This window comes from Clupea harengus, chromosome 18 (genome assembly GCF_900700415.2).
Source record: "Clupea harengus chromosome 18, Ch_v2.0.2, whole genome shotgun sequence".
NCBI lineage: Eukaryota > Metazoa > Chordata > Actinopteri > Clupeiformes > Clupeidae > Clupea > Clupea harengus.
In genome coordinates, this window is record NC_045169.1 from 583,608 (window position 1) to 703,380 (window position 119,773).

General features: G+C 41.0%; 5 protein-coding genes and 1 pseudogene across 14 annotated transcripts; 3 read left to right on the forward strand and 3 right to left on the reverse strand.

The window, feature by feature from the left end:
* Window positions 1-9,228: 9,228 nt before the first annotated feature.
* LOC116224725 lies at window positions 9,229-10,611 on the reverse strand (annotated as a pseudogene).
* A 10,693-nt stretch (window positions 10,612-21,304) lies between these two features.
* Window positions 21,305-53,565, forward strand: kiaa0232 (KIAA0232 ortholog). 7 transcript variants are annotated; one of them, XM_031585408.2, is made up of 8 exons: window positions 21,305-21,629; window positions 24,718-25,282; window positions 38,087-38,227; window positions 40,731-40,800; window positions 40,914-41,001; window positions 41,117-44,624; window positions 49,224-49,332; window positions 51,018-53,565. In XM_031585408.2, exons 2-8 carry the CDS (start codon window positions 25,031-25,033, stop codon window positions 51,035-51,037), a joined length of 4,188 nt encoding a protein of 1,395 aa, XP_031441268.1. In that variant the 5' UTR covers window positions 21,305-21,629; window positions 24,718-25,030; the 3' UTR covers window positions 51,038-53,565. The 7 variants fall into 7 exon arrangements, with proteins under 7 accessions (XP_031441268.1, XP_031441266.1, XP_012671032.2 ...); XM_031585406.2 differs by having other exon boundaries at window positions 21,305-21,619; XM_012815578.3 differs by having other exon boundaries at window positions 21,305-21,619; window positions 51,021-53,565.
* A 2,617-nt stretch (window positions 53,566-56,182) lies between these two features.
* cfap157 (cilia and flagella associated protein 157) lies at window positions 56,183-68,070 on the reverse strand. The gene is made up of 9 exons (XM_012815569.3): window positions 67,187-68,070; window positions 65,446-65,717; window positions 64,254-64,407; window positions 63,729-63,996; window positions 61,718-61,848; window positions 60,803-60,953; window positions 59,857-60,029; window positions 59,056-59,196; window positions 56,183-56,822 (listed from the first exon to the last, which is right to left on the reverse strand). Exons 1-9 carry the CDS (start codon window positions 67,342-67,344, stop codon window positions 56,687-56,689), a joined length of 1,584 nt encoding a protein of 527 aa, XP_012671023.2. The 5' UTR covers window positions 67,345-68,070; the 3' UTR covers window positions 56,183-56,686.
* A 2,746-nt stretch (window positions 68,071-70,816) lies between these two features.
* tor2a (torsin family 2, member A) lies at window positions 70,817-84,108 on the forward strand. Its single transcript, XM_012815575.3, has 5 exons — window positions 70,817-71,240; window positions 77,618-77,883; window positions 78,561-78,736; window positions 79,884-80,011; window positions 83,410-84,108. Exons 1-5 carry the CDS (start codon window positions 71,078-71,080, stop codon window positions 83,655-83,657), a joined length of 981 nt encoding a protein of 326 aa, XP_012671029.2. The 5' UTR covers window positions 70,817-71,077; the 3' UTR covers window positions 83,658-84,108.
* A 2,314-nt stretch (window positions 84,109-86,422) lies between these two features.
* pmpca (peptidase, mitochondrial processing subunit alpha) lies at window positions 86,423-99,107 on the forward strand. The gene is made up of 13 exons (XM_031585082.2): window positions 86,423-86,536; window positions 86,851-87,059; window positions 87,158-87,237; window positions 87,431-87,513; window positions 87,606-87,700; window positions 88,936-89,036; window positions 89,325-89,588; window positions 91,024-91,116; window positions 94,134-94,252; window positions 95,848-95,938; window positions 96,197-96,259; window positions 96,411-96,555; window positions 97,246-99,107. Exons 1-13 carry the CDS (start codon window positions 86,490-86,492, stop codon window positions 97,413-97,415), a joined length of 1,560 nt encoding a protein of 519 aa, XP_031440942.1. The 5' UTR covers window positions 86,423-86,489; the 3' UTR covers window positions 97,416-99,107.
* Window positions 99,108-103,369: 4,262 nt separating this feature from the next.
* Window positions 103,370-112,876, reverse strand: inpp5e (inositol polyphosphate-5-phosphatase E). Of its 4 annotated transcripts, XM_042710447.1 has the most exons (12): window positions 112,644-112,876; window positions 112,409-112,523; window positions 110,321-111,127; window positions 109,809-109,932; window positions 108,751-108,848; window positions 108,528-108,652; window positions 108,175-108,294; window positions 106,966-107,073; window positions 105,754-105,915; window positions 105,332-105,447; window positions 105,103-105,239; window positions 103,370-104,212 (listed from the first exon to the last, which is right to left on the reverse strand). In XM_042710447.1, the coding sequence occupies exons 3-12, from the start codon at window positions 111,049-111,051 to the stop codon at window positions 104,080-104,082; spliced, it is 1,854 nt and encodes a 617-aa protein (XP_042566381.1). In that variant the 5' UTR covers window positions 111,052-111,127; window positions 112,409-112,523; window positions 112,644-112,876; the 3' UTR covers window positions 103,370-104,079. The 4 variants fall into 4 exon arrangements, with proteins under 4 accessions (XP_042566381.1, XP_031441036.2, XP_031441040.1 ...); XM_031585176.2 differs by lacking the exon at window positions 112,409-112,523; XM_031585180.2 differs by having other exon boundaries at window positions 112,409-112,876.
* Between the last annotated feature and the right edge of the window lie 6,897 nt (window positions 112,877-119,773).

The window sequence follows — 119,773 nt, forward strand, 5'->3', positions numbered from 1 at the left end:
TAACGAGCCATGCCAAAGGAAGCAAATATCAGAGCGCTGCTGCTAGCAAAGCTACAGCAACCCCCATCAACGGCTTTCTCACCACAGCGAGGGCAACTGCTACGCCGAGCAGCACGTCTCTCTCTTCGGCTACCAAGCAGGCGTTTATAACCGATGCTGTAACGAAAAATGAAGTCCTAACTGCTGAGGTAATGTTGGCACTGAAGGTGGCCAATTCGCATTATTCTTTTAAATTATCCGAAGATGCCAGCCTGCTCTTTCTGCGAATGTTCCGATAGCCAGATTGCAACACAATTTGCTTGTAGCGAGAGCACAAATCTCTGCTTGTTCGGGCTCGCTCGCTCCCCACTTCAAGAGTATCACGTTGTCCAACGTGTTGAAGCAAAGGGCCTATGTAATGCTATTTGACGAAAGCCTGAACCATTATTTACAGTCCAAACAGATGGATTTGCACGTGAGGCTATGGGATGGCACAGATGTGAAGACCAAATACATCGGCTCTGAGTTCATGGGCCATTCATCTGCCCTTGATGTCGTTGGGAAAATGACCAACCTGCTGTCAGAGATTGGACGTAAAAGTCAACAAATGTATCCAAATCTCTATGGACGGCCCGAATGTGAACTGGAAAGTGTTCGAAATACTCCAGAAGAGTGTGCAAAAGGATGTGGGAAAGTCGCTTGTCAACATTGGATTCGTGTGGGTTGCATATACGCCACAACGCATTCAGAGATGGATGCAAATCTATAGGTTGGGAAGTTGAACACACACTCTCCAGCATTTACTGGCTGTAACACGACTGCCCTGCTCGTCACGAAGATTTCGTGACGGCAACTGGCTGCAGCACCGACATGCTTCGATTTTGTAATCACCGATGGATCGAAAAAGTCAACGTGTCGGAACGAGGAATGCTGCTCTGGCCGCACGTAAAAGCCTATGTTGAGATGGTAGGAAAAGGCGAACTACCCAATCCAAAGGTGAAGTCCTTTGAGGCTCTGAAGGACTGCTGTGCGGATCGTCTCTTCACCGTGAAAGTGTCAATCGTCAATAGCGTTGCAAGAGAAGTCACTCCATTCCTCACCGCCTATCAAACAGACAAACCCATGCTTCCCTTTCTCTGTGAGGACATGTTCAAACTGATGAAAGGTAAGCATAAACATATTTTGAAGGCACACAGGTTCATATTTGTTTTAAGCATTTCAATAAAACAGTATTCTATTTTGGCTTTTAAATGTCTTGTAACATTTTGACATTTGCAATTAGTCTTGGAGTAATATGTTGGATAAATGTAATAGGTTAATAGAACACCGTCACATAACTCCATAAAAAAAAATTATTAAAAAAAGAACTTTAAAACTTTCTCTGTACTGTACCTATTAAAGGCGGGTTAGGAGGGACCATCCCTCTTCTAGTGTAATGAGGGTTAATTTGAATTAATCTGCATCTAGAAAATTAATGTATGAATTGGGTACTATTCACTTGTTTGGCGTGTCTGATCCGATAGTGTATCATACTCACAAATGACCTATTCTTTTGTGAATTTGCTAATTAAGAGTGAAATATTTGAAATTAATTCATATTTTCATGTCAATATTTGCAGGATTCATGGAACACATTTCTTAAGGGAAAAACCCTGAGGGAAGCCACCTCCACACTGAAGCTCCTCCATGTTGCTTTTCAGGACAGCAGAAACCACCCATAAACCAACTCAAGTCTTCCAACAAGATTTCAGAGAGGCAGGTGCTGGAGATCAAGGTGGACTGTAAGAAACTCTTGATCACCCTGACTGAGAATCTGCTGAAAAAGGGTCCAGTGCATCACCAACTGGTGAGAAGCATGCAGTGCTTTGACCCAAGACGCATGGCGTGTCCAAGGAGCTGTGCGTGCCTCAAATGAGAAGAATGTTGCACACACTTGTTGAGGCCAAACATGTAGACGAGTCAGTGTGCGATGACATCCTCCGAGAGTTCAGTGAGTTTTGTGACTCAGCTGCTCTCCAGTACTCACAGTAACACCGAAGGGACAAAGTTGTGGCTTTCGTAGTTCATTGAGGCTTCTCCTAAGAGTAAATTACACACGGATTCAACCCAAGACCATTGTATGCAACGAATAGATGAATGTACTATGAACTGGCTAGCGATGAACTAGCTAACGTTATCGGTAAGTTAACCTCACAACTCACAACTCTACATGTATTGACATTGCACATAAATAACAAAGGTATTTACATATTTACAATTTGATACACACATTTACATCAGGCGGCACACCCTGAATCCAACGTATTGACCCATTGGGTCAGGAAATGTATCTCCAATTTCCCAAACACAGCAGCTTGGAATGACAACTCTGTTGACTTCACCCAGGCGGCCATGTTGCCACGGTACAAACTGTGACTGTGTCTACTACTGCGCACTTGTGCACTTTGAGCACTGACTTTCAGTGCTTAGGGCGTTCACACTGACAGAACCAGAAGAATTCAGGGCACTGAAAGTACCCGGATGGCACACTGCAAACGGTCAAAAAATGCAGTGGAAAACGATGGACGCTACTCGCCCTAAACGGGCGCCATCTTGGCTACGTAGCGGAAGAGGAGGAGCCCTTTCGGCAGCTTTTCATTTGATTTCTAAAACAATGGCGGACGAGATGGCTACGGTGGCAGAAGCAGAAGCTCACGAGGCTACAGCGCGTAAATGTACCTATCAGCGGTAATTAAACACTTTACTGATATTAAATGTACTACTAACATGCCATTCTCAGATTAAAGCTAGCGACATGAGTATTTGGTGGAGTTAACGATGTATACCGACAGTTAGCATACCTAGCTAGGTAGCATTAGATGCCATTGGATCTGCATGGCAGTTGCTAAGCTAGCTGGCTCTTGCCAGTCCGACGAAGGTGCACTTTTATCGGACACTTTTCGCCTGACGAGCGGGGGCAGGTGGCGGGCTCGAGGCGCTCGCTCCAACGGCCAGTCCAATGACAGAGAGCTATGTCCGTTATCGGACAGTGTCAAACAACGGCTGTTCTGTTAAACAATCATAAATGCAAAGTTTAATAATGGATTAACTATCGATATGCTCAGTTTAATAACAGGTTAACATGATAACGCCAACGTTTGCCGTAACACACGCCGTCCGATAAATAATACCGTTACGATAGCTATCTAAGCTAGGATCCGCAATTTGTCCTTCTAGAAATAATTGTAGCTTTCAATCGTCTTTGTGTTTTTTTTTTATGTTGTGGTATTTCACATGTCTAGGGACAGACGAGGACACGAGGGCCTTAATCCAATGGCGAGAAGCTAACAAGTCTCTCTTCACGGGGAAGAGGAACGCCTCCATGACGGGATATGAGTAAGTAAAATGAGTCATATGGCAGCTAATGGTCAAATGGCTTTACTGTAAATGGTTGCCTTGGTTGCTAACCTTACAATGATCAATGTGGTACGATGTGGTCATTACTGTGTCAGGGATGTGGTTGAGGCAAGATGTTAAAGCAGCATATGTTTTCATCAGGGTCGTCTTAAAGGAGAAAGGGTTTGGGAGCTTGGATCCCAAGCTTGTGAAGAAGAGGTGGGAAAACCTCGTACACAAGTACAAGGTCAGATTAAGCCTAGTGTCCAATAATTATCTTTCTTGATCATAACTTTGCCCCTGTAGAGTGACACACTTGCACAATGTAGAGATGGCATGGCTAGTGAGTATTTACATGCATGCAATATATTATGATTAAGGTGATGTTACTCTTGTTCTTATCTATGTAATGTGCTCAAGTTGTGTAAAGTAATGTTATGGTCAGCATTCAGTTCAATAACCAATTACCAGACCAGTTGAAGGCGCAATGATGTGCAACTCCAGTATGGTAAATGGAATCCATTTCTTAGCATAAATGTATACCTGCTATAACTCTCAATCTGAGCATGTATTGCTAGCATTTCTTTCTTTTGGCTGTCTTTTCATCCGCAGGAGCTCAAGAAACCCCGGACGGGTGTCAGCACAGAGGGGGGCGGGGGGGGGTCACTGCCGCTTCTTGGAAGTGGTATTCCCTTAGGCTGCGTTCACACTTGACTTCTTTTTTTTCGACTGCCAGCGCCTTTTTTACATGCAACTCTATGGGAAAAGGCAAAAGGCGCACGCCTTTTTAAAAAGCGGCCGCTTTTTAAAAACTTCTAAAAAAGCGCAACCCCTGACGCCTTTTTGAGTTCAATTTTCTCAACTTTTCAGAAAAGCACTGGGTGACTTCAAGCGCCTTTTTGACAGCTGACCAATCAGGACGAGGAGAGTAGGTACCAACGTACCTTCCCTAGTAACCTACTACCTTAGTTTAAAAAACATGGCGGACCAAACTCCGTAGTTCATCGTATTTGTACCTAGAAGTTTTTAGTTTTACTTTTTTTTGCTTAGATTTTTAGACAGTTACCGAGAAATAGACACCGTACAATATAAAAACCACATTATTGTAACTGAAAACTACGTGTAAGAGGATTTGCGAGGTGTCTGAGCTACCTAGCTAATGTTAGCATGCTACTAGACGTTAGTGATTAGCAATTCCTCTGTGTTTTTGCAAAGCATCTGCCCCAACTTTCTTTTCCCGACATTTACATTTATCTTGTACATAATCCATCCCCAAAAACCGGAGATTTCAAGAGTACAGAAACTCTCCTGAGCAGGCAAGAGTGCCAATATGGGCTAACGAGTTGTAGCTAAAGCCCTTGCTAAAGGGCTAAACAGCTCGCTAGCTATTAGCACTCTAGCTTGCTCAGTAGAGTGCTAAGACACAGCAATTATTCACGATTGTATCAACGTGCTGCATTTCACTTAACAGGTCAGTCATTCCCTAAATCTTTAGGAATAGAATACAATTGTATATCTGGGTTGTCGCATTCAACAGCACAACATATCCCCTAGCGTTTTAAACTTTCTGTGGGTTGTGACCATAGCTTGTGACCATAATGTGTCTGTGTCGGACACAAATATGTCGGCGCTTAAACACAGTGACGTCACATGGTATCCATGAATTCTGAAGCGCCCAAAAGGCGCTGAAGGCAGCGCTTTTTTCTAAAAAAGAAGTCAAATGTGAACGCGGCCTTATGGATGAGGCACTGGGGGCCAGGCTGTCTGTGACTCCGCCTGTCCTCTTTGCCTCATCCAGCCGGGAAGTGGCAGGTGACACCCCTCCCCTTAGTCAGAAATGTGAGTGGAGCTTCCTCCACAGTGTCGAAAAGAAGGAGGGTAGACACTGTGGAGGTTGCCGAGCTCCTTAAAGATACTGACAGGCAGTTTACCGAGGCGTGGAAGGAGATTGAGGAGCAGCAGAGGAGGCCAGGGTGAGAGAGGCAAGAGAGGCTGCAGAAAGAGACGAGCGGCGGTATAGGGAGGCCCTGGAGAGGGAAGAGAGGAGAGAGAGGGAGGCAGCCGCCAGAGAGGAGCGCCTCCTCACCCTTTTAGAGAAGTTTGGCGCTCAAAAATGATTAAAGCCTGGTCACTTCAGAAATGATGTGCATGTCTGTTTACTAACACTTAACCCTCAGAGGGCCGAGGCCTGTTTGACTTTTCTAGGAAGTCAGTAGTGATCACTGAATTACCGGGGACGGCCCATTGTTCCGAAAGCCCGATATTCCGAAAAATAGTCCCCCTGGCAAAATTTTGAAATATTTTAAGTGGCACAAAACACACACAGCATTTAGTTTGCGCAGCGCAGCAGAGACGCTCACCGGGCTATCACGCATATAACTTTTCCTAGGCAATATTTGTTAACTTAGCCTACTCTGGTTTTGAATATGGGGTACCACTCATGCGAAGGAAATCACCGGCAGATTGTCGCAGGACATCAGGCATATCTTGTCAAGCACTGACAAAGCATGCATGCGTTGGCAATCATAAAAGTATTTTTGTATCATCGCCATGCAAATGCCATGTGTGTATAATAATATTCTGAATTAAAGTTCATGCTTGTGAAATAAATGCTTATGATTGTGTGATTCATTAGGATGTGCATGTGGGCTATAGTGGTTCCCGTTGCTGTGCTCACAATTTCGGAACAGCGGGCTGTCGGAATAATGAGCTTTCGGAACATTGCCATGGAACCTGAATTACCATACCCTTATCATATGAGTAGCTGTCATTTGTAATGGGCGGGCTGTTAGGAGCTCAAACCTCACTCAAAGACTGAAATGTGCAAGGGGTTAGTTCTATTCTTCTTATAAAATGCTTTTTTATATTTTAGTTTTAAACCGCATACATTTGGAAAGTAAAGGTTTCTGTGGGTGGTCTCTTGTGGAGTTTTAAAGGCATATTGACAAAAAAAAATGGGTTAAGAAGCACTATGAAATAATTACAAACTCATAAATTGTTTTCCAATTATAGAGGAATTCTGGTGTTCAGTACCCCCTATAAACATTTAATGTATTCATTTAAATGTAATCGTGGTCTAAAATTACTGGTTTTGCGGGGGCTTTTCCAAAAAGTTGCGGTGAAAGTTGTTTTTTAGGTGTTTGTTGCAATGAAATTGCGGGAGCAAGTGAAATTGGCGATAAAAAGTTGCGAATTTTCATCTTTGTAATTATAATTAAGTTATTTGTTGAAAAATAAATAATTAATAAACAAACATTCTTTAAAGAACAAAACCATTGACAAATGGTCCTCTAAATAACCTTACCAACATGCCAAACAAAAGATTACCAGGGGCCGTTCGTCGTAAGGGTTGAAGCTAAGTTAATCAATTGTCCTTTTAGCCCGTTAACATTAGCGAGCTGATTGAGAACAGCAAATATCGGTTCGTCAACGGCTGGTCGATCACCAAAACCATGATTTTCTAACGTTATTATGGCGGAAAAGACGAAAGAGAGAGCGGTGATATTCTCGCCATCCGTGCAAGCTATGAGTCTCTACGAAGACAATAAGCATATTATCATGGCTAAGTCAAACACCGCCACCGCTGCCAGAGCAAGACAGGCAGCTTGGCAAAAAAATTGCCGATAAGCTAAATGCGTAAGTTTTGGGGAAATGTATAGGCTCATCTTAAGTGCCTCATTACCCCAATCAATCAGATCACATTTCTTTAAATGTGCCTGCTGGCAGTAGGCTTAATATAAATGAATCATCGAATGAGATCTTGCTAGCGAAAATAATGATCTCGACTCTTTCAGAATAAGTAGATAAAAACAAGGCCAAAGAGTATCTAATTGATACGAATTCATAGACACTTATGAAAATATATGTACTGAAAGCGCTTATATATCATGTACTATTACATGTGTATATGCATGTATGGGTAGATGACCATATAGAAGTAGGAGTTTGAATATTTGTGTGCAAATCTGTGTATGGGCGGATCACAGTATATATGTATGTATTATTCATAATCAGAAATTCAATCAATTGAAGCAGTGAAAAGAAATTGTGTTAGATTCTCTCTTCGTATCATGAGTCCACTTTAATCATTTTCAACAATAATGATATGGTATGGTGTACTAATAACACTGTCATATAATTATGAGTGCTTTTAACCCCCATGTAGTTGCAACCCGGCCACTAAAAGGACTTGGGAGCAAGTAAAAGTGAAGCATAAGAACATCATTCAGGCTGGTGAGTCAATACAATATGTGCCATGGTAATGTTTCAGCTAACAAGAAAAGGGCAGATATGGCGAAGACCCAGAGGTCCCGAGCTAACGCCTGCTGAGGAGCTGGCCCTGGCCAATAACAGGGGTAGGCCCATTATGCAGGGCATAGCTGGGGGCAGCTCCTCTGGAGAGGTGGTGGCAGGAGAGAATCCCTATGTCCAAGGTAGGTGCACTTCATTCTATGAGTTTCCTTCATAATTAGTCATTTGGTTAACCATCGTCACATTTTGCAGTGGTAGAAGGTTCACTCACACTCCTGCAGCCACCTACCAATGTGTTGGTCGGGGGAGAGGAGCCCACTGCTGTAAGTTGATATTACTGCATCATTGTGTAATGATTCTAAACAGGTTCATTGTGTGTGTCTTTTAAAACCGAAGGCGATTTTCCACAGTTCCTAATAATTCCTAATTCACTAACAGGAGGTCGGTCTAGACGATGAGGTCAGTCTAGGCAATGAGGACACTCTGTCCGCCTTCTCCAGCAATTTGGTAAATGCAAGTTGTGTTAACTAATACTCCTATCCCACTCACTCCTGGCACTCACTACATCAATGCATTCCTTTAGGCAAATCCTGCTGGACCACGGCCTGATCCGCCGGAGCCTGGCCCCTCTCGCTCTTCGGGAACTAGGGATGGGGAGGTGAGTTCTCATTAAATACCCTCACATTGTGAGGTGAGGTCTGAGTATAGTTGGCACACTGAACAAAGTTATGAATGGTTTTCTTGTCTTTTTTTCCAGACTGACAATGAAGATGTGCGCACGCTATATAAGCGCTATTTGCGTGCCAAAATTCATAACCTCCACTTGAGCTCAATGAAGCTTGATGTGGAGGTTAAATTGCTTAAACAGCAGCTGAATGTAAGTCTAACCCTGTAAAGCAAAGCTTTGGCTAAAGTATTTGTGAGCTTTGCCATGAATTGTAACTACCGTATTTTCCGGACTATAAGGCACACTTAAAAGCCTTTCATTTTCTCCAAAAACGACAGTGCGCCTTATATATGGATTAAATCTGGTTGTGCCTACTGACCTCGAAGCGATTTTGTCTGGTACACGGCGCTCTGTCATTATTACGGCTACCGTAGTCAGGAGCGTCGCGGAGTAATACATACTGTGCTTCACCATATTACAGTGTATGTGTATAAGGACCCCAAAATGGCACCTGTCAAGAGACACGCTTACGACGCGGACTTCAAACTCAAGGCTATCAAGTCACACAGTAGAACATGGGAATAGAGCAGCTGTGAGAGAATTCAACATTAATGAATCAATGGTAGGGAAGTGGAGGAAGCAAGAAGATCGTCGTCGTCGTTCGTTTCATTTTTTGTCTTTCACAATTCAGACTGGGATGTCTGCGTCCTCCAGCCACTTAATAGTAGCGTGGTCGAGAGCGTGGAGACCGTCTAGCCCACAGCGGAGGCAGCCAACCAGACGGTGTTTGATGAGTTGGGATGGACTCGATGATGGCTGAGGATGGACTATTAATGGGTAACTTAAAAGCAAAGAGGGTGGCAAACCATATACCCATTAACCATATAAATGAAACATGCAAACATAAAGAGAAAAACATGAAATGAGTCCAACATTACCCAAAGTCATCTGGACAGCTATCTGAAATGATGCTGGGCAATTCTGTCCCTTGCAGCCGGTCCGGACCGATCATCACAATGGATAGGTTCCACATCGTCCTCAGGATGGGCCACGATCACTGGGACCCTCTCCCTCCTGAGTGTGGCCACATTGTGGAGCACTGCACATACAACCGTAATCGCACAGGCCCTGTCCGGTTCCACCCTCAGCCCCAGCAGACAATGAAATCTGCCCTTAAGTAGGCCGAAGGTCATCTCGATCCGTGCCCCCGTTCTAGCGAGAGCACCGTTGAACCGCACTTCTGGGGCCGGCTCGGGATAGGGGGTCATGAACCAGGGCCTGCAGGCGTAACCCCTGTCTCCAATTAGGAGCCCATCATAGTTACCTAGTATATGATATGAACAATGTTGGATCACCTCTACATAAAATAATCCATTTCTGAATGACATGAGATTTGCTATACCTTGCTCGAAGCTGTGGCATAGTGTCTCGGAATATCCGGGAGTCGTGGACAGAGCCCGGCCACTTGGCCTCAACATTGGTAATGAGGCAGGTGGAGTCACAGATCATCTAAGATGAACTGCAGTCAAGTGAAGGGTATTGTACAGTACGGTAGCCTACAGCAGGCAATTGCAAGGTCCATTTCTATTGTCAAAGACAAATTATTGTTTTTATAGCAATGTAATTTGAGGAAAATTATGTCATAAGTACTTGTACATTAAGGCTGTGAAAGCCCTTTCTATTCACAAAATCTGCCTCGTTTGGCCCAGAGGGCCTTTTCAGGCGGATATGGGTGCAGTCCACTGCGCCAATGACATTAGGAAACTCTGCATAATGATAAGCTCCGTAATGAATAGTGAGAGGAATGCATTTTCATGAAATGGTAAAATATCGAATCACTCAATTACCTGCAATTGCATAAAATTGACTGGGACATGGCCAGGGAATATGATGAATTGATTCATCAGCTGGTTAAGCGCCATTTACACTTTTCTTACAGCAACGCATGCTGCAGCTTTGCCAATGTTTTCTGCATCGCCTATACGGTTTAAAAATGTACCTGACGCAAAAAACCTCAACGCTATGCAGAGAGTCTGAAGCACAGTTAAAGCTCTGCTGCGGCGTGTTTGTGTGTGTGTGTGTTTGTGTGTGTGTGTGTGTGAGAGTCTGAAGCACAGTTAAAGCTCTGCTGCGGCGTGTGACATTTGCAATGTACGGCCCGAGAAGGTCTTGCAAATAAATTAGTCCTTGTCGGCTGAATCGATATCGCTCAAACAAGAACTCATTCGTGTGAAAAAAAGGATCTTGGCGATCGCGAAGAACTCTATTGGTATGGAAAGCTAATCGAACTAGAATAGCTCCTTGGTCAACTGGGTCTCTCAAAAAGGGAGCTGCCATGTTTTTTTCCGGGGGTGTGGCAAGCTTATCCAGCTACACTTAAGTTAGCCTGAGCTGGAGCAGGTTAGTGCTAATTGATATGTTACTATGGTGATTTATCGAAAGTTGCTTCCACGAACCAAAAAGAGGGGCGTTTTTTATCTTAGCCTGAAAATTAGCTCGCTAAATCGCTTAGCGAGCTACGACGAACAGGGCCCAGGACTACAAAAATGTAGCAAAATAGGCTGTCTGCCCTCTGCTTATTTAGGTCCGAAAATGTATATTGCTTGTATTGTTGTTATGGAAACATAGTATAGGACTTTTACTTCGACATCATTCAAATGTTCGTCTCGTGGGAATGGCAACAGGTGTTAGCTAGTTATGCTATGTTATGCTAAACACGTAGCGGGAACAGTACATAGGATTTACTTATCCACAACGAAGTGCACCTGTTGGTATTACAAAAGGACCACAAGTAACACTGAATAAAATTTTATGAATATCTCAGCCTTCACATAAAACGGAAAAAAACCAGCCTGTCACTGTGATCTGTTTCGTCGTCTGACGTCCTGCCTGCGTTTCTGCCGTTCTCATTCTATGCTTATCTATCTGTTTTGCTATCCTTGTTGATTTATTTTATCCGTATAGGTTTTTATGTTGTTCAATTTCATATATTAATTTAAAGTCTTACCATTTCAAGTAATCTATTCTTCTACACTAGCTGCTACCTTATCTTCAATCTGAAAGTAATGTTAAATCTCCATGGCAACAGCCCTTGAGGGTTTGCTTCCTTCATTATTCACAGCAAAATAAATAATTATTACATTTCATAGATTTATTACCAGACTCTATGTAAAAAGGGCCACGCACACTTTGTGGAAAATTATTAAAAAAAATTTGAAGCCAGATCTATTTCTGAATCTTCAGTGCGGACATGGGCTGCGTTCAATTTCCATGTCTGGCTACACCATTCTCATTGTTTACAACGGATTAAAACTGCTAGTGTCTGCACCGTGTCCGCAGGGCAGAATTTCCGCCTTTGGTGTAGCGGAAGGGAGAAGTTGTGGGAGACTACAATGATTTGTCAAATTTGCGGAAAAGTTGCGGTGATGTGTTAAAATTGCAATGTCGCGCTGAATTTGCGGGGAATCGTTGAATTTGCGTGAATTGGTGCGATCGCAACATCGCAAAATCCTGGAGGGTCTGCAGCAAGAAGCAAACAGGGTGTTGGATCTCCTCAGCACCTAACTTTAAAAGGACAGCGCCCGCACCTTGATTACTCGTGTCAACTGCGAGAAAGAAAAGCTTTGAAAAGTCAGGCATAGCCATCACAGGAGTACAAACCAACAGTGCCAGAGTAACTACCAGAGTAGTAACACACATTATTTGCACAAGTGGACCAACAATAGCACCAATGACGAGATCAAATGACTGGCCCACCACCGCAGGTCTTTCCTTCAGCATCCGCTTCTCACGGACACCCTGTCTCTCAACGTGCCCGTCAGGCCTAATAAGACGAACACCGGTTGACGGCTTCAGAGTCATAGACTTCTTTAAGAGTGACAAAGGAGGAATTGGATAACTCACAAAAAGAACGAGTCAGGCTCACGAGAGACTGAGCGCTCCTTACCCTCCGAGGAGTTTTCCCCCTGCTGCGCACAACCTGGGGAAACACTTCAGAACTAGCTCTAGTCCAAACATTACCACCACCGATATCGTTACCCAGAATAAACGTGACTCCCGGAATTGACAAAGATTTCCGAACACCAACAGCTACGATTGCGTTGATCCAACGGTTGACGGATGAGGAGTCTGGCGCATGGGGTTGTGTTAATAACGGAGACGTTTATAGTGAGATTGGTTTGTTGACCTGTCAATCACGCCGCTAGCAAGCTGTTTACCTTGTGGGTAGTAGCATGCTAACATTAGATAGCTGGCTCAGACACCTCGCAAATCCTCTGACGTATTTTTCAGTTACAATAATGGGATTTTTACATTGTACAGTGTCTATTTCTCTGTAACTTTAAAAAAAAATCTAAGCAAAAAAAAACTTGTAGGTACAAATACGACCATCTACAGAGTTTGGTCCGCCATCTTTTATTTTTGGGCTTCGCGCTCTTTAGACGTGAGCATAAACGCAATCTGATTGGCTAGCGCCTGTGCTGTCGTATTTGCATGAAAGGCAATTTGATTGGCTGACGCATGCGTTGCCTCGAAAAGTTGAAAAATGTTCTCTCAAATGCAACTCTTGCCGCAAGCTCCTTCAAGCGAATCGTCTCTCTCATATCCACCGGTGGCAAGACTCCCTTCTCCACCAGATAGGGCAGTAGGATGGATTTTACGGTGTGTTTTAGACATTTTTCACTGCTACTCAACTCAATTTCAAAGATAGCCGCTACCTCTATCAGCTGGTCTTTTGTTGTTTTTTATGTTGTAACGATGTTGCGTCATCCATGTGGTAATGGGGTAACCCCTTTCGCCGTCATATTTTAATTGGCATTTGTTGCACCATATTAAATAAATACATTTTTTTGTATTGGGACCAATGCCCCGTTGTGTCGGAAACCATGTGTGGTGTTGTGAATCACAAACCCATTTGGTTTGCCTTCTGAGTCATCCTCATTGGAGCACGGACCAGATAATTGCCTACGTTTTTATTTCTCCTTTGGGCTGAAATAACCTGGTGGTGTTGTAGCCAACCATTGTTTTGCAGGAGGGAATTTTAGTTGTTCCATCCAATAGGTATTTAAGTTCAATGGATTCATGATGATGATTGAGAATCTCCGCAAACTCCAAAAAATCCTGTTTATTGTGTGTCCAAATGCCCCAGATATCATGCAGATATCTAAAATAGTGTAATAGTCGTTTAGGGCAGCTTGCCAAAGCCTCTTCCTCCCAGACTGCCATGAAAATGTTGGCGTACGCTGGGGCAATGTTACAGGGATGCTGTTACTTTCACATATGTTGAGTATTTCACCCCAGACAGTCTCAAAAGAGGACTCACTACGATATTCTCTGAGAGTCTGTTGGAGTGTTTCTGCCAACTCAACGGCTTTTGTTAGGTCAACTTTTGTTGACTGGAGCATGTCTGACAAAAATGTAGATTCATCTCAAATCTTTCTGAAGACTACAAGACATCCAATAAAATTAAGATCTGATAGATCCACAGCTCTATTTGGGTTGTCTTCATGTGAAATGTCTTCAAGGACACACACAATAGCAGGCAACCTATCCATCACATTCCGACAAGCTACATACCTGCACGCCCATCTTGTATCACTAAGACGCTGAAGCTCCCTTGGTCCAGCACCTTTAAACATCTCTTGTTGCACCTTCAGCCATTTATCATGAACATACAAGCCTGACATAAATACACACAGACGTTCCAACAAAGAAAAAAAAACGTTCCTGCCTCAGATACAGATTTCACACTGTCCACTATCACTAGGTTTAAACAGTGTGCACTGCAGTGTACATAAAACGCATGACTGGCTACATCCCTTATTCTAGCCTGTACACCTGAGTGTTTCCCGCTCATAACGGCTGCTCCATCATAGCCTTGCCCGACTAAGTTTTCTTTGTAATTCAAGCCATGCCTCTCTAGACCGTCTATGATTTTTTTCTGTTAAACCTGCAGCATCCAGCCTTTCTGCTTCCTGAAACTCTAAAAAGCTCTCGTGCACCATGCCGTGATAAAAGTACCTAAGAATTTTTTTTTTTACATCTTTGGTTTCATCTACTATGACAGAACATTTTTCACTTTCTTTGACCTCTTTAATAATCTCATCCCTGACCATCCCTGCTAAAATGCTTATCATTTCATTTTGAATGAGGCTGCTGGTGTATTTGGCATTCTTGGCTTGATCTTGTAATATTGTCCTTCCTAACTGGTCATGTTTGCTTACGAGTTCTAAAATCTCAAGGAAATTGCCCCTTGTTTTCTGAGTCAGAAGACTCCCTATGACTGCGCTGGGCAATATTCTGGGTTGCTGTAAGACACACTACTGGGAGGTTCTCGATCCAGCTGTGACCACAAAAAGGCAAAGGTTTTTTAAGATTGCAAAAATCCTCTCTTCTTGCTGGGACTTTGTGAAAAATAGTATGCAGAGCTCTCAAGAACTTCTCCATATGCCACTCAGTGAATCCACATTTGACAGCATTATGTAGAGTGTGTAGTCCACAACTCCCCACTACAACCAACCGGGTACCCCCAGACTATAATGGGCTTTCGGAACATTGCCATGGAACCCAACTGGGTACCCCCAAACTGTTCGACAGGCTCTGCCTGCAGCATCTCAAGAAAACGCCAATTGACGTTGACCTCCAATCAAGGTCACGTAAACACTCCTACAAAAAAATATCAGAAACAGAATTCAAACACCTATGCATTATATCATGTATTCTGTCATAAAATATCATATGCTCTGTAATCACTTTTTTGTAGCATGCTTTGGAGGGGGAATATTGCATTGAACAAGTTGCAATGCAATACTTGGTATGTAACTGTTTATGCCACAGGGTGGTGCTAAGGTACAGGCTATAAAAAGCGCTCTGCCGACGTTGTGCAGAAGGGCGGGAGTAATCAAAAAAATCAAAACAAGATAGCGGGGTCTCGGGAGTCTGTTACTGGGAAATATTGTATGTGTGTTGTAAAGGTGTTCACACGACTTTTATATGTCTTCATCGACTCGGTGAACACTGTCAGGGCAAACAGAATATTGAACTGAAGCTCTCGACCATTATTGTTAGCTTGCTGCTAACACTTTAACAGAACATCCATTGAGAACACATAGTAGCTAGCTAGCTGCTAATAAGTTAAAATAGAACTCGAAACAAGCGCCAACTAGCCTCTGATATGTGAGGATCGTGATTTAACTGGCTGATATAAATGAATCAGGTACAATAAATTAATAAATACATAAATCAGAGCATGAGTGACAGCCGCAACATGTATCATTATTTTCACAAGCTAATCTGCTATATTAGCGCTGCACTGCAACTGAACTTGCTACTTGACAGCCCACACACACACACACACACACACGCGATCTTATACTGGTGTAAACTCTGCCAGGGAACATGCTTTTCCATAACAATTATAGCAAAAGTTACTATTTGGCTATTATACATTACTTTGGACAAATTCATTTAAACATTCACCTAGAAACTACACAGTTTCGCAGGCTCTGTTCGTTAGCTATCTTTCTCCTCTCCCCTCCATGCTAACATGATAATACTTATACAGTCCTGTGTTTACCATTTCATAAAGTAGCTTAGCTAATCTCTTGTGCATAGCCTCACTGTGCCACGGGTATGCTCTTCCTATAAGGACTTTCATTTTAAACATCCCTGTTTTATCCTTAGGTTATATTTTGAATTAACTTGTATCAAGTATTCTTCAGAAATTTTAGCTGCAGCTACTTATCTTAAAATTACTTAGAAGGTCCACCCCCTTGGCATGGGGTGACCATATCCATAACACCAAAAATACAATACAACTTTGTGTGATTGATACATGATGTATGTGTAACAGAATAGGAAACAATATTCTTGAAGAGTCATGAAGTATTTGTTCACAGTATTTGTATTTATTCAATACATTGTGGTGTTCAAAAACTGACCACTGAGATTCATTTTTTAATGTGCTGAATGCCACAAAGCATAACATTTGTGGACTTAAAATGTACAAATTAAATCACAGGTCACATAAATAATAAACAGACAAATTAATCTGAATGCATGCATATGCAGACATGTATTTGACATCTAGATGAATCTGAATGAATGCATATGCAGACATGTATTTGACATCTAGATGAATCTGAACGAATGCATATGCAGACATGTATTTCACATCTAGACCAGACATCTCCAGTTTAGCCAGCAGCTGGTTAGTTATAGCCTCTGAAGTGCCGTTGCTGTCACTGTAAAAATCCAACAGGGCATGTTGTACACCTTCCTCAAAGTACAAATATCTCAGTACAATTGGGAAACACTTGGTCGTACCTTTGTTTGATGCGTCGGTTGCCACTGAAAACGGCAAATTGTTTGCTTTGATGTAATCTGTATGTACCTGTAGGCTACAGAGTAGGGCGCTAGGACATTCGCACACAAAGCCTGGGCTTTAGTTCGGCCACACATCATCACCTTAGCTATGGGCGAATCACAAAATATCTCTCGGTCCACCTTCACGCCGCAGTCTACACCGCGGTACTTTACTTTACAGCATGGTAAACCTTTTTGTTATCCAACGGCAACGTACCTTCTCGAAAAAAAAATTTAGCGAAGAGATACCCGCGGCACATCTGCTATTTTTATGCTTCTCTGTTCCCGCATGTCTTTCAATAGCAGCTTTACCCTGACTGCTTATGTCAAAATCACAGCGACAGAGAGTGCAGAAGCCATGAAAGGAGTCTCGACTGCTTTTGTCCATTCTAGGTTGAACGACGTCTGACGTTTTGGCATGTTTTCTTCTATGTGTTAACTTTCTGTCAATGTAGCCAGCAGCGTAGATATGACGTAGCCAGCACATGAAGCCTTGTTTACGTTTTTAACCAATGATATAGGGTTAGAACCTAACTTAAGCCTATCAGATATTTATTTGACACCGCTTTTAGCCAATCATTTGTTAGACTGAGTTCCAGCAAAATATTCTAGAGCAGGGCTCTTCAGGCCCAGTGCAACTCCAAAAAGGAGGACAAATACGCGTCCGGCTTGATGCTGCGCCGGACAGGGCATTGAAAATCCGGACTGTATGGCATAAATCCGGACGTCTGGTCACCCTACCCATGAACTGTGAACCAAAGTGCCTCAATCGAACGCGCTCACCGGCCCAGTAGCGCAGATGGATGTCCAGCTGTTTGGTTTTGGTGGTTTTGTTGAGGCTTTCATCCAGCATTGGTACAAAACCTGCAGCCTGGTTGACCTGTTCGGTAAGCTCCTTGGTGATGAAAGGGGCGAGACCGAACTTTGTAATATACGCGGTCTTGTTGCTCCCACACGAGAAAGTTGCCGCAATGTCAGAGTCAGGGAACATTATTTTAAAAAAGGTCGGTGATACCCTCATTGGAGGTGTAGGAGTGGTGTTGGGATATGGTCTTCAGGGTCCACAACACTACTGCCTGGAGCGTTGGCGTCGACCCGCACAGTATAGTTGACTGTGATGCCTGTCGCGGTGTAGAACTAGAACTTGTGCTAGCCACCACGGAGGTGGATGGAGGGTGCGAGGGGGTCGGGGTCACACAGAACGTAGCTATTGGCGCCTGGCTCGAACGAACCTCCACCAGTTTCCTGTGCCCCCTCTACCACAACACCCCGGTCTATAAGCCGCTGGTATGGGTGGCGGAAAACTTAGGCAAATTCAGTTCTATTTACAACATAAGAATTTTTGAAATGGCAGAGATTGCCAGCCACCGTGGCAAACTCTGCCTTCAAAGAGCAGAAGAAACCCAGAGTCCAGCGGCTTATCGCAGGTGTGTGGTGGGAGATGCAGGAGCACAACACTCCCCAGTCCACATATTAGCCTGGCTGATATAGATTGATCTGGGTGACCACCTTCTCAGCATGTGGTTTGAGAATTCCAGTTATTTTTGTTATAGCTTTCACACGCATGTCATTGCCAGCCATACTGCCAAAAGACACCAGTTAGTGTGTTGGCAAGCTTATATCAGTGTCAACTGGGCTGTTGGTGGTGTTTACAAGGTTTTTTGCATACCTTTTAGGTAGTTAGCTTGCTAGTTTTGAAACACAACTCCTTATTGCTGGTTTAAATTCCTTGTGCTATTGGTTGGACACTTCCGACAACAGCCAATCCTCTCACACAAAATCTGCAAAGTGATTAAGGACAGCCTTCTTGTCTGCCCTTATCTTCCACACTCTGACTGAGCTCTGGGCTGCCTGCTGATGTCTTCCCTGAGTTTCCCTCAGGGATGTAGACAATGCCCCCCCCCCCTGACTCACTGAATGACAAAAACACTTCAAGTCTTCCTTTACTGTAATGTCATGCACAAAAACATTTACCAACCTCTCCTTGCTGGGTCTTCAAAGTCACTGTCATCGAACATTTCTGTACATTCCTCCTGAGCAGAAAGAGGGTTGTTTACCATTACCCAAGACCAAGTGATATCAGATCAGGGCTATTTTATTATTATCATTTGGATTTATTTGAGAATAACTGTAATATGATATATATTATGGTGTAATATTTATGATGTGTCATGCATGAAAAAAATATATTAAAAAGAATACTAATTATACGTAACACTTCAAGACACAAACATTATGTTTACCTCGGCAGGCCTTATGTTTGAACATAAGGACGCAACTTTTTTTCCTCCCCTATGGGAAACTGTTTGTGACCTTTGGTTTTTATCAATTTTGTACATCCCTTGATGATCATAAGGATTCAAATGGAAATGACTGGTTCTCTGACAATCCAAATGTGGCTCTGAAGATGGCTGTTATTTCTCCTTTCAATTGTATTTCAGACCACTCAGATGAAAATGATATTTTCCCAATGAGGCCAGCTCCAGCTAATTTGGTGCTGGTGTCTCCTCTTGGTATGCAGAATGTTGATTCTGACGACCAAGGCAAACATACGGCTTCCTTTGCGTATGTTTTATAAGTTCTTCGTGTCATATACCCTGATCTTGCAGCATTTGGTTGTGGAAAAGATGGAAGAGGATCCTGTGTTAGAGTGAACATTTTAATTAAAGATGTGAAATAACAACAGGTCAATACTCTAATGCCATAATCTCTCCAGCCTCTTAAAGTAACACTATGCAACAATTTGACACTTTTTGAGGTATGGTTTTATAGGCAAATAGATTTGGTACCATCCTCAAATTCATTTTGATAGTGATGGAGATAATTTCGAAACACTGTTAATGACTTCAGAATATATTAATAAAGTGCCTTGTATTAGCAGGAACATGGCTTTTCTGTGTTTCTGTGTGTGTGTAACTTAGATTATTAGGTGCCACTTAGTCTGCGCAAGAGCATGTTTGGGTGAGCTCATTGGTGACAGGGTCGAAATGTGCTTTCTCGACCCTGGGAACAACAGACATCCTTGGAAGACAAGAAGCTCAGTCGAGGACCTTGATTGACTGTGATGTTAAACATTTATGGCGTCAGCATTAGATAAACTTCTATCTATTTAAACCTTGTGTGATGTGTTTTTAATATTGCTTCTCTCTCTCTCTCTGAGAGAGGGCCCGTACTTCTCTCCGACCTGCTGGGACGTGGGTGAGCCCAACAGGCTTGTTGTTGTTGTTGTCTAATAAATGTACTTATATGCAACTCTGGAGTCCTGAGGTAGCAAGAGTTACCGTAATTTTCAACTAACAGATAGCATATGGTCATATGAAGGACAGATAAATACCTGTGTCTTCCCCACTAGCCATCCAGGATATGCCCTACGATGTAGTTCTGTGTACCAGGCTGGAACACCCTGCACAAATGGAAGAAAAGCTTTCACACGCATGACATTGCCAGCTATACTGCCAAAAGACACCAGTTAGCCTGTTGGCAAGCTTCTATCAGTGTCAGCTGGGCTGCTGGTGGTGATTGCAAGGTTTTTGCATGCCTTTTAGGTAGTTGGCTTACTAGTTTTGGAACAGAACTCTGTGTTGCTGCTTTAACATGCATTATAGATACTCCAGCAATTTGATGGTGTTTCCCATATATAGTTATTTGCGGTGGCCCATCACAGATTTAGTATCACACAACACAAAAGGGTGCATGATACTTACTGAACCCACCCTCCCCCAGTCAGTGATACCACAAGATGTATGTATATTGAGGATATTTCATCTGCAATTTCCCAGATCCTTCGCGCTCTCTCTGTACACTGCTTCATCAAGCATCATTGGGCTGGGTCACAATTCAATTCAATTTGATTGATATAGCGCCATAACAATACAATTGTCTCAAGGTGCTTTACAGAGCCCAGAGCCTGGACCCCCTTAGTGCAAGCACAATGGCAGCAGGGGCAAGGAAAAACTCCCTGTTAGTCAGGAAGGAACCTTAAGCAGAACCACGGCACATAAGGGAGGACCCATCTGCTTGAGTTAGGCCGGGTGGAGATAGGAACGGGGGGATGGGGGAGGGTTGTGTGGCAGAAGGGAAAGGGAAACAACAAGTGTTGTACACAGCATGCATCTGATAGATGTACATAATATATATACAGACATCCGGTGGTATATACATGATACAGACAAGACCAGTTTAGTGGGCGCACAGGCACATAACAGGCTGGGTAGTCGAACCCTTATCTCATGAATTCAAAACCTACCGATCTCAGTGTTGTAGTCGCTCTATTAGCTATGAAATGCCTGCTGAGACCTAAATAAATTGACACAATACAAATCACAATAATGCAGTGCTCTACTGTGCCATGCTTTAAAAAAATAAAGTATTTGGCTAACATAAAGCTGGCTGCAGACTCCTGCATCCACTTTTTAAGTTAGTTCAGAGGTCTTAAATAATCTTCCAGTCGATGTTGAAAAACGAATTGCATGAATTTAGATTAATTTCTTTCTAAATGTTTGAAAAAGTGATATTTGAATATTGTAGCCCCTTTTTTATTTGATAATGGTAAATATACCCAAACTGAGCAGGATTACAGAATGTGCAACATTTTACAAACGGCACAGTAAACGCACTACTTAACCTTCTGATGCAATAGTTAGCGGAGGAATAACTGTAATTCTGGGACAGACGCATTTCGTCTTGTTGCCTGGAGACGGCCTGGCACTATCTCTCCATCCTATGCATTTAGTCACGGGAACAACAGAACCGCGATACTGTCAGGACTTGAAAAACTATAGAAACCATGACATAGCAAAACAACATTCGTGTGCTCTCTAATTTCAGTCTCATCAGTAGACATTGGACGTTCTAATTTTCATTCTATGGTGCAATCAGCGGTCGCCGCTCTGCGCCCATGGTATGTGAGGCAGGCGAATTCCGTAGCTCGAGCTCGGAAGGGCAGCGGGAAAGAAGCAACGTCAACTACTCCCTTTTCACCCCTCCGTAAGTTAACGTAGGCTACTATTTTGAGAGACTACAGGCAAGCGAGGCAATAATATTTATATAACGTCAGTTGTGTTGAGTTATTGATGGTAATGTGCGCGCTACTTTTATTGTTTGTTGTGTTCTTACTGTCAAATTGTTTGTGGCCTAACGTTAAATGTCTGCAGCGGACTAGGAAGGTTAGCTATTAGCTGGCAACAGTTAGCGGTGGTAGCTAAGTAGCAAGCCAGAATAATTTGCTAGGTTAGGTCCCGGTTTGGGCGGTCTGCCACTCCTCCTTGTATCTCATGACAATATCAACGTACCCTAGCTGACGTTAGCTAGCTAGCTAGCTAGCTAGCTAATGTGTTCATTTTGGGTATGGATATTCTGCTACGATTTATACCTTTACATCAGATAGCTAACGTTATCTGATTTCACCAGCGGCTTGTAGTGTACTAGCGATAGCATATATGCAGCGATCGCAAAAAGTGTCTAACAGCAACGTTAAGGAAACACGTCCGCTCGCAATGGTCCTTTAAACGGTAACGTTAGTGGATTAAATCTGTCACGCTAGTGAGGCGGTCATCTGTCCACTATCTCAGCTGCGTCAGAACAGCCTGCTAAGTGACAGGCCCACTGAGATCTCTGTACAACCTCACGTTACTCCTTTTCGCTCAGAACTACTGACGAAGTTACACAATGTTGGGGCGTAACATTTGCTAGCGAACGTTACGTTAAAGTTACGGTAAGCTAGTGGTATCTTGATCTTAATCGACATTAGCCGTAAATTCGCGGTTAACGTTATGTTAGCCAACTGTCAACCTCTGAAACAGATTTCAAAGCATAATTTAACAGTTTTGACGACATAGCACCGTGTAATAAGATAACGTTAGCTCTCTGTTATGTTACATGTATCGAACTATTCCAGAATTAGCCCTATTGATGTGTTTGGTACGAACGAATACAGCCACAGTCCAGCACTATGAACTACAGTTAATGTTAGCCGGCTATAGCGTTATCCTAGTGTCCCTTTAACGCGCGATAAAAACTGGCTCTTGGCTAACAGCTAAGTATCAGCTAGATTCTGGATGACATCTTTGCTTGTACTCAGCAGCAATGGCAGTCCAGCTACGGTAACGTACTACTGGCCATATCTACTTTGACTGAAATTAAAAGTATTTTTGATCAATGTCATCACCTTCAACTAACGTTATAGTCATCTGCACAACTGTTAATCAATGTCTTAAATGTCATCTGCCGTTACGTTGGTTGTAACGTTGAATTAGCTACCGGTCACTCATGTCGTAAGTAACTTACTTGACATTCTATGGCTAAGTTATGCTAGGTGTTTGTTAGCGACACTTTGGAATTGGACCTGTTTCTTAGTTGTTGTTTGGTAGCATAGATGTATTAACTTACTCCGGTAATTCACGATTTTTTGTTAATTCAGTAGACTCATTTGATATGCAAGGTAACATTAGCTAACGCAAAGGTACCTAACGTTTGGCTACAGCGCCCTAGGTTTGAGCTAAACAGCTAACGTCATCTCGTTGGGTGTCCTTTGGAAATACCATTACGTGAGTTCCAGCTATTATTAAGACGATTATTTATCGGTTCAGTGTAACTTGCACGTGTATTGCAATGTATCTACGGAGGACATATGCCGCTGATATTGATATGGCAGACTTGAGTTTGTGTGGTTGGCAGTTATCTGTTGGAAGTTGGAAGTTAACACAATAATGAGCTAACGTTAGCTAATTCCTAATGCTGGTTGAATAACAGCTCTTCGACTAGACCAGAGATAACCTAGGGACTGCACTTCTAGAAAAAGCGGGGGGGGGGGTGTTTTGTTTTCGCAGACAGATTTAATAAATACATAGTAGATAAGTAGTTAAGATCGTCTGTCCAATCCGTTTTGATAAGTGCAACTACTGGCTTGTAGACTGTAACAGACTACAGCAAAGCCTCCTTGTATGCTACCTTGTAAGGCCAACCCTTATCATGCCTCTGTGAGTGACAGGAAGGCAAACCAATGAGGGTTGAACCCCTTTTGCATTAATCCAGGGTCAATTTTCAGCCATGACTGTTAATAATAACAGAAGCATGTGACAGAGGCTAAATGCATATTTCACACATTGTGTAAATGCATTTAAATTACACAAGTAGGCCTACATTGTTCTTAAATGTAGGCTGACATATAGTTGTTAGTTATGCACTGATAATTCCATAAAGGAAGGAAGAAAGTTGTTTTGTAAAGGGAATCTGAGTTTTCCACAGTATTCCGAGGCTGGTCTGAGAGGATTAACCCTGCACAGCAATGAGCCATGAGCCATTTTGCCCTATTCCAGCTTTATATAATGTATCTTAGAAAAACAGCACTGCATGTATGTGACCGGTCTTTGAAGCGTAGTGGAAGTGGCATGTTCTGTCACATTAGCAAAACTCTTAACTTAACTGACAAAGAAGACATTTTGGAACAGCAAGCCGGCTGAGTAGGGACGTATGTTTACTTGGGATGGGTAATAGGCTACTCGCGACAAGTGACGGCAATGATCGATCATGACAACAGGGCATTAACATTACATTCAATTAAAGCGAGAGCGCAGAATTCCACGAAGCGATTTTATAATGTCACATTTATCAGTTATTGAGTGAGGAAATGGAGTAAGGGGAATGTACAAATGAATGTGCACAAATGGCCACATTATTTGTTGCTTGACGCTGAAAACGGGAACTATTGTTGTTGTTATTATTATTATTTGTGGGGTGGAGAATGAATAAACAGAATAGACGGCACTTTGTAGCCCTAGCTAGCTAACAATGGCTTTGAAAACGTGCAGTGAGGAGTGGAAATACTTTGACAAAGTTGAACACAGTTTTAAAACACAGTGCAGTGCAAGTTCTGTAGTGCAAAAGCTGTCGTATAACTCTACTATCTGTACAGTGCGTGTACTCAAGCTGTCGCCGGTATGACCAAAATGCACATCCCTAGTGTGTACAGGCCTTGTGTCCTGTTAGTTTCTTCAGACATGTTTTTTTTTGTGATATTGGTAAGATGTGATTTAGTTTTGAATGTGATCTTTGTTGTACTTTTTGTTTTTGTGTTTGTTACTTAGGTTGAGCAAGTGGTGAGTGGCCTATTTCACCATGTACTTCTGCCACTGATGAGCTCCCCCTCATCACCACAACTCACAGATACAAGTCACACTCACTCAGCCATGGGCACTGAATAACCTCAGAAAAGGTGAAGGAAACACCCCCCCCGCCCCCCCCACTGGTCCTTTATGTAGCTCTCCATCTCTGCCCCCTCCTGGAGTGACGCCACTGTCTCCCATCTGACATTTTTGCACTCCTGCAACCGTCTAGTCCTGCGTCGGTGGTCATCATGCTGCTACTCAAGCGTAGGATGACTGCCACCTAGGCCCCTTCATGCGTCCCTTGAGTGGCGAGTGTGAGCACTCACCCCCTCCTCCCAGAAGTGTGTCGAGCCCCACTCCTCTGCCTCCCCCTGCTCTCCTCAGACCTCCTTGCTCAGAGATGTCTTTGCTGCAGTCACTGGGGCCTGTGCAGAACTGGCTGGGTCAGGAGCTGGAGAAATGTGGAATTGATGCTGTGATCTATACCCGCTATGTGCTCAGTCTGCTCTTGCACGACAGCTATGACTACGATCTGCAGGACCAGGTAAGACATCAGCTCATTTGTGTGTGTGTGTGAGATTAAGTAGCGATCTGCAGGACCAGGTAAGACATGAGCTCATTTGTGTGTGTTTTTTTTTTTACATTTAGTCATTTTAGCAGACGCTTTTATATGTGCGACTTACAATGTATACACATTTCACATTTTTACACTGATGGCACACTGCACATCAGGAGCAATTAGGGGTTCAGTGTCTTGCTCAAGGACGCTTCGACAGGGAATCGAACTAGCAACCTTCTGATTACTAAACAACTTCTTTACCTCCTGTACCACTGTCACTGTCGTGTGTGAGATTAAGTAGCGAAAGCTTTGCATCCTTTCCATTTTCAGCATATTTCCATATAAGGTTTGAGACAAATGTAGAATGACTGAAAGCTTTTAAAAACGTTGGGTTGTTTAACAACAACAACAGCTAGGGGTGTAATGATATTAATTGTGATGCATGATATTGCCAGAGATGCAAACTCCTCAGCTTTGGGTGAAATGTCGGGGTGTTCTGGGTCTGTGAGAATCAAATAAGAACCACACTCTCAGTTTACAAAAAAAAAAGGCAAAACTAAAAAAGCTCCCGGCTTCTGTTATTCTAAATTCCACTTGGGTAATGTTACTAAAGGCTTTGTCTTATATGAAACCCATAACAATGTCAGATTAAAAACTATCCGTAATCACCATTGCCATTCCCATTTAGCCATCAATCACAGCAAATATCGGTCTGTCTTTATTCCCACATGAAACGGCTTGTTACAGAATAGTGAGTGCAAACCTCCTTGAGACCAGAGACCTGCCAGTAAAGGTTTCTATTATAGTGACTAAAATAGAGCAACAATTCATGGCACAGTCATAGTTGACCGTTAACAGTTGCTCTCCCAGCTATCTTACTCTATCTTAGAGAGCTATCTTAGACTTTTTCAGTTGCAAAATGTGGTTGATACTAGGTTTGCAAAGGGGCGAAAAATTTCCGGAAACTTTCCATGGGAGGTTAAGTTTAGGAATTTTTGAAATTTTGAATTTTTTTCAAAAGTTAGCAGTAGCAGGGAACTTTAAATGTAGTTGAAAACAAGACGAGGCAAGCCTAGCTGGACCCTTGATGCAGCTAGTTGGGAACATTGTCTGCCAGAACCGTAAACCTATGACTTTGTTGTTTTTGAACGTCTTTGTCATTACCTAGCATGTTGATAACTTTTTACACCGAAGCCATGTTCATTTTAATACCAAGTTTATTTGTATACAGTAAGCTAACTTTTTACAGCAGTGAGAGTAAGATGTATGTATGTCTGCACAAAAGTAGACCATCACCTTGATTACTCGTCGCTGTTGGGGTCCATCAAAAAAGCACGAGTTGGGCAACTTATCGAGAGTAAAAGTCATTACTGCAAATTAAAGGCTGCGCAGTAAAAACTTCATCCGACACTATTTTAAAGATGCATGGATTGCCGCACACAGTGTGTTTCTTTGCAAAGCATGTAGCTAGCTGTTTTAAACCAAATGTATAGAATTACTGGATTCGTGTGTAATTTTTCTCTCAACCCGACATGATCAAATGCTGTGACTGTATTTATAGTCCACTGGTGACTGTATTTATAGTCCACTGGAACAAAATTGTCTATCTGGCAAGTGGCTAATGTTAGCAATTCTAGATCTTGCAGCATGATCTTGGTTAAAACAACCCAATATAATGCAAATTCAGTTGAATTTCAACCCTGCACTGTGCATTCTTCCAGCACACACACAGATCATTCCCAGCATCCTACACACTACAACAGGGCTGTTGAGGCCACACTACTGCATTTGAGCCCAAGGACTACAGTTAATATTACTCCAAAATGTCCAGTTTATTCCCGTTAATTCCCGTATATTCCCATTAATTCCCATGGAAAGTTTCCAACTTTGAATATTCCCGGAATTTTGCAACCCTAGTTGATAAAGTGTGTATATGTTGACCCGGGTTCCATTCCCAATCTCCGCAGGTTGTGTGTAAGTCACAGTATAGGTACTTCATTAAAATAGCACGCAATCAGAGCACACTCACTGTTCCGCTCCCTGTCAGGCTGCCTGCACGCATTGACTGCAAGGGCGGGGCTGCCCAGCTCACACATGCAACAGGCAGCCCTCACTCACAGCGAGTGATCTCAGGGGAGACATAAGATAAGATTTTTTTTATTAAAAAACTTTTATTAATCCCATTAGGGAAATTCAGGTGTCATAGCAGCAAGATTTTTGAAGTGAATAGGAATCAGACAAACAAAAACAAAAATGAAAACAGTCCAGCCTCCTCGCGTTCTCTCCTCCCCGACTGTCTCCAGGGCTCTACAGTGCGAGTATTTCACTCGCATTTGCGCCTAAAAATAGGTATGTGCGAACTTGAAAAATAATTTACGAGCACAGTGCGCGAGTGACGGGCTGTTGTCAATACACCGAACAACTGCGCAAAGTAGTGAAGCATACCATATATTTCATATGGAAACAAGTGACAGGGTCGCGACTGCAGGATGTGAACATAGCAAGATGACGTGCTTAACTTCATGCAAATGAGAGCGACGATTCCCAACCAATAGTCCAGAGCCATATAAATAGAGAGTTACGACGATCTCGCCGACATGTGATCACTTGGTATAGGTGAGTAGCTCGCAAAAAACCCACTGCTGGCAACCTGTTTGAATGGTTTTCGACGGGACAGACAGCAGCACCACCTCGATTTACTGACATTTTCAGTATATTAACACATAATATCAATTGGTTACTGGTGTGTTGTATCCTGTTTATGTCTGACACTTTATTAACATTTATGTATTACATTAACTTATAACACTAGGCAGCAATATTGTGAAGCAGAGCTAGAAATGGCTTTGCTAGCTCCCATACTGTAGCTCACACCAGCAACTGCTCAATTTAAGACAAGAAAGGAGTTTGGTAACTTAGCTAGTAATTGTCAATGATAACTAGTTATTAGAATATGTTAGCCAACGTTAAGTTAACTTCATAAGGGCAGTCGAGTGTATAGGTTGTCAGCTTGGATAGCTAGTAGTAATTTTCGATTTAAGCCTCCCGTTAGCCTTGGCAAACTTTTAGCTAGCTAACTTTAGCTAACTATGAGGTAGCATATCCTAGCTAAGTTATACTAGCTATCAATAGCTAGCTAGTAAACTCATTGCAGAATGGACTATAGGACAGGCCACGCATGACATTAATGAAGAAAAAATAAATGAATATGTGATTGGTTTAAATATCCTTGTCTATTTGGGCAATTGTTATTATCATTGGCACCACTTTCAACTGTCAAAACTATCCGCCTAGCTAAATTGGTTGGTTATCAGATTGCACAGCAATTCATATGGAGGATATGTGGTTGATTTAACTCTAAGGCCAGGTAGGCATAGTAGTAATAGTAGTAATAATATACATAGTAGTAATGTGCTATCACATCATTTGAAAATCTAGACTTGATATTCTCTTATATTTGAATGATAATTCTGTTAATTAAGTATTGCCTTAAAATGATTATTTACATTTAATTCATTGGAATTCAGCTGTAGGCATATACTAAGAGATCTGTATCTTAGAGACTAATTGCATCCACAATTTAAGTACTGCCAGCTTGACTATTATGCAGTTGTAGACACAACACAGGGGGTCCCTGGACCTGAGAAGGGATGGAAAGGAGTTTAATGTGGCTATAAGATGGACTTTTAAATGCGACTAGAACTAGACTGAAACTAAGAAGGATAAAAATGACTAAATGTGACTAAAACTAATATGCATTTTCGTCTTAAGACTAAGACTAAATCTAAAATAGCTGCCAAAATTAACACTGAGATAGGGGACCCCTTAATCTGCAATTCATTGTTGCTAGCTCTAATCAGATGTACTAACTAGGCTAATAAGAGAAGACTAACTTTGTATGCTAACGAACACCAATAACTAGAACTAATTTGACAGACTATAAACCAACAGACTTCTGGTTATGATACACGTGCTCTCTAGCTAGCTACAGTGAAAGTGTTGCTTACGTTACAGTCCAGACCTACAGTCTAACTCGAACTGCATTTAGAATCTAACAAGCTATGTCTTACAATAAACTTTAAGTAAAGCTGGCTATATAAAATACTACTAATAACAATTGATAAGAGGTCCACTAAAGTGTTGAAATATGAACAAATGCAGTAATTTGATCAATTCACCAGCTAACTTGCTTTCGGAAACACTAAACATGAATGGGGTTGAATGTTGGAAAATACAATGTTTGGAACTATAGGTCACAAATTACATGCTTTACTTCCGCATAAAAAAAACCCGCTGTGCTCCTAAATTTCTTTGTGTGCTCCTAAATTTTTTCATTTAGGAGCACATGTACTCCTTGGGGAAAACCTTAGCGTAGAGCCCTGTGTCTCCAGGCCATCCAGTTAGGAGTTGGGGGGCTCCTCATCCCGCTCCGCCGGCAGTCCACCACAAGCTCCTTGGTCTCTCTGACGCTGAGCTGGAGGCGATCGGTGCCACACCGCCCCACAAAACTCCCCACCAGAGCTTTGCACTCCGCCTCGCTGTCTTCCCTGATGCAGCCGACGATGGAGAACGATGGAGTTCCCTGGAGGGCGCCGGTGCTGCTCACCAGCACATTCGACAGGTCGGCCCGCAGTCCCAGGCACTTTGGTCAGCCGGCGAGGCAGTCCGCGATCCAGGCCACCAGGCCATGGTCCACCCGCAGGAGAGCCACCAAGACAGGCCCCACTCGCGGCGGCGCCATGGCAACCAATTAAGTTATTTTTAAATAATGCAGGTTGTGTCCGTAGTTCTGGCCGTTCTCAAAATTACGTCCACCTGACCAAGCAAGACTATGAAGCTGTTTTGGTCTTTCTTTTTTAGCAGGAGAGCTGGGTTTCTTTTAGCAGGAAAGCTGCTAAAACAGGCTACGCTAACAGACTGCCACTCGCTGCGCCATGGCAACCAATTCAGTTATTAAATGCCGGTCGTGTCCGTTGCTCTGGCTGGTCTCAAAAGTCACGTCCAACTGGCCAAGCAAGACCACGAAAAAAATTATCCACAATTAGGTTGAGCAGCGCACTACCCCAATACAAACAACTAAGAAAAGTAGAAAAATTAAAGTCACGAAAAGAGGGGGAAAAGTAGATAAACGGAGAGCTGTTAAGACAGGTTGCCACTCGAGGAGACGCCACGTCACAGTCATGTGCAGGAGTTCTTGCCGACCGTCCTCGGCTTGTTGAAAAAAAAGAAATGAGATCTGGAAGTACTTCGGATAGGAAGCAGACTGTGAAGGAAAGCCCATCGACACACAGAGACCCGTCTGTAAAACATGCTTCAAAGCCACTCAGGCAAAGGGAGGTAACACGTCATATGGTTAAGCACCTCTCAGACAGACACCCCAAACTTTTCAGAGAGTTCTCAGAACGACAGGTTAGCAAATGTGAATACAAACATGAACACCCCCAAGGTCACCCATATACAGCCTAACACGAGTAGCCTTAGCCTAGTTTAGCAATTTTCCTCATCACAGAATTTTGACGATGCGTAGTACAATGATCATAATGCAGTGTGGTTAACGTAACTAAACCGCATTTTTCATGCTAGTAATGTTAACTGCCATAATCTGCAAATGATGCATTTAATCTTCCATCAGTACGAGTCGTGTTTATCGTTGCAGAAGGCCCTTTTTTAAAGATACGTTAGCCACAGGCATATCGGATGGCCCTATTGCATGTATTCTCGTTTAAGACGTTGATCTAGCTTTCAATTTGGCTGCAAGAACGTAGCCCAGTTCATTGTCAAAATTAAACTCTAGAAAGAAAACGCTATACGTGTATAATCAATGCTATGATGTCACCATGTAGTTTTCATTAATATCTTGCTGGAGGCTAATACTAATATGAATGCCATTTGTTAAGTGTTCGTGACAACCCTAATACAGACAAGTGCTCATCACATCAGCCATAAAACAACAGCAGATATCTGGCTTCCAAAGGTTGCCATCGTTCAGTGACAACAAGACCGGGTAAATAAACTGCACTGGACAAACTATGTGCTGAGACAGGCACACCCTTCTCATTGAACACACACACACACACACACACACATACACACACACACACACACACACACACACACACACACACACGGAAAAGAGTTAATCATATTTTTTGTACAGAGATTTGCACGGAGTGTCAGTCAGGGATACAAGTTTTTGATAACATTAGGTGGATATATCATGTTTGTTAATGTCTTTGTTAAAAATAAATCTTCAGAATCGTCTCCGTTGGAAAACCCTACAATCTGAGTTTTATTGGAAAACCCTACAATCTGCTTTGATAAAAAAAAAAATTCCATCAATATGTTTTTATGTAAGGTAAACATTATTGAGCTTCTAAGCACATTTTACAAAAAAGATAATTAAAAAATCTATCCTACATACTGTCAGGTAATGCCAAATGTAATACAATGACTATCTAAAACTCTTGTGATATTAGTACTATATGATTTTAGAGTAAAAGAAAGCATATAACATTACAAATAGCTATAAGCCTATGGTTTCATTTGGGATGCGATTATGAAGGGGTCCTCGAAAAATGTTCTGCCCTTTGAGGGGTCCCTGGCTCCATACAGTTAGAGAACCCCTGCTCTAGAAGAGCCGGAATATTCTACCTCTCATTCCCCACTTGAACAGTGACTGATGATTGCTGTTCTCTCCTTCTTCCCAAATTTAACATAAGCTGTGTTTTCCATTTGATTTATCAGTTGTTGTGAAACACTTTGCACTTTGATCCAGTGTTGGACCTGGCTCTGCATCTTTTTCACCCCTGATGAGTTTGCATCCCTGATTCCTTTGCATTGTTTGACTGTGACTGTGACTGTGCACATTGTAGAAGTTGGAGGACGAATGTGGGCTTTGTGTAAGCTCTTATCATTGTTATTATTATATTTTTTTTAGCACATTTATTTTAGGGAATATGCTTATATCTTAGACTCTCATCTCTCTCTATACCCTAAAACAATGCATCAGGTTCCTGAGAATTCACACGTTCTAATAAACATTTTAGATATCTAAGAATAGTTAAAAACTATTTTTAAAAAACTGTCAATTATAGGTTTGTTTCAATTTAAAGATAAGAAAGCGCTCCTCCAACTGATGTGAGCCATTAAGAACATATCCCAGCCTCTCATTGAACAGTATTAAAGGAATTGTGACCAAAGCAAACTTACTCTCCTCTTTAAAACAAAACAATGGTCATAGAGAGATTGTCATGTTATGTAGGCCTACCTAAGTATTATTTGGCATAACACACCAAACCTTCAGGTTACTGAAGAGTTTAGTTACACCTTGTATTTGTCCATTCAGCAGAGCATGGAAAGTGGACTTGTCAACATTTAGTATTACATTTACATTTAGTCATTTAGCAGACGCTTTTATCCAAAGCGACTTACATATGTGCGACTTACAATGTATACACCTTTATTTTACATTTACACTGATGGCACACTGCACATCAGGAGCAATTAGGGGTTCAGTGTCTTGCTCAAGGACGCTTCGACAGGGAATCGAACTAGCAACCTTCTGATTACTAAACGACTTCTTTACCTCCTGTACCACTGTCGCCCTGTATGGGGCTTTTATTTGGTCAGTGCCAGAATTGTTTTGAAAATGTGTCACTGGTGTCTGATTCAGAATTGCAATGGAAAAACATATGCATACTCTCAAACTGATAACGTGACATTTTGGTCTGCTATATATGGAACTCTAACACACACACGGCAAGCGGTGAATGCCATCAGTATATTAAACCTAAAAAAAGCTTTCATCTCCTCTTCTGTAACATCATATCTTGAGGCAGTGGGGGTACATGAGGCCTACATGTTAGTGTTTGCCACAAGATTGGATAAAAAACCGCCAGTATCTCCCGTACATTGGCCAGAGTGGCCGTCCTGGTTCAGTGTCTCTTATGCTTAATTTATGCTACTCCGAGCCCTCTCCAACAAACCTCGTACGGGAATCTCGTACGGGAAGTTAGAAAAATGAGTAGGTGCACGACAGCCTCTCCGAGGTGCTCGGAGAGGGTTCGGAGAGAGCGGTTAATGTCGGAGAGGCGTTCCCTGTGTTCGAAGGGGCGTTCCCTATGTCCGACTCCGTGAAATCAGAGTAGCATAAATTTCGCTTTATCTGCACCCTTTCTGACCCTCTCCTTCCTCTCCCTCTCCTTCCTCTTCCTCTCCTTCCTCTCCCTCTAACTCTTCCTGTGACCGTATACTCCTCTTTTCACTTCAAGACTGCTCTCACCTCCTGAACCGCAGTCAGACACCCCTGACTGATTGATCTGGGAGCTGGACGTGTGACAAAAGTGTCACAAGATGACAACCATGGCTTATTCATGCTTCTATATTCTGCTTTAAGTAACACATGTTGTGTTGTGAATACCACTGAGGGTTCTTTTTTTTTTGTTGAAATGTTTTTTTTTAATTCATTCATTTTTTTATTCACAATATCTTTGCAGTTAGATACAGGTCATATTATGTGTGGGTACAACACTTGGCTAGGAAATTATAACTTATTACAGATATAAACGTTATGCCAGGACCAGGCCTTGAATATTTGTCATTTTTTTGTGGGGCGTTTTATTCAATTGAATTTGTCTGATTTGACTCGATGGCTAAACATATGCCCTGTCCCTAGCGTGTCCTCCCTCGGCATGCTTTCGGAACTGGCCAATGACGTGAGCGAAAGCTCAACATTCCACATACGTGTATAAATAGTAACCATAGCGAAAGCTCAACATTCCACATACGTGTATAAATTTAAAGTTTTCTATTATGCTTATGTTAATTCATTTTTATTTTATTGTATTATTATAGTTAGTTTTTAATATGTTGGCACTCTGAGATTCTTTTGAATGAAGGGTGCATTACAAATAAAATAAATTATTATTATTAAATAGTAACCATAACAATTAGCATAAACAATCTTTCTCTCTCTCTTTCTAACCTGTTATCGTTTGACCTGTATTTGAGAGTTTACTGGAGCCTATTTACATTTAACACAGCGTTTCATTGAGTGTAGTGTACAGTCTGAATCAAACTTACATCCTTCTCTGATGATCGGTTTAAACCTAATGATTCAAACCTAACATCACATGGGAATACTGACTGTCAATCGAGAACTTTCACAGAAGTGAAGTCACCTGACTAGTCTATTTCACACCCAAACAATATTTGGTAAGCATCTTTGAAATGTAAACCATATTAATACTTGGTAATAGACGTATTTACCTCTACCAAGGAGTTTTTGGTGCAGCTTGTTTGTTCGTCTGCCTGTAAGCAGGATTACGCTAAAACTACCGCCCAATTTTCATGAAACACGAATCACAGGGAAGACCTACAAATTTAGTTTCACTTCTGCTAATGTTGCGAGATACGACATTTGGCCTTGGAGGAGGTCCGAACTTTCTGAGTGCTCTTGTAGTTCTGTAATGTTACAGCCTATCACGACACCCCGTCATTACATTAACATGAGGATTATTTATTGCTAGCTGTGGAGTTAACAAACTTAATTTGATTAACAAAAATGTTAGATAATCTTGCATAACTAGCTATCAACACCAGAACTACCAGTAGCCTTGTGTCTTAAGCTATGTTCCGGTGAATTATAGCTTGTGAAAGTACGCGAATAAAGGCAAATCACACTGGCTGACGAAGGCCAGAAAGAAGAGCAACAATGGCCATGCGCATCGTGGTGTTGGTGAAACTCCTGCCCTGGCCAGGACCCAAACACACATCTGAAAGGTTATTTTATTGACCAGTTCCAGATTAAGAATGACAAAAGTTATACTGTATCAATTCAATTTTAGCTCTGAAGTTGGTGTCAGTTGCAGGATTTGGTACAGCACAACAGGATTGGCTGGTTGATTACTACGATGTAGCTTGAACTCTAACATTAGAAAATGTACATGAAATATTTATTCACGATATTGTTGCAGCAAGCTAAGATGTGGCCAATATTGTCGGTTCCTCCCATACGGAACCGTTCCCTTTGCTATCATTAAGTGTCAATATTCATCATGTATGGCAAAATATAGTGTGTTACATAATGTTTTCATACACAGTGATAGAAATATGCCAGCCTTTGACAGCCGCTATGGGGCCATGCAGAATGGCTGTCGACGGCCACAATGGGGTTCAGAGAGTAATACACAGGGCAAAGGGGCAGCAAAACACTTTTCTACAGGCACTGATTAACATTTGTCGTTGTGGTAGCGTTATATTGCGAGTGTTAGTTGTACTGTTTATAAATTACTGTGTTACATTTGTGCCATTCAGCTATCCAGTAACAGATCAACAAAAAATGTAGTCAGGCTTGTTTACTTACTGACAGCGATATGGTGCTAATCCTGTAGTTCGCAAGTTACCCCTCTACAGAAATGGGTTGTTTTGGAAATGTATTTAAGAATATTGAGATATATGATCATGACTGTAGGCCAGGGATGGAAATTGGCACCCGCCAACTGCAGGTGAATTTGTGGACTGCCGGGTGAATTTGATCAACCTTGTTGCGGGTAAACAAAGCAGGCGTTTCTCAAACATAATTGTTTACTCTACATAAATGGCGTTGTTCCTTACGTCTCCTCCTGCATCTCGACCAATCGGAGTAAGGTTTGGGCCACTGAACGCCAATTTGATTGGACATGAAATTCAAAGCCGGAGAGAGCTTCCTTCTCTGTCCAATCGTACATTAATTTACAAAATTGAGTGTCCTAATCTGACGGGACTATTTTAACAATAACGTGGCTTTACATCGCAGGCGTTAAGACAGTGGCTGATGTCAGTAGGCCCACGCAAAAGTAGGCCACTTGAGTTCATCAACCAAAAGGTGATCTTTGAATGAGAACCGTGGGGAATTGCGTGCCTGGCTAGTTTTTCGATGAGAGTAGTCAGTCTAGGCAGTCAGTGTTTTGCTCCCACTGTCGGCAAAACGCTTCAGCCAGCAGCAAACCGTTTTATTGTGGACACCTGCATTTTAAAACGGGGCTATCAAGGAGCATGAAAATCTAATGCCACAAGGAGGTGATCTGTGTCGTACAAGGAAAGTCGGCTCCAGAGAAAAACGTAATCTGATTCAGACTCTGATGAGGAGGGGTTTTGAAACGAAGGGGGAAGAGAGAGCGATTAGTGTGTGATTTTTCTGAGTTTGTTCAAGTTTGATGTTAAAACACTACATAATAAAAATGGACATCCATAAGTGAGTAAATGTAAAATGTATCATTTTAATGGGGAAATGTGAATTAGACAAACGTTATAGAAAAGTTAGTTACACACAAGTGTGATTACAAAATGGTGGCTGGTGAAAATTATGAGTGGGTGGTATATTTTAGAATTTAGAATTAATGTATTTTTCCATCCCTGCATCAGGCTGATATGCACACCTGATGTAAAACATGAAAAATATAATATGCAACTTTAAGAAGTGCTACTCAATTTATTTATTTTTGCTACAAGTTTACATTGATTCCTATGATAATCCATTTGTCTCTATATAAATGTATCCACTTGCAAGTGAAAAGAGTAGATATGCCATACAGGACCCGATATTAATGTTTGTTTATTATTGCTCACATGCCACAGTTAAGATAAGCTGCTTTATGGCTATATACGACCTGTTTAATGTGATGCAAGACCATCCAATGATCTCATCCACTCCTCTGCCTCAACATCACCAGGGCTGTAGTCTTGCCTACCTAACGGTACCTCTCTGAAACTCAACCAAAAATGCCACTTCAACTGAACAGAGCTCTCGACTTTGTTGCAGTTGATTTAATTACATACCTTTGTACTTTTATGATCGCTGAGCTCCTTGACGTTCACTATTGATAATTGACAATGTTGATGTATCCGGACAGTCATATCATGTGTGTGTGTGTGTGTGTGTGTGTGTGTGTGTGTGTGTGTGTGTGTGTGTGTGTATATATACAGACTGTATACAAAATTGTTGGTACCCCTCCATTAAAGAAAGAAAAACCCACAATGGTCACTGGACACCACTGTTGAAAGCAAATCATATAAATGCGAGACTGGAATTTGCCAAAATGCATATTGACAAGCCACAGGGCTTCTGGGAGAATGTCCTTTGAACAGATGAGACAAAACTGGAGCTTGTCAGTTTCAAGTTATTTCAGTGACAATTGTGGGTTTTTCCTTCTTTAAATGAAGGGTACCAACAATTTTGTCCACGTGTGTACATCTTAAACATCTAAGTGAATGTGTGGTCAGAAGTTGAAAACTGGCAACCGAAAAAATCTTTCTACAAATGATGGGGAAATGTCAGGAATAAGGTGGATTGCTGGCGCCTTGTTTCCCAACTTAGATCATGTCCTCTTTTGGTGTCAGTTTCTGTCATGTCCATTGATTGACTGATCAGAATCAGAATCAGAATAGTATTTATTGCCAAGTAGGTTTACACCTACCTGGAATTTGTTCTGATGTATAGGTGCATACAGTAAACATAAAAACATACAAACACAGTAAGTACTACACATAACATAAAACATAAAAACACAGTAAGTACTACACAAACACAATAAGTACTACAATACAAAAAGCAGGGCAGGAGTGCAAAAGTGGATGTGCAATGTGCAGTGTGCAATGTAGTGAGTGTTAACATAACACAGGCTTGAGGTGTGGGGGCGGGATGAGAGTCCACGTCAGGTGGCCTTGTTACTATGGTGAGTGCACCTAAACCATGGTAAAGCATGTCTTTTATTTCTTTTTTCTTTATTTCTTTACTTTAATTGTTTTCAGGAGAATGACATCTTTTTGGGTTGGGAAAAGGGCGCCGGGAAGAAATGGGCCAGGAGCCGGAGGAAGGGGGGGGCAGACGTGAGTCTGGAGGAGATGAAGAAACAAGCAGCTGTGCAGTGCCTGCGTTCTGCATCTGATGAAGTAAGCAAATACTTTAAGCCACATTTATTATGTGATGACCAACAGTGATTTGTATTCATTGTTCATTGTATGGTTTAAGAAAGCAAGGTATTGGTGCCAAGCATGACTAATGTCAACATCCTGTGAAAGACATCTGGCTTTTGTTATAGCTGGATTATATAGCCTGTTTCTGCACATATACAATATTTTAGAAGCATAGTGCAAGTGTCTCGTATGTCGGAGCTAGAGAAATTGAGGGTGGTGATTTATTCCCTGATTGAGGGTATGCGTCTGTCATTAATAGCTGATTCAGTCCACCCCCCAAATAGTTGTCTTGAAGGAACAGATTGTAGAAGGTCACTGAAATATATATAACATCTGGGTGAGCCTAAAATATTATATTAAAAAATATATATTATATCTATATTTATATTATATCTAAAATATTATATCTTCCTCATTTGTAATATTGCATCATTTGCCGGAATGTCTCAACGTTCCCTTTAATTGAGGTTTTTGGAATTGCATTTACCCAAATATGAACAGTCCCATGACTACATTCACTCACTCATACACTCATTCATCCATCCATTCATCCATTCATTCACTCACTCATACACTCATTCATTCACTCATTCATTCATTCATTCACTCACTCATCCATTCATTCATTCATTCATCCATACACTCATTCATCCATTCACTCATACACTCATTCATTCACTCATTCATTCATTCATTCATTCATCCATCCATTCATTCATTCATCCATACACTCATTCATCCATTCACTCATACACTCATTCATTCACTCATTCATTCATCCATCCATTCATTTATTTGTTTGATTCAACTAATACAAAGTTGTTTATTTTTCACCGATTTGTTTTGGTCGACGATATCAAATGCTTAGCCTTTGTCAATCTACATGAAACCCCAGTCCAGTTTCATCCATAAATTCATTTTTCTGATGCAGTCTCTCATGTCATGCATTTCACTGTGCTGTACCGGGCACAGTATCTCTTCTTTGCAGCTTCCAGCGTATACATACATATGGCAGCGACACCTATCGTGTGGAAACGGTGTAACAGACTGAACTTGAAAAGCTGGTTAGCTAGCTAGTAAGCTCGTAGGCTATCCAATCTCTTGTCTTAATATCAGTTCTGTCATTCAGTTAAATCCAGCCCAGAATTAACCAGGAACTACACAGAATTTTACTTTGCTTGCATGTGTATTGGTTTTTAGGGTACAACAGACTTATAGTCTATAATTAAGCAAGCTCTCTGTTAACTGGGCATACAACATGCATATTGTTGACGTGACCGTAACTCGCTAGGCACATGGAGTCATATTTTGGAAACACTAAACACTAAAACGTCTGCTTCACCACTGCCACTTAGCACTATAGAAAGCAGCATAGAAAAACTGACGACATCTGGATATTGCTGCGCAGATTCCCTTTGAAGACACTCACTGCATAGCTCTTTTTCAGATCACTGTGGAAGTGGAGGTCATGGCACCCCTCCAGACCAACAGCCGCACGGCTAATCATGAATTGAATTAGTTACCCTGTTACTGCGCTAATAGAGTAACGTTAAAGAGGGGGGGCAAGCTGGCAGAAGAGTAGTGCAGGAGTCTCACTGTAGAAAATAATTGCTGACAAAACTTCAAACACTGTGCTACCAAATGTTAAATCTAGGGTGTCGGTAATGTCAACACAATTTTATGATTTAAATGGATATTTTCTGAATCAAAAACAAACCTTATGTACTAGTCTGCAATCCTGATCCACTCAACGTTTGGTCAGATTCAGTGAAATAGGAGCTCCTCACGGTTTTTCGCTGTCTATTTTCTGTGTGTGCTCAAAAAACCTCAGGCCTAGCCATACACTCCTTCAGCCAATCAATACGTTTTTTTGTTTTTTTCAGGAGTGCTGAAGGCAAAAGTGTAATTTGGGTCCCTTGGTCCAGCATATGTGCCATTCATCTATTTTGTGTGTGTACGTGGGGGGGTTCAGTGTAATAAGAGTTGTTGAAATATGATCCACTGTATTTTTAAAGAAACTGTAAAATGTTATTTCTGCTCTATTCTTCTGCCATTAACATTCTGATATTTCAGACTAATTGGTCATTACCTTTTCAGTCGAGAGGTGGAAACTATTACCTGTGCCAACACCAATCTCATCAATATGCCCCATGCCCCAATAGGGCACTGACTTTCATTTAAAGAAAATGTGCTCACAGATGTTCTGTATGTGTGTGTTTTGTTACCAGTTTATTTGTGTCTGAGCACTTTGCGACTAAGATTAGATTTGAGATTAGAGGAGATATAGTAAAGTTTCAGACCTCATTACTGTCTGATGGCTCGAGAAGGTTAATGGAGGTAACCTCCAAAAATGTGTAGGAAAAGAGTTAAACACAAGGGGGACTCGGATGTGGATCTTTTACTAATTATTTTCTTCTTTTTTTTTTTTTTACTAAAATGATGCTGAACTCTAATGTCCTTTTTTTATTTATTTTTTTAGAACTCTGGAATTGAGGGTCTTGTTGAGGAGCTCTGGTCCAGACTAAAGGAACTCCAGAACAAGCAGAAAGGTCTGTTGCTGTGTCTATAGATACCTATCAACATTTGATTTAAATATGACTTGATCATGACTGATGTAAATTGTGATTCACACAAATCTTCCCTGATTTACCTTTTTTTTAAGAGAGAGGGAGACAAACAAACAAAAAATCTGAAGGAGGTCGGTCACCAGATTTGGCTGTGTCACCATCCTTGAAAGACCAACTGGAAATGTTAGTATCCATAAGTCTCTCGTTTCTCTGCTAAATGATACACATATATTCCCACTATAGATCTGAAATGTGATCTATCTTCACTGAATTGGTACTTGTGTTCCTTTGTGTTCAGGTACAATGAAGCCTTTCCGCCACTTTCAGAGAAATCGGTTTGTCTTCAGGAGATAATGACTGTGTGGAACAAGGATAAATCCAGCACATCTTCCTCACAGGCTACCCCAAACACCAGCACTGACACCTCTGCACCTAAAGATTTTTGTAGTGATGGTGAGGCCTCCAGAGGTGAAACCTCAAAGACCTGCGGTATCAGTAGTACAGCCATCATCACATCAGTAATTGGTGAAAGGATTCCACAAAGGCGTAACAAGAAAGAGAAAGAGAACAGACAGCAGCACGGAGTATCTTCTTCTGGGATGGTAGAGGAGCGAGCCTCTCACAAGAAGCAAACCCGGAGTAGGTCGGAGGGAAAATATCGCCGCCGGTCCTGCTCCTCTGGCTCCAGTGAGGCAGGTTCGAGCTCCAGCAGTTATCAGGGCGACATGAAAAGACATACCAGCAAAACCATTCAGATGAGGCATAAATCGCGAGAAAGAGGCACGACCAGAGGCAAGAAGATTCGGAGCCAAGGGCAAGTTAAACTGTCATTTAAGGCCATCGACAAGGAAGATCGGAAAAATGCTATGGGAGGTCCTCAAAAACAGCAGCTACCAATCTGTCCAAAAAAGGGAAAGAGGTCTCTTAAAGAGATCAAGAAAGAGCCTTGTTGTGGGATGGAGTTAAAGGAGTCACTCTACGATATAAGAAACAAAAAAGAGTATGTGGAAGAACCACTGTGGTACACAGAACCTCTGACGGAATATTTTGTTCCCGTCAGCTGTAGGAAGAGCAAACTTGAGACAACATACAGGAACAATCCGGACTCTCCTGGTGGATCCCCTGTGTCTGGAGATAAGGACAGGCTGGCGGAGCGGATGCAAGGGATTTGTTATGCCAGTGCTCATTTCCAGAGGGCTTATCTTGCAGCAGGGACTTTCGTTGACGGGCACTTTGTTGAATTGCCAGATGAAAGCAGTGAGGAGGCTGTTGTTGAATTCAGTAGGACCTCATCCAGCCCAGCACACGAGGAGGATAGTCGAGATTTAGATGATGATGAGCATCTGGCTGAATTCACTGACTTCTATGAAGTCGAGATTTATCCATCCATATTGGATCCTTGTGCCTCAGACTCTGTCCAAGAGAGTCGAATCCTAAACATGATTCGCCAAAAAAAAAGCATAGAGCAGAGAGAATTTGAGGCAGAATGTTTAGTGTTAGATGGCCTTCAGCTGCATGGGAAAAGTGCAATAAATACAGAGACACTGGGAGAGACATCTGGAACCGATGGGTTCCTCTGGAAAGATTTTGAAAGTATTGCTCAAGTCTGTGAATGTTATTCATCGTCCAGTTCAGAAGTAGATGTAGATCGAGGAGAAAGCTTTGTTGGGGACTCTGACCCTGTTCAGCTGTCCCCAGTATTTGATAGTACAATGTTTAATTTGTGCGAGCTGTCCGAAGAATGCATCGCTCCAGAAGCTAGCTGTGATGGTGGCCCACACCTGAACACCAACAGCTGTTTCTCACTTTTTGAGCTGCAGTGTGGTGATAGCCCCACTTGTTGTTTTCCATGTGACTCTATTACTGGTTGTCATGACACCACCACAACTCACAAGACGACAAGTAGCAGTCTAGATGGTAACTATGGTAACAACAAACAGTCTCGTTTGCTCATATGGACCCAAAACAGTGCCTTTGATGGAACGGAAAACTGTTCTAATCTTTCAACACGGACTTGTAGCCCTTGGTCTCACTCCGAAGAGACTCGTTCAGACAACGAGCAAATAAATGTTCCGTCGGAGGAGTTGTTGGCTCCGAATGCTAGTGAGGAGGAGATAACATCCATAATTATTCCTTACATCCCAGCGACGTATCTGGAGGAAGATCCCCTTGATTTTTTGAAGGATGCTGAAGTACCGCAACAAAATGCAACACACACAGTTTCAAAAACAATATCCAAACTGGAATCCGTTTGTGGTATAGCATTGGAGACGGACGAGAGTGGACAGTATGACACTGGCATATTTGATGATGCTAATCAACAGGACAAAGACTACACCACCTCAGGGATAATAAAGGACATTTGGACAACTGTTGGAGATTATTCTACACACATGGAAGAAGAGAAGCCTCATTTTGAGGAGCTACTCTTGGAGGATATAAGGAACTACCACTACTGTGGTTGTCGTGAAATGAAGCTGACCGGTGCTGCACATGTGCAGACCACACACAAGAAAGCAGTGCAGTGTTCCGTGTATCACCTGTGGGAGGAGGAGGAGAGTGAAGGTCAAGAGTTGTTGGCTAAAAATAATAAGCTGTCCAAGACCGATAGTGGTGACTATACGACCCCCTTCTTGAAGCCCTGGGACGCGAGTGCAGACAAAGACAACTCATCGTTCATCCTTGGGGGAGTGTACGGTGAACTGGGGTCTTTTGGAGGTGATCAGGACTGGGCTGCTATTCATCCATCATCTGGCAATGCCCAGGGCCTGCTGCAGTGTGCTGCTGCAGCGGCGGCAGCCTCCTCCGATGTTGTCACAACGATTACAGGCACTGACGTGTTCATGAACACCACGGGAAACAACCGCTTTGCTCCTGGTCTACACAAGCCGCTCTGGAGACCACTGGTCTCCTCCTTTGGTCAGAATGACCACCAGGCTGCTGTGAAAAAAAGAGACCGATTGACCAAGGGGTTTTCTTTTATCTTCCATGAAGATTTGATCGGAACCTGTTCCGGTCTCTACGGCGATGAAACAGACCAGGATTACTCGTTCTCGTCGTTTGATTTGAGCGATCCCTTATCTCAAGTGCTCCACGTGGAGTGCTGTTTTGAGCCCACTGAAATGACCACCTCGTTAAGCCCAGGGTTCAAACCCAAGTCAATTCTTTGCTCAGACTCAGAGAAGAGTGACATCTTCTCTTCTTCTCGGCTGTATGGCATTAATCAGACTCAGTATCGTGCCATACGCATATCCCCAAGGACTCACTTTCGACCAATTTCCACTTCGGAATTGTCTCCTCCAGGTGGAGGTAGTGAGTCAGATATAGAGGAGTCTGAAAAAGATGAGCATAATAGTCTTCCTACTCTGGTTCAGGCCGCCAATGTGTTCGATGACCCACAGGCCGACCTCAAACCCCTGGAGGAGGACGCAGAGTGTGAAGGACCTTATTACGGAAAGTCAGAACTAGAATCTGGGAAGTTTTTGCCCAGATTGAAAAAATCTGGTATGGAAAAGAGTGCTCAGACTTCATTAGATTCACAGGAGGGGTCTGGGTCTGGTGGGGCACTTTTGTCTGTACCTGAGCAGAATTATTTTGCTGAGTGTCAAGTGGTGCCAGCGGCGGCAACTACAGAATCCACGTCAGAGGAGGCACCAGCACAACAGCAGTCCTCTAGTGACCAGGTGGTTCACGAGGAGGAGACCTGCAGAAGAGGAGGAGGAGGAGAAGCATTCGGAGATTCAGCAGGTGGCCTTGTGCTTCCCCACCAATGCGAGACAACACTTGACCTTGAGAAATTGCATGAGGTCAGAAATTATTTTTTTTCCTTGGCTTTTTTGAAAATGCTGTCTTGATATTACTTTTAAATGAATTAATAGTGAACAAATACCAGATGTGTGTCTATAAAAGTATGGAGTCCAGTGTTTCCTCTGTATGTATTCAACCACGGCGCACTGCCGCTACTGAATTTGGAGCAGAATTTGAAAATTTCACAGTTTATTATTAATGAATGTTCTGAGTAATAACACACCAGTATAAAGGTTACCCTTAAAGTCCATTCTGCTTTAGACCTGGCATCTCGTGCCCTATCTCACCCAATGTAGCATCTCATCCAATCAGTCGTCCAACAAATGCTTTAGTTTGACAAGTTAGTCCCAAACGAATCACTTTCACGACAGCTCGGTTTCATTTGCTGCAATATTTGATCGCCTTTTCAGTGTCAGGTGTGTCTTTTTAAGTGAATGTAAAAAAAAAAACACAGCCTATTCACTATTTGTATTAAGTAAAGAATACGGTACAGATTGGTAATTGAAACAAATAATTGACTATTAGCCACCCTATGCTCCTAGTTATCTATCGGTATAGTCTGCTTCCTGTGAAGAAAGCCAACCATGGTAGCATTACGAGATCATTCCAAATGATTCAAGTGCAACCCACATTGGGCACACACACACAGATAAATGACTTGTACAAATCTTTCAAAAGTATCAAATTCCCCTGTGCTTTCTAAACTTGTGCACTAGGCAGCAATCCTATCTCAAAAAACGCATGAGAGGACATCACCAACTAATTGACTGTTACATTGGTTGCCAACTTTAAATAACACTTCTCTGTAAACTGGGTTTATTAACTATTTCTAATGAGTAAGAAGACATAATATAGGTTATAGGTTAATATATTAATATTATATATAAACTAGGGCTGTCAAAGTTAACGCGTTAATCTATGAGATTATTATGGTCGAGATTAATGCGATAAAAGTTAATTTACTTTTTCTACATTTACATTTAGTCATTTAGCAGACACTTTTATCCAAAGCGACTTACAATGTATACACATTTTACATTTACACTGATGGCACACTGCACATCAGGAGCAATTAGGGGTTCAGTGTCTTGCTCTAGGACGCTTCGACAGGGAATCGAACTAGCAACCTTCTGATTACTAAACGACTTCTTTACCTCCTGTACCACTGTCGCCCCCCATTTCTAATGGGTAAGAAGACATAATATAGGTTATAGGTTAATATATTAATGTTATATATAAACTAGGGCTGTCAAAGTTAACGCGTTAATCTATGAGATTATTGTGGTCGAGATAAATGCGATAAAATATTTTAACGCAGTTAACGCAACTTTGTTTACTTCCCGTGTGCGTTGACCCCTGACACGAAACCGCCGCATGCCTGCAGTCAGTTAGATAGGAGAGACCGAGACGGTAGTGGAAGATGGAGAGAGCTGAGGGATTGTTGGGCGGAAAGTTTGAGGCAAAATGACGGAACAATCGACAAAACTAAAGTTTTATGTAGCATTTGTCAAGCTGAATTTAGCTATCACCTTAATGAAATCACATTTTCTTTGCACACAACAAAGCCAGGAAAGACTATTGTACTCCAATATATTAAATATTAGCAGTATGAGCAAGCACGTTGTGAAGTGGGCATTACTCCCCGGAGTGCATTGTCTTCTGCTGCTCAAATGCTGTGAACTCCATTATCCCGCTTATACCAGTTGCCACACTTTTTGTTAGGTTAATTTGCGGATAATTTCCATATTTTGATCCCTAAAATGGACTTTACCACTGCTTTTTTCCGCCATCCATCAAGTCTTTTCTAAAGTCACGGGTCAAACTACCGTTACTAGTTCTAAATGTATGGTTGTAAGATGTTTTGTTGCAAGCTAGAATATCCCACCTTTTGCTGAACCGTAGCTTTGTAAAATTACTGTTGTCTTAAGCCCAGGTGTAGTGTAACAGTGCTAAAAGCTATTTTAGACATGACATTTGTTGTTACTCTTTGTACTTCCATTGGACTCTTTCACAAAGTGACAGTTCATTTCAAACTCAAGAAAGAACTTGGCATATTGATATGCAAGTGTAATATGTGTGCAAGAATTCAAAGCTAATTGACATTCTGGAGAGCACATCACAACAGGGAATGTAACCAAGCTGTGGTATAAGTACAAATATACACAGTACGTTTTACTAATCTCGTAGAACATATTTTTGGTGCACACTGCAGTAGCCTACATCCATTTACACATTTATTTTAACCCTCGGAAGCCATATCTAAATCCCCAAAAGTTTAAATCTCAAACATGATGAATATACAAATTACAAATGTCCGCAAAGTGAGTTTGTTAAAAGTAAAGTTAAGAATAATCATAACGACACAACATTGATCATGCAGGTAGTGAATTGACATCTTATTTGACAGAATATTTGACTGTTGTATTTATTGAAGAGGCAATACAAATGAAGATACAGTGAGCGGCAAGCTGTCTGTCTGCAAATATCTTCAGTGCTGACTAATATTCGTTATCTTGTTACGATACACATGAAATGTTTTGATGATTGTTATGGTCATGAAAATCGTGAAGTTGACCCAATTCAGGCCAAGGCTATCCAAGTTCGTTAATGTTGCTTGTATCCCTATGGTTGGTATGGTAACGCCTACCACTACCACGGTGGTAGTGTGAAGTTTGAGTTTGTGCTTAGCTGTTGTCAGTCCAACACAAAATGTTGAATCATTTCTATTTTACAATTCTGCTTGACCCCTCACTTTGCCACTGTGGGTCTGCCGTTACATGTGTGTCATGTGCTTTGCACTTTCAAAGAAAGGAACAAGGGGTTGTTGCTGTGGAAGAGGTTGTTTTTTTATTTTTTTTAAGAGAAATCAGCAGTCTCTCTTTATAGTCTATACCTGATCAAATGTATTTTGTACTCAGTCTTTACAATGTTTTGAAAGCTCTGTTTTTTTTACATCCAAATTAGCAGGAAAACTTAATCATTTCATTATCCTAGCTTAGTATAGCATGGTAACCATTCAGATAAAAGACAAAATAAAACAGTAAATTGCTTACAAAAGAGGCCAATAATAATAACTACTAATAATACAAGTTGCCATGCGTGGTGGTGGTCATTGGAGTCCAAGAAGCATGAGAGAAGCCACCTAATGGTGGTTAATTGAATAGTGGCTCATTAAAAAGTATGTGGCCGGGGGGCACTGTGGCGCAAACAGTAGCCCCGACCACATTCGGGCTTGACGCCCATGGAGGACACGGGTTCGAATCCGGCCCGATGTCATTTCCCCTGTCCACTCCCCACCTCTTCTCCCTCTCATTTCCTGTCCCACTCTTCACTAATCTATCAATTAAAGGCATAAAAGCCCAAAAACAAGTCTTTAAAAAAAAAAAAAAAAAAAAAGTATGTGACCAAAAGATAAGGCATTACGTTAGGACTTCAAGGCAGAACGAATTTTGAAGATTGTGCAAATCATGCCAGAGCTTCCGAGGTAAATGGGTTGTGGCTTGTTGTAGTGTTACCTTGTGGCCACTGAAGTTGAATCTAATTTTGGTGGAAATTCCTTTATATTAGAATGTCATGCAAGCAGTGGTGGCTCATTGTGTAGCTAATCGTACTTAAATTGGTTTTGACCTCCATAGGGCCAATGATTTTCCGTTTAAAAAAAAATGCATTTCCCGTTTCACATTTGGTGAATTCCGTTTTTTTTTTTTTTTCGTTTCAGCTCATTTTGTTCACCCTGAGGTAGATTGATGGCTTAAAATGAGTGAATAATATGTGCCCTTCTTAGATTGTTGTTTGCCAGCCATCAACAGAACAGAAGACTAAACATTTTTTGTTTTAAATGCGATTGGGAAGACGAGCGCGTGAATGTGACTGAATATTATATGTGACTGAAGCGGAGATCTGTGGGTCAACCGTTGAAAAGGGGGGCGTGGCCGGAGCAGAGTTCAGCGCAGACGTGACATTTTCTCAGTGGTTTTGTTCTTTAATTAATGTTTGTTCATCGTTGCAATCGTTGTTGTGTTTATTTGAAAGAAATATAGCCTTGCAGCCCAAAATACAGGGGAATTTGGGCGATTTGTATGAACAAAATGATGTTTCCGTTTCAAAGGTGCAATTCCGTTTCAAAGTGTTCATTCCGCGAATTCCGTACGTTTTCCGTTATCGCGGAAAATCATTGGCCCTACCTCCAGTTAACTGAGGCCCTGTACACTTGGTTTTAAAATGTATCTTGGGGACAGCCGAGACGCATCGCCATTTACTCCTGTGTCTGTCATGCGTCTCCAAGACGTCCAGCTGACCACTTGTATGCAGATTTTATTACTGCCTACATTGCGCTACTGCGTTGTTGGGGATGCATTAGCAAAAGCATCTATCTATTACAAAAGATATGTGGTCAAATGCATCCCAGACCACCTCGGCAAGTGGTTTCAGTGATCGGATCACAATGCGTCTTGGTTTACGTTAAGCATTTTGATCCATCATCATCAGAGCCTAATTATGCTTTTTGCATATTCATATGTAGTCATACTTCACCAGCTAAATGTGTGAAGCACTATTTACAAATTACTAAAATGCTCTCTCTGTCTGCTCTTCTACAGTCAGCTATTTTGAATGACAAGGATGATGAGAGGAACGACTCTCAACAGGATGATTGCTTGTGGCAGAGTTCTCTCGTGTCCCCTGTGTTCTCTGGATCACAGTGCACAGGTAAGTCCAGTCACAGCTGATTAGAGGGGTTCACTTCACTGTGTCACTATTGTCACACTCAATTCAAATAGATTTGACATTACTAACAGGCCACTGAGATTGGACTGACTTCACGCTAACACCGAATGGACACCGCGAGAAGCCTTGACAATCTTTTTAGACAAGAATTTAATTTAATTAGAATCATGGACTGTTCCTTTTAAATACAGCATTTCAATTTTCATTTTTGGAGCTTTATGCTGGGTTTTGCCATAGTGGGTCACAGATACACAAATGAATACAAAAGCAGCAAGCTGAAATTCATGATCCAGGTATCTATAAGTCTGACACAGATGTCTGTAACACGTAAGGTACACTTTTACCATGTGCTGAGCTGGCAGAGAAGTTGAAATAGCATCAAATAATTCATCAAAGAATAACTGAGTTAGCATGAGCTCTGAATGAACTGAAAAACAATGTCTAATTTTCTTGAAAATAACAGAAGAAGCCCTTTGTGTTCATTTGACCAAAACATATCTTTTTGGTGGATTAATTCACAGAATTCTACAAATAGCACACAGAACATACGCTCAGTTGGCAATTTGTTAGGTAGACTTAGCGAAAATGAATGCTGTACAACAGTCCTGCTATAAATCCCCCTTCATGATTGTTACAATGTTAAGTTAATGTTCAACTGTTTGATCATATTGGAGGAGGTAGTTTGTGATGCTGTTAAACTGTATTGAATTAAATAAAAATGTGTTTATGTTATCTGACCTAGCTTATTGAAATGGGGTGGTCAAAATTATGGAAATGCGTGTCAGGACGATTCAATTCAACAGCGCCACAAACTGCAGCCTCCAAAATTAACATGCATGTGAATCAACAGCTCTCTTAGTTAGTTTGAACAAATACTGAATATAATAACCTTTTTGACCTTTTCTTGCTGGATTGGTGTATTAGACTGCATTAGATTGAGCTCAGTGCTCCTAATAAGCTGCACACTGAGTGTATATTTCTCCCCCAGGATCCCGGGGCTATATTCAGGCAACTTCAAACATAGGTTCTAAAGTCACATTTATTTGTTTGAATTCTGCACACGTTTAGGTACCATAATGTTAGTAGTAGTATGCATGTCGTATTTTTCTCTAAAATCCCTATGAAATAATCATACTGGGTAAAGTGTCTTTTTTGCTGCTTTGGTTACTGAAGGTAATTGTACCCAATTTACAAAGAAACGCAAAGTTTGTTTGTTGTTTATGCATATGTGGTGTCTTACAACTAGCATGTATGTTTAGTTAAAAACGCAGACACTAAAAACGTTTTTCTGTATATCACTCAAATCTCATAGTGTGACCGTTAGAAATATAAAACATGACTCATCCAGTTCCTCTCCGATAGTAGTAGCTCATCAAGTTGTAGCTCCACTTCACACTATGTCTCATCGTCCTTGGATTTTAAAAGCTTGGTTATATAAAGAGTTCTAAAGTTTGATAATGTGGTGCGAAGATTGGATTTGCCATTTTAGAGAAAATAGTTGTCATTGTGTTGACCTCAGGGGTTAATATGGGAAGACGTGAGATTGTGTCTAATATCCACCGGCCATAGAAGGATATTTTGACTGATTGTTTCGTATTACTTGCAGTAGTGTTATGTGTTGCATGGTAAGTGTGCTCACCTGTATTTGTACATGTGTCTGTCTTAAGCAGGTAGCAGCACCATGTGACGAACCAACTTCAGTGTGGAACTGGAGTAAAGACAAGACTGAATCCTCTCATCTCTCCACATCATATTTGTTCTTGATCCCTGTTAACACAACCTCACTGACCTTGTGTGTGTTTGACAACATAAAAAAAGAAACTTAGTAGAAAAAGGAATTTGTAAGATATATATCTTTTGATGGAGTTATTTGGGGCATTTATTTAGTGTTTGTTTATAGTTCGTTTCATTGAATTAGTCCTCTTTGACCAGAAAGTCAAAGCATTTCAGGCAGACTGATGAGACTTTTCCACATCATACATTTTTCCCTCCAAAGTCTCTTATGGTTTTGAAACTAGCGAGCTGTTAATCATCTGAGGTTTTGTGCATGTTCCTGTCACACTTTCCCTCCCCTCCCCTCCAAAAACCTTCATTCTGCCACTACAGTTCAGAACCTATTTTGCTCTATTGTAGATTTGAGGGGAGTTTCACGCGGCGACTGGAGACTTGCTGTTGATTCTAAGCGATGCCCCCCGCTGCTCCTCCGGGGGCATCATATGTGTGTGTGTGTGCAACTTCCCCTACATGTACAAGGTTTTTGTTTTTAACAAACGTGTAAAATATTGTTTTTGTGGTTTGTTTTTTTTTCTCTTAAATTCAAAAATAGGTCTAAAAGTTTATGGGAATCAAAAATTACTAACAATAAATGACAGAAAAAAGTGTGATGCAAAAGAAGTATTTCCCTTTTGAAGTGGGCACTTGTGGTATACATGATTATGAAGATCATATACTAAATAGATTTGGGGGCACAAAGCTCATTTGTAGCTTGATTCCTGATTTTGAGGGATAATTCCAAGACATTTTTTTTTTTTTTAAAGCCCCCCCCCCTGCAAACACATTCAAATGCATGAATATACACACATGACAGGGTTGATACAACTGGAAAAATAAATAATAAAGTAGAGAAATGGAATTCACATATTTGCTCTTTTTTTTGTGTAACCTCAATGGTCACATTGTTTATGTTCAGAGTCTGATTCCAACTGAGTATACACACATGCTGAATAGTCTAGGTTGCGTGCAGTCTGAAGCGAGTTGTTGACATATACAAAACATCAAAAGTTGTGATAAACTTGGGCCTTTTAAAATGGTTCCATGTGTGGGGTTTTAGTTATGTTACTGCATGGAGCTTAAGCTGGAGACTTTTCTTCCCTGCCCCTGTGTCCCCCCAAACATGTCTGCTTCACAAATACTACATCATTTGACTTGGGCACTGCTGCAGAGACTTGCTTTGAGTAGATTGCTGTGCGGAGCATGTCATGATTCTATCTGATACCATGAAACATGCAACAGTTACCTTTTGTGTGTGGGTGCGTGTGTGTGTGTGTGTGTGTCTATACAAAGAAGTAGCTAAAGTTCCAGTGTAGTGCAGTTTCCTGAGAAACAGGCTATTTTATACAGAAGGCCTTCATCAGCTGTGCAAGCAAAAGGCTTCGGAGGCCACGTTCGGTTGGATTGCATTGTCAGAAACAGTTGCATGTCGCTCAATGCTTTACACTTTTATTCTCTGCCTTTGTATTCCTGTAGAACATTGCATCTGCCAAAAACCGTATACAGCATCATTTGGCTTGTGCACTGCTTCTGAAGCCCTTTCTTACAATTGTATGCCGATCTTGCTGTAATGTGAAATAACATGAAACATGCAAGTTCATTTCCCCTTATTTATGTATGTCTATATTAGGAGTTTTCCTCTTCTTTTTTTTTCTCACAAAAACAGTGATGTTCAAATAACTCGGAAGAACATTGTGGCCTAAGAAGTGCTTTGCTTGCACAGCAGATGAAATATTCCCTACAGTGGAAAATAGACTAACAAACATAAATATGTAGTTAATCAGTTCCATTCTATGTACACACACTCAGGAAAAGACTCTGATTGCCGCATGTCCACAAGTAAAAAAAAAAAAAAAAAAAAGAATCCAGTTTCAGTTGTTGAATGAAAATGGTTATCTCCATACAGTAGTCTTACAGAATATGATCGAGTTTAAGGGTTTCATCATGTTCGAATTTCAAGAAAAAATCTAGATCAACAAGTCCCATTTAAACTTTTTATTTTGTCTTGCAGACAGTATAATAGTTTTAGGAACAAGCTCTATTCTGAGACAGGATAAAATGACATTCATATGTAGATCTCATTAAAATTTCAAAAGCTGGAGTGCAAAGTAACCTTTCATATTTATTTATTGTGGTGTGTGTGTGTGTGTGTGTGTGTATTTATGTGTGAGGAGTGTTCAAGAAAGCCCTGGCACAAGAGAAAAAAAAATATTATATTAAAGAATATATATTAGGGTAAATAAACATGCCTCAGAAACAACAGAGTTCATTTTTTTTTTTTTTTTTTTTTGGTCCATCCTGTTAAGATAAGAGCTTTCAGTCCTCTTGTGTTCACCGAGATAATCCACTTCAATCTCTATAATTTAATGTATATTCTGAGTAAATGATTTGTTTCATTGTGGAGTCTCTTCACGTATAATAAAGGATCACACCGTTCTACCCTAATGTCGTTTCTCTTGAAGTCCTCATTCAGTCGACTGGTCCTACGTCCTCAATCTTCACTATGCGAACCCAGCTGTTGTGTCTGTTAGCCCTGCGTTTGGGATACCTAATTCCATAGCCACTCTGATTTGGATTAAAGTGGAGTTGACTGGACTCTCCACAATTGTAGCAATGTCATTAAATAACACCTTAACAGGATAACGAGAGAAAATGAAAACATTTAATGGAAAACATGACAACCACGTTCACTCTAACCAGCCACCCAGACAAACCACAAAGTTCCCTGTGTTTCCATTAAGCTGAACTGTGAGAGGATGAGTTCAGACCCCTGGAGCTAGTGAGAATAGAATAGAATATATTTATTTGTCATTGCACAAGTACAACGAAATTGAGGTAGCAGCTCTCAGACACAAAAACAATAAAAATATAGATTGAACATATATATATATATATATACATATTTACACTATAAAAACACAAGACATATAACACAACAGAGAGACAAATACAGGTCAGTTTTGTGCATTGTTAAGCGCTATGATGGCTCTGGGATAGAAGCTGTTTCTCAGCCTGTCTGTTTTTGCTATGATGGTCCTAAAGCGTCTCCCTGAGGGCAACAGTTCAAATAAGTGGTGACCAGGGTGTGTTGAGTCTCTGAGGATACTGTGGGCTTTCCTGAGGCAGCGTGATTTATAGATGTCCTCAAGAGGTGGAAGAGAGCAGCCAATTACTTTTTGCGCTGTGTTAATGACCCTCTGGAGTACCTTTACTGGAGTAAAGTGGAATACTGGAGGTTTAAAAAACACTGGTGCCTGTGAAGAACAACAGAATGGGAGAGAAATGAAAGCAAGCGCACTGGAACCATATCCTTCAGTAAACCTCCACTCCTACCTCTCCGCCATTGCATGTGTGTTGAGATCTGCTGCATGGAAAACATCGGAATAAATAAAATCCTTCAAACTAAGTCTTTGCTCACTCCTGCAACAGCAGCTAACTTTTAAGACTAAACTAGGAGTCATAAAAGAATTTGCCACAGCGTTGTGTCCTCTTCACTAAATGAAAGCATACATATAGTAATAATTTGCTTCAAGGAAAACTAAAGTGCCATTTTTAGAGCAAACTATACAATTTACAGATTCAGCTACCTGCCCAAAAGTAACTTTTGGCAAGAAAGTCATTGAAATGAGAGGACCTCCTCCTCTTAATTAACTTCAGAAACATGGCGGTGCATCATGGAACTGTGGAAGAAGACCCGCTCCCTACGTAGATACGAGGGGATCATTCAAAGCTAGCAAAAACACTACAATTCATATTTACAGGTAATTCATTATACACGATTGAAAACATTTCTACATATAGACGCTACACACTAAAAAACTACACACTACCTTTGAAAGCATCTGCACAGGTTTGAAAGTAAGTTTCTGTTTATTAGGGAACTTACTAGCTCACTTTATCAGGCGACTTACTAGCTACCAGCCTTTTTAAGAATCCATCAATCAGCTGTCTATCTCCGGTGTGGGCTGCCGCTGTAGTCTCTCCCCCTGTTCTACATGCAGAAACCCTCGGCCTACACCCACCCACCCACCCCCCCCCCACCATACTGTCATGCACTTATTTTACCCCATACTCTGATAGCAATGCACCTGCAATGTAAATAATTGCCACCATCAACAGTTTTCTGTTTCATTGCTTTATTTGCCCTTGTAATAGTAACCTTATGAGCACACTGTACACACACACTGTACACACACACACACACTTTTCTGTCTCTCCCTCTTTTCAGTTCCATTGCCTCATTTTTCATTTTGTGGCCTGACTGGTTTAAATGTGTGTGGTGCTGCTTTGATGTCATTTTACAAACTTTCTTGAATAATTTTGTGAGTAATATAGATGTTTGTCAAATTTAATTTGGCATTAGTAAATAAATATTTCATGAGTAATATAGTTGTTTGTCAAATTTAATTTGGCATTAGTAAATAAATATTTCATGAGTAATATAGTTGTTTGTCAAATTTAATTTGGCATTAGTAAATAAAAAGAAACGTTTACAGAGTGATGACACGTGATAACATCTCCTTCTTCCCCTTCTGCCACAAGCCCAAGTTCTACCTCTACCTGTCCGGCGCCAAGCAAATGGGTCCTCCCTTATGAGCCGAGGTTCTTCTCAAGGTCTCCCCTTATGAGCCGAGGTTCTTCTCAAGGTCCCCCCTTATGAGCCGAGGTTCCTCTCCTCAAGGTCCTCCCTTATGAGCCGAGGTTCTTCTCAAGGTCTCCCCTTATGAGCCGAGGTTCTTCTCAAGGACCCCCTTATGAGCCGAGGTTCCTCTCCTCAAGGTCCCCCCTTATGAGCCCTTATGAGCCGAGGTTCCTCTCCTCAAGGTTTATGAGCCGAGGTTCTTCTCAAGGTCCCCCCTTATGAGCCGAGGTTCTTCTCAAGGTTTCTCCCCTTATGAGCCGAGGTTCCTCTCCTCAAGGTCTCCCCTTATGAGCCGAGGTTCCTCTCCTCAAGGTCTCCCCTTATGAGCCGAGGTTCTTCTCAAGGTCTCCCCTTATGAGCCGAGGTTCTTCTCAAGGTCCCCCCTTATGAGGTTCCTCTCCTCAAGGTCCCCCCTTATGAGCCGAGGTTCTTCTCAAGGTTTCTCGCCTTATGAGCCGAGGTTCCTCTCAAGGTTTATGAGCCGAGGTTCCTCTCAAGGACCCCCTTATGAGCCGAGGTTCCTCTCAAGGTTTCTCGTTGCCCCTTTCGTCATTGTGCTTGCTCCAGTTATTTTCTGAATAGACCCGTGTGGGACCCTGTTTCAGTTCAACAGTGTAGTGTTTCCTTTAGATATTTGTTTATATATATATTTGTTTATTTTCCTTTGTCAACATACTAATTGTTTGAGAAAAGACAATCTATATGAACCCTTTTTGTAGTCAAGGTAAGTATAATTAAGTCATAAACGTCCAGCAAATATAGACTGTTCACAAGTAAGTGTTCCTGGTAAGTGCTAAGCAAGACAATAAACAAATGAAAGTACTGTTAAAATATTGTATTTCAGTCTCTTGATTTCATGTGTCTGTAGATACTGTATGGATCCATGCAGAAGAGAGAAAGCTGGAGGTCCTCTGTTGAAAGGCATCATTTCGCTGGTCCTGATGAAGATCTTGTTTCCAGGAGTGCTTTGTGGTGCCTGGGAAGGCCTCTGCTGGAGTTGGGCTTGGGAGAGGCCTTTGCACCGCTGTTCCTGTCTGTGTTATCACACGCCTGGTCTTTCCTGAGATACAAAGTGACATCACATTAAGTCAGAGTGACATCACATTAAGTCAGAGTGACATCACATTAAGTCAAAGTGACATCACATTAAGTCAAAGTGACATTACATTAAGTCAGACAAACTTTTGCAACTTTGCAACTAACAAGGCCACTTTTGCATCACTGGAATTTTGGGGGATACGAATCTGATCACCATCTATAAACAGTTTGCTGTCTGTTTTGAAGAAGTACATTTATGAGACGTTATGTTCTACTGTGTAGTTATATCAATTTACAGCAGGCAAATGGCCATTTGTCCGAGTCGGAGTTCAAATCTATTGTGTCTTTACTTGAACCCTTGTCTGGCATGCAACACTGTGCATACAGCTTCCCCAATGCTGTGCAGTATTCAACTCCAGGTGGCAGGAGGGAACACAATACTCTGAACAGTTAGACCCTTGAACATAGGATGGAAGACAGTCAATGATGATAACTAAACAAGGATTATTGTGTTTATATTTCATCACACATCATATGCACTCCTATAACTTTCACCAGCAAAAAAAAACAAAAGGGTGCAGTGATGACGGTGTTGAGCTCAACCCTAAGGGAGGTATCATATGGCCGCAGTATTGTGCTAATATAGTTATTGTCACAGCCATAGAGAGAGGTCCTCTGATAAGATGCCTTTGGCCCTCTGGACAGAGTTTGGAACTCTTGAGGGTCCGTTGTCCAACTTCAGAGTGTTTTCTGCCTTACAACAGTTACACCTAATTGCCATTCCTTAATAACATTTTGGTCATTGTAAATTGCAGGTTGGAAATGCTTTGATTTCTATATCAAGCCTTCTGCTGCTTTATGGCTGTCAAACAGCTTCATTCAGATCCTCTGGCAGGGTCTTAGACGAGCGTTGCGTGTTAACACTGTCAGGCAGAATGCACTCTGAAAATGATACAGTCTACGGCGCTATGGACACCCAGATCTCCAAGGTCATTCCCAGACGGCCAGATGGTGGTTTAACAGAGGACTTTCCTCTAATCTCACAGTTAGACCCCACAATCCCTATGAGTTGGCTTCATCACTTACTGAGAGGGAGTCAACTTCCTACCGGTGAGGTCACACCCCCACCACCTAGGCACAAGTTGACTTAGGATGACTTACAACTAAAACTTTTCTGTAAATGTATAAACATGGAACATATTCCTGTTTGGTCTTCATTGATCCTTACAACAAGGGGCAGCAGCCTGATCACGGCTTCATTACAGTCTGAAGTATCTGCACATGACTGTTTTTGACTAGAATCAACTAATATAGGCTCGTCTATATACTAACTAGAATGACTAGAATCAACTAATATAGGCTCGTCTATATACTAACTAGAATGACTAGAATCAACTAATATAGGCTCGTCTATATACTAACTAGAATGACTAGAATCAACTAATATAGGCTCGTCTATATACTAACTAGAATGACTAGAATCAACTAATATAGGCTCGTCTATATACTAACTAGAATGACTAGAATCAACTAATATAGGCTTGTCTATATACTAACTAGAATGACTAGAATCAACTAATATAGGCTCGTCTAAGCGTCTATGAAGAACAACAGGTTTCCTGTGTCAGGATGCACCTAGCTGTCTGAAATCTGCTGCCTGGTTGCTGTGCGCTTTCTTTAAGAGCGGAGATGCAGATAGAATAGCTCTATCTGTACAACGAAAAATACATCCGTCCGCTAACAAATAGTTTTTTGAAGGTTTAATGTTTTGAAAGATGCTACATGTAAGTTTTAAATTTAAATTTAAAACATTCCAAAATGAACTAAAAATAGCAACAGAATGTGAAGAAATAACCGTCTTGATGTTATGTCAAAAACGCGCTGATTCAGATATCTATATTTACTAAAGTTAGCAGTGTTGACCAGCTAAAAAGTCCTAGTCGGGAGGCACTGTGGCGCAAGCAGTAGCCCCGACCACATTCGGGCTTGACGCCCATGGAGGACATGGGTTCGAATCCGGCCCGATGTCATTTCTCCTGTCCACTCCCCAGCTCTTCTCCCTCTCATTTCCTGTCCCACTCTTCACTGCACTATCGATTAAAGGCAACAAAAAATAAATAAAAATAAAATAAATCTTTTAAAAAAAAAAGTCCTAGTCATTCCATAACAGATAAGAGAGATGACACCAAGACAGATACAGGATATACATACAGGATACATACAGCATATGCTTCCTTTATTCACACAGAACTCACTTGGGTAGATTTAAGGGCATGGTCTTGGAGACAGAATCCATCTTGGAGAAGCATTTGGGTGCTGGGACAATACCAAGGTCACCAGTCTTGAAGTGAGAGAATTGAGGAGCAGCCTTGAACTGAGTAGAGAGTAAGGCCAGCCTGCAGACATATAGTACAGTGGAAATGTGTGTGTCATCATCATCATCATCATCATCATCATCAAATGTGTGTGTCATCATCATCATGCAATCTCAACTTGGATCAAATGTTAAGATTTCACTTTGAGGGGGGCACATAGACATAAACACTAACTGTGGCTGTGTGTGAAAGGATTTGAAGGTTTTTATGATGAATGACATACAGTGACCCAGAGCTCAGTGTAACCCATGAGCACCAAGCTGCCATTGAATATAGATTTGGTTTTCTTTGGGATCCTGCTGAAGTCAACTGTATCGCTGCTGATGCAGAGAAAAGTGAGACTTTAAACTTTAGATTTTTGTAATCAAACAAGTCAAACTACTACTAGAGATTCCCAGCACAGATGCATTCTCTGGACCTGTATGCATTTAAAAGCCAAATACCACGGGTTCTTTATACATGCACAGAATGACTAAAATCATCTGTACAGAGAGCAGCAATTCAGGACTGGCCCAAAAATGTCCCACCTTTCCCCCTCCCAAGGGTAAACCTGCGTGTGTTTTAATCAGTCTTTAGTACTGGTGCTAATGGCTGGAGACTGAACCTAGCAATGACCTCGATGTGTTTGATCTGTGTCGTCAATCTTTAATATTAGTGCTAATGGATGGAGAGAGACTGTACCTTGCCATGCCTGGCTCAAGCTGATGGACATCCTTTGTGTCTTTGAGAAACTCTGACAAAGCAGGGCCTTTCCCAAGCGCTGCAGCACTGTCCAGCACAGCCAAGAGTTTCTGCAGCATCTGACCGCGGCGAGCCAGAGCCTTCACCTCCGAGTCCTGCTCGCGCGGCACCTCCTGTAAGGTTGGAGAGGGTACAGCGATGCAATGTGAAGGGGCGCCATTCATTCAATCGCAATGTCTCCATTCAAATATTCTTAACTGACTTGATGACATGATGGGAAGCAAATAGACCGTATAAGTATAATGTTTCTTAAATCAAATACACCGTATAAGTATAATGTTTTTCTAAATCAAATACACCGTATAAGTATAATGTTTCTAAATCAAATACACCGTATAAGTATCATGTTTTCTAAATCAAATTCAACTGTAGTGTTCAAGTTTATAAAACATGAGCACAAATAGTTCAGTATTCATTCCTGTTCATATCCAGTAGTCCTCTGAAGCATGTTGATTAATGTTAGTCACCCTTCTGACAGAGGAAAGGTAGTTAGAGGAAGTTGTGTGTTTGACAGCTCTGGTCATTTATCCCAATCAATAGGTGTGATTGACACAACTATTGATGCACCTCAATGTATATATTTCTTTTTTTTATTTACTCAGGGATATTTATTTATCTATTCATTGATTGTTATTTATTATTATTTAGCTGTGGCAGTTAATGTCCACAGCAATTTAAATTTGTAGCTGTCTGTTGCTGCCTCTACTGTCTCGTTGTTTTTGTGACAATGACAAATAAAGTACTTTGAACTTCTGACTACCACTGATACTATTAGCAGATACTGCAGATATTAGATACATTAGCAGATACTGATCCTAATGTAAGGTAGCACAGCTTCTTTTCCTTTCCTTTTCCAAATGGATAGTAACCAAAAGGCTGCTAACACCTTTAGGATGTCTTTAAGAGCTGTAGCAGCGTCCTGTAAGATAGTCTCCAGGTGTGCCCTGAGTGTCATCTCCCGTGTCAGCTCCTCGGCCAGGCGGCCGGCCTCCGCTTGGTGTTTCACACACTCCTGCTTACCCGTGAGGAAGCTCTGCCTGCACATACACACACACACACACACACACACACACACACACACACAAATACAGAACAGAGTTAAGGCATATTAAATACCAATGGTATGATAAGGAATAACACTAGGGTGGAGAGAGTGATAACGTTAGCCCTGGTAGGTACACAGTCCTTCAATTCATCAGAAATAACTAGGCTCCAATTAGGCAATGGTATACAAGAAGCATCGGTTTATCAAAAATATGCCATTGCTATGTTCATTGTTGACATGATGCAAAGCAATCTGCTTTACGACTGTAGCTGTGGTATTATATAGGGATTACTCAAACCCAAAGAAATACCGATTCTGTATGTATCCTAGGTTTACCACTCATGGAGTGAGTATTTAATTCCTTTGCTGGTGCTTAATTCATTGGTGTGACACAAAAGAGGAGGTCTATGTGGTGGGAACTGCTCCTAGGTGCGAAAGGAAAACGATCCTGTAGGCACTAATACTAGATGAGAATTTATTTTTCAATTGAATCTTATCTATAGAATAGTTAATGCATTACAAAATATTGAGTTTTTTATCCATAAGCCTATTGCTGAGTAATGTGTGTGTGTGTGTGTGCGTGCGTGTGCGTGCGCGTGCGCGTGCGCGTGTGCGTGCGTGCGTGTGTAATCTTATTTACAAAAAGGAGACGCCGAATCAGGAGGCCAGTGAGGATTCACCCCTTTATGGAACACCAATGAAAATAGGACCCTACTGTATGTTCCATCCAGACATTTAACAGACGTCCCTCCCTACCTTAAGACCTCCGTCTCTGTTTGTAAGACAGAATGATCCATCTCCAGTTGCCGATACTCCTGACAGTGTCGGTCAGCTGCCATCACTTCAGCATTCATCTGTTTGCACTTCTCTGTGAGCTGATGCACCACCTAAACCACCAGACAAAACTGCATTATCATCCATCTGTTTGAGCCTAAACCACCAGACAAAACTGCATTATCATCCATCTGTTTGAGCCTAAACCACCAGACAAAACTGCATTATCATCCATCTGTTTGAGCCTAAACCACCAGACAAAACTGCATTATCATTCATCTGTTTGAGCCTAAACCACCAGACAAAACTGCATTATCATCCATCTGTTTGAGCCTAAACCACCAGACAAAACTGCATTATCATCCATCTGTTTGAGCCTAAACCACCAGACAAAACTGCATTATCATCCATCTGTTTGAGCCTAAACCACCAGACAAAACTGCATTATCATCCATCTGTTTGAGCCTAAACCACCAGACAAAACTGCATTATCATCCATCTGTTTGAGCCTAAACCACCAGACAAAACTGCATTATCATCCATCTGTTTGAGCCTAAACCACCAGACAAAACTGCATTATCATCCATCTGTTTGAGCCTAAACCACCAGACAAAACTGCATTATCAAGCATCTGTTTGAGCCTAAACCACCAGACAAAACTGCATTATCATCCATCTGTTTGAGCCTAAACCACCAGACAAAACTGCATTATCATCCATCTGTTTGAGCCTAAACCACCAGACAAAACTGCATTATCATCCATCTGTTTGAGCCTAAACCACCAGACAAAACTGCATTATCATCCATCTGTTTGAGCCTAAACCACCAGACAAAACTGCATTATCATCCATCTGTTTGAGCCTAAACCACCAGACAAAACTGCATTAGAAACAAAGTAAACAGAAACAAAAATGACTACAGTCAAAGTAAACGTAGAAGCATGTAGGGTCCTTTATATTACTAGTCAATGTAAACGTAGAAGCATGTAGGGTCCTTTATATTACTAGTCAATGTAAACGTAGAAGCATGTAGGGTCCTTTATATTACTAGTCAATGTAAACGTAGAAGCATGTAGGGTCCTTTATATTACTAGTCAATGTAAACGTAGAAGCATGTAGGGTCCTTTATATTACTAGTCAATGTAAACGTAGAAGCATGTAGGGTCCTTTATATTACTAGTCAATGTAAACGTAGAAGCATGTAGGGTCCTTTATATTACTAGTCAATGTAAACGTAGAAGCATGTAGGGTCCTTTATATTACTAGTCAATGTAAACGTAGAAGCATGTAGGGTCCTTTATATTACTAGTCAATGTAAACGTAGAAGCATGTAGGGTCCTTTATATTACTAGTCAATGTAAACGTAGAAGCATGTAGGGTCCTTTATATTACTAGTCAATGTAAACGTAGAAGCATGTAGGGTCCTTTATATTACTACAGTCAATGTATACGTAGAAGCATGTAGGGTCCTTTATATTGTGACCTAATCATTTGTTGTTATTCTAAGGCCACAATGGACCTGGACGTGGTACTCATTCAAATGTTCAAACGTGTTACTGTAACCTGATTTTTTCACTGATTGTCTGTCTCATGTACTACTGTCAGGACGGTGAAAGTTTTAGCAAATGTGACAAAAAGTATTTTTTTAATTATTATTTATGTGTGGTCACATTCAGTCATATCCTGATGTGTTCATGTGATTGGCTGAAATTGTAAGAGATATCGGACAGGCTGCAGAGAATGCATTTGTGAATCAAGCCACGTCAGCATAGTGTTTAAAATCCACAAATAAATGCAGGGATCTTCACAAATGGCAAAAACGGTTTGTAAATGCAAGTTCGTTAGTCTGTGAATAAATGTAACAGCGTATACATTGTGAAATGCGTGACATATGTACGTATGTGAATCAGGAAATACTTTTGTGAATCGCATGATATTTATTTGTGAATTGAGTGTCACATTTTTGTGAAGCTCTGAAGCAAGGGGCATTCTACCTTTTCATTGGCCAGGCTCTTTCTCGTCATCTCCTCAAGAAGTGGCTCCAGCACCTTCACCTCCTGTTTGAGTGCCTTCTCGGTTTGCCTCAACGCCTCGTTCTCGGCCAGCAGCTCCTTACTCTTGTCTGAGAGCTGCTTGAGCTGGGCCGTCACGGACACATTCTCATGGATGGCCCTCATCGTCGTCTCTGGCATCTTCCTGTCCGAGACGCGTCTGAACTCCGCCGCCACCGCCGCCACGTGCTTCTGCATCTCCTTCTTGAGCCTGAAACCACATCCATCATTGTCATCATTGTTTCTGCATTCAACTGCTCAGGCCTGAGACCACATCCACACTCATCATTGTTTCTGCATTCAACTGCTCAGGGGTGTTCCTTTATTTATGCACATGACAAGAACATCCGTTGGTATCAATGAGCAGTAGACATTCAAAATAAACATTCAAAACATGATATATTGCTCATGAAAGCACATTTTATAAATGTCACTTCAGATGAAAATAGCTTGGGCTGCAGCCTCTACCTGTCATTGTCCAGCACAGCCTTTCTTTCCAAATTGTAGATGATTGTCAGGTGCTCCTGTTTTTGTCTTTCTAGCTGCTCCTCAAGGGAGCCGACATGTGCCATCAGCTTCTCTTTTTGAACCCGAAACTCCTCCAATGCGGCCAGCTTTCCAGCTGAGATAGAAACATATAACATACATGGAAACATGGGTGAATGCACACTCTGTGAATGTGCCCCCTATGTGAACGGTCCACAGTAGGAACATTTACACTTAGAACACTAGCGACCAGCTGTGGGGGTAGGTATCTATCCAATGCTCATGCAGCCTAAAGGCAATCACTCCTGCTTCAGGCCTACTGTGGCCTAGTGCAGTGGTTCTCAAACTAGGGGTCGGGACCCCAAGTGGGGTCGGCAAAAGTCTTGTGGGGGTCGCGAAATGATCTTGCTGCCCTGTGCATCAACATATTAGGCTTTGACATGCTGTATAGTCTATCAGAAATGGTGTTTTCTACATCAGGGTGGATAATGAAAACTAATATTGTCTCAGCAAGCAGTCTCATCATTCAAGATGAAACTGTTTTAGACCTATAATATCCTGTCAAAATGTGTGGGGGGTCGCGAGACTCTGCAAATGGATTGTATGGGGTCCCCGGACAAAAAGTTTGAGAACCACTGGCCTAGTGTATTTGCCATATGTTGCAGTCCTTAATGCAACATTTCAGCAGCAACATCAACACAACATCAGCAACATTTAATCAACTTTCCAGTAAGCCAATCATGCTCACTTCACCTATATTCCCCCACAAACACAACAGAAACCCGCTAAGAGTGACAATACACCATTCATTAGTGTACACAAATGAAATAAGGATGATTTTAAATATCACATAATGTATGTATTAGCCTATTCACTATTTCTATTCACTAAACAAGACCTTTTAAATAAATATTATTTTTCAACAGTGGTACTGAAGTGACTGTGGCCCTGAGCTCACAATACTGGACCCTTGGTCCTTTTCTAACTAGAACATTTTTTAATTTTCACAAATTACATTATTATTATTGATATTGTTGCTATCATTGGTATAGGTATTTATTATATATTCATTTGTGTAATTGTTAAGATTCTGTATTTAAAATATGTTATATAATATATGTATATATAACACATTGCTTTGGATGTATCTGATAAACACATAAATAGTTTTTACCAAGGGCCATATTCTCTGAAGTAAGTTTATCTTTGACCTCCTGGAAGTCTTGACGGAGTTGACTTAATTGCAGCTCAAAGGTCTCCTTCTCTGCTTCTTTGGCTTGGTTGAGGCCAATCATTCGTTCCGAGAGCTCTGACAGTTCATCCTCTTTCTGGGCAACAGCTCGTTTCAAGTAATGGACAATGTCTCTCTTTTCTTTCTCTGCGTGACTAAATTTGGAGGAGAAATCTTTCTCTCGAACCTCCAACTCATCACATTTATGCTGGTACCTATGGAAAGAGACACAATGATGGGTTTGTTATCATTAAATCAGCTGGGCTTGCTGTAATATTAAATCAGCTGCATATTTAGAATACTGCCTACCAGTAACATGCAGTGTTATTATTTTACTAATGGTTTAAAGGTCCAGTCCGCGCTTCTGGTGAAAGGTTGTTGATATTTAGGCTCAACAGTCAATCAAATGACACCCCTACCATCCAGGCTCTGGAAACAACATGCTCATTGGCTGGAATAGTGTATGGTTTGGTCTGCGTCACTTGACACACTTGCGCACAAACAGAATGTATGGCTAGAGGACTGTAAGGAGCAATTCACTGAACTTGCCAAAGGGTGTATTGGGTTAGAATTAAGAACTACGCCTTTAACTTACACTGGATTTTTTTTGTGTGTGTGTGTGTGACTGTGTGTCCGTTAAAAAGGCATTGTAGAGTCTTACCAACAGCCAACAGAATTGGCCTGTGATGACCAAATACAGCACAGTTGGCGCTGATAAACATAAGATAGCTTAATAACTGTTCCATTTCAAGGACAGGATTTTTCTCTTTAATATCTAACTTCACTCTCTCTCTTTCAATCACTATCATTATCACTTTCTCACTATCACTCTATCACTATTACTTTGACACTATCACCCTACAGTATGTTTTATATCAAATTTGCTCTTGTATTACAATAATTTACAATGTTTAATTCAGGTCTGTAGAGACCATCTCTAGAGACCGGAGATTCAGCCTAAGCAACACTATAATGTGCCAAATAGGCTATGGCTGATTGGAAGAGAGAGAGTGAGTGAGTGAGTGAGTGAAAGAGATGTGCCATAATGTGCCAAATAGGCTATGGCTGATTGGAAGAGAGAGAGTGAGCGAGTGTAAGAGAGCAAGAAAGAGAGACAAAAAATGAAAGAGACAGTAGTAACAGTGACAAAAGATACAAAAGATAGCCTAGGAATGCTTGATGATACATACTTCAAAAGAACAAGAATGTAACGTAATGTCTGTGATGAGTGAAACAGAAGGTCAAGGGATAACATCCATAGAACCTTCCATAAAATTGTCAACACAAAGAACATACCTATTTCATCCTCTACAAATTTAAATATGCAAAATCCTGTAAGCTTGTTGATTTTTCATTATCATAATTTGATCATATCATAAATATGATCATTTTTTATCGTTATCATGAGTTTCTGTTCCGTTCTCTAATTACTCTTTCTGACGTTCTGTCCAAAGATAGACTATAAAGTTAGGCTAGATCATTTCAATCCACGTTGAGTTCGAAGCGCCACAGCGGATGTACGATCATGGTGCATTTTGAAAAACTAAAACATATCAATTTTCCCATGGGAACGTTATGCCGTTTTCACAATAATACGGACCGGTGAACCCCTGTGTTGTTGTATGGTAGTTAACATTAACTAGCTAGCGTAGTTGTAATTATCTGTTGGTAAAAAAAAACTTACTTCTCAAGTCGTTCCTCTAAGTCTCTTATTTGAGCGCGATAGAACTCTTTGCCTTCCGTTGAAGTTTCGTCCAAGTTAGACTTGTCCAAAAATACCATGGCTTCGTTCTTAGTTGGTTTATCTCCGCTCTTCTTGCCGTTCTTCTTGTTTGGGGCCATAGTAGTAATCTATAGCAATTTAAGGGTAACCCAAAGACCCTTACTTTTCTTGCACTGACCGAAACTATCAGATGTACACATGTCAGCGTTGCTAAGGGTTACGACACGTGACGTATGCTTGCTAGTCTCACTAACATGTATTCTACATTCGGAGGAGATGGAGGTGACAATAACAATAATAATGACTTAATTTATTTACTATACTTCAAGTACAAATTAATAATACTTTTGTTTTTCTATAGCACCCCTCTGGCAGGTGGCAAAAGTGTTTTTCAGAATGCATAGAGAATACACAACAAGTCAGAAAGGGGTAAAAATAATGATGAAATCAAATAAAATTACAGAATACTGAATATACTATATAACTACAATGAATACAGTATGATATAAAACACTATGTTGGAACAAAAGGACATATGAAGTAAAATTAACTAAATAGGCTACAGACGAGGGTTAATTAATTAACAAAGGAAAGGCCAGTTTATAAAAATGTGTTTTTTTGAAAGAACCCAGAGAGGATGCACATCAGATATTGAGGGGAAGACTGTTCTGAGAGGTCGGAGAAGTCTAAAGGTAATATAAGGGTAGAGAAGCTCTGAAATATATTATTGTCAGGCCATGCAGTGTTTTAGAAGTAATCAGCAGAATCTTAAAGTTGATGCTATGACATAGATCTCCATGAGTCTACCTCAGTCTGCCCTCCTCTTCTCATCTCAGTATATTCCATCCCACTCCCATCCTTTTACTGGCTATACTAGCCCCTTGCACAGACTTTACTATTAATCACTTTGCACTATCCTTACACACACAAGCACAAGTACTCTATCTTTACACTATCCATACAAGCACATGAACACTATCTCTCTGCACTCTTTGCACTACTTTCCTCGTCGACATCAACACTGTCACAAATCAATGCACACTGTACTATAGGGCAGATCTATCCTGTATCTATAAACACCCCACTCCCTGTGAACATGTTCTGCCTGTGTGTATGTGATTTATGTATGTATGTTTGTGAGTTAAGTTAAGTGTATAAGTTAAGTGTATAAGCTACATACCGTAAGTATGTATGTTTGTGAGTTAAGTTAAGTGTATAAGTTAAGTGTATAAGCTACATAAGTATGTATGTTTGTGAGTTAAGTTAAGTGTATAAGCTACTGGATGACCTAAATTTCCCTCGGGATTAATAAAGTATCCATCTATCAATCTATCATCTAGTGCCAGTGGAGTGTTGCTAAAATAGGGGTATCACGCTCCAGTCTCTGAGTTTTGGCTAATAGCCTGGCTGTTGAGTTCTGCACCATCTGCAGCTGAGCAATGAAATGAAAGCGTCAATAATCCTGTCAGTGTCATTAAAGGTTAATATTGTTTTTATCTTAGAGATCTTCCTAAGATGGTAAAAGCAGTTTTGTTTCTTTAAGTGTTGTTCAAATGTCAAATTTGACTGAAAAAATCACTCCTAGGTTTTCTTGAAAGACATTACATTTAGCAGACGCTTTTATCCAAAGCGACTTTCATATGTGCGACTTATAATGTATACACATTTTTTTTTACATTTACACTGATGGCACCCTGCACAGTGGGTTCAGTGTCTTGCTCAGGGACACTTCGACAGGGAATCGAACTAGCAACCTTCTGATTACTAACCGACTTCTCTACCTCCTGTACCACTGTCGCCCCTTAGACATGGGTCAAAGGGTTCTTTTTTGGGACACAGTTCATCAAATATTCATTACGATTCGTTCCCCAGGTTCAGTTCAGTGACATTTCCTGTTTGTATAAGATAGATCTGAAACGCTTGTGTCCCAATATGTTTAAAAATGTCCCTGTTATTTAGGCTAAATAGCGTTATGTTGGGAAGCTAAATATCACCAGTAAACCATGGGAGGAAATACGCAATTGTTATTCAATTATCGTCTTGGTAACATTGTTCCTATAGGCTAGGATCATCATGCTTGTTAACAAAACCTCAACTGGAATGAGTCCAAACGCTGATTAACCTTGTTAACATCATTTTAAATGATTAGAACACTCCCCCTCTGTTCCCATGGCAGCATATGGAAGCACGTGTATGCTACAATAGGCTATATATATTACACCAGTAGATGGGGTGTGTCAAGTACTTCAGTCACGACTTTCAGTCAGCTTTATTTTCATCAATCAAATATATTGTATTTCTGATAATAAAATCGAAACATAATGTATCAGCTGGGCCTAGTTTTTAGCCTAAGCTAATGTCCAAGTTATGTCCAAGTTTCAACATAGTGTGCTGCATGTTCTTTCAATGAATGCTCCAGCAAATAATAATAATAATAATAATTTATTTTATTTGTAATGCACTCTTCATTCAAAAGAATCTCAGAGTGCCAATGTCCAAATGTGCCATGCATGGATACATATCGTCCACTTCAGTGCATCAGTCACACAGAAGGATACAGTAGGTTGTCGTCCTGTAAGCGAGAAAAAGCCATTTAAATGGTATTCTATAGCAGCTGGAGGGAGCCAGTGTTAAATAAAAACTAAACCAAGCTCATTTTATCAGCTCGACCTGACCAGATCCATTGAAAAGTAGGCCTGACAGAGCTTGAAATTCATCAAATAAAAGTGGTAAGAAGGTGCTTAAAGTTTCAGTCCTTCTTTAGAAACTATTACACTTTTTGTTGAATTCAGCAAAATTCTTCTCGTGTTCCTCTAGCTGTATATATTGAGTGTGTGTGCACAAAAGAAATCTGGTGTTCGTGCACAACCTGGGTTGTGTAAATAAAACAGAATTAGGCTTGGACCAAGACATACGCTATTCCAGCACCTTAACCAAATAGGCCCCCCACTGTCCCATTGCCTTTTCTAGCTATCTTCTGATTATCTGATCCTGTCCACCATTCGTCTTTACTTCTTCCCCAGATCTGTTCATAGCTCGAGTCAACGATCCATCTGGACAGGTATCGTTGGGAATAAAAGTGCAGCAGTCATGTTCAAACATGACACAAACTTCTCTTTCTTAAGCTAAAAGCCAGTCTAACACTAGTCTATGCGGACACAATATAAAGGTAAAATCCGACAGCACTTCAGGCTGCTGGTAAGGGCAGTGTAGAGAGCCTGGGGGAATTTGTAGAGTGGAGAAAGTAGGAAAGATTTGTGTATTTTTTTAGATTAAAATTCCATGTGGATATTTAAAAACAGTTTTGAGTGGAGTCTCAGCAGTGGGTCAAACTGAACCTAGTTGACTTAAGCCTAACATCTCTACGCAACGTGTGACGAGGTTCATTTTGGTCTGTTAAAAGTGAATAGTTTAATTATAATAATAATATGAATAGTCTGTTATGCATATAAATCACTCACTCCTCCAAAAAACAATCAAACTATCTAACTAGTGGAGAACAGAGAATGCCGTTTAGCTGCATGAAGTGTGCAAATTTGACGTATTGACGTCATTACGCGTAAGCCGTCGGATAAGACGTCATTACGCATTCTAGGGACTTTTAGCGTCATTTCAGTGAGCCAATAGCGACTTCGGGTAAGAATTTGATGGCAACACTATTCAACGAAGTGCTGGCCAGGTGCTGGGAGGGAACCTCGGCTCATTTCTGGAAGATATCATGGAAATAATAGCATTAACGTTCACGATCCTTACCGAAATTAAACCACGGTTACAACGCCACAAGAGATTTCAGTCGGAACAATCCAAAAACTTAGGCTGTTTGGACTTAACGTATTTTCATTTAGATCTATCATGGAAGTTGTAGTCCAAAGACTAACGTTAGCAATGGTGTTTAAGGTTATAGTGTTGGTGTTATATTGTCACGTTAATGCGTTGGTTTGTGGATTTGAGATGAAAACTATTTATTGCACCATAGCAGACAATTGCGAATGTGACTTCAAACCAAATATAAGAGGTAAGTTATCCTAACACGTCTACAACTGAACAGAAATGGATGACATGACTATTATCTCCAGGTTATCTCAAGTGCTAATGTCCAATACCTGGTTCTGGTTCACCCAACAAGCAACATATTTCCGCCGTGTTTTTCCGCTATACTGAAATGTATAAATGTGTAAATGTAAATGTATCTGATTACGCTATGCTTCATAGTGAAATAGCTGTCTGGCTAAGGTTCGTAGTCGAGTTGTATGCAATTTCTCCTAACTGAAACAGTTCTAAATCACTTCCGGATTGCTTGGAACCGGCCGAGTAGAGTTATAAGGGGAGGGGAGGGGAAACAATCAGGAATATGGCAGATTAAATCATACACGTATAACAGTTTAGTGGGTATACAGTGTGCTCGTAAGGAAACCCATGTAGATGGTGGCAATTTTTTACATTGCCGGGAAATGCTAGCACAGAGTATGGGGTAGAATATATGCCTCCTAGTCCAGACTAGGTGAGTGGGTGAAGTTCGGCTGCCAAATCGCGTATGTTCTTAATGGATATGGTGATGTGGAACAATGTTTCCACAGCCATCATCATTTGCGAGCAAAGGTCACGCTAATTTGATAAACAGATTAAGAGATAAATATAGGTAAACAATTAACAGTAGGTAATATGGCCACTTTATCAGTATCAGTGTTAGCATTAGCAATATGATATAGAAGGAGAGGCTGCCCAGCAAGGTGAATGGGAATTTTGTTTAATGTTTAGTTTGGATTTTTGTTTAGTTATGGTTGGTTGGCTGCATGGTGCATGCAGAATTTAGTTAGGATGGCAAAGGTGGCAGGATACACAACAGTGCCCCGTGTCGCATGCTGTACCCAGGATCCGTAAAGGCCCTCCTTCACAGTACAACATGCACAGTCTGTAGCCAAGTTTTATTGATATTGGGAATTTGATGTGTTTAGTTTAGTTGTGATGAGTTATGTTTAGTTATGTTGGCTGGCTTGGTGCATGGGGATTTTTAGTTATACAAGCATAGTGAGGGTGGTAGGATACAGTAGTTCACAACTGGCTGGCAACAGCCGCAACACACGCTGTATGCTGTACCTGGGATCCGTAAAGGCACTCCTTCATGGTACAACATGCGCTGTCTTTGGCCGACTCCTGCTAAACACACAACATAGCTAACAAGAAGAAGGGAAGAATGTTGCAACAGGTGACGGGTTTTTGATGCATTGATCATGAATATGGGATGCACTAAAGAGGAATGTCTTTAGTCTCGATGGAAAGGGCGTCTGCATCCCGAATGGAAGCAGGTAGATTATTCCAGAGGAGGGCGGCTCGATAACAGAAGGCTCTGCCTCCCATTGATATTCTAGGAATTACAAGACCTGCACTCTGGGAACGAAGTGATCTTGGTGGGCAATAGGGGACAACTCATTCCTTGAGGTCATTTGGAGCTAAACTGTTTAGTGCTTTGAAATTAATTTAACTTTTGACAGGGAGCCAGTGCAGAGAGGCAAGTACAAGTGAGATATGTTCAGATCACATAAGTGTGCGAGCAGCAGAGTTCTGTATACGTTTTAGGCTCTTTATTGTGTTGTTGCTTCATCCGGACAGGAGATTGGATTCGTTTTTCTGCATGTTTCTGAGTTTGGAAATATTGTGTAGATGGAAAAAAATATGTCTGAGATATTTTTGATGTGTGAGTCAAGTACGAGGTCATGGTTGATTATTACACAGAGATATTTGATACTAGTGTTGGATGTTAATGAGATGCCATCAAGTATGGATAGATGGCTAGATAATCTCATTCTCAATTGTTTAGGGCCTACAAGCATAACATCAGTTTTATCTGAGTTAAGGAGCAGGGAGTTGCTAGTCATCCAAGCTTTTACATCTTGCAGGCAGGCTTCTATCTTGGGTAAGCTGTACAATTTCATCAGGTTTCATGGATAGGTAGAGTTGGGTGTCATCAGCATAGCAGTGGAAGTTAATGCCATACTTCCTTATGACAGCACCTAAGGGTAGCATGTACAAGGAGATGAACAAGGATCCAAGCACAGAGCCTTGGGGGACACCATAACTTACTCTGGTGTGATTGGATGATTAGTATAGACATGAAATTGATGACGATCGGAGACGTAAGATCCTAAACCAGGACAGGGCACAGCCTTTGATGCCAACATGAAGTTCAAGAAGCAAAATATGATGATCTATTGTGTTGAAAGCAGCACTAAGGTCTAGAAGAACCAGTATTGAAATGCACCCATGATCAGATGCGATTAGTAGGTCATTCAGGACTTGGCCGACTAAGGCCGTTGTAGTGCTGTGATGGGCTCTGAAGCCAGATTGGAGGTCTTCTTCAATGTTGTTTTTATGTTGAAAGTTGCTTTGCTATAACCTTTTCAAGTATTTTTGACAAAAAAAGGGAAAATTGAATATAGGCCTGTAGTTAGCCAGATTGCCAGGATCAAGTTTCGGTTTTATTGAGAGATGGTTTGATCACTGCTATTTTGAATGATTGTGGAACGTATCCTGAAATTGGTGAATTGTTCATTACTTTAAAGGAGTCATTGTATGCCCTTTTTACCATACGTTGATATAGTTCCTTGGGGTCTTAATGAAATGTCTGTAACATGCTTTGGTCAAAATACCACAAGGATCAAGTAAAAGCGCACCCTTTTTACCCTGTCTAAAACAGCCCTATTCAGAGCGACCTGTTTTGAGTGCCTGTTCCTTTAAATGCTAATGAGCCAGCTACCCCTCCCCCCTCCTCTGAGGGGTGTGCTCACCCAAGTAAGGTTTGAAGCTGCCATAGAAACGGTTGAGCGTGTACCTTGGAGTTACCATAGAAACGGTTGAGCGTGTACCTTGGTACCCATACCGTTTTGAACCAAACCCAGAGTCAGACCCTGAACAAGAAGAGGCTCCCGAACAAGTTCGAGAATGTGGGCTTCAACAGGACGTTTCTGGATGGTTAGTGAATTTTGTCACTTCAAGGATTCTTTTTGTATGATTGTACATTGGCAAAGGTCATACGGTCTTGCTGGCTGTGTTGAGGACAACCCAATGCTAGTGACTCAAGTATGTAAATACAGTGTGTTTGTGTATGACTGTATGAAATACAGTGTGTTTATGCAAGTTACTGGTTGTGAAAAGCTAGGTTTCTGATGTTTAGGTAAATGCAAGTATAACAGGTAGAATTAAACTTTATATAGACTTTTATTGTCAGAAAGATTTTTCAAATTGAATGCCACAGAGCTTTTTTTTAACATAGTTATTGAATGTACCGGCTGGTACTGAAGAGCTGATTGTCTATGGGTAATAAATACATAAAAGACAAGTAACAGTAGCCACACCAGAAAAAAGATGCACACACTATAATATGTGTCACCATTTATTGTTCTCTAAATACAATGTACATTGTGCTCAGCCATTACAGGTCTTTGACATAGAGAAGCTTTGTAAGCTGGCTTTTCGGGCCAGAGAATGTGAGTACTGCTGCCCTCCTGCGTGGTGCTGCGGCTATGGAGAGAGTTCCCTGATGCTCATGGAAGGTACGTGGGGTTCAGACCTGCCCTTGACTGAACCATGACACGAAGCTGGCCATCACCTCCAGCTTGTCTGGTTTGTGAAACTGGGCAGAGAGATCCTCGGGGATGGGCATCTTCAGCACCTCATCCACATATGGGGCCGGGTCCTGAAAAAAAGATTGTACAGTTTTTGTTAATAATCCAATTATTTTACATGTTATTTATGGTCCGCTTGTTGTATAATGGCTGTCTGTACATTGTTTTCCTTCATCGAATTTTCAATAAAAGCTTGTGACCAACGCTTGTGAAGGTTGGATCTGGTTTTGTTGGCTTTGCTGTGCATTCTTTCCTTCTTGTATTTTGGGAAGTTCACTCTAGATAGCGGCTCACCAGCTGAGGTTCTTGTATTTTGGGAAGTTCACTCTAGATAGCGGCTCACTAGCTGATGTTCTTGTATTTTGGGAAGTTCACTCTAGATAGCGGCTCACTAGCTGATGTCCTTGCTTGGGGATGCCCAGCATTTTTGTTGAAGAGCAGGGCTGCCAGGTAAAGACTTTGGAGGAAAAATAATGATTTGATATATGTTGAGGAGCTTGTGTATATGTGTGTATATCTGTCTTCTGACAGACCATTAACCTTGCACTCCTATGCATAGAACATGGAGAAACCATTATTAGTATTATTCTTCCTCCAAACTGACCACACCATTAGTGATTGCAGCTATACACCAGTGGGCTCCAAGGCCAGAGGCCAGGTCTCTCAAACTACACACCTGCACATTGCAAAAAGTGCCTGTTTGACAAACTCCAGATGAAAGTAGAAGACAGTAGAACACTACATGCTAACGTCACTAACCCCAACACCCAAAGTCTCTCATTTCACTGTCACACAGTGTCAACTGGCAGACCTTCAACTAACAAACCGTGTTAGCCAAATGGTACTGTAGATCCTGCAGTGAATTACCCTAACAATTTTCCAGAAAATTAATATATTAAACGATATGTTAGCATATAGTTAACATATATATTGTAAGTTATGACCTCAGCTTTTAGTGTTAGTGCTAAATGGGCAAAGCAGCAAATACCAGAATTATAAAAAAAAACTAAAACTTACATTTCCCTCATCTGAAGTTCTGCGACAGCAGTTATTCGAGCATCAGCCATTGTCACCAGCTATTTTAGCTAGCTGTTTTAGCTTTACACAATTGGTGATGATCTTTACATTGAGACTTTAATTTTTGCTTTTACCTTCATGTAATAATAGGAATATTGAAGAAATAGGAGGCTGTTGCACATTCCTGCAGAAATGATATTTAATGAATCTTAACACTGGCTTCCAGTTAGTTACAGAATCTAAGCGCTGCTACTAGTCTATAAATCACTGAATGGTATGGGCCCTGAACACATCTCATAAACAAACATGTTTTAAAGAATCTAAACCAAGGAGTGCTGGTAGATCCATGGACTCAGGTCAGAGTCCAAACCAAACATGGAGAAGCAGCATCTGGCTGTTGAGCTGCATGCAACTGGAACAAACTGCCAGAAGATCTTACGTGTAATATAGTTGAATGAAAAGTGGTTCAAAACATTCCTCTTTGAGACGTAAAACGTGCACTTCTTACTGCACTTTACTTTTCATTCATTTATATTACATGTAAGATCTTCTGGCAGTTTGGTCCACTAATTATCTTGTAATTGTGTACTGTGAACTTTCTTTTAATTATATAATAATCATTTTTATCTTTTATTGTTTTGCACTTTATTTTTTCCTTTGGATGTTCTTTTTGCTTTTATTTTTGTAAAGCACATGGAATTGCCTCTGTGGACGAAATGTGTATGTGTAAAATAAATAAACTTGCCTTGCCGTGTGTAGTTGCAGAAATCACAAACTATCATCAGAGCTGATATTTAGCATCTTCTAGACAGGAGAAAAGAAGTTGGCATTAGCTCTGCTAGTTTTTAAGTAGCGTTCTCTATACGCCACTGCTAATGTCTTTGTTAAGGCACCTTTCTGCGGTGTGATAACTAACATAAGAGGTTAAATAAAGGTTGGAACTTGCATTCTTTAAAAGGGTTCAAAATCGGTGGTGTTGTCACTCTGGTTAGAAGGGGTCAATCAATGGTATGGGTGCAATACCCACACCACAACTAACCTCATCCAAATCCAAGGGGGTTAACAATCCAGCCTTTTTATTTACGTCCCGCTCTCAAAAAAAGGTTCCTAAGCCCACCCCACCCCTCGTGCCACCAAGAAGCGGATTTGTTTTGTACCTTATGAGCCATGCACAACAAATTTGATCCAATCTGATATTCAAAACCATTGAAAACTATTGAAATCAGGAAGTAAGGTCAGCAATCCTTTGGTGTATTGTCACCAAACATGGTAGATAGTCTTTCAACCAGGCCCTGTGTGTGTGTGCCCAGAATACTGATCTGCCATGTTTTTTTCCTCAAATATGTCTCGGAACATCTTTTAACCAAGCCTCACAAAATATATACATTTTATTTTTTTTTATACTAGTAGCATTTGGCGATGTGACACATAATCCACTTTGATGGTGAAGCTGCCACACATGTAGTGTTGTCATCTCCTGCGAAATATAATGCATCTTGCCTGAACAGTAACACATTTGTATTTATGCTATTTCATTTCATTTATTTAGTCATTTAGCAGACGCTTTTATCCAAAGCGACTTACATATGTGCGACTTACAATGTATACACATTGTACATTTACACTGATGGCACACTGCACAGGGGTTCAGTGTCTTGCTCAAGGACGCTTCGACAGGGAATCGAACTAGCAACCTTCTGATTACTAACCGACTTCTCTACCTCCTGTACCACTGTCACCTATTTCTTTCCAGGGCTAGAATGGGATCTCTACAAGAATCTGTACGGACAGCATCTGGCTCAGGACATTGTTGCGGAAGCGATAGCAAACTTCTTACTGAAGGAGAATCCCATCCGGCCTCTGGTTCTCTCCTTCCATGGCGCATCAGGAACAGGCAAGAGCTTCGTCAGCTCGATGCTGGCCAGACATCTGTATGGCACAGCCATGGGTAGCCCTTATATTCACCAGTTTGTGCCCACGCTCCACTTCCCCTTACCTGAGCGACTGCAGCAGTACAGGGTATGTCCTTTCTCCTTTCTGTTCAAATGCTAATGAAAACAGCTTGTGAAAGGAATTATTTCTATATCCCAAATGTATCGGAGACTCAGTCAGATTGTGATGAAAAACCAAGTCCAGGTTTATTCTTTCAATGGTGCGCACCAGAGGAGGAAGAGAGAACCAGATTTCACTGAGTGTGTTAACCTAAATCTCCTTCACTGACTGTCTCTTGAAAATCACAGTCTTTTAAACTTCTGGGAAAGCAAAGGATGGGTGGATACCTAAATGCTAATTAGTATCTGTTTCTAGTCAAAGGGGGGGGGGAGCTGTGAAGGCTCTCTCACACCTCATGTAGGCCGGGAACAGAATACACATGAGAAACTTAGAATAATAATACTACAATGACCAGTAGGTCAGATATATTGAATTATTGCCTATGGGATATATCTATTAAACTGATTATCAAATGTCGGTCCCTTCACTTGCTTTATCTATGGTATGAGTCAAATGCTAATAAAAACAGCTTGCTTAATCTATGTTGTGAGTCAAGTCCTAATGAAAACAGCTTGCTTTATCTATGTTGTACAGCGAGTCACAACGTCATGACAGTGACTTATTTATCAGATGAGGATAAAAGCTTCAGAATGAATATTGTCTTTAACATCATGGTCAATCTGTTTCCTTTCTACCCTTCTTAGCATAACCTAAAACAGTGGGTGGAGGGGAACCTGACCACCTGTGCTCGCTCGATCTTTATCTTTGATGAGATGGAGAGGATGCCCTCTGGTTTGATCGATGTTCTCGAGCCCTTTCTTGGCCCCTCACACGTCGTCTACCAAACCAACTATCGCAAAGCCATCTATATCTTTATCAGGTCAGTGGTCCAGTGCTTCACATGGCCTATACATTGAATGTATTACATCTAAATCCCATTTTGTGTATAGGAAAAGTACAGTATTATAATCATTGTAGAATGGTTGTAGCTCAACTTTACACATTGGCAAGATCAGCCGGGAGTGTGGGCATTATGACAGGGGTCCATGTTCCATGAAGCGTCTGAAAAATCAGCGTTTGTTCTGATAATGCATGTTAAATTGGAAGTGCAATTTGGATGAATTATGAATTTGAAAGAAATGTAACTACCTTGTTGAATGTGTTTGCTCTCATTCAAAGCTGAAGTGCTTGCAACGGTCAGATCAGTCATGATTGCCAAGGCTGAAACTTTCAGAATTATATTATAATTTAGTATTTTAATATATAATATAATTCGTATTTATATTTTATTTTATTTTATTATCCAGTCATGTCTACATATGTTTTATTTTGTAGCCATTTCCCCTAGTTCCTAGCAAATAACTCTTCTTTCAATTTCAGTTTGTATATTAACTTTTCCATCTCCTGGATTTCCTTGATTTATAGATAACCATGTATGCTTTCAGCCAATTTTTAGTGATTGTCTTCCTGCTCGCTGTAAGAAGAATTTTCACCAGATTAGGGTCATCTCTAGCTACACACTCTTCTAAATGTCCTAGGTATATACTGTAAGACTGTACATGTAAAGGGGATTGGATATCCCGGGGTCTGGCGTACAACTTCATGTACCTCTCTCCAAAAGTTGGCAGGTTTTTAAGTTACTTGATGTTGGCTACTGTTTGCTACTATTTGTCAATATTAGCTAGCCAGTTATCTGTAACTAGCATGGTCTTGTTTACCTCTATAGTCACTTTTTGAAGGCATTGCCCATTGCCCAACATAAGTGTGCTACTGCGACAGTGGTATAGGAGGTAGAGAAGTCGTTTAGTAATCAGAAGGTTGCTAGTTCGATTCCCTGTCGAAGCGTCCTTGAGCAACACACTGAACCCCTAATTGCTACTGATGTGCAGTGTGCCATCAGTGTAAATTTAAAATGTGTATACATCCTTGTAAGTCGCTTTGGATAAAAGCGTCTGCTAAATGACTAAAAAAAAAAAAATGTACTGCAGTTATTAACCAGCTCACAAGCTATATTTACCTTTTTGCAGCACTACGGGACAGGAGGTTCTCCACAAGGTGGCCATCGAGATGCGAACGGCAGGTCGTGACAGAGAGGAAATACAACTGCAGGACGTGGAGGAGCCCCTCACGGAGGCCGTCTTCAACACCAATAACAGTAAGGGCTAAAAACAAGACTCACTCCAGGGTCATTTCCAGGGTCATTTTCCAGAGTCTTTTTCCAGAATTACGCTTTTTTTTTTTTAACCGTTTTTAGAAAGTACGCTTTTTGTAGGTAACATGTTTGATTTCATCTTCATATTCATTTTGTTGGTATGTGGTGATGTGGAGGTTGCCACTAGCTGTCCAGGCATTTCACCAGTAGCAGGGTGTCACTTTGGAAACGAAGAAAGCCACAACAAGAGTCGGGACAAAGACATACATGCAGCAACATGATGGGTTTAAAGGTGACAGTGCATCCGGAAAGGATTCACAGCTCTTCACTTTTTCCACATTTTGTTATGTTACAGCCTTATTCTAAAATGGGTTAAATACATTTTGTTATGTTACAGCCTTATTCTGAAATGGATTCAATACATTTTGTTATGTTACAGCCTTATTCTGAAATGGATTCAATACATTTTTTCCTCAAAATTCTACACACAATACCCCATAATGATAACGTGACATTTTAATTTTTTTATTTTTGCAAATCTATTAAAAATAAAAAACGAAAAATATCCCATGTACACAAGTATTCACAGCCTTTGCCATGACACTCAAAATTGAGCTCAGGTGCATCCTGTTTCCACTGATCATCCTTGAGATGTTTCTACAACTTGATTGGAGTCCACCTGTGGTACATTCAGTTGATTGGACATGCTTTGGAAAAGGCACACACCTGTCTATATAAGGTCCCACAGTTGACAGTGTCAGATGTCAGAGCACAAACCAAGCCAAGAAGTCCAAGGAATTGTCTGTAGACCTCCGAGACAGGATTGTATCGAGGCACAGATCTGGGGAAGGGTACAGAAAAATGTCCACCCCATTGAAGGTCCCAATGAGCACAGTGGCCTCCATCATCCGTAAATGGAAGAAGTTTGGAACCACCAGGACTCTTCTAGACCACCAGGACTCTTCTAGAGTTGGAACCACCAGGACTCTTCTAGAGTTGGAACCACCAGGACTGTTCTAGAGTTGGAACCACCAGGACTCTTCTAGAGTAGGCCACCCGGCCACACTGAGCAATCAGGGGAGAAGGGTCTTAGTCAGGGAGGTGACCAAAACCCGATGGTCACTCTGACAGAGCTCCAGCGTTGCTCTGTGAAGAGAGGAGAACCTTCCAGAAGGACAACCATCTCTGCGGCACTCCACCAAGCAGGCCTGTATGGTAGAGCGGCCAGACGGAAGCCACTCCTCAGTGCAAGGCACATGACAGCCCGCCTAGAGTTTGCCAAAAGGCGCTCTGGACCTCAGACTGGGGTGAAGGTTCATCTTCCAACAGGACAACGACCCTAAGCACACAGCCAAGATAACAAAGGAGTGGCTTAGGGACAACTCTGTGAATGTCCTTAAGTGGCCCAGCCAGAGCCCAGACTTGAACCCGATTGAACATCTCTGGAGAGATCTGAAAATGGCTGTGCCCTGACGCTCCCCATCCAACCTGATGGAGCTTGAGAGGTCCTGCAAAGAAGAATGGGAGAAACTGGCCAAAAATAGGTGTGCCAAGCTTGTAGCATCATACTCAAAAAGACTTGAGGCTGTAATTGCCGCCAAAGGTGCTTCAACAAAGTATTGAGCAAAGGCTGTGAATACTCATGTACGTGTTATATTTTCTTTCTTTATCTTTAATACATTTGCAAAAAATTCTAAAATCCTGTTTTCGCTTTGTCATTATGGTGTATTGAGTGTAGATTGATGAGGGAAAACATTTATTTAAACGATTTTAGCATAAGGCTGTAACAAAATGTGGAAAAAGTAAAGCGCTGTGAATACTTTCCAGGTGCACTGTAGATGTGAGCCTGACTAGCTGTCACCCAGCAAGCTAAATTATTGCATACTTCCCATCCCAAGCAGATTGGGGGCAGTGTATTACTACATTTGTGCACCCCTACATCCTTGCCCTTTGCAGAAGTAAAAGAAAGTTGTCCAAGGTGGCGGAGGCTAAAGGCTACATGTAGCATGAAAACATTTATATGATTGAAATATCTAGAAGCTTCCATTAGTGTCTCCATCGACATCGAATGATATGTATGTGTTACATTAACTTTGTTTAGGCAAATAGACCCCTGTAGGTCTTTTTAAGCACTCAAGCTTTTGAGTTGGCTGATAGTCTAACCGTTAATGTCAACTGATGGGCTGGCTACTGAGCTACTTGCTGCTACCAACTACAGGATTGCCATGCTTACTAAGGGTGCGTTTGTAAATTCAATCCAGCACTCTGAAAATGGATTGACGCTCTGTAGTTCGAAAACTTTCCATTCCATTTCTCCACGAATTAACAAACACCTTAACTGTCATTATTTTAGCCTCTGAAATTGGACATGAACAACATTCCTGACTTTGTGGGCTTATGCCGGTTGGGTTGGCCTGTTTATAATGAAACTGTTACCAGAGCACACAATTGTTTACAACAGCACAAAGTTTTTCATAGATCTAGCCTCATAATTTTGTTGTCAAAGTGCACCAGATTGATGCATTGAACTTTAAAATGTGCAAAATGTTCTTATATATAAAATATATTCCCCGGGGAGCATGCCCCGGACCCTCCTAGGGGGTTCGCATCGTTGTCACCTTTTTCATCCCTGATGAGTTTGCACCCCTGTATATAAAACACCTTTCATTTTGTCAATTTCGTGACAATTTCAGCAACCAAGTAACACCGTTTGCTGCATAATCTGAAGCAAAGTTACATTTCTCAATCAGCTCACCAATAAAAGTCTTGGGTTCAGAGTGATCACAACCACTTGTGGATGATGTTAAATGGCTTAACATAGACATTAAAACAATCCTCAGAGAAATAATGGTACATCAGTGGAGCAAGGGCTCTAAAACCAATGAAGTGAACAAAGGTGCTGAAGTCCCCCTTCCCCCTGCCTTTCTCGAACCCATTCATTCAGTGGTCGCCATGGGATCTGTTAATGATTAAACTTAAACATTTACTGTTCATTCCCACACAACACCATAACATTAAATAAACGCTTAATAAATGTGTTCTCTGTGAGTGGGAATGAGGTAGCCTGTGTGTTTGTGTGTGTGCGTGTCTGTGTGTGTGCGTGTCTGTGTGTGTTGTTTTGTTTAGCAGAAACAAACAACTGTGTGTCATTAGTGTAGCAATGAAAGTGATGTAGTCTCATAGCATTAAGTTCTAAGGACATAAAACAGCACTTAAGATTGACTCTTGAGTAAAGCACATAATGAAAACTTTCATTTGAAGTAGCACTTTTTTTTATATTTATACTTGGCCACAACCTTTCTTAAAATATCAATGATATGTGATATAATACCTCTGCATATTGCTTCCAGAAGTTGCTTGATGAATGTTAACGATTGAAATGATTATCGTCTCTCCCCCAGGTGGTTTCTACCACTCCAGGATAATTACTATGAAGTTGATCAGCAGATACGTGCCCTTCCTGCCCTTGTGCCCGCACCATGTTAAGCGCTGTGCCCAGAGGGAGCTGTGCCAGCGCGGAGAATGCCACCGTGTGGACGTGGCTGAGGAGGTGAGCAGTGCCGTGTTTTATACACCTAACGGTGGCGTCCACCACTTTTCCAGCACAGGCTGCAAACAGGTACCAGCCAAAGTTAACGTCTACCTGTGAAAACTGAACGAATGAAAGGAAAAGACAGGTCCGAAAGATCCTGTCCGTAACACTCGTCCGCAAGAATCGTCTGTCAGATCCCTGAAATCCATTTGGAGTCTTTGGATCAACGTCATGTTTGTGAAGGCGATCTAAATATGCATTGGATTGAAAGTGATGTCCGAGTTCAAGTGAGATCCCTAAGGAATCATACCTCACCTGTGCCTCACAGCTTCCTGGACCACCATGGGTAGAGTTCCCACGATGCTTCTTCAGTATACCGTGGGCACAGAGGAGAAAATCATTCTGAAAGACTAAACTGAACAAAAGGCTTGAACTTGAACTTTGGCTTCAGAGTTTCCCCACCAGAGAGGCACCGATTGCCATTTTCTATATCAGTTTTGTAACTTTTCTTTAGTGGAAAATTCAATTGTCTGTTCATAATAAAACCTTGGCTATTGTTTAACTTAAATTTTCAGGACCTTCTCTCACTTGCACTCAAACTAAAAAAGTGCTTTATTGTGTCCAACTGAAAATGAATAGCAGTATATAATTGTCGTCAGACTTTAATTGTCGTATCCCACTTCATCTAACATGTTTTACTTTACCGAAGAGAAAATGGGTGCCACCCTATTTATATAACAACACACCTATTCATTTATTTACATGAATCTTTTTTTTTTTTTTTAAATACAAACCTCCAGCTAAAAAGGTGTGTTTTTGCCACACCCGGCTGAGCCATGTCTCTGGGTGTCGATTGGAAGATTTCACTTAGGCGGTGCAAGATACTTCATGTTGATCCACTTCTTGGAACCCAGATCAGGGTGTGTGTGTGTGTGGGGGGATTGTACGTTTTCACAAATTCATGCAAATTCAAGGATTTCCCTCAATTTTCTCTTTGAAACTATTTGCAATTTAACTCAAAATCACTGCAATTTCAACTGCAATATTTGACAATTCCCGCAGTGAGCGAATATAAAAAGTAAAACACATAATCTTTCTATTGGAAAATCACTGTGTATTTTCCCTTATGTTGCCAGCTGCCACACCTTTTGGGTAGCAGTCGTGTTTTTCATCTTTTTCTTATTCACTCATTCAGGTTGGGTTTCATTTCTTTAGATTTGATGCATTCATGGTTTATCGAGATTATTTGATCAATCATTTGATGCATTCATGGTTTATCAGGATGATCTGATCAATCAAGCGTATTTGGTTTAATTGGCATCCAACCTGTTCATTCAAGTGTTATTATTTACAGTTACTTATCCATTTGATTTTTTACCTTACATTCAGTTTGGTTGATTCTTGTAATATAGTTTACCATTTCTTGTAGTTATAAACTGTTCATTCATTAACCATCCATTTAATAATCTGAATATTTTCACGAAGTCAGATTAGGCATCCAACATGCTGGACATGTTCGTGTAAGATCATGCCACAAGCATATTCCTACCTCACTATTACATACAAGAGGGACGGCCTTGTATTACATGAATGTAAACCTTTATTACTTTATTACTTTATTACCTTTATTACTCTTCTAATCTCACTTTCAGTTTTCATATCTACGTATGTGCTCTGCTGTTATTTTACGAAGTAGCCCACCTACCATTGCATAACCCACAACTGTTATAGGCTGATAATGTTTTCCTGTTTGCATTACCTGAGAGTTTCATATACATTTTGCATGGTCTCACGGACTGCAACTGCTTTTCTATATTTGCATGACTAACACTCCCTTTATATTGCACAGTTCATTCAAGATTCTACTGTACTTTTTTTAAGTAGCCTTGTGGAAGTAATAGCTTTTAAAAACTACGACACAAATGAAGGCTTTGTTTCCTTTAGTCTTCTTGCAAACAGACTGACCCAATTTTAATTTTGGAAGCATCTATGTTCAGTACCTATATACATACCATTCCCCCCCATGTCTTTCTGATGTCAATACTGCATCTAGAGGTCAGAGGTCAACAGGCCATGCACTTCAATAGCTGTGGACGCCTCCTGGATGACAATTCACACTTTTCATTTTAAAATCTTGTTCTACACTTTCCAACAAACAGATTCCACCACTATATTGAGAGGGTACAATGTTTTGCTTTCTCAGCCTAACAATTTAGGTATTCGTGTACATGTCAATTGGGCATAGAAGGCGCTCGAAAGACTAGATGACATGCGGATGACGGTTGAAACAATCAGATTTTACAATCATTGTACCTCATATTGAAGCAGTTTCAATTTTTTCCAGCCTGTCACCTTTTGATGTGTCACTGAGTCAGTTTGACCCATTTGAATGATTAGGCTCCCTTCTTGAAAGACAAAAGTAAAAAGAACAAAACAACGGCTCAAGATGACAGATTGCCTAAATTTCAGATAAACTATTATGATTAACTTCATGAATATGCCTATATTCTGCCTATGCAGAAACTATTTACACATTGATAGACAATTCTGGTGTATTTGATGATAAGAGGGTGCTGATACATTAAGCATATGTTTCAAAATGTCACATATAAATCTGCTGGCTATTTTTTTGTTATTATTATTTCGTGTGCACATGTAACGTCATTTTTGTTGAACAACAGGCATAGTCTCACAGAAGTGCGCAAAAGATGGACAAACGGATGGATTTAACTGGCTGAGGCCATTTCGTTCGTGCTGTTATAGCGTAGCCAGTAGATATGTTGGGCTTTTACTTTGACTTTTTATCGTCGCCCATCCTAAACCGGAAGCGACTGTCGGCATTTGTCCAGAGCCCGTCCTCTGATTCGTCCTAGGCTAATTTCACAAGAGACCGCAATATCTTCCGGGTTTAAGGCATAGGCACCTTTTCCAAAGGCAAGTACTTTCAATATGGCGACCCACATGTCAAGATTTAAGGCTTGGGGACGAGTACAGAGGTAAAAAGTAATTTGAAGAAATTTGGTTGAGGGATAATGTTAATTAGATGTCAGTTGGGCGGTGTCTGCATACATAATTTAATGTAGGGCTTGCCATTTCAGTTCAGCTTTTTATTTGCAGGTATTATGTAGCCTAGCCCTACAACACTAAAGGAAGACAGCTAACTTGGTTAGCTTATCAATTTCTCCATAAACTCAAGCGGAGTGCTCGTATCTGTTAATGTCTAATTTTGCATGAAACACGAGTTACACAGATATAGGACGAAATGTGTAGGCAAATGTATTAACTATCTGATATGTCTGCAATGTTACAGGTTTGGCATCGCCGCATGTAGGCAGTACAGCAGTGGCAGCAGCAATGGTTATCCAAATGTGTCTCTTTCCGCCCCCTTACCTGGAATCCCAAAGCCAGTGTTCGCTTCTGTGGACGGACAGGAACAGTACGAAACAAAGATCACAACTCTTGAAAACGGCCTTAAAGTTGCCTCACAGAATAAATTTGGCGAATTTTGCACAGTTGGAAGTAAGTCTGTGTAGTTTACAATCTGTTTTCTCTGAGTGTCCCTCAACCATTTTGATCTTTTATCTTTAAGATTATATTGTTTCCCAATCTTTTATTAGTTTTAGTAAACTCCGGATCAAGACATGAAGTTAGATACCCAAGTGGGATCTCACATTTTGTGGAGAAGCTTGCCTTTTCTGTAAGTGTCAACTATGTTAATGTTATAATTAGTCAGTTTAGTACATTTGTGATATTCTCTTAATATCCTCCAAACATAGTCCTGTCTATACAAATAATACTATGCTGTAGTCTTCTCAGCAGGCATTGCGGAGTGACTAGGGAGTTAAAAATAGTTTTGGAAATGTACAAATTAATTTGACTGTTTACTGAAGTCCACAGCACAGTTTGGAAGTAAGGACGAAATTCTCATGACTCTGGAGAAACATGGTGGCATCTGTGACTGTCAAACATCCAGGTATTTAATAGTACAGTTATAAAACAGTTATTTTGAGGCAGTAGTGCAAATCCTGCGTGGGTTTTCTACATGTGTTTTGTGTTTGCCTGCAGAGACACTACTATGTATGCTGTGTCTGCGGAGGTGAAGGGCCTGGATACTGTGGTCAGCCTTCTGTCAGATGCTGTTCTGCAGCCACGCTTGCTAGGTGAGTGTGGATGTTCAGGAGCTGCTCTAGTCTGACTGCTCTAGTCTGCTCTCTGAAGGTGCAGGGCTTCCACTTTCATAGTCGCTCTTTCACATATAAAAATCCGCTACAATGTCAGATTAAAAACAACCTGTAATCGATAACTAATTGCCATTCTCACTTAGCTGTCAAACTCAGACAAGTTCTGTGTGTCTTCATTCCCACAACCATCCCAACCAGGCCACACCTGAACATTTGCTGACTAGTCTGAAACAATGCAGGCTTTGCCCCTCTCTAAATCAGCTCACCAATAAAAGACAGCCTTTTGTTGAAATGGATCCCAACCACTTGTGGATGATGTTAAATGGCTTCACATAGACAATTAACAATCCTGAGAGAAATGATGGGACATTAGTGAGGCAAGGGCTTACTAGTGAATGAAGGGGAGAAGTCTGCCCTCCCCCTTGGCCTTCTTGAAAGCGTGAATCCTGTTGTTCACATTCCCACTAGCAGAAGATTGTTGTTAACATTAGTAACAGTAAACTGCTTTCAATGTGAGTGGGAATTGAGCCTTAAGTCTTAAGTCAGGCATAACCTCTACACTTGTGAAACCTTCCATCAGTTGTCTCTAAGACCCTTAACATTTCTGCCTGGCTGGGAATAGGGTTCTAGTCAGATTTTATATCATTTCACAGGAAAGGATATGGATGAGGAAATTGAGGACCATGGTGTCATCCACTGTTTTTGACAGGACAGATCCAATCCATTACATGTCAGGGGCACTCTACGTCAATTCACCCAGGGATCTTTATGCAAATGTTCAAGTACAAACTTCAAATTATGAATTACCAATTAGCTACCCCCTTTTCATGTACTTTATTTCTTGGTTTAGAACATGGCACAAGAGGCAGCCACATACATTTGCTTTTGAATGTATTCATCTTCACTTTATCCAGTGAACAGATGTTGGTTTTGTATCCATCAGTATGTGTGCTCCCTGGGTATTTAAGTCATGACCTTGATGTTGACAGCCTCTTTCTGTACCAGCTGAGCTTGGTAGTGTTGGCACCACTAGTTGAGCTCCAAGTCTCCCCACTCAGCCATTTTGGTAAAACCTTCCGGACAGCTATTTCAGGAAGCTGCTATCTAAGATTGATGGTCAGAAGCACATTTAAAAAAAAAACAAGTTCAATATAAGAATGATGACACTAAGATTCGTGTAATTTAAGTGGTTCGGAAATTCTGTGTTCCTTCAGATGAGGAAATTGAGATGGCAAGGATGGCAGTCCGTTTTGAGCTGGAGGATCTGAACATGAGGCCGGACCCTGAGCCTCTGCTCACAGAAATGATCCACGCAGTAAGTCATCTTTTTTTAAAGGGGATCGGATTCTGTTCCGTATTCTAGTGGATGAAACTAATAATCATTCTCCACATGTATTTGTACTATTGTGGAGTGGTATTGAGTTATTTACAACTGGTGATGTGATTGTTTGTGGATATGTTTTTCCCTATGTGTATTGTTTTTCTACTGTGGTTTGTGTATGTATGTTTGTGAGTTAAGTTAAGTGTATAAGCTACTGGATGACCTAAATTTCCTTCGGGATTAATAAAGTATCTATCCATCTATCTATCTATCTATCTATAGGCTGCATATCGTGGGAACACAGTCGGGCTGGCTCGCTTCTGCCCTGTGGAGAACGTGGAGAAGATAGACCGGGCTCTGCTCCACTCCTATCTCAGGAGTTATTACTGCCCCGAGCGCATGGTCCTGGCCGGCGTGGGGATCGAGCATGAACAGCTGGTGGCCTGTGCCAGGAAGTACATGCTCGACCTGAAGCCCGTGTGGGGAGCCAGCACAGCAGGCAATGTGGACCTGTCAGTAGCCCAGTATACTGGGGGCATCATCAAGGTAGGCTCACTTTAGATGGTGTGGTTTTCAGCCTTAGCTAGTGTGCACCACATGCCACCAATACATATACATACCCAATCAATCAATCAATCACCTGTAAGATCACTGAGACCAGTTCATTTGGCTCTATTCAGTATGCTGATATACAGTGGGGAAAATTGAACCCCTGCCGATTTCGCAAGTTTGGCCACTTGCAAAGAAATATGTGATCTATAATTGTAATAGTAGCTGTATTTTAACAGTGAGAAACAGAATATCAACAAAAAAAATCCAGAAAACTGCATTTTATAACATTTATGACTTAATTTGCATTTGATTATATAATACTTATTTTCCCCACTGTATGTAATACTACCGTGCACTGTGAAGCGTTTGGCTAGATATTCAATGAGTTAAGGCATGGCACAAAAGGAATTGTATGATTGCTGAATGAATGAACAGTTTGTTCTTACAATAAACAGGAAACGTAGTTGTTACAGCTACAGACCACATTGAATGTAAGATGGAAAGCCAAACTGGTACTTACAACTGTAAACAATGACAGTACTCATGGTATGGTTGCCAATTGTTAAATATAACAGCCAGTTAAACCATATAAACCTTAAATACGTTGCGTGCAAAGAACCTGAAAACGAAATCAGTGAGTGAAAGAGGTCTCAAAGGAGAGAAGCGGCTTTAATGCCCTAAAATGCCTGATCCAAGAACCTGATTACGAACCAAAACGATTTCATAACTTGCTTATGCTGCGGGTCTAAATATGATATGATAAATATGCTAACTTAGTTTGTGACTTGCGACTTTCCGTGCATCTAATAAGAAGATTGTACTTGTACATGTTTATAATGACAGACATTTTACAGCATTTTCGGACATTTTACACCACTTTGTGGCGCTCAAAGACCATTAAATCAAACTCAGCTGCCTTAAAGCAAAATGAAAACCCCATACCCCCATCTGTTTTCAATGAGAAAATAAGTGATTCAAAATGGCAATTCAAAATGAGCAAGCTTATCAAAAAGCTGCAACAAGCCCGTTGAAAGCCATTAGGACAGACCTGTGAGCGCTGGAATGTTATTAATACTCTGACTATCCAGGGGTCAACTCTGTTTTATTCATTAATATTATTATAGAATATTGGTGCGATAACTAAACAGATCTATCTGATAACAAACATAACTGCACACAACATTATAGGAGTCAAATAGCTGGCGAGGTGTTTCCTGGGTCACGTAATAGAATTTAATGTAAAAAACAACAACATCTCTGATCAACTTGTCAAATCAGACTTCTTTTACTCACACATCAAAATATTAAATCAGTCAAAGTAAATTTGTTATAATTACCTCTGTCATATTCCTAAAATGTATTCTATTAGTTAATATATACCTATATAATATGCCTATAATCTATAACTATGTTTTGTCTCTAATCTCAGATGGATAAAGACATGTCAGATGTGAGTCTTGGTCCCACTCCTATCCCTGAGCTAACACACATCATGATTGGGCTGGAGAGTTGCTCGTTCCTGGTGAGTTGGATCTTTGAGACTCCTCTTCTGCAACTATATATGTCCAGAAGAGAGAGATGCTATCTATTAAGAGCATCTGTGTTCTTTTTTATAACATGCTTTTCCAGAAATGTCAATCATCTCATGTCTCAGTCCTCAGAAATGAATATAAATAATTAATCTTTTTCAGGAAATTCAGTCTTCAGGAAATGCACAACCATAGAATTGGCGTATGTGGGATTTAAGGAAAATACATTTTTATGTGGGAGACAATAATGGGACAAATTTGGGTCTGAAAGAATTGCATGTGCATAAAAGAACTGTAATCTTTGGTACACACGTGCAGTCTAAAGGAATGGAAGACCTTGTGATGGTCTGCCTGACCTCAAACATTTAGAAGTCAACCCAAGAATGACATATTCCAGTATCACTCATACAAAACATACGTCATTCTTCTCATACAGTAGTTTTATGCAAGTTATTATATTATATTAAGTTTTATGATTTAAGCAACTCAGTCATTTCTCAGTGCTCCATTAGCTCTCATCCACTCAAGTTGCTGAATGCTGAACCCCATTCATAATCAGCTTTGAGGATTAAGAGCTATTGTGGCAATGTTTCCATAAAGTACATTTTCCCTGCATTTTGTTGTAGAGTTCAGCATACAGCGGGTAAAATAAGTATTGAACACGTCACCATTTTTCTCAGTAAATATATTTCCAAAAGTGCTATTGACATGACATTGTGTGTGTGTGTGTGTGTGTGTGTGTGTGCTATTGACATGAAATTGTCACCAGATGTTGGTAACAACCCAAGTAACCCATACATACAAAGAAGCCAAAACAAATTATTTCAGAAATTAAGTTATGTGTAATAATGTGAAAAGACACAGGGAAAAAGTATTGAACATGCTTACTGATATTTATTTAATACTTTGTACAAAAGCCTTTGTTGGTAATGACAGCTTCAAGACGCCTCCTGTATGTAGAAACTAGTCGTATGCTTTGCTCAGGTGTGAGTTTGGCCCATTCTTCCACACAAACAGTCTTCAAATCTTTTTTTTTTTTTTTTTTTTAAGATTTATCTTAATCAGATAGGACAGTGAAGGTTTGACAGGAAATGAGTTGGAGAGTGGGATCGGGACTCAATTCTAGCAGCTTTCTATTTTCTTTCTCTGAAACCAATTGAGAGTTTCCTTGGCTGTGTGTTTGGGGTCGTTGTCTTGCTGAAATGTCCACCCTCGTTTCATCTTCATCATCCTGGTAGTTGGCGGCAGATTTTTATCAAGAATGACATTTTTCCATTCATCCTTCCTTCAATTATGTAAAGTTTGCCAGTACCGTATGCTGAAAAGAAGCCCCACACCATGATGTTCCCACCTCCAAACTTGTGTTTTTAGGGTGATGTGCAGTGCCATTTGGCCTCCAAACATGGTGTGTATTATGGCATCCAAAGAGTTCAATTTTGCTCTCATCTGACCAGACTATATTCTCCCAGTATTTCACAGGCTTGTGTAGTTGTTGTGCAGCAATTTTAAACGAGCTTCAACATGCTTTTTCTTCAGCAATGGAGTCTTATGTGGTAAGCGTGCATACAGGCCATGGCGGTTGAGTGCATTACTTATTGTTTTCTTCTAAACAACTGTACCTGCAAATTCCAGCTCTTTCTGAAGCTCTCCACAAGTGGCCCTAGGCTCTTGGACAACTCTGATAATTCTTTTAACTCCTCTGTCAGAAATCTTGCGAGAAACACCTGGTCGTGGCCAGTTTATGCCGAAATTATGTTCTTTCCACTTCCGGATTATGGCCCCAACAGTGCTCACTGGAACATTAGGAAGTTTAGAAATGCGTCTGTAACCAATGGCATCAGTATGTTTTGCAACAATAAGGTTGCGAAGGTTTTGAGAGCGCTCTTTGCTTTTACCCGTCATGAGATGTTTCTTGTGTGACACCTTGGTAATGAGACACTTTTTTTTTTATAGGCCATCAGTTGGGATTGAACCAGCTGATATTAATTTGCACTGACAAGGGGCCGGATTGCTTTCTAATTACTGATAGATTTCAGCTGTTGTCTTGGCTTTCCATGCCTTTTTGCACCTCCTTTCTTCATGTGTCATTTCACATTATTACACATATATTAATTTCTGAATGTATTTGTTTGTTTCTTTTTATGTATGGATTACTTCGGTTGTTACCAACATCTGGTGAAAAAAATCATGTCACTAGCATCTTTGGAAATATATTTACTGAGAAAAATGGTGACGTGTTCAATACTTATTTTAGCCGCTGTATGTGCAATGGAGTCATGGTATCATTTGCCTATCGTTAAGCCCTGTGGCCCTTAGTTACTGTTGCTAAGTCTGACACAACTAGCAGAGCAGGCTAGAGTTACCATGACCACTGTCAGCATCAAAGCTAGCTATATCCCAAGAGGCTCCACACAACATTCAGACACAGGTCCTGATTTTGTCTAGAAGCTGACTTCATTCTGCCATGGAGGGAGGGATATGTACCAAATGTAAAGCTAGATGTAGACATTTACATTTAGTCATTTAGCAGACGCTTTTATCCAAAGCGACTTACATATGTGCGACTTACAATGTATACACATTTTTTACATTTACACTGATGGCACACTGCACATCAGGAGCAATTAGGGGTTCAGTGCCTTGCTCAAGGACACTTCGACAGGGAATCGAACTAGCAACCTTCTGATTACTAAACGACTTCTCTACCTCCTGTACCACTGTCGCCCCCACTCTGGAGCTATACGCTTAAGATCTCTGAGTGGAGCAGGGCCTGGGCTGGCATTGGCTTGTCTGTGGTTTTTGGGCGGGGCTTGGACATGGGTGAATTGAAAAATGGATTGAATTGAAAGTGTCCATGCAGTACTTCTAGATAGAATAGATCACCACGCCACTAACAGGCTTTGGACATAGAAACACATGGCACATGAAAGCTGCATGTCTGAAGGGAGATTTATTACCTGGACCAATTAGATTCAATGATCCACCTGTGCGTTATTGTTTTGTGTGACAGGAGGATGACTTCATTCCTTTTGCCGTCCTCAACATGATGATGGGAGGCGGAGGCTCCTTCTCTGCAGGTGGCCCGGGAAAAGGCATGTTTACACGTCTCTACCTGAATGTGCTCAACAGGTACAATATCACAGCTTTACACGTCTCTACCTGAATGTGCTCAACAGGTACAACATCACAGCTCCACACAAATACAATATCACAGCTCCACTCCACACAAATACAATATCACAGCTCCACTCCACACAAATACAATATCACAGCTCCACTCCACACAAGTACAATATCACAACTCCACACAAGTACAATATCACAGCTCCACACAAATACAATATCACAGCTCAACACAAATACAATATCACAGCTCCACACAAATACAATATCACAGCTACTGTGTACAACATCACAGCTACTGTGTACAATATCACAGCTCCACACAAATACAATATCACAGCTCCACACAAATACAATATCACAGCTACTGTGTACAACATCACTGCTACTGTGTACAATATCACAGCTCCACACAAATACAATATCACAGCTCCACACAAATACAATATCACAGCTCAACACAAATACTGCATTTTTTTTCCAAAGACATCAGTTTATTAATCAGTTTTTGTAATATACTCATTAGTTATATCTGAAAAATATTACACAGATATGGCTTTTTATTTACACATTTCCATCAAAGAACTCATTAGACGTTTATCAGATTTTTGGTTATTATCTGGTTGTACCTTAGTGGAGATGTCCAATCCTTACATCAAAACATTTAACTGTGTATTCATAATTGAATGCTTACTGAGTGATAAGTGCAAACCAGAATAACTTTCACTTTGAGGGAGTTGGAAGATGGAATGCACCCAATACAAATACTTTGGTGTGACGATTAACATGTCTGATTCCTGAGTGAAGTCTTCAAATAAAAGGGAGGTTCTCTGTCTTAGCCCTTCCTCCACTGTGTATTCCATGCATGTGTGTGTTTAACCTTCCCCTGTTCTGGGCTCCTGGCTTGACACCATTAATCTCACGCAACACTGTCCTGAACCGTCCTGATGTAACAATTGAAGGAGTTCACTGGTAGATAATCCCTTCCCAAGCCTTAGACTGCAACAGGAATATTGTGTAGAGTTTGTTTACTTTGTTTACGCTCCCTTCACTTCCTAAAAGTCTCCCAGTTCCTGCAGACGAGAAATAGATAAATATCCAGACAGCATGATGTTACCACTGCCATATTTCACCACTGGGGATGGTGTTTCTGAGGGACTGGGATGGTGTTTCTGAGGGACTGGGATGGTGTTTCTGAGGGATTTGTAGTTTTAGAGTTACGTACTGGGATGGTGTTTCTGAGGGATTTGTAGTTTTAGAGAGTTACGTCACATGTTGAGCTTTGAGGATTGGCCAGAAAGTTCTCTTTAAAAATACATTTGCCATTGAAGGCCTAACCCATCTGCCAGGTCTAAACCTAACCCTTCACACACTGCCATTATTCCCTTGATTTGGAGCTTAATGAGTAACTTTAATGATGACATTAGAATATGTTATGGAATTGAACTACTGATAACACACAGCGTAATAACCTGCTGCCATTTAACATTTCTATGTCTTTTAGTTGGTGATGGTGTGACTTCTTTGAGAGAATATTAAAACTGGTTTGTATAGTGTAAATTCTACATAAACCTGTTGTGTTGTTCTATAATGCCTTCCAGACATCACTGGATGTACAATGCTACTGCTTACCACCACAGCTACGAGGACAGTGGTCTCTTGTGCATCCATGCCAGTGCCGACCCCAGACAGGTACAATTTACATCCTCAATCTAGTTTCAAATTAAAAGTCACTAAAAGACCAGTTAGTGCCAGCAGGTAATGGCACTCGAATGTGCCGCATATAAGACAGACAGACTTGAAGTATCCATTTGGCTGTATGGTTTAAGGATGATATTAATAATAACCTCGTTACTGATTATGTAAACTGTTGGACATTTGGGTGGTCTTATTTAAAGCTTGCTCTGCTGAGAGGTACCTCTGTATTAACACGATTCGTGGTTTTTGAAGGTGCGGGAGATGGTTGAGATTATAACTAGAGAGTTCATTCAGATGGCCGGAACAGCAGGAGAGGTGAGCAGACGTCCACCATAATGAATGTCATAACTGCTCTGTGGTCAGTGATACGGCACTAACATCTTCTGTTCGGCCACCATAATGAATGTAATAACTGCACTGTGGTCAGTGATACGGCACTAACATCTTCTGTCCAACTGATACCAAGATGGAGCTGGAGAGAGCAAAGACGCAGCTTAAGTCGATGCTCATGATGAATCTGGAGTCACGTCCGGTTATCTTTGAAGATGTTGGACGGCAAGTTCTAGCCACAGGCAAGAGGAAGCTGCCCCATGAGCTGTGTCAGTTAATCAGTGAGTATTGGACTATATGGGATTGGATGTGTCAGTTAATCAGTGAGTATTGACTATATGGGATTGGATGTGTCAGTTAATCAGTGAGTATTGACTATATGGGATTAATAATAATAATAATAATAATACTTCAATTTTGTATAGCGCTTTTCTATATACCCAAAGTCGCTTTGACATTTTAGGACAAGCAAGACAAGACAACACTAAAATATAACAAAAAGGGTCGGACAAACAGACAAACAGAACATTATATAAAAAAGAAAAGTAGCAACTAAGTCTATTAGTGGAGGGGAGGGAGCAGGGGATGGTCATGGCGAGGTGAAGGCGAGGTTGAACAGGATGGTCAGGTGAAGGCGAGGTTGAACAGGATGGTCAGGTGAAGGCGAGGTTGAACAGGTGGGTTTTGAGGGAGTGTTTAAATAGTTCTATGTTGGGAGCCAGACGGATGGGGAGAGGGAGGTCATTCCAGAGGGAGGGTGCAGCAGCAGAAAAGGCCCTGTCACCCCAGGTCCGGCGCTTAGTCCTGATGGTTTTAAGAGTGTTTGCGCCGGCGGACCTGAGGCAACGGGTAGGGGCGTGGAGGGGGAGGAGGTCAGAGATTAGATGTAGTTTGAAGCCATCAAGCAGTTTGTCATTCTTCTTCAAGGTAATTATTCATCTGTGTACATTACTTTTCTGTGTTATTTGAAGGTAATGTTACAGCGAATGACATTAAGAGGGTGACGGCGAAGATGCTGCGTGCTAAACCAGCGGTGGCGGCACTGGGCGACCTCACAGAGATGCCCTCGTATGAGCACATCCAAGCAGCACTCTCCAGCAAAGATGGACGCCTGCCCCGGACGTATCGTCTCTTCCGATAGACTGACAATATCTTCTTCCACAATATGCTTTGGGGGTACAGACTGGGCACTTGCAAACTGGTCTTACAAGCAGACGGATTTCTGTTGTTTTTCTTATGACGCATTGTATTTGTTGTGATAAACATTGTATTCATGATTTCAGAAAACGACCTGGTATAATAGTGTTTGTAGACATGTTGGATCGGTGAGACTGGCTTGATAAAAAAAAAAAAAATTAGCAGAAGATCAATTTTCCACACACACACACAACAGATGGGATATCTTTTATTGATTTGAATCTGTTTGATAATCATTTTACCTGTGCGCTGCACTTTTCAGCTAGAGGAGCCGAGGAACCTGTGTCCTTTTGCCACACTCACATTTGGTGGTAATTGTAATTGTCCAAACTACAAATCACCTAACTGTACATGCATACACCTGTATGCTTCACTTCTTGAGTTTGGGAATTTGATGATCTGAGTTCTCAATAATTGAAATAGTATATGTGTTTCTCAATAATTGAAATAGTATATGTGTTTCTCAATAATTGAAATAGTATATGTGTCCTGTTGAACACGAGTGATATCATGACCCTAAGAGGACTCCTGAAACTCAAAGTTCTATTCCGACACGCCAGAACTACATAAGCTTGACCGTATGAATTGACAATGCCTGCACTGTGCACTGTGTACTAATATATTGATTTCTAGATCATTACACACACAGTATGTATCCTCTTGTTGTATAAGTAATGACTGGCCTCAAAGGTACAAGAATGTCCAATGGAACTACAGCGTTGGAGTTCGTGTGCCTTGGGCCTGTGTGTGCAGAAAAATGATGCATGGCAACTTTTACATGGTCTTAACAGTTGAGAAGATAACTTGTATTTGGGAGTGTGCCATCTGCAGAGGACAGACACACAGATTTGTGTGGAAATGTGTGATTTTGCAAGATACTGGTGGTAGTGTAACATGCATGTCACCTGGAGAATGACCACACATTTGCCCTTAAACAAACTTTTAATGGAATCTGAAATGGGTCTGCATTTGTATATATTAATATGTGCCCTTAAACTTGACACATCAGAAGAATCAGTTATTTTTTTTTTAAATATATACAGCCCCAGGTGAGGGTATCCCTGACCAAAATGTGCCCCCGGTGTGCAATATTCCATTTGTACACTCCTGAAAGATGTTACATACGAGATCAATACAAAAGTGTTTAAATCTGTATGTATATTGCACAATAAGATAACTTATGTCTGAATACATCAGTAGCTGTTAACATGGGTGAGCCTACCCTCCTCTCATGAACATTTGGACGAATGCAGCACCATTCTGGTCATTTGGTGTTGTACTGAACTTGATGAAGCCCTACAAGACAGATGTGGAGTGCATACGCACATCCCTGTATGAAGTTATCTTTTCATTGTTGCTGTTTTTTGTGTAGAAAGTTGCTGAGCATCGTTTTTATGGGTACATCAGGAGTATCGAAGGCTGTTACAAATAAGGCCTGAAATATGCATCTGAACAAAAAAAAAAATGAACTGTACATCAGAATCAATTGCTCCACTTCTCTTGTTCTGCATATTCATGGGTGTGTGTATAGGGCAAGGAATACAGTGTGTGTGTGTGTGCATCACATTTGAAGAGGGGTTAACTGTTACTTGTTGCTTGTCAAAAGGTCAAAATAAATGTGAGTCATTTCTATACACATAGATGTAAAGATTCAAATGCATATGGGTCACAGACATTCTTCAGTAAAGCAAGAATGATTGAAGGAGTGACATATGTAGGTGTCGTGCATCTGGACAAATGAAACGTCCCTCAAGAACAGTGAAGACCTCTCTTTTTAAATGAGACTGCAGCGTGCACCAATGAACCTCTTTGTCAGCTATTGAAATGGATTTCAGCCAACATGAAGGTATTATGTAGAGCTGGACACTGACTAATGGATTTCAGCCATCATGAAGGTATTATGTAGAGCTGGACACTGACTAATGGATTTCAGCCAACATGAAGGTATTATGTAAAGCTGGACACTGACTAATGGATTTCAGCCAACATGAAGGTATTATGTAGAACTGGACACTGACTAATGGATTTCAGCCAACATGAAGGTATTATGTAGAGCTGGACACTGACTAATGGATTTCAGCCAACATGAAGGTATTATGTAGAGCTGGACACTGACTAATGGATTTCAGCCAACATGAAGGTATTATGTAGAACTGGACACTGACTAATGGATTTCAGCCAACATGAAGGTATTATGTAGAGCTGGACACTGACTAATGGATTTCAGCCAACATGAAGGTATTATGTAGAGCTGGACACTGACTAATTACTACTCCCGTTTATTTCAATGGTCAATGCTTCACTCGCTGCCTCAGCCCAAAAAGTAGGAAATTGACCGCCAAAATCTTGGTTCTTGGTGCTCAGTTATGGCAGTGGTTCTCAAACTAGGGGTCGGGACCCCAAGTGGGGTCGCCAAACGTTTTTTGGGGGTCGCGAAATGATCTTGCTGCCCTGTGCATCAACATATTAGGCTTTGACATGCTCTATAGTCTATCAGAAATGGTGTTTTCTACATCAGGGTGGATAATGAAAACTAATATTGTCTCAGCAAGCAGTCTCATCATTCAAGATGAAACTGAATTTAGACCTATAATATCCTGTAAAAATGTGTGGGGGGTCGCGAGACTTGGCAAATGGATTTTATGGGGTCCCCGGACAAAAAGTTTGGGAACCACTGAGTTATGGCACCTAAACTGGTCACCTGACCAGCGAATAGCACTGATTGGCCACACTATGGGGAAAAAGACTTCCTGGTCAGTTACTAGCACCCAAACACACTGCTGCTGATTGGAGCGTACTCTCCTGATCCTGACCTCCCTGGGAGAGATGCATTGGCCTCACCGTGTGCTTGTGTCTTACACAATCTAGTGGGTGGATTCACACTTGAAGGAGCATTAAGGACGTTCTAATGTGAGAAGTTCTAATGTGACATAATGTACAAAAACCAGGGATCAACTTATTTTTCATAATTTTTCTTTCTTTAGGCCTACAGGTGCCAATTAGACCTTAAGCTAAGAAAAAAGCTTAAAGGCACTATGAGTAAGAATTTTCGTGAAAAAATTAACTGGACTAAAAATATTAACAGAATTCAGAAATCAGTTTTTAAGTTATTTATTAAATCATTAAGATCGCTAGCCAGAACGGCATATGGCTCCTTTAAACTAATTTATGGCTACAATATAGTTACAATGTCTATTAATTTCCTTTTGCCAACTTAAAAGGTTATGCAAGGTGTACCATGCATTTTGCCAATGTTTATTAGTGTTTTCTGCATTAAAGGAGCTGTATGCTTTTTTGGCTAGCTGTCAGCTAGTGAGCTAAATGATTTCATACACCACACTCACGCAGATCGGAGACTGGTCCAAACCTACCTCCTCTCCTTTCACAGAAACAACAACAATTTAACTTTTGTAGATATATCAGTGTCAAAACTGCTATTTCTTTATGTTCTGTTAATTTTTTTATGTAAACTAAAATTATTGCATGTAGCACCTTTAAACCACTTTAAGTTGCAGTCTTAGAGAAATCATTTTAAATGTGAAGGGCCAGGTCTGATGATAATTGTACAGTTTGCAATTCTGGCGAAAGGTTGTTGATATCTGAGTTCAACAGCCAATTCAATTACAATTTAGTTTGTTTCCCATTTACAGAGCCAGGACTGTGCAAACATTCGTTTTTTTGAGCGCACACATATAGTTTTAATCACTTGCTAGTAACTTTTTACACTTTTCATACTGAGCATCCAAAGAAAATAAATAATCAGCTCTCCCTTTTTCTTTAAAAGGTAAGTTCGTCAAATTCAGCAGATTGCTTCCCCCAGTCCTCCAGCTGTTGGTGCAGAGAACACAATCCTGTCTCTGTAGATGAGAGCAGAGAGAGAGAGTGGCTCGACCAACCCATCAACAATCACAGCCTATCAACACGGTGCTTCAGCAGCACGTCCTGGAGGGGTTTATTGTTTATTAAGGATCCCCCACCATAGTGGCATTTGATTGGCCCAAATTGAGCTCAAATATTAACAATGTTTTAAGAAACAGAGTCTGTTGCCATTGGCTGTATCTCACACAATTGTAACCCAAGTCTCCTTTGGCCAGATGTTTAAAAACAGCAGCACACACAGACATGGCAGAAACACTTGTTCTCGTTCTTGTTCATCTGATGGGTCGTTTCGTGTGGTTGATGTGATGTTTAATGGAATGCTTTGTTGCTCTTTTTCTTTCCCCAAACTTGACACGTCCTTCCCTGTATGCCCTGGCCTCTCTTCCTCTGCCCACACAGGAGGGCTTTTAAAGTGCTGCACCACTGTGCAATGAACCAAAGTAAATGCCCATTGACCTAGTGATGACAACCTGCCCCAAACTCCCTCATTATGGCTAAATACACCTGGAGATTTCTTTGTATTTTAAAGTGTGCTATACAAATAAAATCCATTATTATTTATTATTATTATTATTAAATATCAAGGTTAGACTGCTCACACTAAGAGTGCTGTGAATATCAAGGTTAGACTGCTCACCCTTAGACTGCACACACTGAGGAGACTAGAGAAGAACCAGCTACGGGAATTAAATGTACTAACCAATGAATAAACAAACACAAATATTTACCATGTAAAACATTTATTTAAATAAGTATCATGTTACAGTACCATAAAGAGGCTTAGTATGAAAACCATAGAAACACTTTAAGCCATTTCAAACAGAAGATCTATGGTTGTCACAACAGACAGAAGAAAAAAGGAGGGACTCGTACACAATGCTCGACAATCTCATTCACTTAAAACATAAAAAAAATGAATTACTGAAACGTACATGATGGTTTAAGGCCATTCATTTCTGTTGAAGGTCAACTGTGCCTTCACATAAAACACATCATTGATTCTCCAGGTATACAGTACAGTAACATATTGCAGTGGTTCTCAAACTTTTTGTCCGGGGACCCCATGAAATCCATTTTCCAAGTCTCGCGACCCCCCACACATTTTGACAGGATACTATAGGTCTAAATTCAGTTTCATCTTGAATGATGAGACTGCTTGCTGGGACAATATCAGTTTTCATTATCCACCCTGATGTAGAAAACACCATTTCTGATAGACTATACAGCATGTCAAAGCCTAATATGTTGATGCACAGGGCAGCAAGATCATTTCGCGACCCCCAAAAAACGTTTGGCGACCCCACTTGGGGTCCCGACCCCTAGTTTGAGAACCACTGACATATTGCAGCTCAAATGTGTAAAACATGACAAGAAGATGAGTTCACCACTGCTAATGCATTCACATGTTTTTTGTAAAGCACTGAATGACAAAGACATGGGCTCTAAATAAGGGATGTTAAGGTTATTCAGATATTTATGGTGGCCGTTTAAAATCTTAGAAGCAGAGAAACCTTTTCCATCAAGTTCCCCCGAACAATACACCACCTCACTGATTATTAATACTCACTTACGGGGCGGAGTACAGAATGACTCCTTTCGAGGCCTCTCAGGCTAACTTCAATGGGGCAGGTTGCCTGTGCGTTTGTAAAGATATGGAAAAAAACAAAAGTGCAAAAACAAAAATATTCTACTTTATGTCTGATTTTATATATTCAGAAAAAAAAGCGATTTTCTTTTTGACATTTTTCTGAATTAAGCAGAAGACATCCATCTTGCTAAGAACACTGATAAAGCCATAGCTTGCGTCATGTGTTCAATCTAATGTCTTAGACGCATGATAAAATGTGTAAACTTCATTATTTCATTGATATACCTATACTTCATGCTTCAGGCCTTTTGGGCTTTTATGTTATTATGAGATTGCTTTGGACATATCTGAAGTGTCTTTTGAAATGGTCTTGGAAGCTGCCTGTAAGTCATGGCTGAGTTTGAAAAACTCACTTTTTTTTTGTTTTTTTAAAGTAGAGTAAATCTGAGTAGAGGAAATGCCATTTGCATTTATAACTCACTCTGAACTTTCTGCTTTCAAAAGTGCACTTTTGCCATCTGCCCCAATCTGCCCCCCACGCTCAGTGCAGCACTAGATCTCATGTTTGGATTATCGGATTCTTCATGAGTCAAATTATTTGATACAAATCATTTTTCAAAGGTATGGATGGAAATCAATACAATGATCCTGTGAATGATGAATGTGATTAAATGCCATAGACCTTGCTCCACAGTCTGTTAGAAACCCATGGTGTCTAAGTGAACTATGGTGATGTTAAGGCCATACAACAGTGCTATGAAATGTGAAGAAAAATGTTATGTGTCTGTGTGACAGATCAAGTAGGTATAAAATAGGCAAACGTATATAAAAGACTCTTATGTGCACATGAATGTGTAAGACAATGTTCCCTCTCCATGACTTCATAATGTTAGTGTTCTGAGCAAAATCTTTGTTAACTTTGTTAAGTATTAAGTAACCACAGGGCACCTGGTCTTCCCAAGTGACCGCAGTGTGCCTATGTTCATAATTGCCCCATCTGAGATCCTCCCTCTGACACCTTGGGAGCGGCGGCCCAGGAGTCCAGCCTCCTCACCACTGACCAGCAGGGGGCCCCGTCCCAGGTGTATACACATTGCTTTTTTTTCTAAGGTAGTTTAGGAGCAGCCTCCTGACACCTTTTTCAGGAAATGCAACACACAGCGCTGTTCTGCTGGCTCTTCACGGCCTCCTGCCTCTGCAGCTCACGGGTGATCCTACGGCGGATCCCTTCCAGGTACAAGCTGCGGTCGAACTGCCCCGCCCCCAGAGGGATGCTGACGGACACAACAAGATTAGAGAAATGTTATATATGTGGAGAAAACCCAAAGTCCATTGCATCTTAGTCTTAGTCCTCCTCCCCTGACAGATACTCTCAAGACCAGACACTCCTCCATAAAGCTAATGTTATTTCTTCCCATAATGCAACTAATTGACAACTTCTAGCCTTCCTGAAATGCCAGTGGGAGTCCATAAGGCAGAGCTCAGTCATAACGGAGAGTTCAGTCTCCTGAGTCCATAAGGGAGAGTTCAGTCTCCTGAGTCCATAAGAGAGTTCAGTCTCCTGAGTCCATAAGGGAGAGTTCAGTCTCCTGGGAACATAAAAGAGGTCAGTCTCCTGAGTGCATAACGGAGAGCACAGTGCTCAGTCTCCTGAGAACATAAGAGAGAGCTCAGTCTCCTGAGTCCATAAGAGAGCTCAGTTTGAGAACATAAGGGAGAGTTCAGTCTCCTGAGTCCATAAGAGAGTTCAGTCTCCTGAGTTTGAGTCCATAAGAGAGAGAGAGCTCAGTTTGAGTCCATAACGGAGAGCACAGTTTGAGTCCATAACGGAGAGCTCAGTTTGAGTCCATAACGGAGAGCACAGTTTGAGTCCATAAGGGAGAGCTCAGTTTGAGTCCATAAGGGAGAGCTCAGTTTGAGTCCATAAGGGAGAGCTCAGTTTGAGTCCATAACGGAGAGCACAGTTTGAGTCCATAAGGGAGAGCTCAGTTTGAGTCCATAAGGGAGAGCTCAGTTTGAGTCCATAACGGAGAGCACAGTTTGAGTCCATAACGGAGAGCACAGTTTGAGTCCATAACGGAGAGCACAGTTTGAGTCCATAAGGGAGAGCTCAGTTTGAGTCTTTAAGGGAGAGTTCAGTCGGAGAGCACGGGGCTTTACTTACTTGTCTCTCCCAGGACGGATCTTCACCTGGAACATGCCGACCACTGGCCGGTGGTCCGACGTCTTGATGGATGCACAGGCAGTGTACCTGATGACTTTAATATCATCGCTTTGCCTACTACGGAAGATGATCCGGTCCTTCAAAAGAGAGGTTCATTATGGCAACTTCACATACGTAGTCTTACCTGAAGATCTGGAAAAATATGGAAAAAAGATGTGTGCGTCCTCACCGTGTAGGAGGGCGTCCTTTGTTTTGAGGTGCTGTCATAGATGTCACAACCGATGTCAAACTTGTATGTGGGCAGGAAATGGATCGGTGCCTCCTGGAAGCCTTTAAAGATGGCTCCTGTAAACAAACATACACTAGTAAACAAACATACACTAGTAAACAAACATACACTATATCAGACATCTTTAAAGATGGCTCCTGTAAACAAACGTACACTAGTAAACAAACAAACACTAGTAAACAAACATACACTAGTAAATAAACATCTTTAAAGATGGCTCCTGTAAACAAACAAACACTAGTAAACAAACATACACTAGTAAACAAACATACACTAGTAAACAAACATACACTATATCAGACATCTTTTGAAATCATCTTTTGACGCGTATGAATCAGGCCTCTCAGACCATCTGACCCTACCGTCTTTCATCTCTTTGAGAAGCTGGTCGTGCTGTAGAAGAGGCTCCATATCTGGGCCATCACTCTGCTTCAGGACGGCCTCAATTCCGTAGCGGTCTTTATTCAAGCGAAAGTTAAAGTCCCCAAACCAAAAGACCTCATCAAACCGTGTTGTTACATCCGCTGAGAGAGAGAGAGAGAGAGAGAGAGAGAGAAAGAGAAACGACCATAAAACAGGTTTAAGGAAATGAAATATAGACAAGGAAGTATGTCTGCTGTTTGTCGTCAATTACTGTATCTTGCTAAAATTAGTGTTTCCGTACAATCTGACAAATGAACAGTATAAAATCACGAATAGTACAGGGAAGCCATGATTTCTCTGAGACTTCTTGGGCAGTTCACATGGACTTCAATGGGACAATCTGCAGGCTCAATTACAATCAGGAATCCTCCTGCCCCCAACTTTCAAAAGATAGTACACCCAGTACACTACTATCATGTATATATTTCCACAGTACAGCGCTAAAAACGGTATGCACTTCAAATTGATTTCATTGTCCGAGATGTAAAGTATTGCTCTTACTATATCTTTGCTTGAGGACACCTTCGTCATCATCTTATTATTATTATTATTATTATTATTATTAATGTTGCTGTTGACTTGCTCCCAACTACCATAAAACGTTCCTTACATGTTTTAAAGTGAGATACTGATGTGAACAGTAACAGTCTATGCATCCTCATACTGTGGGGGTGAAGAAATAGAACAACTGTCTTTGCCACTGATGTAATCACTCAGGGACGCCTGTTCTGTTCTGTTCTGTTCCAAATCTCAAAATACAAAAAGAAATAGCATGATATACCAAGTGTAACACCTAACTGATTGCAACCAAGTTATCAATATACTATAAATCAGGGCCGGATTACCAATGGGATTGGGCGGCTGAAACCCCAGGGCCATTATTGGTTATAATTATGAGAGGGCCCCTTGATGAGGTGTACACCCAAGGGGCCCGTGGCTCTCTTAATCCAGCCCTGTATATCATTGTCAGACCTTTATGACCTTTAATCTAAGCTTTTCATTTTCACACTTCTTGTATTTCTGCCACTTGTCCCGCTGAAGTCCACCGAACCTACCCGAGAAGCCTCATACATTGTAAATGCCAATGTAGCATGGGGCTGTTCCAGTACTTTTATGTATTGAACACCGGCTGGAGGGACACAGCAACTCACAGGAAACGGAGCGATATGGATTCGTGTCTGGGAGGACCTTAGGAAGAGCCAAGGCTTCAATAATCTTGTTGTAGTCAAGGATCCTCTCATAAATTTTGGAATCTCCCGCTGCAACAAAAGTATTAGAACAACAGTAACACAAATCCACAACACAGTAACACACAACATGCCAACATGACTTAAGTAGTTAGAAAAACATTTACATGATTCAAATCCACAACACAGTAACACACAACATGACTTAAGTAGTTAGAAAAACATTTACATGATTCAAATCCACAACACAGTTACACACAACATGCAACATGACTTAAGTTGTTATAAAAACATTTACATGATTCAAAGAAGTGGTCCAGTCCCAGGCAACAGGACTGCGTAGCGCATAGCGTAGGCGGCTAGTTGAAATGACAGGTGTTTTTATCTGTCCTTCTCACATACTAAGAAAACTAAAGCGACTAGTTATGCTGTCTATATCAGATTTCAATGGCGATTCCAGCTATGTACTTCTTAAGGCCTGTTTGCCCATTCTATGTGGAGTTGAGGCTCTCCCCATTCATTTAGATAGGAGCCTGATCTCTCCCCATTCATTTAGATAGGAGCCTGATCTCTCCCCATTAATTTAGATAGGAGCCTGATCTCTCCCCATTCATTTAGATAGGAGCCTGATCTCTCCCCATTCATTTAGACTGGAGCCTGATCTTGTCTGCCCCAGAGAGCTGCCTGGAGGTGTTGCCATGACGACTGCTGAGTGGCAAGACTTCCCTATAAGGACTTTTATAAAATCCTTGCATACACATAGCACCTTTCAAATCTGAATGTCACACATCAATATCAGACCTCTCAAGAGATACGTTAGCGTATTGCTAATGGTCAGCACTTTGGTGCTAATACAACAACACGCATATTTAATTTTACTCACAAGCTAATACAACAACACGCATATTTAATTCTACTCACAAGCTAATACAAAAACACGCATATTTATTTAATTCTACTCACAGGCTAATACAACAACACGCATATTTATTTAATTCTACTCACAGGCTAATACAAAAACACGCATATTTATTTAATTCTACTCACAGGCTAATACAAAAACACGCATATTTATTGAATTCTACTCACAGGCTAATACAAAAACACGCATATTTATTGAATTCTACTCACAGGCTAATACAAAAACACGCATATTTATTGAATTCTACTCACAGGTAAAGTGGGATGTAATGAAGAGGAAGGAGGTTCCAAAGAAGGTGAAGCCGACGCCCACGGCTCCCTTGGTCTTGATCTGAGAGATGATGCGCGTTGTGACTGTGGCGTGCTCCACCTCTGGGATTAGATTAGATTAGATTCAACTTTATTGTCATTGCACAGAGTACAGGTACTGATGCAACGAAATGCAGGAATGACACGATACAAATCAACACTCAAATCACTGAATCATTGAATGTGTAGGACTGTATGAGGAGCCACAAAGGGCTCATTTGAAACTTTAATTTAAAATAAATTGAACCACTTTAAAACAAACATAATCCTTTCCTCTTAATTTGATGTGTACTAACCTGAGCAGAACCAGATAAGATCCCTTCGCACAAATACGGTGAGATAGAGAACCCCATGAGCAGCGGCGTATAGCATGACGTAATACGGTCCCAGTGTTTCCTGAAGACGGATCTCCCACTCTCTCCTGTTTCATACAAAACATGCACATTCATGAAAAGACTGAGACAAAAGATGAGATCATAAAAGTCGAGGTACGCATATAAAATTAGAGATCAAACTTGCCTATCAGGGCACCCCTCCTGAATGCCAATGATGTAGAAATCCTGTGCAAATTCTGTGTCTGTTGGCAGTAGGAGATCATCCAGGTTGTTTGGAAGTCCCTACGCATGAGAATGGGGGACATGATCAAAGTCAAAGTGTTTATTGTCGCATACACCAAATTTCTTCAGCGCAGCGAAATTCTTATGACTTGGCAGCCAACATCTACGCAGTAGACGGCATACAACAGGTAACACAAATAACATATACCAAAATAACATATACCAGAAATAACATATAACATATAACATATAACAAGTAACAACAGTTTAAAATACAAGAAGGGCCGTTTCCAGGGTGGGGAATATTAAATTAAATAAGATAAAAAATGTGGGTTTATATATATATGTAGCAAGTGTATTTGTATGGGTGTGAAGTACAAGGTGATGGCGACTGTTCAGTGTTGCTGATTCAGCTGAGAAATGATCATCACAGCATAAGTCATACTTTGAAGTCGAGGATTTATTTTACAGTCTAGAACATTTCCACCCACATTTGGTCTGTATATCAACACAACAATCATCCTGCAGTCCAAACCAATATAATCTGCCTGATCTCCAAGGCCTCTGTACTCCCGTCATATCGTGTAATAGTAGTTAATAGGCCTAAATATTATATATGGTTCCTGCCAGTACCAAACTAAAGGGGTTTCAGTGATTTCAAGTACTAAACAAAGTATTAAAACACTCTAAAGTAATTCTTGGGACAAATATAACACACAACCTTTACAACACAAATACATATGTAACACAATAATAAAATGCTAGACTGTCACTGCATATTATATACCAGTGTTTTTCAACTGGTGGGTTGTGACACCAAAATATATGAACCGAGTAGCTTTTATTTTGAAATGGAAGTCTGCCTTGAGTCTTCGCAGTTGTTATGCTTCAAACCACAAAGGGAAACGGGAGCTGTCGGAAAGAGAAAGTTCTCTTCTGTTCATATTTTTATGTCTAATTTGGGTTGGACTGTAAACCCATGCAGAAAAGACGGGGGAATGTAATATGAGGTTTAGAGACCTTTTCTCCCTGCATATTCCATGTGGCGATGTAGACGCCCACATGTCTCTCTGGAAAGTACCGGTCCAGCTCCTCAGCGCCCAGAAGAGCTCCATGGCCCAGTACACTGCCCTCCAGAAAGCTCCTACAGCGTGAGGAAGTGAACAAACTGGCAATTACACTCCAGTACGCTCCCTGTTACCAGGCAACATAACAAGCATATCTCTATGGAACACACAAGCTCTAGAAACTTCCATTCAAACATCTCCCCATTAGCCATTGAAAACTGACATTTGTAAAAGATATACCCTTGTGAGTGAGCTGACTCAAGCAATGCGTTAGTTGATAATAAGTGTGAATAAGAATGAATATGTAACATACTTTCTCAACATACTTTCTTTGAGTTTTGTACACTGGAGAACACTAGAAAATATGAACAGTGGGGAACACTCGGGTAGACACATCACAAAAGCTAACCTCGTCCATCAGGTCCAGCTAGTCTGCACTGAATATCAAAAACCAATCCAGCCTACCTGTTCCTCACATCCTTTGGTCTGATGGGGTTCAGGACGCTGAAGTTGGACTTCATGGAATTGACGGACGAGCTGTCTGACACCATCGTCTCCAGTAGCCGGCTGTCACTGAAGTTCCTGTGTAACCTATCCAGTCCTTTGTAATCCACGCAATCCCTGTCAATCTGATTAGCAGTCCTTAAAGACATAGAGGCCATATTGCACTCCAGGCTGGGAAGCAGGGCTCTACAAGGCTGAAGAGGGGACAGGATTATTCTTGAATGTCTAAAATGCGGGTCGGTTTTGAACTGGTGTCGCCTCCTCTGTGTCACGGGCAAACTATAGCTGCGGTCACGGAACGGGGACAACGGAGACCCCACGTGCTCCGACCGGTCTGCATGCTTTGGGCCGTTGGTCAGAAGGGCTGGGCCGTTGGCGAGGGAGGAAGAAGAGGGATCCGTCAGGTCCTCCTTAAGGGGGCCTATAAAGGCACCACCTGTCCGGGCACAGTCTGTCAAACTCTCCTGACTCGTCTTCAAGCGTCTCCCTTTCACGCGCTCAAAGGGATCGGTCAGAGGAGGAGGCCTGGCCTGCCGTGGTGGCCTTGGATCAAAACTGCTTAACATGTCTTCTTGCTTGTGTTCATGTTGTGCAGGTTTTACTGAACTGGGTTGCTTTGATAGGTCAGTGCAGCCAGAAGCCCTGTCCGACTGAAGCTGAAATACACAATCATTGACCCCATTCTCATTCATTCTAATCGAATGGAAAGCCAACTACATGCTGGGAAGGATCCTGGTCTCCATTTGTCTACCCTCTGCATACCGTGTCCTGGGAATGCAAGGAGTAATAATATACCATGATTAACAAACACACTGTCAGAGACACAGTGTACACTGTACACGCATAATTACTCACATACAGCAGTGTTGTTTGGCTCTCTCACTGTGAGTAGTAAGGGCAGTGTCAAATGGTATTGCGCAAGACAAATTCCAGTATTTCAAACCTAAAATATAATTATAATAAATATAATTTCTGTATCTTCATGTAACCTGTGTTGTGTAGACACGAACAGTCCCTCACCAGATTTGACACATGCGTGTTAGCAAGGAGGCTAAAATCCACGGGTGCCATGGTCTGTCCTCAAGTGTTATGGAGTGAGGTTAACACTCACAGAACCCGTACCCATTGGCTACCGTTACTGTACTCTACGAAGAGCCTACGCAAACGGCCTATGTCTGCGAAAAGAAATCAAAACAAAGATGGTGGACCAAACTCTGTTGATGGCTCCGTTGACTCTCTTTTGTAGCCTCCTCCGATATGTGCTGAATTTGGCTTGCCTTGTCTGTGTGGAACTATTTTCAAACTGCAGGCCAAAGGAGACTTCAACGTGTGTGAGATGCAGCACATAGCCTGTGCTGGATGTAGGCTACCTCAGGAGAAGCAATTTATAATTTGGCAGTTGTGAGTTCGACCATGACCACGATATGCCAGCATTATTTTTTTTACAGAGGGACATGAATGGCCATATTTGTTTCAGAAATAGTTTGTTACTTGTATGTTCACTTTAGGTGCTGAGTTTAGCTTTTGATATGAAATTCTACATTCACAATTGCTCCCAGGTAGCAAAAGGCCAGTGGACCACTGTCGGCCCACTGAGAGCCGAGCTGGTTTGCTTTAAAACATTTTTCTCGCGACAGGAGCTGCAGGCAAACATCGCAAAACTCAAGGTTTTATCTCAGGGTACAGACACATCGGCACAATAATGTGTAACAAACGGCCGTGTCCTTTAAAGCGCTAAATAGGGAATATCTTTACCGCAAGACTTAACATTGAACGTGTAACGGTAGCAAGCAGGTATAGTGCTGTGCTGTGAGTAAACCTCAACCCCCGAAAGCTTATGTACTAACGACAGATGGTAGCACAAGGAGTTTTAGTTTCCTTGTTAGCACGCCCGCTTTCCATACCCGAGGGTGCGAGTGCGGTGTGGGACTGTGCTTGTATACGCAACGCAGGTTACAGATGCACGTCAAAGCGCAATGGCTTTAAACAGAGCACACTATCCCAGCTGTAAGAACAGAAGATAGAGTTTCAAAGATATCGTTCACTTACCACTAGCCAATTTCTCAGCTAACATTATCCAACTGTCTTAATAAATAGACTTTTAAGCAGCAGGGCTAACAATTGGAAAGTGCAGGGTACACCAAGCTGACTCTCACATCCAGCGCTATAAGGTTCACAAATCACATAAATACTTAAATATTGCTGTAATAACCAGCATCGGAATAGTTTTTAAATGTTAGCTAAGGACAACATTTCTAAAAATCTTTACAGGGTCTGATATTACCTTAGACACATCATAACAAACTTCCCTGGTAACATCACACAACCAACAAATTCAGAATGGGACAAGACGACTGCAAGCCTGTGTTGAAGCAGAAGACAAAAACAAATAGCGCCCCTGTCGTTTGAAATCTTACAGCTAGAGATATTTATTTATTTACTTTTAGTTAATGTTTTCAAGATGTTTTGATGTCCTACATTTTTGGTTGAATATGCTTTTTGTTTTAGGTTGAGTTATTGACATATTTTAAAGATGTGGGCTATGTGAAATGGGAATTTTTTTTATTTAAACTGTATTATAAGCACTTTGAGCTGCATTCTTTTGCATGAAAGGTGCTATATAAATAAAGTTTTATTATTATTATTATTATTATTATTATTGTCAGAGTTTGATCATTTTGAATGACATGGCAGTAGGCATGCGAGAACGCTCTCTACAGAGTTGTCTGCCATAGCTTAACTAGCCTACAGCTATAACAATAACTAGGCCTATAAATATAGCCACAAGCGGCGATCATCAGGGTCCAAGCAGATTTAGCAGAAGTGGCAACCAACGGTGGAATAAGAAGTGGTTCAATGGCTTCAACAGGAGAAATAAGTGGTGGAATTGTAGGAAATGTAGTGAAATAGACCACACAGTTTGAACTTTGCAGAGTAAAGGGTTCTTGAGATACAGCAATGTATCTGTTAGAGTGCCCCCTATTTAAAAAATGTGCAGACGATGGCATCATCAGCAAAGTTTCGTGTGGAATCTCGAATCCAATATTCACACCAGATTATCCCACCAATGCGATAAAGGCGTTGCCACAAACCTAAATGTTTGTCCTTCTGATTAATACACTGACAAATACAATTACTGTTTGAAAAGTACCTCAAATAAGTGTAATAAACCATTTTCAGGTATACACATCTCTCAGTCACAGCACCAGCAGAAGAGGGTAAACACCCACCCCTTCATTAGTTGTTCTAAGACTTCATTTAATGATCCTCCAATCTGAATGTGATGGTAAGTAAACATCAACACATACAGTATTGTGTTCATTTTGGCAAGTGGTGTTTTGTATTGAAATATATTGAGATTAGAGCCTCAAATGTTGTTGAACGTGACATTAGACTTTCATCATGTATAGGCTAACTATAGATGCATTGTGAAAAAGCGTCAGACGAGTTTCTGCTCCTTGTCCAGTATTTTTGTATCAGGACAGTTTGTCAACCTCCATCCCTGACAACCACCAAATGAAGCACAGCACCACAAATAACCAAGGTAATAAAATACAAAGTCTGCTTTTTGAAAAGGCTATTCAGAGCTCGTTTATTACTAAGCATGCTAGCTAAATGTCCATGCAGCTGTGAGTTTTCCACAACGCCACTCAAAGCGTTTTCTATACCTTATATTTTTATATTGGGACTGTTTGTGAACCGTTATCCCTGACTTAATCACCAAGTTAGCACAACACCACAATTAAATTAGTTGTTCATAATTTTTTTATTAAGCAAGTGAAATACCTCCAGTCATTAGTGAATTCCAAAGACATCAACCAACTTAGCTGCGGCAAACCAGCCGCTCTGAACAGGGCCGTTTTAGACGGGGTGAGAAGGGTGCTATGGTGCTTGATCCTTCTGGTATTTTGACCAAAGCACGTCACAGACATTTCATTAAGACCCCAAGGAACCGTGTCAACTTGTGGGACAAGGGGAATTAGATGTCTACTTAAAAATGAAAGTATGGGCAGAATAACTGTAGCCTATACACATCTCAATGGCCTCCTTCATCTTCTCCTTTATCTTTTTCTTTTACCTGACACATTGAGGCTTATAAATAATAACATTTACTATATTAACCATTTAATTGTACATTTGCAGTCCATTTCACACATATAAACATAGGCCTACATATAAAGTGCAGTTTCAGAAGACAAATGTAATTAAACGAAAGTCCCATTCCCATCTGGATGCTGTAACATTCCCAATCCCATTCTCATCTGAATGCTGTAACATTCCCATTCTCATCTGAATGCTGTAACGTTCCCATTCTCATCTGAATGCTGTAACATTCCCATTCTCATCTGAATGCTGTAACGTTCCCATTCCCGATCTCATCTGAATGCTGTAACATTCCCGTTCCCATCTGGATGCTGTAACATTCCCGATCTCATCTGAATGCTGTAACATTCCCATTCTCATCTGAATGCTGTAACGTTCCCATTCTCATCTGAATGCTGTAACATTCCCATTCTCATCTGAATGCTGTAACGTTCCCATTCCCTTTCCCATCTGAATGCTGTAACATTCCCAGGTAAAAACAACGGAGGTACTAGTATCCAACCCCCCCTGAAAGTCATCACCATTTCCTCAATTACAAAAGATACTGACAAAAATGTTCCCAATCAGTGTTTATACTGCACACGTTCATACTCTAGTATGATTGTAAAAGCAATATACGCTATTTTGTCTGCAAACGTTACATTCAAAACTGAAATAGAATACTTGTTGGTAATTCAAACCCCTCTGCTTTTGAGTTCCACATAAGACAGATGACACAAATGATATAGAAGCGCCACTCATTTGACCATAACTGATCATAATTAGGTACTACCTGTGAGTGGCTAAAGTAGAGGTCTTCTGGAGATAAAAATCACTGTGTCCAGGGTCATTAGCTAGGTTGTGAAATAACAGAAGAAATGAAGACTAAAGAGTCAAGATCCTTCAAAAGCTTAAGCTCCAAGATGATAATTGAGCACAACTGGATTCATAAGAAGAATGTGGTAGTTGCGTTACACCACTCAGATGCTTTGTAGAAAAGACTGTTCCCCAAATCATCGATCTGAAGAAGCCATTATCAGGTGAGGGAGGCCACCACAGCCCAGCTATCAGCCCCAAAAACTCAGTTCAGTAGCTGGAGTTGGGGTGCAGGTGTAGGAGTTTGCACTCTAAAGAGGTCTCCATAATATGGACCTCTATTGGAGGGTGTCTGAAAGAAGCCATTGTTTAAGAAGATCCACATTAAAGCATACATGGCAGTTGCTTAATGAATACTTCAGCGTCAAAGTAGTAATTCATTTTTTTTTCATTCAGATGTCCTTTCCATATTCACATATATTTTCAGATACAAGCTGTTTACTAACTCTATGGGGCATGGCATCAATCACTGGTGAACAGGGAACACTAGGAATACAAACGAGACGTGGTGAGTGTACTGTGAAGGGACCGACATTTGATAATCAGTTTAATAGATATATCCCATAGGCAATAATTCACTATATCTGACCTACTGGTCATTGTAGTATTATTATTCTAAGTTTCTCATGTGTATTCTGTTCCCGGCCTACATGAGGTGTGAGAGAGCCTTCACAGCTTCCCCCCCCCTGACTAGAAACAGATACTAATTAGCATTTAGGTATCCACCCATCCTTTGCTTTCCAGAAGTTTAAAAGACTGTGATTTTCAAGAGACAGTCAGTGAAAGAGATTTAGGTTAACACACTCAGTGAAATCTGGTTCTCTCTTCCTCCTTTGGTGCGCACCATTGAAAGAATAAACCTGGACTTGGTTTTTCACCACAATCTGACTGAGTCTCCGATACATTTGGGATATAGAAATAATTCCTTTCAACTGTTACCTGGTGTGCTGTTGCAGCCTCGCTTGTGATCCTCAGCTGTTGTAGATGAAATGGATCAAATCATATCACTGACAATCAAAGTACTGGTTTGTAGAGTAGATTTGCACACTACTCTCATTTAAACACTGAAAATGGTTCAGTCTTGTGCTCACTGAATTCACTCATCAAATACAACCATGCAAATACAGCCGAAAATGAGGGCGCCCCTTTCCTTGAAAATGTGTCGAGTTTGTGTTTCATGTTTTTGTTCTGTCAGCACAGACACTCGCAGGCCTGTAGAAACCTCCTTTTGTTCGGTGAATTAAAAGCACCCTCTTGCATACATTAGAAATCAGGCTATTTCTGTCCTCATTTCCATTTGATTGTGGTGAATTTATCAGGCCAAAGAAGTCAATTTACATTTGCAAAGAATATTACTACATGTGTCCTGAATCGAGCCTATGGAGGTATCATATCATGCCCTTACCCTGGTTGCCAAAATATTTTGATATATAAAATATTTTGAACAGTTTTTTTTGGGATATCCTTGTTTGTGACACTTTATACACAGAAAACAACTAATCGCACCTGCTCAGCTTTGTATTCACCATTGACCAAAATGCTTTCTATCATGCCCACATAGACCAATCATCCCTGTTTTAAAGTAAGCTCATGAGCACATGAGAACAGGAGTATTGTGTTGAGTATTGAGTGCTTGTGTGTATGCATAGGTGTGGATGATTGTGTGTGTGTGTGTGTGTGTGTAGTCAGTCAATACCCAGCTCCTCCTTTCAGTAAGCTCAGCAGGGATCGAGCCCAGCTGGAGAAACGCTCACAGACCTTATTCTAACATGGTGTTGTTCCTCTCTGCAGTATTTTTCTCATTTTAAAATCTTATTTGGAATTTCAAATGTGTGGAAATCGCTTCATTTCTCTAGTTGGATGGACTGCTTCTGTTTAGCTTACGTGTTCTACTGGTGACAAGGTGAGCTGCATTTTTCTAAATTTGGATATTGTGTGTGTGTGTGTCATGTGCTTTCACTACATACACATACAAATGGATACAATGTGTGTTTACTCTGTATTATGGTGACCTTATACACTACACAATAATCAGGTGCTCTAAAGCTTACCTTTCTCATTTTGTGAAGTCTTAGTCATCAGTGTGAGCACCCTGATGAGGTATGGTCTGTGGTTGTCTTAGTCATCAGTGTGAGCACCCTGATGAGGTTGATGGTCTGTTGTTGTTATGGTCTGTTGTTGTTGTTAGTTGTTTGTTTACACAGCCACCCCGCTTTGCCTGCTGAGTCACACAGCTGAAGCACTCTCCACACGTTGCTGTCTGCTGTCAACCTCTCTATCTCAGCTGGCTGACGCCAAAAACAGACAGAGCTTTGTGCTCTGCCCCCTCTGTTGTGTGCGAATAAAAAAGCCACATTTGTACAGCACCGTTCGTTGCTTTATACTGATTTGGAAAGGATTTGTACAGAGTTTCATCTGCCATGTAAAAAAGCTCTGGGAGTCCTCTGGGATAATTACTAAAATGGCACTTATGTTAAACATAGTAAAGGAACATTCATTTCTTTTTTGGACTTACTGTTTCTTTGGACTTACAGTTACTGGCTAAATGTACTCTTCTATACCAAAAAGCTTGCAATTTGATTTTTAATCAGTTAATTCCTGCTTCACATGGGTGCTCTCTGAATAGCCTTTATTACCCGCCGCCATCCCCGTGCTTTGAGAGATTTCTTTCTCTCCATTATGCATGACGCTTCTTCAACCGGCTTTGTTCATGTCCTCTTTTTCTGAGCCTGATGGTGGGTTAGGGGGGATGACTGGGGGGATGGCCGACTGGAACTCACCCGGCTTCACTGGTCATAGCCAAATTGATATTCTCATGTTTTGTGTGCTTGTTTGTTTGTTTATTTATGAAAAAAAAAGATTCTTCCTCGAGCTCCACACCTGCTCAGAACACACAGACAACCCTGCAGAGGACATGGGCACAACATGAAATATATCAGCATTATAGTGTGTGAATGAAACTGGTCCCTTTAGGCTGTGCCCATGAAACGGGTTCCTTAAGTCTGTGCCCATGCAATAGGGGTTTAGTCTGTGCCCATGAAATAGGGGTTTAGTCTGTGCCCATGAAATAGGGGTTTAGTCTGTGCCCATGAAATAGGGGTTTAGTCTGTGCCCATGACATAGGGGTTTAGTCTGTGCCCATGACATAGGGGTTTAGTCTGTGCCCATGACATAGGGGTTTAGTCTGTGCCCATGACATAGGGGTTTAGTCTGTGCCCATGAATCAATCAATCAATCAATCAATTCAATCTTATATAGCGCTTCTCTAAATACCCAAAGTCGCTTTACAGAGTCCAGTCTAGTCATTCACACACAGTCATACCGGTGGTGGTGGTAAGCTACCTCAGTAGCCACAGCTGCCCTGGGGGGGCAGACTGACAGAAGCGTGGCTGCCAATCAGCGCCTTGGCCCCTCCGACCACCACCACCAACATTCATTCAAATTCATACGATGCAATGCATGTCTTTATGATGGTGGGGGAAACCGGAGTACCCGGAGTAAACCCACGCAGGCACGGGGAGAACATGCAAACTCCACACAGAAAGGACCTGGAACGACCTGGAACGACCGGGATTGAATGATGAAATAGGGGTTTATGTTTATGGTTCCTTTAGTCTGTGCCCATAGTTTCTTTAATTCCTCTGCACAATGTGTAATTGGGTCTCAGTCCAGCACACATAGGATCACATTGCAGTCTAGATGTGCAGTACGTTCAATATTGGAATTTACATATAGATTGAAAAGTCTGGTAGGCTATATGCTATTCTCTGATATGAAAATGTACCTATAGTGTACATGAAATGTGGATACAAATGTTAAACTTCATATCGTGGTTACAATATCTGCCTCTGGCCTCATCCAATTGTGCAAGAAAAACCTCTAAGCTTCATTATTGCCCAAGTTATCACAATTTAACGTTAGTATACTATGTATAGGCTCATAACTTAATGTTAATGAGGGTTAATGTGTATTATGATTAGGCTGGTTTTGCTGGACCGCTGAACTGGACATCAGAAGTCATGTGGTCATCTGAAGGGGAGATAAACACACTAGGCGTTACCACTAGTTACCACTGCTCCAGGTCTGAAACCTTGCAAAAATGTAGGAACAAATGTGGTGTTGGTCTGTTGAGTGTTAGCTAGTTAACTCAATAGTTTTACAAGTCTGTTGAGTGTTAGCTAGTTAACTCAAGTCTGTTGAGTGTTAGCTAGTTAACTCAAGTCTGTTGAGTGTCAGCTAGTTAACTCAAGTCTGTTGAGTGTCAGCTAGTTAACTCAAGTCTGTTGAGTGTTAGCTAGTTAACTCAAGTCTGTTGAGTGTCAGCTAGTTAACTCAAGTCTGTTGAGTGTTAGCTAGTTAACTCAAGTCTGTTGAGTGTTAGCTAGTTAACTCAAGTCTGTTGAGTGTTAGCTAGTTAACTCAACAGTTTTACACAAAAACTCCATAATGCCATGA

What these genes read in the sequence shown, in the direction of transcription:
- cfap157 (XM_012815569.3), bottom strand. Translation starts at nt 67,344, where the DNA reads ATGGCCCCAAACAAGAAGAACGGCAAGAAGAGCGGAGATAAACCAACT. An exon ending in TTAGAGGAACGACTTGAGAA is followed by an intron (nt 65,718 to 67,186) that starts GTAAGTTTTTTT and finishes CTCTTTCCATAG; the next exon opens with GTACCAGCATAAATGTGATG. An exon ending in ATGCCCTTAAATCTACCCAA is followed by an intron (nt 56,823 to 59,055) that starts GTGAGTTCTGTG and finishes TTTGTATCTCAG; the next exon opens with GAAAGACCAGGCGTGTGATA.
- tor2a (XM_012815575.3), top strand. Translation starts at nt 71,078, where the DNA reads ATGGAAGTTGTAGTCCAAAGACTAACGTTAGCAATGGTGTTTAAGGTT. An exon ending in AGCGACTGCAGCAGTACAGG is followed by an intron (nt 77,884 to 78,560) that starts GTATGTCCTTTC and finishes TACCCTTCTTAG; the next exon opens with CATAACCTAAAACAGTGGGT. An exon ending in GCCATCTATATCTTTATCAG is followed by an intron (nt 78,737 to 79,883) that starts GTCAGTGGTCCA and finishes ACCTTTTTGCAG; the next exon opens with CACTACGGGACAGGAGGTTC.
- inpp5e (XM_031585176.2), bottom strand. Translation starts at nt 111,051, where the DNA reads ATGAATGAGAATGGGGTCAATGATTGTGTATTTCAGCTTCAGTCGGAC. An exon ending in CCAAAGGATGTGAGGAACAG is followed by an intron (nt 109,933 to 110,320) that starts GTAGGCTGGATT and finishes CTCACGCTGTAG; the next exon opens with GAGCTTTCTGGAGGGCAGTG. An exon ending in ATCCGTCCTGGGAGAGACAA is followed by an intron (nt 104,213 to 105,102) that starts GTAAGTAAAGCC and finishes TGTGTCCGTCAG; the next exon opens with CATCCCTCTGGGGGCGGGGC.
- kiaa0232 (XM_031585408.2), top strand. Translation starts at nt 25,031, where the DNA reads ATGCGTCCCTTGAGTGGCGAGTGTGAGCACTCACCCCCTCCTCCCAGA. An exon ending in TTGAAAGACCAACTGGAAAT is followed by an intron (nt 41,002 to 41,116) that starts GTTAGTATCCAT and finishes CTTTGTGTTCAG; the next exon opens with GTACAATGAAGCCTTTCCGC. An exon ending in ACCTTGAGAAATTGCATGAG is followed by an intron (nt 44,625 to 49,223) that starts GTCAGAAATTAT and finishes GCTCTTCTACAG; the next exon opens with TCAGCTATTTTGAATGACAA.
- pmpca (XM_031585082.2), top strand. Translation starts at nt 86,490, where the DNA reads ATGGCGACCCACATGTCAAGATTTAAGGCTTGGGGACGAGTACAGAG. An exon ending in CGAATTTTGCACAGTTGGAA is followed by an intron (nt 87,060 to 87,157) that starts GTAAGTCTGTGT and finishes ATCTTTTATTAG; the next exon opens with TTTTAGTAAACTCCGGATCA. An exon ending in ATACTGGGGGCATCATCAAG is followed by an intron (nt 89,589 to 91,023) that starts GTAGGCTCACTT and finishes CTCTAATCTCAG; the next exon opens with ATGGATAAAGACATGTCAGA.